This window comes from Melanostigma gelatinosum (assembly GCF_949748355.1).
Source record: "Melanostigma gelatinosum genome assembly, chromosome: 1".
Classification (NCBI taxonomy): domain Eukaryota; kingdom Metazoa; phylum Chordata; class Actinopteri; order Perciformes; family Zoarcidae; genus Melanostigma; species Melanostigma gelatinosum.
In genome coordinates, this window is record NC_136634.1 from 7,182,816 (window position 1) to 7,306,734 (window position 123,919).

The 123,919-nt window shown below is 43.3% G+C and overlaps 6 protein-coding genes across 7 annotated transcripts; 4 read left to right on the forward strand and 2 right to left on the reverse strand.

Moving 5' to 3' along the window:
- Positions 1 to 856: 856 nt before the first annotated feature.
- On the reverse strand, positions 857 to 18,541 carry nuak1b (NUAK family, SNF1-like kinase, 1b). Its single transcript, XM_079271514.1, has 7 exons — positions 17,707 to 18,541; positions 12,663 to 12,783; positions 8,922 to 9,073; positions 7,686 to 7,751; positions 7,456 to 7,575; positions 5,975 to 6,107; positions 857 to 5,241 (listed from the first exon to the last, which is right to left on the reverse strand). Exons 1-7 carry the CDS (start codon positions 18,004 to 18,006, stop codon positions 4,148 to 4,150), a joined length of 1,986 nt encoding a protein of 661 aa, XP_079127640.1. The 5' UTR covers positions 18,007 to 18,541; the 3' UTR covers positions 857 to 4,147.
- A 5,450-nt stretch (positions 18,542 to 23,991) lies between these two features.
- On the forward strand, positions 23,992 to 32,308 carry mov10l1 (Mov10 like RNA helicase 1; the record flags this gene model as incomplete). The annotated part of the gene is made up of 23 exons (XM_079276536.1): positions 23,992 to 24,091; positions 24,194 to 24,381; positions 24,549 to 24,708; positions 24,967 to 25,079; positions 25,291 to 25,478; positions 25,593 to 25,733; positions 25,913 to 26,230; positions 26,442 to 26,639; positions 26,885 to 26,999; positions 27,317 to 27,494; positions 27,608 to 27,678; positions 27,779 to 27,870; positions 27,952 to 28,007; positions 28,613 to 28,794; positions 29,280 to 29,426; positions 29,675 to 29,796; positions 29,894 to 29,993; positions 30,082 to 30,228; positions 30,488 to 30,661; positions 30,770 to 30,919; positions 31,148 to 31,255; positions 31,994 to 32,134; positions 32,219 to 32,308. 23 exons carry the CDS (start codon positions 23,992 to 23,994, stop codon positions 32,306 to 32,308), a joined length of 3,279 nt encoding a protein of 1,092 aa, XP_079132662.1.
- A 3,509-nt stretch (positions 32,309 to 35,817) lies between these two features.
- Positions 35,818 to 37,103, forward strand: szl (sizzled; the record flags this gene model as incomplete). The annotated part of the gene is made up of 4 exons (XM_079274457.1): positions 35,818 to 36,098; positions 36,229 to 36,395; positions 36,557 to 36,649; positions 36,793 to 37,103. The coding sequence occupies 4 exons, from the start codon at positions 35,818 to 35,820 to the stop codon at positions 37,101 to 37,103; spliced, it is 852 nt and encodes a 283-aa protein (XP_079130583.1).
- A 1,342-nt stretch (positions 37,104 to 38,445) lies between these two features.
- On the forward strand, positions 38,446 to 39,310 carry prl2 (prolactin 2; the record flags this gene model as incomplete). Its single annotated transcript, XM_079276548.1, is given in 7 exon segments — positions 38,446 to 38,463; positions 38,584 to 38,616; positions 38,618 to 38,683; positions 38,838 to 38,886; positions 38,889 to 38,926; positions 39,055 to 39,087; positions 39,089 to 39,310. Coding segments are annotated over 7 exon segments (459 nt in total).
- Positions 39,311 to 40,136: 826 nt separating this feature from the next.
- Positions 40,137 to 43,839, reverse strand: dbx2 (developing brain homeobox 2; the record flags this gene model as incomplete). The annotated part of the gene is made up of 4 exons (XM_079281099.1): positions 40,137 to 40,328; positions 40,492 to 40,676; positions 42,480 to 42,563; positions 43,569 to 43,839. The coding sequence occupies 4 exons, from the start codon at positions 43,837 to 43,839 to the stop codon at positions 40,137 to 40,139; spliced, it is 732 nt and encodes a 243-aa protein (XP_079137225.1).
- A 6,945-nt stretch (positions 43,840 to 50,784) lies between these two features.
- On the forward strand, positions 50,785 to 116,035 carry LOC306783112 (protein kinase C-binding protein NELL2a-like). 2 transcript variants are annotated; one of them, XM_079276638.1, is made up of 20 exons: positions 50,785 to 51,154; positions 51,428 to 51,556; positions 59,205 to 59,355; positions 60,762 to 60,935; positions 61,824 to 61,920; positions 64,539 to 64,611; positions 65,650 to 65,732; positions 66,127 to 66,255; positions 67,921 to 68,023; positions 70,179 to 70,270; positions 71,776 to 71,881; positions 72,246 to 72,374; positions 85,356 to 85,481; positions 93,439 to 93,561; positions 95,043 to 95,138; positions 105,859 to 105,999; positions 107,208 to 107,401; positions 110,947 to 111,123; positions 114,272 to 114,496; positions 115,314 to 116,035. In XM_079276638.1, the coding sequence occupies exons 1-20, from the start codon at positions 51,103 to 51,105 to the stop codon at positions 115,353 to 115,355; spliced, it is 2,442 nt and encodes an 813-aa protein (XP_079132764.1). In that variant the 5' UTR covers positions 50,785 to 51,102; the 3' UTR covers positions 115,356 to 116,035. The 2 variants fall into 2 exon arrangements, with proteins under 2 accessions (XP_079132764.1, XP_079132765.1); XM_079276639.1 differs by lacking the exon at positions 105,859 to 105,999.
- Positions 116,036 to 123,919: the final 7,884 nt, after the last annotated feature.

The window sequence follows — 123,919 nt, forward strand, 5'->3', positions numbered from 1 at the left end:
AAAAAACAACTGGTCACCATTGAACTTCATTGTGACCGACAGGACCAGACGTGCTGTGCAAGGAGAGGGACAGAACTGTAAAGAGATTTACAGCCACCTTTCAAGCCTACCGGGAATGACTTTTAGATGCTTAAAAATAGATTTTGGGTGGAGTATCACTTTAAAATCCATCAAGTTAATTTAAGGCAGAGGCTGTGGAAACACTGGATGAGTTCACATGATCCTCGGTAGCTCCGCTTTGCTTCCAAGCAAAGGTTTAAGTTTTTAACAAATTCTTTCAAAATGAGTCAAATTACCTGTAGTTTTTAGTGCCCTAAACCTTTTGGCCCCGTCAATTAATTCAATTCATTGTGTTAGAGTTAAGGATGCAAGTAGAAACAAACACCTTTATGTGGATCACCACTGCTGACCTCTTTCCTGCCTTCATGTAGGTTTTTGGGTCACACGTCGATGAGAAGAAATTAGGACATGTCTCCAGTAATAGTTTGGATGCAGTCTTTGCAGTTATGTCCCAGTCTGACCCCTGGGAATAATTTGTTTATCCAACCCCACCACTGGATGAAACCAGAAATAACTTTTTAAAGCGGCCCTTGAAAGTCAGGCTTGAGCTCAGGAGACTTAGACTCTGGAAATAGATTAAAGGAACACTAGTAGTGTGTGAGAGACAGCAATTTTGGCCTATTTTGTGAATTGGATGAAGGGTGTTTGCAATGTGAATGTCACACACTTTATTGATCCCCCCCTGAGACAAATTTATACCTATATGTATTGGCAGTTTCCGTGTCCACGTCAGGGGAATGTCCTAATTACACTTTTTAAACACACAGCATAAAAACAAACACGTGTAACTTTCAAGATCCATTTATTTGAGTTGAAACAGTACTACAGAGGCATTGTGTTGAGTAGAAATACACCCGGATGGATGAATTAAGACATTTTACAGGATTTGAGGAACTGTTAATTTCGTACTCACGCCTGACCGCTGCTTTCACGATGAGATGATACCACTCGATTTCGTACAAACTATTTTTGTGTGCAGTACGACCTGAACACAACACAGTCTAAAGCTGGCCAAAGCATGAACAGGGAGTATTTGGACAACAAATGAAATGGCTTGATCACCAATAAATACAAGTATAAAAACACATTGATAATAATTTGTATTATCAAAAAAAAAAAAAAAAAAAAAGATACCAAAGGCACACAACTTAATCCACCTCGGCAGTCCAGGATCGCCAACAGACAAAATAAAACTGTGGCAATAGCCATCAATAGTAATGAGCCTTAACAAAAATAATACTTAAATAACATAATAATGCTAATTTATTATTATTGTCATAACAATATCCAGTCAAGTTTTCCTATGATTAGACTTACTGCTAACTAACAGATATGCACCACGTATTTCCAGTTTGGCAGAGTTAAAAGTTTCATCAGCAGATTTATTTCCATTGCTTTATTTCCTTTTACTCCTGATGCATTTCGGACCTCGCCGACTTTGGTAGAGGTGCAAATGCAATTTTCTTCGGGTCAGCTATGCATTCGTACATAATCTTGCATTTCGACCCTATGCCAATTCATCTAGTTGTTTACTATTTGGAGGTTGCTAATGAACTACTTCTGAACTGAGCTTCTCTCACCCACAGGTGTAGCACAACAGATGGAAACTGAGACTACACCAACTTCTTCAGATTTGTCCAGAAATTGTAATACTTCCAGGAAAGGAAGTATTTTCTGCCATAACATAAAGCAATATAAAGTTTCTTATATTTTGGAAAATCAAAAACAGAAGCATAATGAAACAAAAATACTAACATAGTATAATTTTCTCACTGTAAATCCAGTTGACAATAAAATGCAATACAAAAGGCAATAAAATGCAATATAATACGCAACGGGAACTGGAATCAATACCCAGGACCGTTGCTTCACACCAGAGGACCACTGCAAACATTCAACATGTGATCCATTTCCTCCGGGCAATTTCCTGCATGTTTTTCCATCCCCATCATTTTAATATTTTGGATGATGTCAGTCACCGTTCTCCCACATTTTGCTGCTGTGGAAAAGTGTAACACACTTTCTATTGCCATGCAGGACACACAAATCACACACCGACTGACCCTCAAGACAAGCTGTATCAACAGCCCCCGGCATATCAAATAAAAACTCAAAAAGAAAATGAAAACAAACGTGATGTAAAGCCAACGTGGGGATGATTTCATTCACCGATGGGGATTCCCAAGTCAAAGGAAAATCCAGAGGACTCCCATTGGTCCCCGGCCTATCCATTCCTCTGAATCATGCCAAGCCTTCATTGCATTTTTGGTATAAAAAAACAAAACTTTCCATCTACTCTTTCTACTCACTTTCTTTACTTTCACTAGTCTACATTTCAATTCCTTCAAAACATAAATCTAACTCCTTGACCTTTCCCGTGTTTTACAGGAGAGTCCTCTCTGACCTCAGCACTTTTCCAAGCATCACTCTTTCACACGCTTTTCTTCTCCCTCTAGCTATAAATCTCTACACGCTGCTTCTCTCTTTACTCTCAAATGAAAACAATAGCTGGCTAATTGTGCTTCGTTGACATAATGGACTAGTATACACAGCTGGAGGGCTGAGCACGCACCGCAGATCCCACCTGTGCTGAGTCGGGCCGGGGCCGATAGAGGTCTCCGGCACCAACACGTCTCCAGCCTTTGTCTGAGGAATTCGCTGTGTCATCAGCGACCTAAACAAACAATCTTGCTTAGCTGTTTTGAAGCGCTTTGGGTAAAATATTAACAGGCCTGACAATAGAAACCACCTTGTCTTTGGTAAGGAAAGAAAAAAAAAAAAAAAGATTCTCTCACTAAACAGCCGATTTTATCAGGTAGCCCCGGAAATGTGAAGCCTCCAAGGTTAAGAGAGCCAGGCACATTCCAGGACTGTGAGATGGTGTCTGCCCCATCTCCCTTCACTAAATGCCCCACTAGGTGAGTCCCTCCAGACCTCTGGTGCTGCCAGCAAATCTGTGCTCAACCAAACCACCTAAACTGCTGACAAACTCAAGTATGGGCTTAAAACACTGACAAAGAACACAGAGGAGGTCTCTCAGCGGCGGCCCGTGGGTCCCGGCATATCTGTGTGTGATTCTACATGTGGAAGGAGCGGGGGAGGAAGGGGAGGAAGGAGAGGAGACTGTTTGATCTCAACTTTGAACCCCAAGGCAAGTAAAGCTGCTCAGCTGTGCGCTGAAGGCCCTGGGTCTCTCCACATTCACAAACAACATTTTTTAAAAAAGCACAACTGGTGACAGGTTGGCCTGGCGTTTCCCTCCACTTTAAGGAAATGACATACATAATTTTTTTTAATCATGAATCAAAAAAGGCACTTCCTACATATTCCCTAGTACCATACACATATATAGGACATACGCTTTTCTGAAGGTATACTTGCCTGCGCGTTTTACAAGCGCAGACACAGTTATATATGCTGAGTATGTATATGTTTCTCATCACGGAGTAACATAATTATATATGTCAGTTCCACACAAAGAGTTGGAGACAAGGAGCTTTGGACTCTTCCAGTAACAGCCAGCGCCCACCAGTTTTGCACTTAAAACTAAAAAGCTACGAAAATATTAATAAATAATCATCAATGTCAGTTATTTTTGGAACAAGACCCTGGTTCGTTTCTCTTTTTTTTATATATAGGAAGTAAAGATCACAAAAGCATGTGCTCTGTGTGAGTTTTAAGGTGCTTTTGTAAACTCAAACTCAAAATGGGTGGCGCACAAGGAGAGCCAACCAGTTTCTGGTTGCTGCGTTTGTGATTCTAACTTGCCTTCTTGCTGAATATGTAAACATGTTGAACACAGCAAAGTCTATGGGCGGGCCAAGAAAGCAGACTGGGTGGCATTCTCTCGCGCCAGCTCCTCTCTAACCCGAGCAGAAGTGTGTCTATCTATGTGTGTATGTATGTGTGAAAACATATCATTCACATCATGATTTCAGCCCCATTTGGAAAACCACTACTTCCCAAAAGGTGTATCCCAGTAACACACTGGTCGTTAATGCCACCTATAAACATCTGTACACACACATACGCACACACACAGTCATGCTGCATTCCCTCTGCTTCCTCTCTCTCTGCCACCCATCTGTTAGGTGAGGTTACTGCTGATGTCCAGGGCTTGCTGGTACACCTGAGTCATGTCCTCCAGGTCCCCCAGCAAGGAGAAGCTGCCATTGTCCCCCGGGGAGCCTTTCGTTTTGGGGCCGCGGCTGAACTTGGGTCCCTGGAGCGGCGGGGCTGCCTGGAAGCCCTTGAAGTTGGCGAGCTGCAGCAGGTTTTCAGCCGAGGCGCAGGCCCTGATGTTTGGGCGGAGGTGGGGGGTGGAGGAATGCCACTCGGCCCCACTGAGGGAGCTGGGCGACAGGGACAGGACGGAGCTGTCCTCCCCGACTATGCTGGAGGGCCGACTCTGACTGCGGGACAGACCCGAGTCAGTTGAGGGATGAGGCTCACCGAGGACACCGGCCACCGCTGCTGCTGAGGGAGGCCCGCTGTAGGTGGAGTACTTGCCGTTTCGCTTCAAGATGCCCTTTCTCCCCATCACTCTCTTGGTCGGGGAGGTGGCTAGCAGAGACATACTGGCACCCCCTAAAAGCTCGGAGGACTCGCTGCGCTCTGGCGAGGAGTAGTACCCTGATTCCCGCTGTTGGTTGTTCTTTAAAATACCTTTCCTGGGCAGAGAGGGCACCATCTTTGCTGGCGAGCCTCCGCCCAGACTCAGCTCCTCTTCCTCTTGATCTGGACTTGAGGCTTCCTCTCCACCTTCGGCTTGTTGAGGCAGCGCTGCATGGCCCAACTCCACTTCTTCCAGACTGGCAGACCGCTGCTCCCCAGTGACCCTGGTCTTCAAGATCCCCTTGGGTCTCTTCAGACCCGGCTTGTCCTCTGCTTCACAGTGGGCCTCCCCTGCTTCAACATTTTCCTTCTTGGACTTTTTGGGCCTCTGGCGCAGCAGCTGGGGCATGGCTGCAGCCTTGGCTCCAGAACCACGTGGCTCAGTGCGGTTCTGCCAGTCGATGAAGCGGGCCAGCATGGGCGAGCCTCCGTGATCGCGTTGGGTCTCGCAGTCACACACACTGTTCTTCCAGCCCCAGTTTACCCACCAGTGGTTGGCTATGTCCTCCACTGTGGCCCGGCGCTCAGGGTTCACCATCAGCATCCAGCGGATCAGTCCTCGGGCATCTAGCAGGAAACAGAAGAAGAAGAATCTGTAAGCCGTCTCATACTGCACAACACTTGGCATAAACATCTATTCACGTCATACCCTATTACGAGAACTCGATTGGAAGAGTGAGTTTGACACTGAAAGCACTTCTTGAGGCTGTCTAAATTTAAAGATGCTGGAACTTGTGTCCTTGTGCTTCCTCTGCTCACAGGTTTCCATGGAGCATGGTTTCATCTGGACCCTGGTCCTTCCTCCTACCATGGCCCTGCTGACTCCAACTGCTAATATCACTTTTATTATTACTCACATTACTATTTCATACTACCGATACCATTAATGCACATTATTGACCTGCTTCTTCACCAGAGTCTCTGTGCTTTCTCGCCTCACAGGTTCCCGTGTATCCGGGTTTACCTGGACCAGGTGTTGCCTCCTGTCGTGGTTGTGTCATACATTGAATGTGCTGTAATTACATTGAATGTGTTGTAATTCACTATCCTGTTCTACACATGACATCATTGCACTTCTGTCCATCCTGGGAGAGGGATCCCTCCTCTATTGCTCTCCCACAGGTTTCTTCCTCTTTCCTCCCCGTTAAAGGGGTTTTTTGGGGAGTTTTTCCTGTTCTGATGTGAGGGTTCCGGGACAAGAGGATGTCAAATGTGTACATATTGTAAAGCCCTCTGAGGCAAATTTGTAATTTGTGATTTTGGGCACAAAGAGAAATACAAACAAAGGTTCCTGCAGTACCTGATGACTGAGCGGGCTCTTTGTACTCGCCGTTGCTAATCTGGCGAATGAGGTTCTTGTGGTCTCCCCCATCAAATGGCATTGTCCCGTAGACCAGGGTATACAGCAGCACCCCAAGAGCCCAGCTGTCCACCTGGGGAAAGCAGAAACTACACGGTTATAAACGAGTTCATTCAGTCATACGTGGAGCACACACTGGCAGCGGGCCAATAAAACAAGACGTTTGAGGTGTGTTCGATTTGGTGTTCTGCAATGGAAATACAGTCTTCATGTTTTGATTGAATTAAAGTGAATGTCTCAGCTCTACTCGACATCAGAGCAGACTTATTACCGGTAATTGTACTTTTGAGTTAGACTTTGACCGGCGCAGCCTTCACAGAAATGATGACAAATGCCGGTACGCTGGTGGGAAATGGCTGCCATTTATTCGTCAGTGTGTGTATGTGAGAGTGTGACAAAGAGGGAAATGTGATTTGTGTGTGTGTGTGTGTTGACTGTGACTAAGGGAGGATGCGATGTTGTGAGGAATGAACGTCCGATGGCGGTAGCTCAAGCTTTGAGACGTAGTCTAGGAAGAGGAAATCAGATAGGGCTGGTTAAAGAGCGAGTGGACTTCCTCTCAGGGTCTGGACCCACTTCAAGAATGTCTCTCTCTTCTGTGGCCGTTGGTCCATTCCCGAGGGCGAGACAGGGCACGCACTGTTGTTGTGTTCTAATTCCGTTGCCTGTGTTTGCTGTAATTTGTGGCCTCACCCCAACCGGGGGTTCTGTCATTTTGATTGCAATCGGACTACTGTAGTTTTTAGCACTCTGGAGTAAATTATAGTGAATTACGCTAAATTGAATGGTTGGACTTGAATATCTAAAAATGCAAGTTTTTTCCCATTTCGTTGCTTTGTTTTATGTAACTGATGCAATGTTAGAGACGACGCCCTTCAGAATGAGTATAGAATTGCCAGATACGTGGCTTTGGGGAGACATTTTCACTCTTTCTTTGACCGAAACTATTTGACTTTGACCATGAGCGTCTCTTTGAGGTTGTGGAAGCTCATTCCGATCCCATTAGGATGAAGAGAAAGTGAGGAAAAACTATCCTCCAGTTCCTCACTTCAAAGGACCCAGACATTGTGGGAAGGGGAGGACAGGGAAGGGATGCAGACAGTGTCTGAGCTGACCCACTGCGGAGATGCAAGAGATGCCTCCCTCTGACTGGAGACTAACAGTAATCCCATCAAAGAAGCAGAAAATAAAGCCTATCCAGCTCTTTGTGTATGGATGTGTGATAGGTGATGATGATAATCACTAGTGAGATAATGATGAAAGCTATCTAAGGTGAGCAATCTGGGAGGTTCAAACCAAATTGAACAACCCGGGAGAACAATGACAATGATGGATACATAAAAGGAAATCCTGTCCTGGAAATTAAGTTCACGCACAAACAGCTGGGGTTTTAGTTCTTGTCATTGTTCACTGGGCCTCACCTCTGGGCCACGGTAAGGTCTCCCATTGACGATCTCCGGTGAAGCGTAGAGCGGGCTGCCGCAGAAGGTTTGCAGCAGCTTGTCCTTATGGTACAGGTTGGACAGCCCAAAATCAGCAATCTGTGGAAACAGGGGTCTGAATTTTAACCGTAGCCATGTGATTGTTTATCCCTTGCACAAGGATCATTTGAGGTGGGGGATTTCAGTCACAGATCAAGGGGCAAACGTACCTTAATATTACAGTTTTCATCCAGTAGCACATTTTCCAGTTTCAGATCCCTGTGAACCACTCCATTCTGAAAGACAAGGAGCAAAACAACACAGCAATGATTGATGCATCGGTCGATGCATTATTCACTAGAGATGGATCAGAGTGATAAACAGTCCATTGTAGTAAGAGATGATTTACTCATGCAAAGCAAGCTCGTAGCTCTCGGGGGAAATCAAGGCAAGCCTGTTGGTGTAGTACTCTTTAATTGGAGTTGTCCCCGCTGGGGTCTTTATTGTGACATCAGCTGTGATCTTCTTTTCCAATTGACTCACATGCGTCACATAAACATGAGCCTGTAATTACTAACATGTATGAATTATGTTCTCACAACATCTAGGGATTAAAAAACAACCATACTGTTCATGTTAAGGCCTGGGTTTAAAAAACAAGAAACCTTGGAATTAACATGTGGCATGCAGACAGACAGACCCAGCTCAGATGGGGAGGAGTGACTTCACCAGTCACTCCTCCCCCCCCCCCCGGGGCTGCGCTATGCATGGCATCTCCCATTGGTTATTGCCTGGCAGGGGGCTCATGTCCACATGATCCTGATTGGCAGACACAAGGATGAAATGGTTGTTTGTTTGTTGTGCCAGTGACTCACACCACCGCACCCGGCGGGAGGCTGTGCTTGGTGGTGATGAGTCATCATTCATGGCAGTCTGGGACTCTCCTATCTGAGGCTCATGACATCATCCCTATCTCCAGCTGGGAAGAGGATGACAAGGGGGGGGGGGGGGAGCCCATCTAAACAAGCCCTGGCCGACCTTGGGGTTTTGATGGGAGTTAGTGAGGTGTGGCTGCAGCTAAATCTCTGGGGAAAAGCTTTTGGGGGTATCTCGGGACATCCATCAGCGTGTTTCAACAGATGAGGACAGAATTAATGCCGGGTCTGTTTGGCGCACTGTAATCGGAGTGTAAGCCTGAATTAAAGTGGCCTGTGTTCCTTCTTTACTCAGAAACAGATGACTCCCAAACACCGGCGCCAACAAAAGCATACTGTGTAGGGCCTGCCGATTAACATGGCTATAAGGCGTGCGGTGGAGGTGCATGGTCAATGTCACAATAAGCATGCCGTGGCCGAGAAAACAAAGTCCGGATGTGTGTGAGAGAGCTAATGACAGAAGGTGAACAAGAGACAGAATGTGCATGTTTTCATTCTACTCTATGTGTAGTATGGTATGGCTTTTCTCACCTTGTGGCAGTGGTGCACGGCGGAGACTATCTGTCTGAAGAAGTGTCGCGTCTCCCGCTCGCTCAGGCGCCGCCGCTCACTGATGTAGTCGTACAGCTCGCCTTTGCTGGCGTACTCCATCACAATCACGATCTTGTCCTTGTTCTCAAACACTGAGAAATGATGAAACAATTGGAGTCCGTTAATATCGACTTTCAACGGCAAGAGAGGTGGGAGCACAACTTGTAGAGTCGTTCCACGTTAATTTGAACATATTAGAATCACAAATGGACGTTGTTATGTGGAAAGCAGAATCAACCAGTTCACCCCCCCTTAGTTTTGGAGCAAGAATACAAATTCCAGAGGAGCACATTACATCTCTGCATTTCTCCCAGGGTTACATCACCCAAACCCCACCTAGTGTGTCTGGCTCCTTCACAACAAAGCAAGGAGGGGTTGTTAACTCAATCAAGCCCACTCCTCCGAGACCAGAGCGAGTGGAGAGCAGTGAAAACCGAGATAAAGCAGGAACCAAGTCAAGGAGAGAAAAGGTTCACTTTGCAGACAGAGGGTGCACCACAGTGTCAAGCGATGCCCTTGACACATCGCATCACGGCAACACATTTCACAACACACTCCCACATTCTTAACCACTATACCGAGTGTCTATATCACATAAATGATTGTGTAACGCTATATTGTGGCAACACGGCGCGACTTTCCCTTCTCACGGCAGACCTGGGCTCATATCAGAGAAATGAATGAGTTACTCAATCCGGGTAAGAGCATACGCTGCTTATTCGAAGAGAATTCAACTGTCTTGTGTATTTCTGTGTGTGAGTCATCATGAGCGCCGAGCTAAATTAATTTAACTAATCTTATTAGTTAGAGTTAAAGTCCCAGAACAACATAATTGAAATGTCTTTTACGTTAACTGAGAGCAGCACTTGAATTAAAAATGGTGACTTGTTGCACATCTGGTGACCGGAGATGGTAATGTTGTTACAGTTGTGTTACTGTAATGCCTTCCCATCCCACTGCAGTCACCAAACATATCATTCTGTGTCAGTATTTAGCCTTCGAGTGTATAATTTCAACTTGGCAACATACTTCCCTCCCAGCGCCTTGGCATGAAGGGAATGAAAGTGGTTAGGCGGGGAGAGAAGGACGAAGAGAAAGGCTGAGGAGATGACAACAACACAGTCAGTCATGTTGCAACGTATTGTGTGGGTTGATTTTCCCACACAGCAGGGTCACCGGGGTGAGGCACTCTGCTTTCTGCACCCTTGAGTGAGCACCTTCATAGTTTGTCACACTACTTTCCTCACCCCCACCCCACCCCCGCCCAATCTCAGGGTCCTTTAAAAGATATAATCCTCGACAAAAACACACAGTTGCTGAGTGATGGTAATGCTCTCTGATTGGGACTTGTAAGCCAAGCACCTGGGAGGGCAGAGCAGAAGCAGCCCTCTGACTGGTGGACAGAGCGGTGACTTGGACTGACATTCGCAGTGAGCCGTGGAGGGGTTGTGCTTCGAGAGCCGATACTCAGCTTGCACTCGCATTTACCTTTGACCCCTGGTGGCGAAGTAATTACCTGGCTTACATAACTCGGGTTTGTTACAGACCGTTGGGCACGCCAGCCACCGCTACAGCCTCACTGTCACGCACCAGGCTTTGTTCACAGGCCGAGCCCTCAGATCTGACTTATTAGCAACTATTGTCCTTATCCCTTGCAAAAGGGACCAGAAGATTACAATTACAAAGTGTGACACAGAGGAGTAATGGGGTACTATTGATGCAGACAGTAAATAAGCAAGCATTGAAAACTTCAAACTTTTTGATTAACTCAACAAGTTATTCATTGAATTGTTTATTATTCACTGAACTTAGCTACCATGGCAAAAGATCTTCAGAGTTTAAATGACTATCCAGGCTTATGTCACCTTTAGAGAATGCAGTATAATGAATACAATAAAACTTCACTCGCAGCATGTGTGTGTCTGTTCAAAAGGTATGCCTCCTCCGTATTTCCCTTTCCCGTTAAAGGAATAGTTTGACATTTTAGGAAATACACTCAATCGCTTTTTTGCTGAAAGTTAGATGAGGAGATCAATACCACTGTTTTCTGTACGGTAAATATACATCGTGCTGCTAACATGTTAGTTAGTTCGATGTATTTTTGCATTTACAGCATTCTCTGGGGTTGACTATTTGTCTTAAATGGTGGGCGCTAGGGTACCGAGCCTGAGGAGCGAAGAGCAACATCTGCTTTTAAATGCCCAGCACAGCATGCTGATGGATGCAGAATGTGAGGGAGTGGTAAAAAAAAATCCATCTTCACAAACACATCTGGTTCAGCTTTGCTTCACACAAGGCAGTTAGCAGGGGCTGTTGAAGAGGGTGTTGCCGGATACACAAATGGCGGGGCCTCCTCTGTGTCTCTAAAGCGAGGCTGGGTGGAGGCCAGGCCACAACAGTAAACGGAGGGTTTGAAGAGAAACACCAAAGAGCGAGAGCATCGCGTCTGGTCGGGTTTGTTGGTGGAGTAGGCCGCTGATAAAGGAAGGCAGCACACAGAGGAACTCCACACAGCCTCCTCGGAGTTTATATTAATTGGGTGTTCTTTTAATCATTCTCCCACAAAACAGATACAACTTGGCTGCACTTCGGCCCTCCAACTGACTGCTGGCACGTTCCCATGACAAATAGTTATGTTTGTTGCATATTCACTTCGCCGATAACGACCTGGGGACTTTGACACCGAACAAAGGACATGTGGGTAAGCCAGCTTGGGCAGTGGCACACAACCGGCTGCCATTGTGCCAGGGCAGCTATCCTGAAAAGGGCAGAGAAACCGTTGCTTTGTTGACACAGGCATAACAAAACAAGTCACAAGTCACAAATCACATGAAACCGACTCACGCCGCAGCGCCTTGTGACTTTAATTGCCTGCACATACACCCAGACTACACTATAAGAGATTGCATGCAATATGCTGACAGAACTCAATGGGAATTGTTCAAACTTTACACTCACCATTAATCCTAATCTACGTTTTCTTCCAGTGAAGTTAAGGTCATTGAAAGGGGCTCGTATTTAAAGAAGGAGCCGTTGGAGCCTGACTTGAAGGCTTTGATATTTAGAGAGAGTTGCTTCCTGTGGTAGATGCTGATGTTGCGCCAGGGAAGGCTTCTGCGTAGCACAGTCAGACCTGGGTGACTAAGGTCAATTCAGCATCTCCCTTGATATACACACAGGCTCATACATAGACACAAGTATACAAAGACACATATGTGCAAACAAACACACACACATACACAAGAACAGTCTGGCTCCCAGCTGCAGTTGTCTCTAAGTATCAGCAGATGTCTGGCCCTGAGATCAAGACCAGAGAAGACAAGAGATGAGACCTCTTAGATGTGGGAGAGGCAATCCCTTACAATACCACCCTTCTTACACACACAAACGTTCAACGCACACGTGCACACACACACACGCTCAGAGAGATCCAGGTGCACAGCGTGAAAGCCATCCAGACTTTTACGGGCCCAGGCAGCCAGACAGAGCAGATGAGATGAATAACATCCCAGAGCTGTAGTCCAGGTCTTATTATGACATCTGCACGTCATAACATGACAATCCTGCAGCACGGCCACAAGTGCTGAATGAGTTGCGGGAGGGGAGAATTTTGGACATATGGGCAAACGGGCGTGTATGATTTGTCGTGTGTCTTTTTGCAGGTATGCAGCAAGCCCTCACCTTCATATATAGAGATGATGTGTGGGTGGCGGAGGGCTGACATGATCTCAATCTCTCGACGGATGTGAACCATGTCCTGCTCGTCCTTGATCTTCTCCTTCCGAATTGACTTGATAGCCACCTGGAAACAGAGGACAGAGGACGCTTTGATCAGCTGACTCATAGAGTAACATAACATTTAGATTTCGCAGTAACAGAGAGCTTGGGTGCCACACATTTTCCTTTTTGTCCGCTTAAACTGATTACATAACCCTATTGATTTCATTTGGAGCGGGAAAATAAGACTAAAGCCACATGAGTCAAACAAGGTAGGAGGCGTCATCCTAGTCTCACACTGTGTAATTTACTCAGCCTCTTTTCGGTATGAAGCAAAATGAAGGTTGAAAACAACCTGCCATGTGATGCCATCATGGCGGCTTGCTTTGTCCTCTTTCAGGGCCTGGGGCTACGTTTAACCAGGTATTAGTCAGTGTCTGGGCCGCGTCTCTCATCTGGACCCCCCGACCCGTCTCTAACAGAGATCAGATGTCAGATTCCACAGCAAAACCGTCTTCTCTCAGAAACAGCGGAGGACGACGAGTATCATGAAAAGGAGGGGACGGTAGTTGTTAAATGTTCATGGTCCCTGGAGGAAGGCTGGGAGGCAAGGAGGTCAAGAGTGCTCCTCCATAAATCATCAGACGTCAGTATTAACCTACACAGCCGTGCTTCCTCCCCCGTCAAAGGGTCCTTGAGAACACACTACATCACTACCCGGTCTTCTTATTTTTAGTCACTCTGATTAACAACAGCTAATGGCCTACTTTTGTATAGCCTGAAAAGCTGGCCTGCTGGGAGTTTTATGGAGGAATCGGGAGAATGGGCAGGGGTTGAGGAAGTGATTCAGTCTACTTGCCTTGCCAATGGGCCTGCTACATGAGGTTCAACAGTCAACAACTACACTTGATTTGACGATTTTTCACTGTCATGGCAATGCCACCGGGGTAAGAGTCGGCTGCAACTGGATGCATTCAAACCTCCGGCCTGTGTCCTCCTTTAAATGAGAGGTTAGGGGCCTTTTTCCAAAGAAGCTATTCAAGAGTACACCGTCTAGCACATGTCACTGTAATTGTAGCCTAAACATTCTGGATTGAGTCCTGAGTTTGCTTTGATCAGGCCTCTATAGAGTCGGTGAGCTCTGAATTCTGTTAGTTTAAACTTTTGTCCTTTCCTCGTGAAGCGGTGGTATTCTGAGGAGCCCAGCTTTATTCCATTCAGCAGAAACCACAGGCAGTAGCGAGTGCCAAGCTAATTACCGAGCACATCAATAAAAATAACCCCAAACCGGAATGGTTCCCTTCCAGAGCATTGCCTTGATTACATAGAATTTAAAGAAATGATACCATAATAAACTCAATTGGGTCCAGGGGGTCCACATGCTGGGTACATAATTGGGAAAAGTTGTTTGTGTCTTAACACTGATGTGTTTCCTTACCTCATCAGCTTCATCAACATTTTATCACTAATTCCCAAAACATAAGTAACGTTTTTGACTTTGGTGTTTAACAGTGAGGCAGAGTGTGAGTCACCTTCCTGGATTTAATGTCGGAACTATTCAGGAATTCATTAATTTAGGCAACAACAAGAAATTACCTCAAAAAGGTACTTGCAAAGGCAAGAGAACTGCTGCCGAAAACCAAAAAGTCCCCCCCCCCCCCCAAAAAAGGGGAATCAATCTTTAACAGCCATGATCTTGGTTCCACATTGCATGTTAACTCATTCAATGAGCCAGCTCTCCCACATTGGACTTGAGACAAAGCCATGCATCTCTGGTGTATCTCCTCATGTTCCCCTGCCCTGACCCCGATGCGGATCGTTAAACAGGACTTCAGATCAGCCACTTGCCAGCTGGCCTGGCCGGCTGACACAGCTACGCTTGTCCTTAAGTGGATCCCTATTACTGTCACTCACAGTAAACAGGCGCTGCACTGCTGCCCACGCCGGCCCCTGCCAGGTATGGGGCCGGGCCTCGTCTGCCCCCTCCCCTCCTTGTCTACAACACAGCCGTTTGAAGTGAAAGTCCATGTTTCGCTTCGGTGGAGCCTGACATCTTCCTGTGCTTTCTCAGGCCATTAAAATAGATGAAGTATTCATCACAAGCTCACCCTTCTCTGCGCTCTCGAAAGATCACCATCATCTGTTGTGTTGCAAGTGTGTGTGTGTGTGTGTGTGTGTGTGTGTGTGTGTGTGTGTGTGTGTGTGTGTCTGAGTCAGAGACAGAGAGAGTGAGTGGGAGGGAAGAGGCCCGTCACTTTTCCAGAGAACTATATTCCCAAACACAGCCAGGAATCATAATACCTCATCAACGGCACCACATATAGCAGAGGAATGTCAATGTCCCCCCCCCCCCCCCCCTCCCTCGTACCTCTCCAGTGAATCCATTGTTGGGGAATGATGTAATCTGGTGCTTTAAGCTCGTATTAATATAACTCTCTAACCCCTTTAACTGAGGCTGTCCCTGTCTTGTTATGGTGGTGGGCTTCCCTGTGTCTCTGTGCAAACTGCCCACCCCCTCCGGTGTGTGATGGATACAGGATATTAACCTTCCCCTTCAATCTCATTTCCTGCTGTGGATGGCCTTTCAAGTGTCACTGCACATTTTAGGCCCGGCTGTCACCACAACCTTTATACTATAGTCACCTAGATGGCAAATACTACATTAGGACACAGTGTCTTTCTCTCACGGGTACACAAACATGACACACATCTTCTAAAGCAGAGGTTCTCGTTTTTGTTTTACTTATAAGTCTTTTTTTCACTTCCATAGCCTTAGTTATGTGAAAGAACAACACAACAGACATTATTAGACCTGTACATATTATCATATAACATATTTGCAGATTCTAAGAGGTTTGTTGGATTAGAATGTCATCTAAGAACTATTATGCTGTGGATTTAAAAATTGCATTTGAAAACTTTTCATGGACCCACTGTCAGCGTGCCACGGACCACTGCGGGACCCCGAACCCCACACTGAGAACCGCTGTTCTAGAGGCTCGTGCACACGTCACATATCCCCACTATGATCTCTATGATCAATTGCACTCCTCCATATAATGTTGGGTTTCCACTGAGCTGCCAAGCACTACGACATATGGCTTGGCAGATTAAAGCAGACAGTCACTCAGTTCCACTTTCGCTGACACACTAAATGTGCCCACATCTAATCAATCTTCCCAAAGTGCCTTCAGCTCATTCCACACATGTGGATACAAACAGTCAGTCGCACACAAAACTTTCTCAGCCCGTCTGCTCGACTCATTTGGTTTGAGGAAACTAACCGGGAAAAGGCACAGGGGGTCGTCGAGATGATTGCATAACAGTCTCACCGCGCGGCTGTATCTGCCATACGGACACAAGGGACTAACCTGGAGTCAGAGGCCAAGTAAACCATAGCAACGCAGCGCCAGACACACGTGGCCCGTGAGGCAGCCGGCAGTCATGCTCTGTCTGTTTTCTGCTGGTACTCCATGAGCAGAGGCGTTGATTCTTCAAGGACTTCCCCTAAGATATACAAACTCCCACGTGAAACACAGTGGTGCAAGGAAGTCCTACACTTCACCGAGATTCTATTTAAAGTCGAAATGCCACGCTCAGGAAATTGCAGCAGATTACAGGAGCGTGGAAGGCATTGGGCCAGTGAGTTTTGACCTACAAAGGGTTATTTGTATACTGACAGGTGTTTCTATTATTTTGCCCACCCCATTTCTATCAGTGAGGGTCGGCTAAGTGACAGAAACACCTGTCTGTGTAATATAATACAGATTAATAGCACCACGAACAACAGCCTCCAAACTAACCATGAAATTGATTCAATGCCTCTCTAAATCTGAACATTATAACCCTCATGAAGGTAGGGTTTTGGTTAGGGGGCGTAATCGAATTGAACTTAATGTAAACAGTAATATCAGCATGGTTTTAGAAACACTGCAAAAGCACACAAATCTGTGAAGAATCTAGTGCGAGTGGCTGTCAAATACTGGTAATCGTTAAAAACAATACATTTCAGGAGCCAAACAATTTGAGCCAATTTCACTTATCTCCTTGAAACAACATCTCAAACTCAGAATGTCAAAATGATTTATTTTGACCCTTCCAGTCAAATAGTCAATATAAGTATTGTGCAATTTTACAGTGGAAGCGAAATGCTTCCCGTTCGAGCGGCTGCCATGGCAATAATAAATAGGAAAAAACATACCGGAGAAAGGACAAGGCGCCAAGTGAAGACAGGCCAAGCGAGCGCAGCCCCACCGGAGGGTTTATGGCTCCCTTATCAAGCATGCAGGAGCTATGAAACCATTGGGGGACATTGTTGACCTATGAGTTCCCCCCTGGCTTTCTCAGAGCTCATGGAAAGCACCTCACAGCCTGCCAGAATGGGCAGAGGGGTCACAATTTGCCACATGGGGGAAATAAAATAATATTTGGAAACACCGGCTGGCCAGTACATTACAGCAGATGGCTGGCACAGAAAGCCATATACATATAAATATATATATATAAATAGAGGGGGAGAGACGGAGAGATTGTACATAAAGAAACAGAACGTGTTGGACTGACTCATGCAAAAACACTCTCCCAGCAAGATACAAACAAAAACCGAAAGTATGTGTCTAAAACATTCAACAAAACAATGTGAGTGAGCCCTAGTATCTCTGGGGGACTGTTAGCTGTTTTCCATGATGTTTACAGTCTGAGACCCCTGAGTCACATCTGTCAGTCAGTGGCCGGATTTGCACTCAGGCATCCGGTCGTGAGGCCCCGCATAGGACACTGCGTGTGCAGCCACAACTCCTTGGACCCATGGGCCCTTTTGAGCAGAGGGGGAATTCCCCTTGGGGCAGGACATGCGCACGCCTCTGAGAGCAACAAAGCACTTATTTTAGGAGCAATGTTTCTTTTTCTGTCGTGGCTACAGCGTGTAGGCTACAACGAGAGCCTGGGCGAACTGAAAGCATCATGCCAGATGTTTGCAGCTGCTCAAAGCGCCTCTTAAGTGACTCACCTCTCTGCCGGAGCGTCGCTCGATGGCCTTCTTCACTTTGCCGTAGGTGCCTCTTCCCAGCGTCTCCAGCAGCTCGTAGCGGTGTTTCAAATTGTGCTTGTGGTGGTGCTTCTTCACACCGGGATTTCTCCGTCCATCACCGCTCGCCGGGGTGTCGTCGGCCGAGCTGCCGGCAGGCGGGGATGGAGCTGGAGGTGGAGGGGAGAGGTCACCTCCCGCCGGTTTGCCCGCTGAGGGTTGGCCCCTCTGGGCCTGGGGACGGGCTGCCCCCCGGTGGGGCGATAAATAAGCGGTTTCCATCTCACTAGGGAAGTGTTTAAACAACCTCCCCCACTGTTAAATATTTCAAACTACCTACCTAAAGTAAATTGATAATATAATACTTAAAAAGGTCTAATAATAGTAATAATAAATAAATAAATTACAAGGAATAACGCGTAGCCTACTAGTCATAGCCTATTATTACATGTGGAAACTGACATTTCCAGATTGTCTGGGTTGATCAATTGGCTTTGATCAGTTATTTCCTCCTCCTACATATTCATGTTATTATCGCTTTGTCCTAATCAATCTACTAATGGATTAATCGCACGAGTCTATAAGGACATTATCGGTGCATCATTACCTGATACATAGTCCTGTATCACAGGATAAAAAAAATAATTATAGTGCCAATATGTAATAAAATATGTTTTCAGATTTCGACAGGAGGCAGCATTCCGGAAGCTGAATACACGTTGGATTCAAATATGATATTATATATATATATGTATATATATATATATTGGCTATAATGTATGTGCAAGCTCTATCCCAATACAATAATAATAATAAAAAACGACTAAATCAACGGGTCTGATCTCACTCCTCGGTCGACTTGCATGATCTAACGTTAGCTGTGTATAACTGTGGCTCGTTCACCGCATCTGTCGTCCTAAACGCTGCCAACATCACCGACTCACATCTGAAAGGCGAGAAAGCTGCGACGAAACCGGCGTTTTGGATGAAGATGACCCTCATTTTGCCCACGGCCCAGGTAACGGCTCCTCATTCATCTGGGCTCTGTCTATTGTGCGACTGCATGCTCCGTGCAGTGGTCGACGGTGGTAGAGGTGCGCTGTGATCGGACACTATCTCAAGCTGAGACGTTTTGGATATTGCCATGGTCGTTTTGCTGCTCCCTTGCTTCTTCTTCTTCTTCTTTTTCTTCTTCTTCGTGTGCCTTTCTTCTTGCTTCTCCCCTTTCTCTCTCTATCCTTAACATGAGACGCTGTGAATAAGACTTGCGAGAGGATCCGAGACCGGAGGCGGGGTTTACGCAGACCTCCTCCTCCTCCTCCTCCTTCCCTGTCTTTCCTCCTGCCTTCCCTCTTTGTGCTCTCTCTTCCCCTCTCACATCTCTGATATGAATTCAGGGGCGTAGCTGGGAATCATGTGGACACGAGGTTACCATAGACACGACTGGTAAAGGTGAGAATGTGAACACACACTTATAGACAATTTTGGATGAAATGGAAATTGACAAACTTTAATGCCTATAGTTCAACAAAAAGACGGTGTGCAAAGGCTTCTGAAATGGGTCAGTAATACCACAAAGAGAAAGGAGTGCTGCATGTTGAATGTAGGAAAGTGAGAACCTTTAATATGCTGACTAGTGCACAACAAGAAGCACTTAATAATGGCATGAACGACACAAAAAGGCTCAGAGTGCAGGCTACGTGGAGGTAAATTGATGAATGTCATAACAGAAAACTGTAATGACAAATCAATAGTGGGACACTAACGAGTATCAAACATGATCCTTTCACATAATGACAGATTTAACACATTTAACTGCAATTTACAGTATTCATATATTCTTCAATGTTATACACGTTGACAGAATTGTGTATAGAATTTGTGTTTGACACGAAATGCAACCAATTGTTTATTTTTGGTACAGATCCATATGTGGATCAAGATTTTTCTTTTTCATTTTTTAAAGGATGTCCTAACATTGAGAGATGTATAATTTTTGAACATTTGAGCTTTTATGAGCTACTGCACACTTTCATATGAAAACAAAATATCCACATTCCTCATTGTCTGTCTCTGTGCTTCTTTCAGTTCAAATCGGGATCTTTTGGATCAAGACAACAGAAGGGTTGTGCAACCGTGGTGTAGGTGTGTGGTCGCTGACAGCTCGAGTTGACGGGATTTGGCAAATACTGGATTGTTATGAGCATGATCTTCAGAAAAATAAAAGATCTGCTTCTTGTCTCAAACAGCTGCTGTATAATAGTTCAAAGAAACTTTGCCTGCAGTTTTGTCAATTCTAACGGAGGAAAACTCAAAGCACTGTGCAACAAAATTATAAACTATTTGAAATATACACTCTTTAGGTATGTAATGTCATACTGAACCGTTCATTCCAATATATAATGAACAACAGACCATCATATATTGGCTCTGTGTGCCATTGCAATGTTCCTACACTTCTCCTGTGTTTTATATACAGTCATCGTGCCAAATGAATTCCGATTTGCATCTGGTTTCCATACTGAGAGAGAATGGAGACGGATCTCAGGAAGGGATAATCAAATTAATCCCATTTTTCATGTGGGCTGCACTATACACTACAGCCCATTGTAAACACACAATTTGCTCGTTACCTGAACAAACTAAATGTGTTTGATGGGTCGTTAACCAGAGAAAAATCTCCAGTTTAGAGTTTCCCAATACTTCGATGAGGATGTATTCTGTGTAATACGATACTTTTTTGAGCTTACAATACCTTTCTATACCTATAGGGCATTTCATATTTTACGGTAGGCTACTGTATCATATTCTGATAGAGTAATATTCTGAGTAATATAATTTGGTGGTAACATTTCAATTTCTTGTAATATATAGGACTAATATAATTTGCTGAGGGGGAAAACAAGAATATATGTTGAATAAAGTAAGTCCTTTGAAGAGATGCTTCTCTAATGACAACATGTTTTGGCATTCATAAAAAATAAACAGTTTGAACAGATGTTATCATGTGACAATATTTAGCTTATTTATTGTCTCAGTTTTATATAATTTCAAATGATAAACTAATAAACTATAAGCTAACTCTTCTTTATGTAATTTCCAGGCACCCTGAGCAGATAAGCTGCTGTGTTTAAGCTCTGTCAAACAATCACATTGTGTTGACTGTATCGTGCTTGTTTATATGCTTGTGTATTTCAGCTGTTAATTACAGAGGGGAAGTCTCGGCTCATGTCTATCACTTTCTGATTAAGGAGGGAATCTGTTTTCTCCCCTATGGCCCTGAGAATGGCCGGCATAATTTCCGAGCACTCGCACCGTTTGTTGTCATTAAACAGGGTCAGTAGAGTGTCCAGTTAGAGCAACACGGACTCTGAGATTAGTCTGTGATCTGATTCCTCCCTTTGGCCTCGTTTGCACTCTACAGCAAAGACTGCAGGAGCGGCGGTACAAAGAGTGCCGACACTGCCCTCCTGTGGTGAATGTAGGGTCACATCAATGTGAAGAAGAAGAAGAAGAAGAAGAAGAAGAAGAAGAAGAAGAAGAAGAAGAAGAAGAAGAAGAAGAAGAAGAAGAAGAAGAAGAAGAAGAAGAAGAAGAAGAACTCATGCTCATGAAACTATATGATTCTAGGCAGCAACCGTGGAAATGGTTTAATGGTTCGTGTATAAACTTGGAATGTTAATGTGCTATAACTTGCCACAGTTTCCTGAAGGCACACTATTTTAAAGCACCGACATAAAAATGCTTTTTGGGAACAGCTGTAAATCAACATAACTACTCTGCCACACAGACCGTATCAGTGTTTTTGCATGTTTTACTACTTTTTTTGCAAGTCCATTAAATTCAATCATACACACATCTCACTTGACAGCTGAGCATTTTCCAACGCATACCATTTTTTAGAATAAAACTTCTACAGTCGATTTTTTTTAACCCATTTTATATGGCAGTGTGAAAGCTGCTTGCATGAGACAGTCACAGAATCAGAATCAGCTTTATAGGCCATGTACGCGTATAGGCATACAAGGAAATTTACTCCGTTTTTTTCATTGCTCTCCACATACATACACAGAATTTACAAATAAACAGGCAAAAAAAATATATGTAAAAAATAGAAAACAAGGACAATTATTGTATGTATGCAACTTTGAAATTATAAAAAAGAATTGCTTTTATTTAATTAATTATTTACTCTTGATTGTCATTTTTAAATATAAAAATATATAATAGCTTTTATTGTAAATCTGCAACATATATTTATCTGTTAGTACTCTGAAACACTGCAAATGAGGAAGTGGTAGGTATTGATTTTCAGAGAACCTTTTAATTGGCACAACTTGGTATCATTGTGTATTGTGTCAATACGTTGAATATACTCAGTACTTTGCTGACACTGTATGCTTGTAGATCATTGCGTTCATAAGCTATGAAACTTAATATAGAGACACTTTCTAATTAAATGCCAACATCCCTAATATGCATCGAAATAAGTTTTAGAATACATAATGTAAAACAGCTCTCAAAACTACAGAGAAGCTGCCAGAATAAAAAAGATATTTAAAGTTTATACTCTGTGATTTACTGTATGTTCCACCTTGGCAGCGCTGGCTGACATCAGTTTTCAAAGACACTGAAATGATTTATCCATGGATAGTCAGAATCCCTTGGGCCATTGGCATATTTGACAACCCTGGTAGGCGCAGTGGGAATCTAAAGTGAAATATGGTTCTAATACTAAGACATAGGAGGGTAAAGGCTGTAGGGATCAAACTTGGCAGCACCACTATTGTACTAAAAAGGTCTTTCTGGCCAAGAATAAGCTTGATCTGACACTGACATAATACTGAGTGGCATTCAGAGGTTTGTGGCGTTCACTTTAACCGTGTGTATAAAAAGGAGAGGAGGATAATGACAGGGGGACATTTCACGCTTTGTCATCAGACCAGCAGACCGATGACTCATCAATACAGTGTGTCATGAATTCAGAAAAGCAACGGAGGATAAACTGGCAGATAGCAGGTGTGAATGTGATGCCACTGTGAGAATGTGCAGCGGGGTGTTGCGGAATAAAGTACAGTACGGTAAATGTTTTCCATCCAGATGTAAAAAAAGTGCTCCACACGTTGCCAAAAACAGTCCATTTGCACGAGCTGGAGAGGTGAATGAGACAGTTAGTGAGTGAACAGATGGCGCTTTAACACTCAAAAGTATCTAAAATGAAAGCTGGATAGCTGGAGCTTGCAATTAATTGCATACTGCATTTCATACTTTGTAGTCCCTGATTTGAACATTTTCCTGGCTCTTTCCTCACAAGATGAGAGGTCATTCATATAATATATTTACTTGTTCTCGTCTGAACAGCTTCAATGACAAAATCAAATATTTGATGAATGAATAAATATCCTCTGATTTCATGTGTTTATTTTGTTCCATCTTTAACCCTTAATGTTTCTGAGTCAATTTAATATGACAGGCTGAACACTTGAGCCCTCCTCTTTGTTTACCTTTTTTTATGTCTCCATGTGTCCACTGGTTATCCACGTGTTTAACGTCACATTGCAATGATTTGTGGGTAATTCCCTTAGGCAAAGTCTGCATATCATGCTGATTTACGGAAAGGGTTCAGAAAGGGCTCATAATGTCTGCCAGAGAGCCCTCGAACACGCGATGATTTGAGAGTGGGACAGTCCTAAACAATCGGACTTTGCGGGAGCGTGCCTTAGTCTGGGTGGAGATTGGTATCGGGCCAAGAGCTTTCAGACGGCCGTCAATATGGCGGCGCAGAACAACTTCCGGTTCAAGCGAGGAACGAGGAAAGGACAAATAAGAGACTTGCGATGCCCCCTGGCTGGGTCGCCACCCCAACACGTGAACTGTCACGTTAGCATAGTTTTGCGTTGAGAACAGAACGGTAATTTAAAAACAATTACCTCACATTTCCCTTGTTCGTTAAATAATGTTCCCAAATAATTTCATCTTCACGTCGCCATTTGCACAATAGCTAAGCTAACTTTCAACGCCCTAATATTAGCTTTAAATATGTAAAAAATGATTTTATTTTCGTAGCTAATGTAGATAAGAGCTAACTAAATTAGCGAGCTAACTAGCGTCAGGCTAGTTGACGAACCTGGTTAGCAACAATTTATACTGCTTCTAACTTTAAATAAAGCCAGGTGGCAAATGTTTGCGATGTTAAACTTATCTAATCTGTTTTGTTTTTTAGAGTGGATAGCTAGCTAGTGTTACCTCAGCTTCCACGTTGCAGACATGCTTTCCGCCGTGCGGTGTGTGCTGTCTAAACTGGCGTCTCCATTGTGGAGGACTGTGGAGGTGGACGAAGAAGAAGGCATGTTCTCCGGTACACCAGGTAAATGCAGCATTCTCATAAAGTACAACGTTAGTCAGATGAAGTTCTGCGTAAAACCGAACAACATATTTCACGCCATGTCATTTTTGGGCCACATTTCAGGCATGAAGGACATCCGCCACCTGCGGGGTAGCGTGGTGACACAGCTGTGCCTCGATTACGGCATGATAGACGGCGCGGTCTACTTCACCAGTGGAGAGGTGTTGGGCGGAATGCCACTGAAGGAAGGCGACTTGGTGAACTGCATGGCGGTACAAGATGGTGCCCAAGGGGGATGGAAAGCTTTAAGGGTGAGCATCCCGTAGCCTCTGCATTTGCAAACGACATAACGGTGTATATGTTCCTTGTGTCAGTATGCTTGATTATTGGTCCCTCTACTCACAGTGAATCAGTCGGGAACACAGGGCCATCGGGATGGAAATTGTCAGACATGCACCATTTTAATTATGTCGTTTAGGTGGAGAAGAGCGCAGACGCTTGGGAGGATGGTGGAACAACCTCCTTAGAAGCTGACAGCATGCAGCTGCGGCCTCTCATTGGCACGGTCACATCTTTTGACGGAGATAGCGGCTACATAAACCAGACCACGTACTTCCCACGCTGCAGTCTATGGGAAGGTACCGACGCTCACTGTACTTGACACACTCAAATTGTGAGCCTCTCGACCCCCGTGATGCTTTGCAGAAACTTGCTCTGTTGTCTACACCCACATGTGCTCTTTCAGTCTCAGAACTGTCCAGCATGTTTGACTGATATACAGCTGTACTGATGTTTGTCTAATCTACTCTGTTTGAGAGCTAACAGAGTCACAGCCACACCAACATTTGGTGGCACATGGCTGAATGCTGATGTTAAATTTCCAACATTGTTGTCAGGTTACGAGCCAATGAGAGGAGACTGGGTCCAAGCAAAATATTGTATCAATCCCACCCAGTGGACCACCCAGGCTCGTTCTGTGGTCCCTCTACGGTACCGCCGCCTCAACCAGGTAATTGCATCATTGAGTGCTTTTGGCCTTACTCACGCATTACAACATGGCATTTTTTGAATACTTTATTGCATTTGCAAAAGGTGTTTCACTTAATTTGGATAGCGTTCACGCTTAAAAGCCTATTCAGGTCTGTCTAATACAATTTGAGTTGTATTAAAACCTTATTTGGTTATCAGTCTAACTACTGCTTTCATTCCTGTGTCTCCAGGTGCACGTGACCAGTCTGTATGGTAAAAATGGAGTGGTGGACGACAGTGTGTTCTTCAGGCTGGACTCTCTGCTGCTGCCTGCCCACTACCAGCCTTTGCCGGGGCACCTGGTCAACCTGGTGGTGGTGGAGAGCAGTCAGTCCTTGTACTGCTGGAGGGCCCTGTGCATGGCCCCCTGCCTTCAGAGGTGTTGGACTGTCTTATATTTTTATAGGGTTGCAACATAAGATTCTTTTTAAATGTCAAAAATGAGTGTAGAAATGCCAACCAGTCTTTGATTTTTATTATATTCCTGTTGCAGTGGAACTATTTCTGCTACACATCTCCCAGAGGCTGAACTCAAGAGCATTTTGGAAAACAAAGGGGGGCTGGATGTGACAGACTATGGCCAGTTTGTGGATCTGATGATGGGGGAGAAACAAGAGCTGGTGCTCTGGATACAGTGAGTGGCCAAAGAAGAAAGAACATATTCACATTCAGAGTAAAAGTAAAGCACTAGTTACAAACTTCTGTAAAATAAAAGTATGATTCTTATTATCGGCATTGGTTATTGGAATACCTGTTAAAGGTATTTTCACCCGTATCACAATACGATATATTGATCTTTTTTCCTCATAACAGAAATAAAGGCTCGGAGACTCACAGGCTGAAGTACTGTGACTTTTCTGGCTGGGATTCAGAGGACCAGTTCACTCTGGTTACCGTCAAAGACTCCCAACCACTGAGACCCAAACAACAGCCTTTGCACGAATGCCACTCAGAGTCTGAAAACGGCTCTGAATCTTCACAAAAACAAGGCGGCGACGCAAAAGAGGTGCACAAAGAAAATGGCGAGGTGCTGAAGGAGAGTATCCATTTCCCTGGTGTGAGGAGACAGGAGAGAGATGTGGATATTTCACCAGGAGAGAGGTTGCCTATTGTCGTAGCCTGCCAAGCAAAGTAAGTCATTTGTTCAACTCTTGTAGTGGCATTAGTATAAATACCAAGTAATGGATGAAAAAGATGAATGTAGAATGGAAAGTTTTTGACTGTGTCCAGGCATGCTGTCTTTCTCTATCTATCTCTATATCAAAAAAAAGCTGTATTTATTGAAATGTCTTTGTGGAGCTCCTTTTAGTATGTTGCCTCTCTGCACCAATGAATTGCTCAGGAGCCTGGGATGCTGTGCTGAGCTGCTGTTGCTGCACTTCTCCTCTTTCACCATCGGGAGGCGCCTTGAGGTCACAGTGGGCAGTAAAGTGGAGAACCTGCTGCAGCCCTCGACGCCCTACACTCCCAGAGATGCACGTCTGGTCCCAGCAACGCCTACAAACGTGATCACCGTCTGTGCTCCAAAATACACACAAAGGTATCGGCACAGCGGATTCCAAGAGCACCAAGCTAGTAATGGATGTCCTCCCTACCTTACTGCTATTGTGATATGTGCCACTTACTCTGTGCACTTAGTTCTGCTCATATATAAGTCGATGCATTCAATTAATAACGGGTAGATTTGATTGAATATTATTTTTGCAGGCAGGGAGCTTCCATAAACGTTACAACACTTAATTATTTATGTCACCTCTTCTTTAATATTGACTTTCGCACCTGCAGGACTATCAAGCGGCAGCTGCCAAACTTCCTCGGCAACTATCTGCTGCCCCAGGCTCTCAGGGACTGTGTGGAGGCAGGGAACGACGTGCTGGTAGTTCAGCCCTGCCTCGGAGAGGTGAGCATATATACAATACATATTGATTAATGGTGCATTCAAGGACTTTGGATAATGGAGTCTACCAATGTCTATTTATTTACTTCATGAATATATGCTTCCTGAATCAGCATCCTAACAAAGGAGTGAGCCTCTGGGACTCTTAATTGCACAGGCTGTGTGATGTATGATATTAAAGGCCCATCCTTTTGTTTAGAGGATGCCACACAACTGGCTGCTGTTCTGTGTCTTGTTCTTTGTGGTGAGGCAAAGAAAAGAATAAAGTCTGTCTTCAGGAATCACCGGAGATATCACGTTTCCCTTCTCCTGCTGCTCAGGTGCTATCACCATCCAACATGCGCTTGCGTTTCTCGGTCCTCCTCTGGCTGGAAGAGCTGCACGCAGAGAAGGAAATAAGAGAGTTCACCATCATCGGGGCTCTTCTCAGGAAAGGAGGGGCCTACCTGCACCTAGAGGTCCTTGGGTTGATCGAAGGCAGACCAAATCTCAGTATAGGTGAGGAGGCCTCAGTTGTCTTTCTTCATCATTGTTGAATTATTGCAACGGTTCATGTTATGATTTATTTTTTTGAGCAACACTAGAAGGCTTTTGACACGTTTGCTCTGCAGGTGACAAAATATTTTTGAAGAAACCACAGCGTGACGGTGTGGTGGTGGAGTACGTTAGTTATGTCGCAGAGGTACGGAGATGTTTGATTCTCTGAAGCATTTCTTATGTTCTGCATTGTTAAGCAGAAACGCAGATCATATTTAATCGAATGCTCGTTTTGCGACTCACAGATCAACGATGACAACGTGAGTTTGAGAGTGAACGCCGAGTTTCAGCGCAGCTACCTCGGAGAGCCCCTTGATGTTGAGTTCTCTTTCAACAGGTTAGAAGAAAAGATTGTTTGATTTGAGAAATCATCAATAATGTGTCATGGTTTAAGTATTCTGAGTGCTTGCATCACCAGATTGACCATGAGACGGTGTCACAACGCACTTGACCAGACAAAACAGTTCGGGGAGAGTAAGTTCTGCTTTCATTCAAACTGCTTTAAGTCTGTGTGCCTCCTGGCATTTTAGACACGATAAAGACCAACTCAACTGTACATCACATCACATGCAGTATGCAGGACTCTTTGGAAGGCACAATATGTCAAATTCACAATCTGAATATTTACAAGGGTAATAAACTTAGACTTACACATCTGGTTGATGTCTCATAAGCTTTCATGATGGTTGATTGAAAAGTAGTCTAAGAGATTTAAATAGTCATTTTCACATTGCTGTGCAGTTCTCTTCCCTTCTAGAGTGACTGTTAAGCCCCTTCAATGGACAGGAAAGTGGATAGAGGAGCCAGACCAGAACAAAACAAAAGAGGACAATAAGGTGAAAGACGGAATAATTAAAATACATCAATGTCAGTCATTTTAGTCTTGGTTAAGTGTAATTGTATTTTTAAAAACAGGTTCCAGCCGTGGGAAATGGAAATGTTTCGAGCTTTTCCGTCGACATGAAGTCAAAGGCCACACAGACTAAAGGTGCACAGTTTAGTTTTTCATTTGGTACAAACTTCACCTGTTCATGTCAGATAATGTTGAGAGCATCAATGACATGTGTAATTGCTTCTAGATGGTAGTCCGCCATCGAAACCCATCCCCAGCATGGGGAACTTCTTTAACCCGGACCTGAACCCCCCTCAGAAAGAGGCCGTGAGGAAGATCATGGAAGGGGAGTGTCGGCCCATTCCCTACGTGCTGTTTGGACCTCCAGGCACTGGAAAGACCATCACCCTCATAGAGGCCATACTACAGGTACAGACCATGTCCACTCATCAGGGGTTGTATTCATTAAAAGGCAAAGTGTACCGCCTAACATACCAATTGTGAAGAAACCCTTTAATGTTCATGTCTACGGAAATAAGAGTTTCTAACTTTAAGATTGTTGTATTTCTGACCAGTAACACAATGTATGTCTCAGATAAATACAGCTAACACGGTATAGGTTTGATTTATTAAAGTAGTATCTCAGACCTTTTCTTGCATCGCAGCTGGTTTCTCACGATGTCATGTGATCAAACTCAAATAATGGCAGCGCCTAAAGAGGTTAGCGCCACTGCTTTCATTCACATGATTGGTATCGAATGAAGTAGAAATCAAATAAAGTTGGTGTTGGTGTCACTGTAACGGTACTGGTACTGTAATCTTTAGATGATACCCAGCCCTACATCATCATCATCATCATTTTGTCGTCTGTCTCTCAACATTTCTCCCATTCTGCTCCTTCTTGCCACCTCCAGGTTTACTACTTTCTGCCCAGTAGTCGGGTACTCGTATGTACTCCCTCCAACAGTGCTGCCGACCTCATCTGCGTCCGCCTACATCACAGTGGTTTCCTGCATGCTGCGAGTTTGGCCCGCGTCAACTCATCCTGTAGGCAGGAGGAGGTACTTGACAGCACCAGGGAAAATACATTCACTGTGCAGACACCTAACTCAAAGTGATCAAAGGGAAAATATGCACGCTCCTCTGTGCAGTAAGATCTGTACAGATGCCGTCGGCATTTGCCACCAGGTTGGGCGGTACGATCGTCAGCAATCCCTTTGAATAATTGATGAGGTTGTGTTGTCTGCAGCTACCTTTAGTACATTGCTTCATCACCTAAAATGTTTGTGCCATCTTGACTTTTTCTTAGTCCATCCCAGAAGTGCTGAGACGGTACTCGAAGGCAGGAGAGGACATCCGTCATGCCTCTTTTCACAGGATAGTGGTCAGCACCTGCTCCAGCGCCGGCATGTTCCACAACATAGGAATACAGTAAGGCCTGTGCTGTAGGAGGGATGGCTGAGCAGCTTGTGTCCAGTCTTTTTTTCTCCTGCTCTGTTGTTTTTACTGTGGATCTGTTTGTCCTCAGAGTGGGACATTTTACCCACGTGTTCCTGGATGAAGCCGGCCAGGCCACAGAGCCAGAGTCTCTGATCCCCATGAGTTATCTATCCGAGAGAGACGGACAGGTCAGTATGAATACCAGCCTTTCTGATTATTGAAAACCTGCCTGCGCTTTCTTCATTGATCGTGACTTTTCTTCCCTCACCCGCTCAGATAGTGTTGGCCGGTGACCCCTGTCAGTTGGGTCCATTAGTGAAGTCCAAGCTGGCCACTGCCTTCGGCCTCGGGGTGTCTCTGCTGGAGAGGCTGATGGCCAACCCACTGTACTCCAGACACGACTCGGGATACAACCCCAAGCTGGTTGGTGCACTGCAAACATCTTTCATTAGTTTTATCAAGTATCACATTAACGTTAATGAAGATAATATTTCATACTTTCTATGCAGCTGCTATGCTACATAGCACCTGATGACATTTGTTGCATATTTTCCTATCTTTATATAAGTATTTTAGTGTCATCATTGATCAAGATTAACAACAAAAGAACTCCTGTTGGCAGAATGCTTTGGAGAATAATTGCATGCATGATGGTTATGAAGCTGGTCTTTTACTACTACAGGTCACTAAGCTGATCTACAATTACCGTTCTCATGAAGCCTTGCTCACGCTGCCCTCCAAGCTCTTCTACAAGAACGAACTGTGTTTCAACGCATCCAGGGCCGTAGTGGAGACTCTCTGCAAGTGGCAAACCCTGCCCAAAAAAGGCTTCCCACTCCTCTTCCATGGAGTTAGGGTGAGTGGTCCTGCATCTACAATGAAACATGTAAACCATGTCGGGCTTATTCAAGTTACTGGGAAATTCAGCTCCTGTGTTTATTCTGTGGTTTCTGCTCTGCCCTAGGGCACCGAAATGAGGGAAGGTAACAACCCGTCATGGTTTAACCCAGTGGAGGCTGTACAGGTCATGTTCTACTGCTGCCAGCTGGCAAAGAAGCTCTACAACCCCGTGAACACCTCTGACATCGGCATCATTGCCCCCTACAAGAAACAAGTAAGACTGCACGGTTCATTCGCCAAATGTGTATCGTGCTTTCTTATATCAAAGCTTTATTACACTTCAGTTACGAAAGTAAGATGTCTTTTCTTTTTCTGTCTTAGTAAAGTGGGGGAAAAGCTATTTCTGTGTCTTTTCACGTTAAACTGCGAGGTAGCTTAAATGGCTTCTAAGTGAGTGTATATTGTAACCCAGCAGTGTCCTTGTCTTCCTATTATTCTCCAGTGTGAGAAGATTCGGGTGCTGCTGGGTAAGGTGGGCCTCTCTGACATCAAAGTGGGCTCCGTGGAGGAGTTCCAAGGACAAGAGTTCCTGGTCATCATCATGTCTACGGTAGGCAACAGCTGCACATTCTGTACAGCAATACACCACATCTTTCACAATTACATCTAAATATAATTTTTTTTTGTCTCTGTCCAGATGTGTCAAATGTAGAGGAGATTGGCCAAATTTGGAAGTAGTGGGACTTCTGGTGATTCAGCTCAGCTGTAACTGCCCCAAATGTCTTTAGTTGTTGTTGGCACCACCATGTGGTCAGTCAATGTAGTTTGTTATGGGTGAGCTGTTGAACCTTTCTTTGCCAAGTTTGGCTGCTGTAGGTGTTTCCGTTTTATGAAATCCTGATAAGTTAAGTGCAGAATGCTTTTTTTTTATTTTTTTATTTTTTTTATTTTGTACTAATATTCAACAGTACGTTTGTTGCTGCAGTCAGATTGTAGTTATGCCATCGGGTCACATTTTAACAATTGAAGGGATGGTCGAAGATTGTTTTTTTTTCCACGCTTACATTTGGGCAGTTTTAACTTATTTACTATCAGAACTAAGATGTTCTAAAAATAATCTCTAGAATCTCCCCCTGCTGTGCATTCCGAGATGTTTCTGGTGGAGTGACATGTCTGCCTGCTGAGCCCGTTGATGGCACGAGTGAATATTTAATCCAGTTTACTGCCTCTTCTTCATGGACCCGACGCTGCTCTGTTCTCCTTATGTCTATTACACATCATAATGTTCCCGTAGTTAATTCCATATTTGGGCATTTCCTCAGTTTATTTCATTGTCTTTATGATAAAGGTGCGCTCTAATGAATCGGTGCAGAGCGATGATTTGCAGAGTGCGCTTGGCTTTCTGTCCAACCCCAAACGCTTCAACGTGGCCATCACGCGTCCCAAAGCCCTGCTCCTGATCGTTGGAAACCCCCACATTCTCATCAGGGTGAGTGACAAAAGCTTTATTAAACGTGTATTTTTGTTCACTATGAGCTTTTTAAATACTTAATAGTCCTTGATTCCTTTCCAGGATCTCTGCTTCAGGGCTTTGCTGCAGTACTGTTTCGTCAACGGGGCGTATCTGGGCTGTGACCCCCCCTCCCTCCCTCAGAGACTCTGAGATGTATGTGTCCTTTGATATTCAGTTGTTTTGACACGGGTTCCACCACGTATACCATCTGTAAACACATTTTTTATAGTGAAATTGAATCTGCTTGTTTTTAGGTTGGTGTGATTTGGATGGAAAGTTTAAAATTCTTGAGCATACTTGCATGCAAGTAGCTAAAAAAGAGCAAGAAGACCATTAACTGTCTCTTTGTTTCTCCCACAGTGTTGCAGAACAGTAAAGGATGGCTGAAGAGGACAACGTGATCATAGATGTTGAACCTTAGCTCCGTCTGTCAGCCGGAGTGTCTTATCGTGTCCGAAGTTCTCTCGCTTGACTGTTTGCATAGTGTAGCTCTCTCCATCAGTGTTAATGGAAGTTGTTTGAAAAGTTCCATGCGGGAAGTAGAAATAAAGATGATGCTCGTGTACACTGCACAATTATTTCTGTGTCCTGTGATTATTAAGTTGATGTGCTTGACTGAGCATACGATTTTTCAATTGAACTATTGCATTTTATTTTGAATAATATTTCAGCATTGTTCATCTGCCAAGGCTGCACAATTATGCAACAATAATGATTTGAATGGCATTGGCCTGATTTTATAGCTGCAGCAAATTCCCAGTGCTTTATATCAGACCTTTTGTTGAGAACGTGAAACTCAACAGCAGTTGAGTGTGTGAGACTCGGGGTTAGTGTCCCGAGTTGATCTACAGTTGTCTGCTAGTCTCGGCGTGGCAGCGTCTGCCCACAAGGCCCGGAGACTGGATGTGACAATTGAGTGCTACTGACAGTCTGCACGGGACTGTCGGTCCTGCTGGAGCCCAGTAGGACGGGGGGTTCCATCTGTTAAGTTAATGAGTCTCTTATGTGCTGGGAGACAGCTTTTATGAGTTCACTGTGTTGTAAGGCAGGCCAGTCAGACACCCTTTTGTTTGTTAGTCTTTCATCTCTGCTTTCAGCTTTAGAGGAAAATGTTTCACACAACTGAGCTGTGACGTAAATAGTAATGTCTTATTCACATGGTGTAAAAACAGACCCACAGACCCATACATTGTAAATATGACACATTTAGCAGCTATCTTACTCCAGATGAATGACTTTGAGGAGGATGATGTGCACTATAGAACATTCCTAAAGTGAATATATTGACTTTGCACCCGAGAGTCAAGTCATGTTTTGGTCCAGTTTATAGTAAGATAGTAATGCTATGAAGGGAAACGTCGACTTGTTTCATGAGCCTTTTAAAAAATCAAAAACTACCGTGGGCAGCTGACAGATGCCCAACCTCTGAAACTTTATACGTCATCTTAAAATTTGAATTTCCCGCTATGTGTTACAGGATAGCCATGAATTCATTTTTAGGGTGGATTTCTGCGGGTCCTGGTGCAACTTCTGGTCGTGCTGAATCAGAACAACTTAACTGCTATAAATACAAAAACAATGAAGATTAATGTCTGGTTTGAATGGTAGAAAATGTTTTTAATTTAACGTAATTTAATTTTGATTTGGCCTGATATTCAGCCCAAAATATGTAGCTACGTGAATTAAAGAGGTATGAAAAAAGCCAGTGAATATTTATTGACTGACCTGTAAAAATAAGTAAAGTGATATTTAGGTTAAGTTGATATCAAGATACAGTACTTCTGTCTCTCTCCGAGGTGAAGCATGTTTGACAGACAGGTGCCCGTCCGTTCATCTCATACTCGTATCACCTCATTAACTGAGGCAGGGGCAGGCAACACATTACCAAGACAGACACTGTGTCTACAGCGCAGCCATTAGGCCCAACAACAGACCCCTGCTGCGCTCCCTGCAGGGGGGAGCTTGTTAAATGTGTGGACCAATTGTTCTCCTAAATTGGTCTGTGACTCTAATTGCCCAGTTAGTTCCCTTTTTACGGGCTATACTCGTCTACCCGAACTGGAACCAGCCTCCACTCATCAGATCAGGCTGTAAAAATTGGCTTAGCTGGGGCCGATGGAGGGCTCTGGCTGGCTGCAAGAGTGCAATCCGTGCAGTAGACAAGGCGGGCATATGCAGGACCCAGAAATGAGAGTATAGGGCCAACTAGAATTGGGTTTGTTTTAGCATGTCTGACTCCACAATGAGCATGACAGGCTGGGTGGTATAGAGACCTCTGATTCATGAGGGAAAGTCCTCAAAAGACCCAGATAGACATCTAAATCTGCAGACAGACGAGAGCCAAACAAATACGTTGATGCTGTAATGTAGTCCTATTGTTACATTAAGAGGCTTAAATACATGAGACGTAGAGAATGGGACACATTAGCACTCGTGTCTGTGCTCCCGGTCTGCATCTCAGGACGAGATCTCTGGTGTCTTGAAAGGGATGTTGGCCTGTTCTGACTGAGGGTGTGTATGCACAATATATACAATAGAATAGTATTAAATTAACTAACTAAACAGAAGTGCAAAGATTTCTTTAACAACAAAGAAACAGTGTAACTGAGTTCTAGTCTCGTGAATGATTTGGCCAGAGGTGATTGATCTCCTTATTGCATGAACTTGTTCTCGAGTAGAACACAGATCTGTGTGTAGAGTGCCATGCACACAGTGGCTGATGATGCCGGAATTTCTTTATTTCTGATGCATGAAACCGATGAGCCAAAGAGGTAGTAGGCTCATAGTATTTTGCATGTGGCTGTGAGTTTGTGTTATTGGGAGATCAAAGCCAGGTGAGCCAAAAGAGACTCTACTTTGCTAATGAGAATTGGAGGCTCTGCCGATGAAACCCTCCAATTAGGAAGCAGGGACACATGAAAGAGGCAATATGAAGGAGACTGCCTGTCTGTCGACAAAAAACTCAGATTTATGTCTGAAGGAACTTTCAGAGAGGGATTTTTGCAAACGCCTCCTTATGGGATTATGTTTTTACAGATCAGCCAATGCAAAAAAACAAAAAAAAAGGTGGCATCATTTTATATTTCACTTACTGTGATCAAAGCAAATATATTATTGGGAGTGGTCAAAATATCATTCACTTTTGAGGTAATTGAGTCGGTATTTCAAACACTAAAGATTGTGTGCCGAGTAGCAGCATATGGGACTTTGAACGCCAAGAGTTAGCGCTTTTAAATTCTTTTCCATGAGGTGGTGCACGTTAGTTTTCTATCTCCTGGACCTATGAAAGCAAGTGAAGCAGATTCTGTGACCCGGCTTCAGGCAGTGAAAGCTGGGCCGTGATTGCCCATTGTGACCCGTCCCTACTCCCCCTCTCACACACACACACACACACACCCTCCAACTGCTTATTACCCCCCCCCCCCTCCTCCCATGTCTGCAGGCATCACAAAACAAGCCGTTGTCTCCAAACACATCGTCTCTGCGTCTTTGATAGGTAGTTGATAACAGACTTTCAGACTGATGGGGCTGGCTGACCTTGCTGTATATAAAGCGAGCAGCAGCAGCCACAAAGCCAGAGACTTCTGACAACCAGCAACCTCAGGTAAAAGCTCCTCCATCTACCTCGTGGACTCTCCGGATTTTGCGAACTCTTCGCCATGGCTGTGTTCTTCACCGTGGCTCTCCTGACCATGACCTGTCCTCTGATGGCCTTCGACATGGGTCAGTCCACTCGTTGCGTCACTATCCCCAACCGGATGAAAGTCTGCAAAGATGTCGGTTACTCTGAGATGCGGCTGCCTAACTTCTTGGGTCACAGCAACCTGGATGTTGAGGTGGTGCCACGTTCAGAGGACTGGAGGCCTCTGTTGCAGACTGGCTGCCACCCTCAGGCGCAGGCCTTCCTCTGCTCCCTCATTGCCCCAATCTGTCTCGCCACGTAAGGACATTTTTCCATGTCTTGTTCTTTTCTCTTTGTTTATTTTCTGTGAAATACACTCATTTTCATCGTTATTGCAGTCATTTTGCATTCAATGTGTAACTTTTTTTTTTTTTTTTATTCTCTCCAGATTTATTCAACCATGCCGTAGTCTGTGTGTGGCAGTGAGGGACAGCTGTGCCCCGGTGCTCGCCTGCCAGGGTCACCCATGGCCCGAGGCACTTGATTGTGACCGCTTTCCTGCTGAGGAAGACATGTGCCTTTCTCCCCAAGCAAAACGGAACCACTTTACCAAAGGTATGCATGGACCACATACTGAATTATTTGAACTCTGTTTTACTTTACTGCCTTGTCATTCCATTGGCAGAATGACCTACTAAGTGCTTGCTCTTTCAAATGTCCTATCATTACTGTATGCCCTCCAGGTTTGATGAATTATGTGTCATTTGTTATCGCAGACTTACCCAAACCTGCTTGCCAAAACTGCCCGTCTGTGGAAGAGGCTCCTGGAATGAAAACAGTCCTGAATAGTTTCTGCCAGCATGATTTTGGTAAGTTTAAGAATCCTTTCACCACGCCGTGGTTTGTTGACGTGTATGCTGTATGGACATGTTTTTTTTTTGTTTGTTTTTTACAATAGTGTGTAATTTTCCAAACCAAATGATGAATTGTTTTTTTTTTCTCTTCTCCTCAGCCGTGACTGCCAAACTCCATCGCCGTCGCATACCCTTGGGAGAGCCAGAGTACAACATTGAGGGCCGTGTTGAGTTTATCCGTCAGGGGCCTCTCCTGCCTTATGATACGCAACACTTGCTCCAGCAGTGGCTCCTCATCAACCTGCGCTGTGCCGATGTCCTAGTGCGCCCCGGACGGTCACAGCTTTACGTGCTGACCGGTTCTGTACAGCCTGATGGTACCCTCGCTCTCACCTGTGTCTTCCCGTGGCACAAAAAAGACGCAAACATTGCAGTGGCCACTCGCAAGTGGAAGCACTACAGATGTTGAATGGTTCGATCTGTACGAGTCAAACCTGGAGCTCTGAATCTGTGTTTTAAGTGTGGACTCGCACAAGAACAAACTTTGTATTTGAGTCCACACCTAAAACACACATGATTTAAGACAAGATGGAGAGTTTCTTGGCATTGGGTGTTGGCGAGAGTTTGTAAAGTCAGCCAAATGTGTAGAAGACACCCTTTGCCTCCCTCAGCAGCTCGCTGTCTCATCCCTGCTCTCACAGCACACAGTAATAGAATGCACTCAAAACTGTACATAGTATGAATTAATGTAAATCGATTGTAGATTCTATTTTCTATTTTCTTTTATTGGTGTATTTATGACATCCTTTCTACGTGTATTTTATGCGGTAAAAGATGACAATAAAATGTTACAAAACTATACTATTGTACGTGTAATGTTTAACGCTAACAATTGTGTTGACCGTACTGCTTAGCCCATTATCGCTATCTTTATACAGCAAAGGGAAGGAGTCACGAGAGGCTCCTCTAAATCTGTTGCCCTCTTTGCTCATCACTCATTTCTCCACAAGGTGGCACACTCATGGAGAAGCAGTGGAAAGGGGGTCTGTAGAATGACTCATTCTGTAGATGACCTGTGGTCTCTGGCGTACTATGTAGCGCTAATGAGAAGAGAAATCACTCACTCATTTGAATAGCCTCGTTTTCACTGCCAGGCTGAGCAGAACTGTGTTTGGGTTGTTGGGATGTTGAACAATGGGCCAATTCTATACTTTTGTGACACTCATTTTCATGTCGTGCTCCTTACAGATGATGTCTTGCGGTTTAAAATCAATGTGAAAGTGCCGAATGCTTTTAGAGATTTGAATATTGTTAGTTGCCCCAATTCGGCTAAAATGATCTCAAATGTATGAGTTTGTATTGATTTTATTCATCATGCTTTGTATGCACTGCTAAAGTGAGCTGTGAGACTTTTATAAGGATCATGAGGAATCCTGCATCTGTTTCTGTAGTTTTTTTTAAAAATTCTTAATTTTTTTCTTATTACACTGAAGAGAAGCACATTTGGACTAAGATCTAAAAGAAATAAAAGTTTCTATCTACACCATTCACAAATGTCCATTGTTTTAAATTGATGAATTGCCTCGGCCAATTTATAGTTTGTCGTACTTTTCCCGCCTGGGTTAGCTCGGTCAGTTCTCCCCTGAGTAGTTAATGAAGCGAAGCGTATGACGTGGAAAGAGAAAAATCACATTTTCTGAATTTGTTTAATCAGGAACGTCATCACAGTTTGAGTTGAGCTTCCGCAATAGTAGCTCTGGTGGGAAAACAGCTCTACTCGTCATCTCGTCCTCCACCGCAGGACAAGAACCATGAAAAAGGGTAAGATGGCACGATGATTAATTAAATACACAAACGTATTTATTTAAAGGTATTGCGATTGATTTTTAGTGACTACACCTTTATTCCACTCCGTTTTGTTTGCTGTTCTTACACTGGTGTACCTGCAGCCTGGATGCCATGTTCTTTCCCTGGTAGATCTCTTTCGAAAGGGCCATACGACAGTCTTCAAGAATGCACGGAATCTCCAGTCATCTGCACTCTGAATTTGTGAGTTCTTTTATTTCAAGTCTGACATCGATCATCCATCACCATCCATCAACCTTTCGACCGCCATTCATCCACCATCAATCACCGTTGGTTTGTGTCAGCTATCTTTGAAGCCCCGGTATCACTACGTGTGGTATGTGTGTCCGTATTGCAGGAGCAATATTTCTTTCCCAGGAAGAACCTCATAGGAAAAACATGGCATACTAACACCCAGACGATAAGGAGAATGCACAAAGGCTAGGGGTGAGCATTCATGTTGCAAATATTATATTTAGTCATCATGCACAGAAGCGATGGCACTGCATCTTGTCAGAGATAATATCACGTTGGACTTTACCACTGAGTTATTTAAGCAACTCTTTCATGTGCAGAGGGAACACTTGACAGAGGTGATTGGGGCTTGGGGGTGACCCCCTGTCTCAACTCTACCGGAGCATGTCTCAGGATCAGAATCAAGACTTTGGGTTATATCTCTCTTGGGAGTTTGGTCCCTTCTGCCTTTTCCTTCCACAAACAAGGAGAAGTCAACTCAATGACCTACTCTCCTGCTTCCGCAGAGACTCCGACAAAGTAAAGAATTATCTCCGTATCCTGAAATGCACCACTCTTCCTGGACTGGACTGTTAATAGTGATGGCAAAGCAGTCTAGCGTAGTATCTTTAAATTTGTCTGAATAGAAATGTCTGTTTATTGTTTGCTTTTAACGACACATATTCTTACTGTCATGTAATGTGTGCTTTTACTGTGGAGGATTGTGCTTGCCTCTAGCAGTATTATTGTTATCGGTAATATTTTTATTTTTTGTCTTTAAACATTGAGCATTGAACATAAATAAAAGAATGAAGTAAACCTTCATTGTTGCCGGTGATCTTTTTGTTAAAGGGGAACACGAGCTATACATATTTATAGAAATGGTAGATGGTGTATAAGTAGTGTGTTCAATAACATGGAAATAATCAATGTGGAAATCAGGATTCACTAAACCACTTTATTTACAGTTGATCTATGTGTTCATGATCATGAAAAAAAAGAACATATTTACAAAATATACCAAATGATTTGGATTCTGAGCAGAGCATTCCTATAAAGCTGACCAAAAACAATACAATACAAGAGTCAGGCATCTAAATGCATTAAATGAAGTGACTCATGTGTGCATTTAAGTGATTACAATTACAGTGGACATTTTTCCTGGACTTTTCAGTGTAATAACCGATAAATTGCTGACTGAAGCCGGTGAAACGGAATAAGATGATTGACACACCAGTTGAACCTTATAATAATTATGATGGGACAAGACAATTACATTCATTAAAGAGTTAATATGATCAGTGTTAGTCTTCACAGAACGTGTTTTCCATACACGTAGTTTTAACGCCCTCCCAGTAGCCTTTTTTTTTACAGCTTTTTGTGAATTTGAGAGTCATTGGTTTACTTTCCACTCATTACTCTCTCATGTGTCCCACACACTCTTCTGTGGGGGTGATCTCTCATTCTTTGAGTCAGAGTGTTTCTGCAATGGTTCATCCTCCTCCTGAGCAAGACCTTGGGCCATGAGCTCATCCATTGGGGAGCGAGTGCTATGAACTTCCTTTTCCTTACAGTTCCTCCACTTCATTCGGCGGTTCTGGAACCAGATCTTTACCTAAAGCGTCAGGAGAATGGTAAATGGTAGAATTGTGACGGTTGTCAATATGGCTAAAGATAGCTAAAGGTACACAGATGTTTTTTTTCCTGCTGAAGGTCTTTTAGGTTTAGAGATTAATCAGGCAAAATGCAAATCAAATACGCAATTCCTCCTTGATTACCTGTGACTCCTTGAGACTGAGATCAGCTGCCAGCTTGTTCCGGTCTGTCTTGCTGATGTATTTCTGCCTCCGAAAAGTTCTCTCCAGCTCTTTCCGTTGTTCTTCAGAGAACACAGCCCTCCTGAGGATCCCTCTGCGTGACTTAGGACTTATATCAGCAGACCACATTCGAATATTTGCTCCCTCTGGAACATAAAAAAAACCATATATTAATGTCAGTGTGTTGACCCAAGCCACTAGATCAACATCAGTGAGATATGGGTTATTAGCTATCATTGGTGGATTGTGGAAAATAAAGTGTAACTTCATTGAAACGGGGGTACAAGCTGTGACCAGGGGAATACAGAGGTTGTGTGAACTGAATTGAGATGAAACAGCACATTATTTGCTCCCCAAGTGTTTCATGAAGGAGACAATCTTGATTTAAATGGCACAAAATCCACTCTTTCCACAATCAATATGCACACGTAACCAACCATCCCACATTTCCTACCTTTTCAACCCTAGGCCATGCCACTTTTTGTCACACTTGCTTTATCACTCACTTTTGATTTCTCTTTTTCTATTTGTCCAATTTAACAAACTGGGGGTGACTAAAGAGAATAAAAAGCCACTTCAACTGAGAAAAAAGGGATTTGGTGAACTGTGAGGAGCAATCCCATGCCACTTCACTCACAGGTGCAGGCACAACAAAAGTCAAGTGGAACAATTGATCGGATCTATTCAATGTTGCCTTTTTAATCTGTACGACAAATCTGCACATAGACCACCTCTGGGGAGCACATAACAGGTTTGGACATGCTTCTCACTTCTCTATTGGGACTCAATGGCTTTCACTTAAATAGCTGATTACCAGGTCATTCCTGGGCAACGTGTGTGTCTACCCTAGTGGGCCAACCATAGAGCCCTGCGGGACACCAACAATAGAGCCGTTCAATGGAAATGCCATTACTCGATGGTTCAGTGGCGCAACACTAAATCTTTTCACTTGCAGGTATGAAGCCAGTTTGTATGAGAAGATGAGCTCGAAAAAGTCTATAAAAGTCACTTTCATTGAATGCTTTATGTCCTAGTCAAGGAGTCTCCAATGGGTAGGAATGAGAGTTGAAGGACAGGAGAAAGGAGGGGGGTTTGAGGACCAAGCTCTTTAGCCACACAATGGCCGGGGGATGTTCCTGGACCAGCCCTCTTCTGTAGAGAAATGGGCGAGCTTTTTGTGCTGAGCGGAGTTCATTGCTGCAGTGAAAAATTGCAGTGAGGTCGCGTGTGGATGGTGGAGTGAAAGTGGCAATTGGTCACGGCCAGACTTGGCATTGTTGTGTTGCTGGCCACTGTGGGAAAGTGTCAACCTACTAAGCGGACTCCCGGGACCTGTGACGAGCATCATAGATCGCAGAAACTAATAACTTCCAATTACTGTGGGATAATACCAGAATAAGACAGCTGCGTGTCCTAATTAATTTGAGTGTGATACACCACTAGCACTCTACACAAGTTATATGAACTGAAACAGTTCAAGCACAGTTTCGAGGAAAATTTGAGGCGCAATTACAGATTTTATGGATGTTTCCAAATTTCTTGCGGCCTGAAAATGAAACTTGAAGCTATTGAAAACTGAACTTATTAATGCTGAGGGAGTGGTAAGCTTTGAAAAAATCAGCATTATTCAAAAGTAGGAATTCACACCTGCAATAATTGTAATATGACAGAAGACAAGCTGTTCATTTGCTCTGCATATTTGCGCTAGTTAAAGTGTGTATCTGGAAGTACAAAATAGGGGGCCCCAGGGACTCTGAAAAGCCTTGCAACCCACCCCTCTTCCCCATCCTAAACAGCCGTGAATGTTTATGAATAGAGCCGTGCAGAGTTGAACGGAGAATTAGCTCTTTGGCATTGCATCAGTAATTAGCTGTGGAAAGCATGGGAGACCCTGCTGCTAATGCTTAGAGAGTAGCTGAGGCATTGCTGATGAGGCATAAAACACTCACTGGAGAAGACAGGACGGGGGCTGGACCCACCGCAGCATGCCAGCAGATACTGCGGGCTCCGCAGGAAAACACTGCTCAGTACACCTGCAAAGAGAGATAGGAACGGTCAGACATAGTCATGTGTTAAACAGGTGAGACAGGTATAATACACCTGGATCACCGCCGTCTTCTGAGAGGCATTTGGAGTCCTACTTTGTCACATTTTTGTTATCTATATTTTTACAGCAGTGCTAAGCTTTAAGTGATGCATCCAGGCGTTTTATTTTATATTTAAATGTTTTGACAGATGTATTTTATTGGAAAACCATGCATTCGAAAAATAAGTATTTATTAATTCTGTTTGAAAATGAGTTTGCTTAAAAAATAATTGGGCTCCATTAAAATGAACACGCCATATTTAGAACTTTCATTGTAAAGTTTGCACAACTTGACATTTTTTTTATTGATTTAGTTTAATTAATCTTATCTTTGCAAGTCATTGTCATTTATATTTTAAATATGACAAAATGTTATTTGTTACAAATGTTTAATGAAATATATATATTTAGTTGTCATAAACTGTTGGATTTTGAAGTACCCAATCATGTCGAAAGTTAGTCTTCACAAACTTTAGTGAGTGAGACTTCCCCATCAAGCATATAAATGGCTCACACAGCCCTAAATTAACATTTGAAAATACAGTTCATAATTTAAGTTACAAAACACTTACTTTGGTAGTACACAGCAACATGTGCGAGGAACATTTGCAAAGTCAAAGCAGGGACATTTCAGCGGTAAATAATCTTCGTTGATTAAATTATTTTATGTTAAAAAATGGCAGCGTGTCAGTGACTTACGACACACTTATCTGTGACATCTCTTACAAAGTTAAATATAACCTATAAATTAAATTTCAGACCTATGAATAATTTCCAGGCTAAAAATGTAGAATTTATGACAACAATATTTATCCTTTAGATGAATATCACGGGTTGCTGGCTTTAGGTCACACAGTGTAACTTTGTAGCTTCAAACATTTAAATTCTTTGAGATGTAAATATAATCTTATCTTTTTTTGATTTATTCTGCTTTCATACAAAATCAGTTTACCTGAGTGCGGCAGAAGTGGTCCTCCTAAATCTTTCCCCTGCAGGGGACTGTGGGCCTGGCTTTGATAGGCTCCATGCTCAGAGCCCCAGGTTCTCCTCGGACGTTCTGCTCGTCTCAGGTGTCCACCTGCCGTCCATTCCGGACGGGCTGAAGGCGTCTGTGACTGCAGCAGATTGTCAATAAGAAAACTCTTTCCAGAGTTCCCGAAGCCGGGAAAAGCAGGAGGAGAGCCAGCCATATTCCTCCTGGTGCAGCTCTGAACTGAGACCATCCTGTTCACACAGTGACCCGAACACTTGAGTTCCCTCTTCACCAGTCACAGCTCAGTGACACTAAATTCTCCTTTAATCCCTTCTTGAGTGACCAGGCCAACTTCATTAAACTCTGAGGAAAACAAAAGTTCTCTGCTCTTCCTCTTTTGGGCCTGCACTTTGCTACAGGGCTGTGTCGTGATTGGCTGAGAGGCTCCAATGTGCTTCTCAATTCAGATAAGGCTGGGGCCTTTCTGGAGTGGCAGAAGGTGGGTCTGGCTCATTCATTATGTCAACTAGCCTATTAAATGATAGACACCAGAGACAATGAACTGCTGGCCAAAAGTTTAACATGCACCAAACAGTCTTCTCCAGTAGTAAATAATTTTCTCTTTTCTCCAGCCTCCCATTGTGCCTCATTCAAACCCCTGAGCAGTTCATTTGCAATGTGCTTTTTTCTGTTTCATTTCAGAAACATTGCTCAGTGAGGGTTTTCTTGTTTGCAAAATGATCCAAAAAGCAGACCACCTTAGTGGGAATAAATAGCGGTTGGCAAAGTAATGCAATCAAATTTGAATTGGAGTAATTTTCACTTCAAAGATAAGCAAAAGTGCAACAAGCTCATGAAAGGAAAACTTATTTTTTCTTAAGGAATGTTATCTTAATTGATGACTGAATTGTCTTTGTAAATACAATTTTAATTTCATAATCAATTTGATGGGCTTTTTATATTTATTGTATGCAATAGTTCCATTAAAACTCTGCTTTTACTGTTGTTCATAAATCTTTAAAAAAGAAAGTTATGAATATTTTGGAAAAAAAGAAAGAAGTGGATGCAACCGTGCTTCACATAATACACAAAGACATTTTGACTTTGTGTCTGAAAGAGCAATGTTTATACAACATGACAATGCTATTTTAATATTGCATCATATTGAAAATCACCATGTCATTGACCTCATCTCTTTTAGGGTTAAAGACAAGCTTCCTAACCGTTACATGTTCCACTTTGGTAACTTTTATTTGACATTTACAGAGCGGTTTAATCCCTGGTGGGATTCTGTCTAGGTCAGCATTGAGAGATCCATGCAGCTCCACAGGCGTCAGACTCAATCACTTAAATATTTATTCAGCACCAGTTGTCAGTATTGTGGGGGCATATGCTGCATATTTGAAGGTTGCAACTGTAGAAAAAGATATTGGTCACACAAACAGACAAACATGCATGTCGGGATGTTGTGGTACAAACACGTCCAATGAGGGGCTTGTGTAACCTTTCACACTGCAACTAATGATCCTCAGCATTAGAATAGAAAGTCCAACAAGAGGGGCGACAGACCCGGAGTTTAGGCACAGTAAACAGGCATATCCACACTGGTCGGGGGGGGGGGGATGTTGGGGGGGTGGGGATGGGTGGCAGGGAGCTCCGGTCTGCGCGTGTAGATACCTCATGCTGAGCATGGAAATTGGCCCAGACAGCTCGGCCTATTGTGTGACGGCCAGGGAGCCAAAGGTTGCTTGTAATCAAATTTGAGGTTTTATTCCTCAGACTGGTGGAGAAGGCACAGCGCTCTGTCACATGACGAGTGTTAGGAAGTCTGTGCGCTATCTACTTTTGTGTAGTGAGTGTGTGTGAACATGCTCCACAGAGACCAGTGGCTGTGATAGTCCCCCACGGCTTTTTGTTTGGTGGAGAGTCATTTGTTTATATGAGAAAACAGAAGGGGACACCACACAGCTCTCTGTGCTTTTAGTAACTGTATTAGTTTACACTTTGAAAGGACCCTGATTGTGGTCAAAGTATGTTTTATGTGATAACGTTGGGAACATTTGTTTAGTTTTTTCTTCGGGCCTCACTTTCTTTCCACTTTCAGCAACAAATAAGAATGTGCAGCAATTGTAAGAGCTGGTATGAGCACCTCACAACTAACAACGCTCCTGAAAACATGATTTATTCCTGTTAGAATCCTGTACTTCTCTGTGTTCGTCGTCACTTTAGGTAGAACCAATCTCACACGACTTCTGTGCCCATTTTAAAAGGCATCGCTAAGAGCGTATCATCATTAAGATTCACCACTTCGTAATTAGCCAGGTTCCAAAGGAGCGCTCCAGGAGAGGGAGGTATAATTAGGCTATTCTTAAACAGTAGGTCTTGGAAACACCCTGAAGCAAGTTCATGTGAATTTATTTGATGTCCATCTCTTTTTTAGAAGTGGAGGGGAAAAAAACAGGGGTCCCTTCATTCAGAATCCTCACAAAAGCCCTGTTGAAAGCTAGCACTCTGTAGACCGGCTGAGATCCCCTTTCTCTCTTTTTTAACCCCACTAAAGCTCTTAAAAAGATACCGGCCCATTGCACACGCAATTGATATTCCACCACTCTAACTTAATATCGTGAATGGAGGGCCAAGCTCTATGAATCAGGAAGACAATGCGCTTAGCTTAGCAGCAAACTGGCACTTTGTGTGCGGTGTCTGTGCCTCAGAGGAGGAAGTTTCTAATGTGAGCCTCACAATTGTGTGTCTATAGAGTTCTAATGAGCTTCTGTATGCTGAGTGAATGGCTGCCGGCCATTCACCATGAGGGCCCAATGAGCCAGCTCACTGCACACATTCACAATAGGATCCAGGGGGAATGGGAGTGGCTGTGTGGAGCAACTGCACTGCGTGGGCAGTCTATAAAAGATCTACATACGTATAACCATGATTCGATGAAGAGTCCGGTACCATTTAATAAACATCTTTTTAAATCAGTTTCAGCCCTCTGTCCCTGCTAATCTGGTGTTTTTCTCATTCAGAAAAGGAAAGCTTTCCACTACTCGATCCAGAGTGGATACATGTTAAAATGCCTTGGTCTTTTCATGTGTGGAGAAAATGGAGGTTTTTGCAAAACAATGACTTAAGCCGGCCCACTCACACACTTGGGGGGTAATGGGATAGAAAAGTTAAAAACAAAAAACAAAGATATTCATCCGCACATGGCCTCGGGAGCATGTTAAAGTAATTTACGTGTTAGGGACAACGCTCATTGACGCAAATAAAATAAATGGAGAACTTCATCCATTGTCCTTGACCACGGTTAATTCTTTATATTGAAAGAATTCAATGATCGAAAAGTTAATATTTTAAGAATGAATTGACTTACGTAATATCAACGATAGCCATATAGGAAAGGGCCACACAACCAGCAATATAAGTCTCCACTCTTTTCTCTACATCAGCTTACATCAATGATGGTATTCATGTATTCCAGTCTGATACTACTCACCACGTCAAAAGAGATGACATTACACCAGGCTGAAGATAAACCCTTTGACAAAACCCTAGTTTAACCTCTGAGGGAGGCCCTGCAGTACAGAGTCTATTTATTTTTATGTTCACTCTCTACCTTGTTCCTGCAGTTACTTTGTGTTGCCCATATCTTAGGTCATCAAGTGTTTCGCCCTGGCATGGTCCAAGGGCGACACTATCTGTTGTACCTCAGTATTGCTACGCTCTGATATTGTCACTGCAATTCACTACCGTGCACACAAGATGGGACTGAGAGAATGAAAACCATCTGGTTTTCAGTAACATGAATGAAATGATTCAACAACAACAATTATATTGTTCCAAGAAATCTTTAATTTTGAATGCAATATTTCGTTTTATTGTCCCGACGCTTATTTCGATATTTAATACTTTGTTTTGCTTACCAATTAGTTGTTTTAGTGATTTAAACTTGTTGTACTGTTGCAGTTCTTGCAGTCTTGCAGTGACAACACAAAGTTATATACAACTGGTGGCTGCGCAGTGACATCACCAATGCTTTACATTGAATCATAATGTTGTCAACGCGTCAAAGTGGTGAGAATGAATATTAAACACGTGATTGAGCAGACGGATGTAATGAATCATCAGAGCGCACGTGCTTTTAATGTCATTCTTAATTGTCTGATTTGAAAGACAGACAAAGTAAACTGTGCAACAAATGTATCCTGGGAGTGCCCTGTGGGAACAATAGGGACCGTTTTTCTGCAGATCATTTCAATCCTGGCACAGATACTGTAAGCAATTGAATTGTGTCTATGGCATTAGTATGTCTATATGGTGCTTTCATGGCCACAGCGAAGCCTCTGAGAGTTAATGCATCATCTGGATCTTTAGAGTACGGACTTCTACTGTTCCACTGACCTTGACCTGAGAGATTCAGTGTGTGTGTGTGTGTGTGTGTGTGTGTGTGTGTGTGTGTGTGTGTGTGTGTGTGTGTGTGTGTGCGTGTATGTTCGCATCGTGTACTTTTATTACTTTTCATTCTTGGCTGGCCACATGCTTTCATGCCGCTTGTGTTCCTGATGGCACGTTAGGAAATGTGGGCATTACAAAGTAATTACATTTCCTGTGTCTGTACCCAGAATGAACCTAATATTATTAATAATGAATAGAGGATCGGGGGCCCTGTCGTGCAGCAGATGTGACGCTCTCTGCCACTGCAGAGCCATTGCCTGCCTTTGTTTTATTGACAACAGCAACCCATTAGCTGCACCGTGGACCTATGAACAAGCTGTGAGCTACACAGACAAGGGCCTATTTGTCAAAACACATCAGTTGTGCATGAATCATAATTTTAACAAAACATGTTAATGGCGTTAGTAAAAACTGGATTCAAGGGGAAGGGAGGATTGATATGACAAATAAATTGGTGTTAATCTGGAGTCCTTGGGATGGAGCTTAGCGCCACACAGAATCTAGAACTGTTCCTATAATCATATCTGCTGGCCTCCGATTTAACAGACCAGCACAGCCAACAAAACACTTTCCCAGCGATCCAGGGATCGGCTGGGGTTTGTTGGAGACTTGGGATGAACAGGCCGTTATACGAGAAGGCTGCGATTCACGTCCATCTGGCAGTAAGTTGATTAGCATTCAAGGGAAATGCAACTGTTTATCCTCCTCTTTAACAAATAAAAACATCACTAGCAATGCATGGCTGCTGATGAATGGTTATGTCTCGCAATAGTAATTGGCTCCATGGATAAAGAAGATGCAAAACGCATCAAGAAATATTCACAGCACAAAGCATCTGGGCTCTATAAAAATGCATTAACAAGGCTGAGCCACACAGACAGCCAAGCACACATTTTCATACCACCTGCCAAAAAGCCAAACTCCAACTTTACTGGACAACTTTACGAAATGAAAGAACGAAACGATACGCTGACACGGGGTCATAACTCTGATCAGAGGACAATTTCAGCGTTTATGGCACACTGGTAAACCTAATTCTTTGAGACAGTTGGTTTTCTTTCAATCGAGCTCTGTGCATGAGGACAGATACGACAGATGTTTTGAAAGAGGAGTAAATGAGGCCGATACGTCAAACTGGAACAACCCTTCATGAACAGAGGAAGGGGGACTGCCGCACCTCTTACCTGCTGCTCATGATCTCGTCTCGACATTCCTTCCCAGGATGTTTCATTGCAAGTTAATTAATTAGAGTCAAGACTATCACGATTACCATTTGACTTTGATAACGTCTGTGACCTCATCTAACATCAATGGGAACCCACCAAGGAGCTTCAAATGTTTAGGGACTCTCCACCATTCAGGAGAACAGCTGGAACGTCTTAAAGACTAACGGACAGCAAATCCAGATGTTGTAGTAGGCTACTTCTGGGCCACTTTTTATCCTCTGACTTTAATAGTGGACATGTAGTATCACAAGAGTAAGTATGAGTGAAAGAAAATCTAAAATATTCGTGAATGCTTATATTATCTTTCTTTATATTACACTGAAAATGAAACTTGTGTATAAGGTGTATGATCAGAAAGATGAAATATCGCAGCAACCTTATTTGACCAAGGTTAGCTGAGTGCTGTATCCTAATTAAAGATCTTTTTGGTCAGTGTCTGTATAGTCACTGTACAATGCGTCTCACGTTTCTGCTTTACAAGACATGACTCCAATGCAACGTCCCTTTCATTAGCCCGCTTTGCAGTACGTTTCTGCACCATAAAGAAAGCACCACACGACTCAACTCTGGATAACATTACTGTCAGGGGCCTCCTTAAAGCCCCATACTCCATCTGCATGAAATAAGATTGCGCACCATTAAATCATGAAGTTTTGAAAATGTTGAATAACCAAGGTCAGATTTAGGCAGACATAATTGCATTTTATTCATCACAGGCCCAAACGCTCTTCCTGCTGACTCCAGTACTGACAATTCTTCCCTCTGAAAATCTCCTTTTTTCATTGAAAACAAAACCAAGATATACAATCTAGTTTATTTTCAAGGATTTCTACACGATCAGAGCATTAAATGTTCAAGATCCAAGATTGAGAGCATTTGGATGGCCTCTAATTGGCTTTCAACATGCCAAAGGCGAACCGGCAGATAATAGCTAACAGTGCTAGTAGTGCAAACTACGGTGAAAGTGCTGACATAGTTCTGCACTGCGCTGACACAGCAGTAACAGCCGCCTGATCGACGGCATCGTGGTGGAGGCGTATCGGCCATCCCCTAGTTCTCCCTCAGGTAGACACTGTTAGCTCTGTCGGCACCGTTAGCTGCGAGCCGCCGGCTCAGCCGTCATTATGTTGAGAGACTTGTGGAGGCATTAGATATGCTCTGCATTTTTTATTTAGCGCCTTTAAAGGCATTGACCTTAAAAAGACATTTTCTCTGCAGCCAATACAATGTCATCAGCATACAACAAAACACTGTTAAGATCACACAGTCAATCAATTTGCCAGGCTGGCCTGCTTGTTTTCTTGGGCAAAATCAATACGAGTGGCCTGTTTTGGATTCGTCAAGGGTTTTCTCATCTCGGGCCACAAGGGGGCTTCATTGTCCTTCTCTCTTTCTCTCACTCCTCGACAGGTTTCTCTCTCTCTCTCTCTCTCTCTCTCTCTCTCTCTCTCCCCACTCCTCCCTCAGTGGCCGCAGCTCTCATTCACGCTGCTGTAGGAGCGTCTGTTCAGCTGGTGAGGCAGCGGCAGCTCGCTTTGTGCATCCTGTGTTAGCCACCTGTGCCGCTGATGGTGCTGATGGCGCAAACCTTGCGTTACATGGAATAATTTGTAGACTGTTACCTTGCTCTTCTCCTATCCGGATTTGCTTCTTCTTCTTTTTTTATTGCATCATTGGGCATCCAAAGTTGTGATGATGCCTCCGCTCAGCATTTGGGATTGGTAATAGCCTTCTGCGCGAGGGTGATACATCATTCGCATGTGATTGAACAACACTTGTCTCTCGGAAGTGGACAAAACATGGACTAATTATTATTTTTTTATACATTCACCATGGGATTATCACAGCTATTTCTGGTTCTCTGCATATTTTGCGCCTCCTCAGGTAGGACACAGGGCTGTCACTGATTACAGTAACCATCTCTTGCAGCATGTAGACGATAAGATGAGATACAGATCATTTAATTATGTATTTTTTAAAGATACCTAGGCTTCACAAAAATAATCAGACCTACTTGATCTAGCAGCTTGCACACATTACATTTACCACCACATCTCTTCTCCTGACACCAGCAGGTTGATTTGTCTATATAGCATCACAGGTGTCCTTGTCCTGCTAACAACAATGACACTCTTGTTTTTTGTGTTTGCAAATTAGTTGTAGGCTTTGGGGTCGACCCTGCCCTGCGCATCAGCGTGTTTGATGAACTAACGCTTGAAGAAGGCTTTGATGGAGTTACTCAGGTCCAGGGCTTCCACAGCGAGTCTAGAGCTTTCCACTTCCAAGGTACAGTAACACACACTCCTTGTATTTTTGTTCAGAGATGGAAGATAAACTGTGCCAGATGAGATGTGAATGTATGTGACGCAAAGCTGACCAAAGTGCTTTTCATGAAAAGTGAGTGTTTAGTTTGAACAACTTGTAAGTCTAACAGGATGAAGCCCATTAAACCACAGATCAGCTCCTCTAGTGAGATGCCTGATTTGAAAATCTCCGATTATCTGATAATACCGGAGCCCTTACGCTTGTATTTGATTCTTACCGTCCGTAGCACAACCGTGCCGGAGACTTGTCAGCAGCAGCATGCGATGGATTTGCAGTTTTCCTAATGGGACTTAAGCTTGGGGGCCCTCAGACTGCCACCTGCCTGAACAATGGGCAATGTTAGGTCTTCATGAAAAAGTGGGGTGAGCCGGGCAAGCTGAGGGGGAGAGATGGGTGAATCACGCAAAGAATCAATGACAGACTGAGCATAATCCGATTAGGTAGGGACAAAACCCCGTGTTCACGGAGATGTATGTTGTGAGTGACTGGGCCCCTCGCTAGAATTTACCCATTGGTGATCTTCTGGAGTGTTAAAGCAGTCCGAACACTGACACTCTGTAACCAAAATATGAATGGGTAGAAGAGTGAGACAGATGTCCATGTTGTCAGTTGTGCGGCGGTGTGTGCGTAGGCCAAGTTAATCTCTGGCATTTAGTAAATGGCACTGTGCAAAATGGAGGTGTCAAAGCGGCGTACTTGACTTTTATATGCACTGTTTGGCCCAGTGTTACATCTCTGTCAGACTCATTACAACCCAAATGAGACTGTTAACAGCCCCATCACAGGGATGGAGATGTCTATTGTAACCCAGCCAAAAGTATCAACAGAGGGAATTGCTTTTGGCTCCCAAGATCAGCAGCAAAACCAAAGACGTGGCAACGTTCAAACCTTCACAAGGAGGAGCTCAACATGGATCGCATCATGTACCAAAGTAACAATGTTGTTTTGGGACAGAGACACACCACAATCGTTTGTCGGCATTTTTCCTCTCACCTCCTCGTTCCTGATGTCTTCTAATCTCCGCGCACAGCCGCTGAGACAGCAGCACTTCTGCATGGAGCAGCAAACTCCAGCACCTCTGTGAAGGCAGGCCATTTGATGTCCTCTCAGAAGTGCTCTGCACAGGCAGGTAGCGGAAGGGAGGGAGAGACACTACAAGGAAGAATTGGAGAAGGAGTAAATCACGACTGGCACCTCGCCATCATTACGCTCGCTTCTTTCTCGGGCGTTACCTTTGCTAGTTACCCGCGTTATTTATGACAGAGCTCGCCTCCATCCTTCATTTGGGACGTCTATGTTAAGTCAGCGTTGGGTGAGGGGGAGGCAGGGGGGGGGGGGCGAAGCAGACCTGGGCCTGCTGCTCGTTTGTGATCAGAAATAGACAGGCAGAGGCACATGCTGTAAAGATGCAAGAAGAGCGAGGGAGATAGAGAGAGCAGCTGAGATAAAAAGAGAATGAAAAGAGAGGAGAAACGCCGATCAGAGCTGTCTGCCAGCTGTTTGATAGACTGTGCTGATTCCACATGTATGGATGCTTGACTGGCTGGGACCAGCAGATAGGCCCTCGGTGACATTCCGACGCTCATTAGATAGCAGGCAGAACACATCCACGGCCGTTCCCTCCCGCCCGAAGGGAAGGCTGTTATCTGTGGGTGCTGGGTGGAGGCAGGAGGAGGGGTAGCTGCTGAGAGCTGAAAGAGAAGAAGCAGGGGGAGAGTGTAATTCCCAGTAAAGGAACGCGTATGTGTGTATGCGTGTGGATAAGCAAATGTGGTGTTCACATTGCTATGTATCTTTGTAGCTCTGTCTGCCACGGTGTGAGTGTGTTTTGTTTTGTGTCTGAGAAAGAGAAGAGCAGTGAGCAGTGGGGGGGGGGGGCTGTTTAGCGCACCCCTGCTGATGCTTTTGTAGGTAGCTGTCAGCGCTACATTGCATGGCATTAGGAGAGGTGGACCTCAGGGACGGGCATAATAGAGAGGGAGAAAAGCCCCAGGGCTATGCTCTTTTTATATCCTGATGCACGGTGATGCTCAGCCACGCCACAAAATCACCACATCATGAGCACTTCCCCCACCCTTTTTAATATCCAGACATCAAGATATCTATCTGTCTCTGTAAAAACAAGCACAGGGGCCACACCCAGGATCTCTCCCTTCCCCCAACACACATACACCAACACAGTCTGCCTCTCTGGCTACAAGCGTAGTATGGACCAAACTCATTTGAAGTGCAAACGACACGATCGCTGGAAGCACCCTTTCAGCTGCAGAGCAGGACTCCCCTGTAATTGTATCTGTGTTTGTGTGTGTGTGAACCCTGTCAGAGGCATGCACTGCCAGCGAGGTGTTTCCGTGTATGCTGTGGTGATGATGTCCCTGAATGCAGTGACACTGAAGTGTAACAGGATGGAAGAGACTCATTCATAACACAGCAACACTGTGTGTGTGTGTGTGAAGGAGGGAGGGAGGACGACAGAGGGGACTATGTGTGAATTTGAGTTTGTTATCCTGCATTAATGCGAGTGGAACAGATAAAAGTGTTTGCATAGGAATGGTAATAGTGTGTTCCCACTGTAGAGGCTGCAGTTGCTACTCGATACTCTGGAGTATTGTGCAGTATAGAAGGATGTAATCTAATGGGTGGGAGGGCAGCTTAGTCCTGTCGAGGCCAGATTCAAGCGTCTATATCAGAGAGCAGCTCCACTACTTTGTGCTGTTATTGTATTGAGCAGAATCCGAGGGAGCTGTTTTGTAGCGAACTCCACATTGAAAGGAAGGACAAGAAAGCAAAATGAGAATTTACCTACAGGAATCAATAAGGTAATTAACACTGACAAAAGAGGTTAGTGTAACATTCATGCTGAACTTTACGCCCTCTTTATGCGGTAAGGTGCTTTGAATAAGAGCCTCCGCTAGATGAATCACACAGTGGAGCTAGGGTTCCCATGCTGAGTATATTCTGCCATTTGTGTCATTGCAGTTTGTTGCACGATGCACTTTGAAACGCAATGTAATGTAGAGAAATGTGCTCGTATTGTGTAACTAATTACACAGCGAATAAAAACGCTGCCAATGGGGTAAAATGGGCACAAACAGCCTGATTGTTTTCAGCACAACAATCTAGGCCTTTAAACATTTCAAATAATCATGAGCACACGAGTGACTTTGTATCAAACCGCCATAAAATAGGGTGACTTGCAAGAGAGAAATTAAAAAAGAGTGGTTCAAGTCATAGCAGCCAAGATATTCTCACTTGATCCAATGACGGCACTAAACGCTGCCCATAATGTCACTCAGCGTTGTTGTTCGACAGTTCCTTCCCGGAGAAGATCACAGCTTTAAGTCTCCTAGCCGCCAGTTTGTAACAAAGCTTTTCAGTTGACATTTGTACTCTCCAAACCCAAGCTAAGCCACTTTCTCTCAGACATCTCCCGCCAAAACAACGGGAGTTGTTGACGAGAGAATTGACGTTCACTTGTAGAATGGTTGGAGATTTAGCTATATATATATATAAGCAAGGATACTCTTGAACATGTCAAGTTAAAGCTGCTCGAAGCTGTTGTCTCTTCAATTCTGCTGAGTTAAGGAATAAGTATCTGAAAACAGAAAGATCGAAAAGAAACAACTGTGATAGGATATTAAACCATTTTCACCTTGATGGAAAAGAGCTTGAAGGACATGTTTCCAACATTTCTGCATCAGATAAATCAGTTGGGTTTTCCAAAGTTACAGACTTTTTTGAATGAAATTCCCTCTCTGTGCCTCCTCAGTCTCCTTGCTGAGCCGCAGCAGAGGGATAGTAACTAAAAGGGATGATTTGGTTTAAAAATACTAACTTTTGAAAAGTACCCGACTGATTTGTGTGACAGACTGAATAAGTCTCACATTAGTTTCAGCTGAACTTTATTTTGTATTTTTGTGCAGAAGGAGGAATGTGCATTTTCTCCTCTCATCTCTTACATTTAAATGACTTTCATTGCTTTGGGGCTAGTGGTCGATGTTCTTATAGGCACGTAAGTACTGTATTAGGACGGGCTTAAGCAGGAGGCTCGAAAGAGTGTGGAGGCTGATTGTTTCAAGAATCTTCGATAATCAGATGGATTTTTTCTCAGCAACATAATGCAGCAATCTGCTTTATTCTTTCTCCCATTTTCAGAAGATCCTTATCAATTTGTATTTGGAACATTTTGAAAGAACTGTACGGCGCGGCACATCTCGAATGCAACTTTTAGGACTCAGTGGAGGGACTAATTTTTTTTTGTATGATCTTATGGTGGACCTTTGACAGATATCACATTTTCGTCTCGTTAAAAAAGACACGGCAGGTGACACTTGCTTAACACAACATAATCCAGTCAAAACCCCATTTCCTTCCACATATGCTGTGTTTTTTTTGTTGTTGTAGCATATTCTGTTACGTTTCCCAAAAAGTCACCCAACCTTTCCAAACTGTTGACTGACATCATCCCCAACTCCCTGCGGTCAAAGTCGGCTGTTGCTGATTTCTGAGGCGAGCCTGATCCTCTGTTCCACACAGGAGCACCGGTGACCATGGAGATATTTATTTCCCTCCAGGGCAGTTATACAGTTGGGTGACTCGAAGGCTGTCATTAGCTCTGTGTACGTGTGAATGTCAGACAGGCGGTCACTGGGGAGGTGATCTGAGAATTGGGGAGAAATTGCTGGCCAAAGCAGTCCTGGAGGTGCCCTTGGCTCGGTTCCGTATTTGTTCAAGGAGAGTGGAGACACGGTGGGGGGAGACGGCCAGCCCAATGCAGATCGACTGAGCGGGGTGGAGGGGGGGGTTGGTCGTATGTGTGTATGCATCGATCCATCATTGTGTTAGCCCATGTTTCTGCATATCTTTGTGCCCGTATTTTTATTTTAATTGACTCAATGTTCGAAGCAATAGGCCGGTCAAAATGTCTGCCTCATGGTGTCCGTGTGTGTCTGTCCGTGTGGCCTACTACACCTGTTTGCGCGTGTGTTGACAGTAATGAAGGGTTTGGAGTTTGCTGCCGGTGGAGAGTTTATCATTACTCTAATCCCTCTGGAGAGATCTCCTCTTGCCTAAACCTCCCACACATATCCTTCTCTGCACTCAGGCCGGCAGATAAAAGGTGTTGTTTGAAATTTGCTCTGTCATTTTTCAAATATAGAAAACATTAGGTAATAAGAAAATAGAGCACACTTTTACTCGGTATGTGTTCCTTCCTCTGCTTATTGGATCGCTGTCTTTTTTCAGACCCCTCTTGGCTCGATGTGCTTAGTGCATCTCATGGCTCACTCTTAACTGGTCGAGAGTTGGCTTATTTGCAAAATGTTGTTGAAGAGTTGTTGCAAAGAGGTAGGAGGTGTTATTTTGTCCTGGCAATCCAGAGACTAAAGAATGAAAGTCCTCATTATTCACATACAGAAGTGTCTGTGATCGTCTTATCTAATTTCAGTATTACTGTTGTTAGTACCAATTTCCTAAGGAAAATAATTAGATTAGAATTCAAACATGTAATCAACGTAAAAATATACTTCGGCCTGTCCTTCAGGGCATGTTCTATTTGTTGGAAGAAAGGTGGAAACTCTACCGTGTTCCAGTACAAAAACTCTCTGTAAATACAGTTCGAAGTGAAAGCAGTGTGCGAGAAAAGGATTGTGGCAAAGCTGGACTCTCAAGCTGTGCTGCAGGGCACCTGTTCTAAATGCTAAATGTGTGAGCATTGGATTGGTGCAGCGCTGCCAATATACGTCCATGAGAACGCAGTGATGGGAGTCTGAGGGGATTACAGCTGTGTGGGTACGAGGGGTCAAACTAAATAAGACCACATTAGACAGTTTAAGATTAGGAATGAAGCCGAGGGATGGAAATCGTGGCCTGAGTGTAACCATTAAAGCACAATGTACCCAGGAGATAAGATTAGGCTATAGCCGAAAGCTACGCTTGCTACGATGCTACTGAGCCTGAGGCTTTTAGAGATCTCCAGTCAGCTGATAAAACTCTGTATGTCTCAAAAACTGTTTTCTCACGATCAGCCGGTCCACATAGCCTGTAAACAACTCGGATGGATGACAAGAGCAGTGTCTTGTGCTGAAAAATGTGCTGATAGGAATTTTATGTGCTAGATCATAATTTCCAGGCTATTTTGTGTCAGTATCTCACATCAGAGTGGTATTTAGAAGCAGGTGGCCGCCCCATCCAGGCGCCTGCCAATAGATAATCGACCAAAGGCCCCCCACAGCAGGACCACATTGATTTGGCAGAAGGGAATGCTGGCCTTCTCCTCACAGCACAAAGTCATCTACCGCTCTTTCATGAACGTTTTTAGTAAATGCAGACATGTTGCCGCTATAGCATGTCTTAATCCTCCTTTGAGTGCCTGTCAAGAGCGTTGAGATCATTGTGCTTTTCGTACAGGCAACCCGACACAGACCAATCTCATCACTCCATCTGAATGAGAAGACGTCTCCACCCTCCAATCCCCCAAAGTCCCATTTGAAGCAACCTCATTCCCTTCCAAGACTGGTGATGAGAGTCATCCACTCATTGATCAAAGGCTCATGGCCGCCAAGCTGGGAGCAGGTTCCTCTGTCCAAACGCCCCTCCAAACAAGAATGATTTCCTATAATTTCTGAGATCATTGTCAACAGTGGTCATTTGGTGATTAAGTGGGATCTGTTGATGGCAGCAGATTATTGCTGGGCAGAACTCCTGTTGCGGTCATTAGACCATCTGTCCCACCTCAGCCAATGACACTGGAATCATACTCCACTGGCAATGCATCTATTTCCATCTAATCTAGTGAGCACAATAAATTCAGAGTGAAAGTAAAAGAAGAGTATGAAAACATTGTATCCTATATAACCGATGAGTACACTGTGAGTGCCAGTCCTCATCATGACATTGCTGCTTGCTGGTTTTCACATTGCATTGTGTTAATTGGTTACGAACCCACCAGCTGGAAGTAATCTTAATACACTGAGGAAAAGCTGCCACTCTAGCTTCCTGGAGCGCTTAAGTGTGCCAGGGCATCTTGCATTCATCCCGTAGCTGGAAGTGAACTCTTTGATGTGATTGCTTCTGAGAAATGTTATCATTTATTGATGACTCCATTAAAGTAGCATAGACGTCTGTGTAGAGTTGGAGGGGAGGGAGGGGCCACACTGGTGCAAACAGGAGCTTACGCGCTAACGACACAGTCTTGATTTGTCATTTATGAATTCAAATTCGCCAAGAGTTTATGTGAATACATCAAATATTTACAGCTTATGGCCTGTGAAATCCCAACCAACTGGTCTCTTCTCCTGTACAGCAGATGTTCCTGTTTCCTTGTATCCCTAAAATGTCACAACCATAGGAATTGGCTCTCAATGGTGTGAATAATAGAAGTCATAGCAATAATAATAGCGATGAAAGAGCCTATACCATTCCACATGGGGGACCTTAAATTGCTCCAGCTGGTTAGGGCAGCACCTTGCATGGTGGCCTGCTACCATCTGTCTGTGAGTGCCTGTGTTTGAATGGCTGAAAGAGAGGCAAATTGGAAAGCGTTTTGGGTAAAAGCGCTATATAAATGGAGCCATTTACATAATATCTGATATTTCTCTCTTCATCCTAGGGTCTGCCAGGCAAGTGATGGCTCCTGCTGAGGTCTCAGAGAAAATGGTCCAGAAGCTGAGAGGCAAGAATGAGTTTACTGTGCTGGCGACCCTCAAACAAGATCACCTCAACTCTGGGGTCATCCTCTCCATTCATCACTCTGAGCACAGGTATGATAAGCTCACATTTTACAGCACAATGTGATTATAATAGGTGCTTTAATACATCGAAAAAGGGTTGCCCATGCCATTCATTCAAAATATCACCACATTTGTTATTTGGATATACTTGCAGAAATATACAGCACATTTCCAAATGAGTGTTGCATACAATGTGAAAACATGCATATTGTGAAGTTAATTTGAGGTGTATACTTTGGCAGTGTGAGACAGAACCTGGAGCCCAAAATGTGACACGGAGCGCTGTAAAGCTGCTTACAAAGCCCCGCTGATAAACCATAATTGAAGTTGTTTTCTAAATTTAGTACCACCCTCTGTTTTGTCTTATTAGCAGTCTGTAATATGTTGATTGAAACCTAAATATTTGTATTTGATCAGTATTTCGATGTTTTACACGCCAGTCGAGTATAAACACAGCAAATCATCCCGGGTGCCAACTTATTATTCACAGTCCATCAACGATCCAAACATTGAGTCTGGAATTGCGGATCAAAAACTGATGAGACACTATCTGCAGTTAGCATGCTAATGTTTTCCATTAGTTAGTGGTAGCTGAGCCGTTGGATGATCAGAACGGCAATCTGAATCCACATAATGCGTTGATTGAACAGTTTATACATTAAAGTCGGTCCTGAGAAGAGAGCTCGCCGGGATGTTAATGACTTTCCCCGCTGCTGATTAGCTTTCCCAGCTATTCATATGCAACAAAGCAGCACTGCATGCTTTTATTCGGAAACATGGAAAGGACAAATTCAGAGTGTTAACCATTGCATTCACGGAGCCGGGATTATTGTGCATGCATGGCTGGGGGAGAGTAAATCTATTAGATATGGCTTGCAGATGAATCAATCCATTGCTACACTTGCATTCTCTTTTGAATAATGTTTCCAGCAAATGGCCCATGTTCAAATACGTAAGTCCGTCTTTAAAGGCAGAGGTGATGAGTGTGTATCGGCAGCTCTTGCCATTAGTGTCACTATGCTGGGTGAATCTCAGTGCTGTGGAGAAGGGGATTCTGCTGGAATACTAATACGCCAATGTAAAGAGCTGAACCATGTGGGCCATTGTTGCATGTTGCTGATGTTGCACTTAGCAGCCGTATAGTACCATAATGCTTGACTAGCGGTGTGATTAAATTCTAAATGGTGCTGCATATCAGAGGAGATGGGAGTGCACTGCTTGGAAACGAGTGACGTGTCAGCACTGTGCTGAGAGGGGCCCCCAGTTTAGACACTCCTGCGATGCATGCAGGTGTTTGAGTGAACAGAGAGAGAAGGTTTCAGGTGTAGTAATGAGACATTAATGCAACATGACTGTACAGTGCAGGGATTGCAAATTCTCAGAGAAACTGAGAGTTGTGTGGCTGTTACTAGAAGCAGGTTGTTTGGATTCTGCAGGTTCCTGGAGCTGGAGAGCAGTGGCCAGCGCAGTGAGGTGCGTCTTCACTACCGTACCAAAGGCCAACAGCCCCACACTGAGGTGTTCCCTTACAGCCTGGCTGACGACCAGTGGCACAAGGTCTCCGTGGCCGTCAGTGCCTCTCATGTTATACTACACATCGACTGCAACAGGTAAGATGCTGGGGATGAATTAATATATATTGGATTTGACAATGAAATTAAAATGCTGTAGTTTGGGATAATACTGATGGGAGGCTATCCAGTTGTTTAATTAATTTAAACTGAAACATCAGATATTAAAGGGTTTCAAACTAACTTTAGGCAAGGCAAGGCAAGTTTATTTGTATAGCACATTTCAACAACAAGGTAATTCAAAGTGCTTTACATAAAACCATTAAAAGCATCAAAACATAAGGCAAAAGAAAAGGAGATTTAAAAACAATTAAGAACATTCATTGCATTAAAACATTTTTAAAAAAAACGTAGTAACGGATCTGTTTTTGTTATTGGCAGATAATCTGATTTGTGGTGTAGGAATTGTTGTCAGGAAAGGAACAGTTAGATTGGTGCATTTACTTTAAATGACCACCTGTAGCTGTCACATAGCATCTGATTTTATTCAAAGTTCAAAATGTTTAATTTCCAAGCGTCTCTGGTAAAAATAAATAAAAACAAAGTGGTCGATGGAAACATTTCAGCAGGGAACACTGTGCTGCTATACGGATGAATGATTGAATGATTTCAATGCTGGTCAAACGCACCTGGAGTTGACCCGCATTATACGTGCATCTGCTGCATGAAAGGAGTGATACTGTTTACGTGCAAAGATCCTCCCTGGCACAAAAATAGGAGCAGACGGCAGCACCGTGTGTATCAAGGAAAGCATGCGGCTATCCATACCGTCCTCAGGGAAAGAGTTAAAAGCAGGATTTAACAGGGCAGGACCTGCAGTGCAGGGGGTTATTGTCGCTCTAAATTGATGAAAATAGGTTAGAAATCAATTTAAAAATATTGAACATCTTTAACATAACTTCTAACCATTGTGTATTTCTTTTGCAGGATCTATGAGCGGGTCGTGGAAGCCCCGTACATGGACATACCTGAGGATGCTTCCTTCTGGCTCGGACAGAGAAACACTGCCCATGGTTTCTTCAAGGTGAGCAACTTCCCTCTCAGAGTATGAATGTCGATGCCTGTCCTGATCTGTGATAAATGATTCAGAATGGCAGGGGCGAGTAATCCCCTCCCCCAAACTTGGTTCACACTGTATCTTCTCATTGTTTGGCTTGTTTGGCTTGTTTGGTTATATTCATTGTAGCTGCTGGCTTTAATTGCATGCATTTCTCAAGGCCTACCATTTTAATGTGACGGTTGTTCTGCACCCTAGGAATTGACTTTTTTTTGCTATTGTCATTATTTGTTCCCTTTCCCTTCGTCTGCAGCTAAGCCCAGTGCAATTATCTCAGCCACCCCCACAACGCCGATTTGGGAGAAATCATTAAATAGCCTCTGGACTATGCTCATTAAGCTTAGTCCATAGTGTTGTTTATCAGGCACGGAGACACACACCGCCTCTCCCAGACTGGACTGCACTCTGAAATGTCCCACCTGTGGAGACATGTCGGGGCAAAATGTCAGCTTACCTGCAGCTATAACTATTTTAATCAGTCTGCTGACTGGCTCTGCGTCCGATGGTGCGGTGATGTTTATAGGTGTGAGTGTGTGGTAATGCTTTTCACATTGTGTCCTGGCTCTTCAGTTTCCGCTGTGTTAATTGGCAGATGAAAGAAGCCTTGGAGGTCACTCACTAATCTTGTCACGTAGCAGCATCTCTCCTCGCCCCTCTCTGAAGCCTTGATTAGTTGCGAGGAAGGCACGTCTCCTTTCAAAACACACTGCTTCATTAGCACACACACACACTCTCACACACACAAACAGTCGACGTCCGTACGTGGGTGTCAGCCGAAGACGACGAAACCACATCCTCAACAGTGATAGTAAATACTTATAATATCAGAATGAGCATATCTGCACCTCTGCTTCACAGCTCAATACATATCTATTTACAGTTCACACACATCGTAAGAGAGCTAAATCTATTTTATCTCACTTATCCGGTGACACTGTTTTGGAATTTCATCAGGGGTGTGCCGTTTGTTGTGGATTTGTATGCAGATGTCGCAAATTGTTCTACATTCTAACTTGGAAGGCTGAAAACTATTTCCTTTTAATTCAGGCAATCCCAAATGCATCGAGAAACAGCAGGAGTGTTCCTCAGATTTGCTGTTAGTCTGACAGGGTATATCTTCTCATGATTGTTTCAACTTTGAAGGAAATGTATCTTAGTGCAACAGAAGTGATTCAGCGCTCACTCTGCCACTAGTTGTTTTTCACGAATTCACATTTCCGGTACAGATGGGAGAACCATGGAGGTCCCACATGTTACTGCAGTAAACATGTCGCCGACACAGAGGAATCACTCTGGAGAGTTCACAATGTCTCGCTTCTTTCAGTCGCCAGAAGGTGCAAAGCAAAGTCTAGCAACTGGTTGTTTTTATAGTGGTGCATTACAACACAGGAGGTCGTTGGGTTTTTAAATCTTTTTAATTTTACATCTAATCCTGCATCTCATGTTATTTATTCCTTATTGCAATTATCTCTTGTTATCAACCAAAAATATTTGTCTTTTCTTTCTGTAAAATGACGGATTCATCCTAAACTCAGGGGCAGAACACATATATTTATCCAATCAAATGTGATCATATACTGTAAATCTGCATTTGACCTTTAGCTCGTAGATTATAGGATATCATAAGAAGTGGGTTTTTGGACTTCAGTTGGACAAAACTTTGTTTCGGAAAAATGTATCTGAGATCTAATTCATGATTTAGATTATTGACAGCTCCTTATCTCTGTCACTTTTAAGTGATCCAAGATTTTTAGGACGCTCCAACTGCCGTTTCGCTGTGAAACTACCTGTCCAGAAACAAAAAGGTAGGAACAGCGTAGTATAGTCTTAAGGTTTCATTTCAAGTTTGACAGACCCAACTCCAATCTGCTTCCATTTCAGCACGTTGCCGTAAATAAATCAGCAAATCATTTCCGCAGGATTTTTAATTTATAGCTGGTAAATTGAAGTGGCAAGACAATTTAAAAAACAATTTCTCCTAAATTGCACGGCTCCACTTCTGTAAGAGAAATAAATCCACTCAAGGAACAAACCGGCCCAGGTTTCCATGGCGACAGAGTATCCGTGTGCATACGTGTATAAGTGTGTGTGTGTGTGTGTGTGTGTGTGTGTGGGTGTGTGTTTCGGCCACAGGACGAAAGGCTATCAATTGAGTGTTATGTATCAAATTAAATCTGTATCTCCTGTTTATGCTTATCAGAGGAGAGTGGAGGAAAACTCGGACAACTCTCGCATCGTTCGCTCACTTAACTTCCTGCTGTTGCCCGGTTATGAGATGATTCATCCGAGCGACAACCGTGGAGACACATTATCTCACAACTAACTTCTCTGTCTCCCACTCCCCAGAAAAATACATTTGCACTCACTTTCGGATTTAAAGCTGTTTCACTGTGTTCTGTTTTATGATTGCGGCAGTTACCAAGGCTCCCATATCATCTCATCTGGAAAACGTACCACACTTCGACACCACTGGCGTTACCCACTGACTACACATTAACATGCTTCATTTTATTTGTATCGCCTGCCTGCCTTATAAGTCGTCGTTCCCTTTGATTGAAATGTTTGTTGTGTGTCTGTGTTTGCAGGGAGTGATGCAGGACGTGCAGATCCTGGTGATGCCACAGGGTTACATCGCACAGTGTCCAGATCTGAACAGAAGTGAGTGCAGCTTCTTCCTGAACACATTAAAGAGACATTTCATTGAGTGTTTCATTTCATTTAAATGACTTCTGGCAAGGCACTTGATTGCACTGATTTGCTTTTTTTATGTTAATTCTTGAAAGGTTATACTCGCAGGAGTAAAACTGCTTTAAAACAGCTCAGCAATTGAGAAACCGTTTTCCCCTCGTTAATGCTTAAGTTATTGAAATGTTTTGCAATTTGTAAATCCATTAGGAAAAGGGAGAATTCCCACAGTCTCTCCTGAGAAAGTGTGAAATGCTTCGTTGTGTCCACAACTTGAAGTTTGTCTGTATGAGGAACCCATCCCACTCATTTAAGAAATTTAATAATATAAGTATATTAATTCATCAAAATCTTAGTCCAGCATAACTTTTTGCATCGATGTGGTTATTTTTGACACACTGCAATGATCAAAGACTGTCTCCTAGTGCAGCGACACCCTTTTTCTCGGATGTTATGATGATGCATTTTTGCAGTGGCACTATGTTCTTTGCCTATCTCACCATGATGGCTGTTGCAGCTCATGCTAACTATCCAGCTGTGCAGTTTGTTGCAGATAAGCAGTTTCCCCGGCTCACGGGGGAGACACACAAACTGTTCATGCTTTGAAATTATTTTCACACCGATTTTATTTCCCCACACATCCAAATGTTGCCAGAGGATACTACTTACTGCAGTTTACATTAAATGAGTTTTACTCTTGAGAGAGAGGGACACCTCCAAAAATATTTACAACAATAGAAAGGGAAGAGAGAAAGTCCAGTGAGCTGCTGCTGATGTCCCTTAAAGTAAGTAAATATGTAAATAAATACAAACAAATGGTAAGATTATATGTTCGTGCTGTAGACCATTTTTTTATGCCAGGATTAGTTCTAAAGTTAATATTTAATAATAAAAAAAAATTTAAATGAATTACGTATATCACAATTTATTAAAAGTTGTACGTGCACACCTTTTTTCTGTCATTAAAACTGTACTAAACAACATTGTGCCGTATTGTCTCTTGTATCTCAGCATGCCCAACCTGCAATGATTTCCACGGACTTGTGCAGAAAATCATGGAGCTGCAGGATATCCTTGCTAAAACATCCAGCAAGGTAATGTAATGTGACTTAATTTGACATTTAGCCCACAAATGTAGTATTAACTTAAGAAAATGACAGTAATTGCCATTTTCAATAAACTGTTACAATTAGAAATGGTGCTATAGCATGAAATATCCACTTGGCAATGTGCTTCCGACATTACCATTGATTGCAACAGGCGACATCTTGACATTAGACGTTGGCTATTGTTGAGGTCTTTTCTGTTCTGATGCAGAAACTGTGTGTCAATGGGGTTAATGGTGTCTCATGACTTACTTTTGTGATGCCATTGGTTTGCCTTTGAAGCCCTGCTTTCTACATGTGAATACAGAGACACAACGAGGCTGACTCTCATCTTCTCTCCTTCTTGCCTTTTGTTTTTTTTTGGGGGAGATGGCGTGAGCAGCTGTCCAGGGCGGAGGAGAAGATGAATGGCCTGGATGGCTGCTATTGTGAGAGAACCTGCAGCGTCAAGGGGGTCGTCTACAGGGAGGACGAGGGCTGGACAGATGGCTGCAGGAACTGCACATGCACGGTGTGTGCGTGTGTCTGTGTGTGTTGATGTGTGTGTCTATGCTAGAGTCATAAAGAGCAAGGGAGGGCATTGAATTTGAATTAAGTTTGTGTGTGTGTACAAACATACTGAATCTGGAATGATGTGCCTGTCATACTTTATGTGATTGTGTGGCTGTTGCATGCCTACATACATGTCGACAGGCATGTGAGCGCGTCATGAACTATATAAATATGTGTGTTTGTCTGTGCGCGTGTGTGTCTTCTGTGCCTGAGAGAAAGGGAGAACATGCATTTTTCATCATGTCTGCAACACTGTGTTGTTTTGTGTTGTGTGTGCACGCATCCGTTTTTATGTGTGTGTATTTCAGTATTTACAGTTTCGTGTTCATCGCTCCCATTGTAGGTCTTGGCTTTTGTTTCGCGCTCCTGTTCATCAAGTGTATGAAGGTGGGGGTGTGTGTGTGGGTGTGTTTTGGTAGTGTCGAGGTGCAGAGTGCAGGGGCCCCATTGTCGACGGCTTGCATTCTCATTATTTCCTTGCATTAGAGGCGGGTTGCCCCAGTTACCCGAGAAAAAATACTGTATTGAAAACCTCCACAGTACTCAGGATTATACACATCAACAACAGTGCTGAGTAATGCTCAGCTCTCTCAAGGGTCTACTTTGTGTTACATAAAGTGTGAATAATTGCCAAAAAGAGAATTAGGAGCGATTGGAGATCTGGGGCTTGTACCACATTAGCGAACAGATTTCACTCCCTGTCAGTCTACCGGTACTCAGCTTTGGAACATGAAACTCATTCACTGCTATTGAACTCCTCCAACCAGCCAATGAGGTGCCTTCGCGCACCACTACCCAACATGCAAAAAAAATCACATATCTCTCAGTGCACCGGACCTAATTGCTCTTGACAGATGATAATTATCATCAGGGATTTGTTCTGCCCACTCATCCAATGAAATTGCTTCATTCGCCAGGAACGTTGTGTTGCCATTCCTGGGCTGCAATTAAGGAATTAGATCGGATATGTTCCTTACCTTATGTGTGGCAATTAGCTGTGACTTTTAAAATTCAAAGGTCATGCATTAAGATGTTATCAATTATGTGGATCAGGTTTGTAGATGTTGCTGTGGCAGAGCTTCCATCCGTGGAAGCAATGCTAATTAAAAGGCACGACCGAGGGAAAAGGAGATAGCATTGGAATATATTCGATTTACAGGTTGCTGTGGAAATCGACTGTAGCTTCACAACACATGGATTCTACTGTTTTAAGGAGTGAGCATACCCTTGATTTCCCCTCTAGCATATTTACAAAATGCAACAGAGCGGGGGGATGACTAGGGGGTCTGGTCACAGCATTTATTATGCTGAAATTTAAATTTTGAAGAAAAAAAGAAAATAATTTGCAGTTTGGCATTTTTGTTTGGAAATGGTGTCTGGTTGACACTGTGTACCTCGACATTTCAACTGTAAAATGTCAGTCTGTACATAGCATGATCACCATACTGTCATTACCATTACCATTAAGGGATCCCTAAAATCAAAAATATGTACGTCTGTGAAAAAGACAAGGATCATCAGATTTCATTCCTTGACATTGATATCTGCCTGCACATTCCAGTATCAGCTGGCCTATAGAAGTCACTCTTTAAACAACGTGTTGTCTTTCTCTCTTTCCCACCAGAACGGCACGGTGCAATGTGAGGTCATCTCCTGCCCTCCCTCTCAGTGCCCGGCGGGCACAGCGCCTGCCTACATAAAGGGTGCCTGCTGCAAGGAGTGCCAGCGTGAGTGGAGTACCCTTAACCTCATCACCCTCCTACACGCGTACAATCACGCACACACGCACAACGGCAAAACAACCACCACCAGATTTAGAGCACACACATCACGCCTCCACACGGGCTGCCTGACAATAGACCAGCGCTCTGCTTTGTTGCTAAGCTTCCTCCTAACATGCCTCTTGAGATGAGTCCATCCTTTTGAATATACATGGCCCCAATCTATTATTCACTAGCTGCCTTCAAAACACAGATGGCCACCAGTCACACAGACATGAGCCAGTAGATCTGGGATCGCCGCGTGTGATGTAAAGTAGTTCCTATTTATGGCAGACATGTTGAGGTTTTGAGAAAAGTCAAGATGACAGAAATGGTAAATGCCTGAAATGACGCACACTGCTGGCAATAGTGTCTTTTTAAATGTCCGCTTCCTAACATTTGAGCTCTGATATGTTCTTTGCTGGATAAATAATTCGGTTTCATCACATATCTACATGGAGGGTCTGTTTTATCTCCCACAAGATTCAGCAATGAACTCTTATTAGCCTCCTCACTGCAATGAACTCTTATTAGCCTCCTCACCGCGGCACTCTGCATCTCACATTCTCTCAATAAAAAAAGGATTTCAGAGGATATTAGCTTTTCTCACCCCATCATTCTTCTGGTACTACCGGTAACCCAAATGAAACTTAAGTAAATGTGACGTATTAGCTTTTAAAAGGTGGAAAGACCTGTCTGTCAATGTATAGAACAAAGGAATGAATTCGCGTAGTTCAATATTAATACGATAATTCTCCACTGTGAATTATAGAAGGCCACAGACCATATGAGTGATATGTATAATATTCCGTTGTAGATCTCACTCCACAGCTTGAGCAAGCTGACTTCACTTGAGAACTTTCTCACCACACACTCCCACACGCTGCTGCCGTCGCTGTCCTGCTTCTCTCGGAAAGCAAGTAACAAACAAGATTCAAGTCTGTATCGGCAAGAAACCGTTCGTCTCGGATTCTAATCAGCTTGCGTCAGCACCATTTCCACTGACCCATGGGTCATGGCTACAACACGGGGGTTTTAAAGTAGCAATCCCAATCTGCTGCTGTGTTACACAAATGTAAACACGTGGCTGGTAATCCCCTTAAAGTCAACACCCCTGTGCTCACTTATCTCAACGAGGTAGACAAACACACAGCTAATCACGCATGCTCCGGCTTTGGAGAGAAGAGTGCCGCAAGTTTCCCGACCACAAAGACACGACTCGCTCTCCAAATTAAAGCCTTATCTGGCAGCACAAGGTTTTGCAAGGTTTTTTTGACAGTCTGTCAAGTAGAACGTCAAAATGGCTGTTTCAGAAGTCCTTTGCTTTCATGATACACTGCCTTGTGAAAGGGCCTGACCTGCGGTGCCAATCATTTCTCTCCCTGAATCTGTCTGACCTCAGCTCCTCATTAAACGCGGACTTTCTGCCCGTGTGATTATTTCTGCACCCCTCCTGCCCCAGAATAACATGAAACGAATTCTCCTCAGCGCCGCAGTGAGGGGCGCCTTCTCTCTCTTCATGTTAATTATTTCATCGTTGCTTAATTGGGTTTGATACGCTTGATTTGGTTTGAGTCAATTTACCCGAGGAGATAAACAAAGCTGTAAATAACACGGACAGATTGTATCATATATGTAAAACAGCACTGTTAGATAAGACTCCTGGTGTTCCGCCAGTGTTCATGTCCACAACCAAGTGTCTGAGTGTAGATTCATGTGTAAATATGAAGTTATTTGGGCGGATAGTGGGATGAAAATGTATGTAGCTTGAGAAAATATGAAATGAGAATTTATTATGAGTAGATTAACTCGGTAATAAATCAAAGTTATTAGCTTTTTTGTTTTTGATTGTTTTGTAAATTAATACAAAGACTTTACTTTGGAATCTGGAAATATTCCAGCAATGTCCATTTTAAAATGCATTCAGTCACAGATATCTTTAGAGGGGCTGTTTCATGCATTGCATTCACATGTGTTAGTAGAAAAGAAAAATGTGGCTTTTATGTTGAATACGATATTCATGAAATGTGTCTTCAGGAGAGTAATGTGGTTTTATGTGTCAGTTTATTTTTGACATGTTTATTTGTGATTATGCTGATGATGTCTCTGTGTCTTCTACCAGCTGTCTGCTTGTTTGGTGGAAGAGAGCTCGTGGAGGGGGATCAGAAGGCTGTGCGGGACTCCTCTGGCAGGTGCCTGCTGTTTGAATGCAGGGTAAGTCATGTAAACACACACACACACACACACACACTTTCACATACTTATTCAAAATTATTTGATCAATCCTCTTCAGGGAGAGACACGACAATAACTCATGTAACCAAGCACTTCAACTCTAATAATTTCCAGGCAGCGCTGCATGACAGCTCACTAAATACTCATTCCACAGCTACGTTGGCGAGGCCTGAGAACATAAATCAAACCTCAATGAGCCAGAATGCAAGATTGTCCACTAAATTGTATTGATCTGGCCTGTCAGCGTTTTCTTTGTAATGGAAAGAAATTGACCAAATCCCTCTAATTAAGCTTACATTTGTATCGGCCAGAGCAGTGCACCTGTCAATCATAGGATGCCACCACCATTCTTCAGTACCAATCATCAGACACCACAGTGGTCCCAAACGATATTCATTTCCCAATTATTCCAACTTATTTGCTTTTGTTTGCCTGACGCACCAGATGGGTGGGTCGCTCGCTTTAGGGAATAATTCACTGGATGACATTATGCCTGGCAGGCCCAATCAATCACAGAAAAGTGATTTGAAGTTTTTAATCACCCAACTCTATTGTATCAACCAGCCCCTCCATGAATTCTGCAAAGCCTCATCAGAATCTGCAGTTTCAGACAGCTGTCTGGCTTGCTGGCCCACACCTGGCCCATCTGTAGTCCCAGTTAACTGACTGGCAGTCCCAGGCAGATCAAAGAAATGGGGACGGGGTGTGCTGTCAGTCAGCCCACTGTTGCAGACTCCTGCAGGCTTCCCATGACAGCTGCTTGTCACGCCTCTGATCTTCTGTCTGCCTGCTGGCTGCAGGGGGGGGGGGGGTGCAAGTTTTGGGTGGTGGGTGACAAGAAGTATACAGTACAGCTTGTTTGGAAAGTTGTTTGGGGACTTTTAGGGGAGGTTCTTTTCAAAATTTCAAGCAAGCACACTGTGTACGGTATGTACAAGTGGAGGCCATGACCCTTGTACATAACTGTAGACAGATCCTTAAGTAAAATACTTTCCCACTACAAATAGCTAGAAAAAGCATTCTTTGTCCAACTGTGTGTCGTGTTAATGACTCTAAATTAGCATCAGTCAGAGGGACACGGATGAGATCATTAGAGCCTGCCAAAGGCACGCTGGGAAAAGGAACTCCCAATCAGGTTTTATACTCTGAATAAACACACATGCAGGGATAATCCACAAGATTGATTCAATGTTTGTATAATGAAGGTGCATCCTGAATCCTGATGTGAAACATTGAGAAGAACAGCAGAAGAGAAGAAGACCGCTTTTATTTCCCTTCAGAAGTAGTTTGGGAAAAAAATTTGCTATTGACCAACGAGTAATTGGTTTGTAATGAACACACAGGGGGGGGGGGGGGGGGGGCAGTGGGAGAGTGAAAGAGGAAACACAATAGATTAACAATTACCTTCATAATTACATCCAGGAAGGGGGGCAGAGTGGACCTAAGAAGTAGCTCACGAGGATTGTTTTCTCTGCCCATCACAGGACAGGAGCATGCGCCGCGTGGTCCCCAGTGAGCCGTGTCCCGAACTCAACTGTGCTGAGTCGGAGCAGATCACCTTGAATGACAGATGCTGCAAAGTCTGCAGAGGTATGGAGGAAACCTTCTCCTATTCCACATTGCCGCACAACCTTAATTTCATATGGTGGGACATGATTATTTCAAGTTGTTATTTTCCCATTTTTACAACAGCTTTGGAATTTACCGGCTAAAAAAATGCGCCAATACAAAGATTCTCAGGAAACGGACTAAAAACGAGCTATTATAGATTTATTTCCCTTAAGATCATGAAGTCAAATTAGCGTAATTTTGGAAAGAAGCCACAGGACGGACTCTCAGAGAAAAGGTTGTGATACTATGACATAACCTTTCCACTGGCCCTGTATGCCTCCATCACTCCTCTCGTCCGCTCTCCTCTGGGTCTCAACCTTTTCCTCTGCGGCTCTCCCTGCAGGTCATGACTTCTGCTCAGAGGGCCACGGCTGCGCGGAGCACTCCGACTGTGTGAACCTGGAGGCGGGAGACTGCTGCGTTTGTAAGGATGGCTTCCGCCCGCTGCGAGACGATAATGCCTACTGTGAAGGTATGACATGGCTTTCAATAACAACCTCTGACTTTTAGCAGAAGTTCATTTGCCTTCCGAGAGCGGTTACAAGGTTGTTTTTTGTGATTGTGCCTGAGCTGCAGCAAAGGGGTCATGAGAGGAACCTGCTCATTGCTTTGTGGGAGGACATTGATTTATTTTTTTTTCAGTTTTATTTTATACACAGAAGAATTTACAGTTGTAATGTCACTCCGACTGCTCGGTCAAATCATAGCAGACGTTATCTCAAGACACTTTTCATATAGAGCAGGTCTAGAGCGTAGTCTTTTTTACAGGAACACAACATTCCCTCACGAGCAATGACCGGGCAAGAACAACACCCCAACAACACCCCCCTGTAACAGAGAGAAAACGTGGACCCAACCAGGCTCTGGGTGGGCGGCCATCTGCTTCAACTGTTTGGTTGGGGGGGGGGGGGGGGGGGGGGCGAGAGAAACAAATCAGATGGCACACATTTCTCCATCACAAAATGATTACAGACAAAATGAAAATACATGTTTTTCATAGAAATAACATGGTGGATAGTCGGAGTGTCGGGGTCAGGGAAGTGAATATACATCGGCCGTGACCTCTTTATATGTGTGTGTGCTTACACAGACTTTCTTTCCTTTAGACGTGCCCGTATGACCACCAACAACACCTTGCCCTAACCTTAAAATTGAGTACAACTGTTGTGTTTCTTTTATTCCCGCCAGGGTTATCTCAAAGTAAACATGGTACGAGATGTGACGGCTTATTTTACACCTTTCAAAAGTGTTTTCTGCTATTCATTTTGGAACATTGTAAAAGCTGCTTCCACAGACTTGTTTCAGGCCCAAGGTGGATAATCCAGCACAGTAAATATTTATTGAGTTATATACGACATGATATATACATGATATATGACACCGGAAAGAATTCCCTCAAAAATAAAACTTTGTCACTTTAGCACCATGTTTTTATATTTGAGTTGCTTTTGTTAGTTTGATTGAATTAGTGTCTCAGGAAGGGTATTGCATTGTCCTAATATTATGCTGAAAGACTGGACACATGGTGAATGCAGCTGATCATATACACATTGACACAAAGAGATGTGCCAATTTAGTACAGTATTACTTGTCTGTTGAACATGTTTCCACAGTTAGAACAGTGCAATAATGTAGACCTGAAAATCTGCCAAATGTCTGTTAAATATCCCTGAGTATTAAAACTTACTTCAACACTACATGGGAGCTTATAACAAGTATCGTTGGGTTGCCGGTAGCCCTGACTCTCCCCGGGGAGAGGATGTAATGAAAGAGAGATGATTTCCAGGGAAGGCACTTTCCCCGTTTTGAACGACAGCAGTCTATTATTGTATGATAACCACTAATAAGTCAGCAAGGTCTATCATACCAATGCATAACCTAGGAATTAAAAAATCCTCTGGAATTTGCCCACCCAGATGGTACCGTTTTTGAGACCATTCGCTATAATGACAATCAATCTGGGGCCACCCTGCATGAATACCAGCTTTTGATACTCAAGAACATTTAGCTGATTAATACTTCTACAATTTTGAATGCAAGTATCTTTTTAGTTCTGTAGTTTAGTTTGCAGTGTTGCTGCTTTTACTTTAAAGCTGCACGAATCAATACTTTCATATTAACAATGGATCAAGTGTGTAATGTGAAAGGTCTCGAATCATCCATTTAATTTAAGTGAGAGAAAGATGAGACATGACGATAAATATCTCTTAATTGGTCTTAAATCATAGCTACATTTTTGTTCCACTCACACATTGATGTTGTTTTGCCAAGAAATTATCCTGAAAACAATGAGAAAATATTCTCATAGTATTTTTTGCAGCTCGTTGCTTTTTTAAAATTTTTATCAACGTTATCACATGTGCAATATCCAAGGATATTTAAGTGGTTCATTGTGGTGGAAATAAGCAACCCATCCCATTACCTGTGTGAAACTAAGTACAAGCAGACAGACTTGTGCCTCCAACATCAACACAATTGAAAAGTGAAATTGAATGGCAGTGTTTGTATCAGACGCTGCTCAAAGAAACCTGAAATTGACTCAATTTGTTGATGGGGTTCTCTTAAAAGCAATTGATTTGATGTGTTTCTCTGTAATTTACTTGGAGATAAAACTTAGCTGAATTTCAGGAGCAGGACCATACCTCAGCCACTCGTCCACTTCCGGCCACACTCCTATAAATACCTACCCACTCTAAGCCTCGGCACACTCGCAACCGGAACACCACGCAGAGGACGCCGCCAACCGCCATCGAGAGGGTCCGGGCAGCCAAACCCGCGATCTCCACCTCGCCCACCAGCTGCATCCACCCGCCAGGATCTGACGATACGAAGAGATCTGACAATACGAAGAGTCGGACTCACGGCCGTCCTCCTGTTACTCACATCTCGGCGGCAGAGGGAGACCCGCTACCTCCTGACGTAGACAACGGAAACGTAAATCCAGCTCTCTTCTTCGCTCGCTCCAGACCCAGCTCGGGAACGAGTCTCCGACGACCTGGCTGCCCGGCACGCAGCGCTCAAGGACACCCCTCCCCTATCCCGCTTTTCCTACTATGCATACTCTTCCCACTAGGCAGATTCCTGGCACCGGGTTGCCAGGTCTTCTTGCCTCTGTCCCCCCTCTCTAAGCTGTCCCCCTCTCTGAACGCAACCACTGAACGCAACAACGCAACCACTGAACGCAGCAAGCAACAACGAATCGCAGAGAGAGAGAAAAAGGAGAGGAAAGAAGGAAGAGAGAAGAGAGAGAAAATAAGAGAGAGAGAGGAAGGAAAGACAGCAAAGTAGAGAAGAAAGAGAGAAAGAAGGAGAGGAAGAGAGAAAAGAAAGGAAGAAGAAAGGGAGAGAGAGAAGAAAAAAAAAAAGAAGCTTAGAGCGATGGACCCACACAATTGGCCAACAACGATGCCGCTCCCTCTGCCGTCTTTTGGGGGTTTTCCACGACGGCCGACGTTGCCGTAGACCAGCCTCGGATCTTGCAAGCAGATGCCAAGTCGTTCCCCCCCCCATGCTATGAAATCGGACCAATAGTAGCCACAGCATTACGTGGGGCCGCGGATGGCCCAGCAGTCCATCCCTTAAACTCCTGACAACCTAGCAGTCGGTTACCCAATCATCAAATGACGCTGCGACACCCGTCCGCCAAGGGCGCGTCCTCGATGCAGCTCACGTCTGGGCCACCGCAATGCCATGGCTTTCTCGTTTCCCATTCCAGGAGTTCAGCCCTCCTGCAGACACCCGTCCAACATCGGTTTGGCCATATCCAACGCCGTCTTTAGACCCACAAATCCTCACTCGATCTTGCCGACCAGCGCACAGGCTTATTTTGGGGGTTCTGCAAGGCCCGGGAGCCGCAGTGGATCCTCAGCTAAGCCTCTCCCAAACCGCATCAGGCCAAATCTCCATCAACCATTCCTCACACTCCAAACAACCGACGAAGGCTCGCTCCGGCCGAGGTGGGGGCCTAAGCCAGTGAATATATGATTGTGTGTGTGTGTGTGTGTGTGTGTGTCCTGTGTTGAAAATGAAAGAACTGTCTTGCCAAAACATCGATACCGTGAGTCGATGAGAGAATTTCTTCATATAATAGGTACACTATTTTGTGTGCTTTCAATTCTAGATGAGTTTCAACACAGCGGTGCCTGTGAGACGAGATGAGAAGTCCAATTTAGAGGCAATCGTGTGTATTGAACACAGCAGAGAGATCATAAAGCAGAAAGAACGAAGCCCACGAGTACATAGGTTTCTATGTGCGCACATTTCTTTCTTCTCATCCAAAGTACAGACAAACATCACAAAAAGCAGAGACAGATACTAGCTCTTTAAAACAATCCTAGGTCAGAGATGGGCTCGAAATAGCCGATGAGATCACTTCTGTGTAACTTTTTCATCGAAGCAGCAGCAGGGAAAACTCAGGGGGATACTAGCCCTGCCTTTGTGTAAGTCTCTGTGTGTATGTGTGCAGGTGCCTGTGTGCGTTTGAGTGCTTAGTTCTCCAACAGGAAAAAAGAGCCCAGTTATTTTACCATCCTCTCCTCCTCACGGTGCCGTCAGACTGGAGGCCTATTTTGCTACATGCATGCGTGTGTTTAGGACAGAATTAGACAGAGGGGGGAGCAGTGGAGAAGTGACAGACTGTGTGATTGTCTCTAAATTGAACAATCAGTGTAGTTCAACGTGTTGAGATAATACTATTATTCATCTCTGCATTGTAGAGGACTGCAGACAGAGAGACATTTCCCATTGTTGTCTGGTTTTGAAATGCCCTACTTTAGAAAGTCTCCGTTAGGATTGCTCGAGACGAAGGGCTGCTTGGGTGTTTTGTGTTGTATCCAAATGTGAAATACAAAATGATATCCCGTGAAATCGAGGAAATAGAAAGAGACAAAGTATGCAACAAGATTTCATTGTGATATAAAGTGTACAGTGTGTCGTGTGTTATTTTATGGCGCAGATGAACAAGTCAAACCAGGCTTGGGCTTCCCAGGTAATACTTGTTAGAAGGATCAAGTCATTGTTGGCTTTGGATTAGTCTTAACATTGATGAAAAAGAAGTCTAGCCTGCTTTCACACAGAGTGAGGTTTTATTGCCTGTAAGCCACGGGTGTGTGTGTGTGTGTGTGTGTGTTTGTGTGTGTGTGTTTTTGTGTCAGCATATCGTGTGTGAACATAGAGCGATCCGATTGCCGCTGCTGTCTTTTGAATGTCACAAGGTGGCAGCAGGCTAATTGGCACTGACTGAAGAGCACGGCCTACTCCAAAACCAAATCACTGCCGGGATGCACCCCCCCAACCCCACCCCGCACACACAAACACACACTCAGATGAATCACACACATATAAACACGCAGGCGACACATACACACATTCTGACTGGCTGTGTGTGTTTGTACACACCTCACCTCTGTGACCCCGCTGAAATGTCACCCAAGACAGACAATCCCACCATTATCCACACAGTCCCCCTCCAGTGTAAATAACAGTATCTGAGCACTGCTTGACCACTATCCTTCAAATGCCACAAGGAGGAAATCTCCTCTCTCCTCTTTTTGCTGGATGGGATCACACTTAGTTCATTGACTGCTTTACACTCAGGAGGGGTTTTCTTCTTCACATCCATGACGGCTGGACGATGCTCTGCACGCTTGATAAAAATGTCGTGGGCTTTGTGAAGTAAAACCTTGACACAGGACCAAAGTACATTTACTCAACTACAGTTCTTAAGTACAAATTTCAGGTATTTGCTTCCTTGCAATGTAGTATTTTTTCCATTGTGGTGTTGCTACTTTTACTTCAGTGAAGGATCTGAATATACTTTTCCACGACTGAGGGTTGTTTATTGCTAGATTACTATGAATAAATTAAGTATTACAGCGTCTCATCAATTAATTAAGAACTGTACAACCCAATATAATTGAATTGTTGTGATGTAACAGTAGTTGAGCTCTTTAATTGATGGTTAACCTCTCCCAGCTATTTTCTTGCATTCCACCCAGTAATATACAGCAAAGGAAATTCTGAATAAATGAATTATTAAACATATAACCTCGTCTGAGTTTTATCTCAATTAATATCCTGCTCTAGATGTAAGTAGGCCAAGCTATTTTATATATAATACACATTTAATTACAAAGCAAACTGGCTTTACATCAAAATGCATGAGCAATGAGTAGCACAGAAGAATCTCATTAAAGACAGACAATGCAACAATAACAAAAGAAGAGGGGAAAAAACACATGCATTATTGAACTAAATCTGATCATGTCATGGCAAAGCAAGTTTATTTGTACAGCACCTTTCAAAAACAAAGCAACTCAAAGTGCTTCAGGCATTACGGCAAGAACACAAGGCGATATAATAACACAACATAGAAAGATATTCGTAATAGAATCCAAAAAAAAGGAAAACTAATTGTTTTAGTATAAATAAGCTCAAATAGAATGTGACAGTGAACAGTAAAAATGACATGCATGATATTAATAAGTATTCAGAATGTTTTGAACCCCGACATAAAAGATCTGAGAGTAGTGGAAGATCAGCTTGTCGTAGAGCTCTGATAGACGTTTGTGCTTCATGTTACTCATTGTCTACACCTTCTGGTCCATGACGAATGATGGATGATGATGCTCTATCAACAGTGAAAAAAACCCCAGTAACACCAGCAGACACACACACACGCGCACACCTCGTCTTCCACATTTTCATTGTTTGATATTCATTGTTCTAAGTCAGTTAGCAGGCTTCTAAGTGATCACAGTGATTGATCACAGTGTGAGTGTCTGGTATTTAGACAATGACGGTGCTCTCGGTTTGCAGATTTTCACTCTTGTTGCTTCCTAATGGGATTCTTTTCACTCAGTCATCTTAATTGGCTCCTGCTTCGGCCCAAATTGGCACGGAGGTTTTGCACATTTGTTTGGAGTCTTTTTGAGGCCGTTTATTTCGAAGTGATTGCCCAATTTGGTAAGTTGAAAAAATGCCGAAAACATGTATTTAGTGTTCAGGTGATGGATGGGAAAATAAACTATATTACATTTCAAAGAAACCCATTTTGAGTTTTTTTTATTTCCAGTAAAGCACACATGAAAATGATAACAGTCCCAAAGGATTTCTATAATGAAGGAGCAAACTGATGACACGTTTGTCATTTACAGCTGTTGTCTTCTGAATGTATGAAAGTACGCTTGAGAATAATTTTGCTTGTTCAACTGTTTTTCCCAGACACACCCTGCAATACAACTTGAGGGATCACAATATGCTAATATCCCTAAATATGCACTCCCTCAGCAAATATAAAAAAAGGAAAGTTAACTCAATGAATAATACAAATTTAAAAACTAAACAGTGGAGTCATTGATTTGTTGCAACCCTAATTACATCCTTTCATTTTTTTAAAATAATTTGACAGAGGTGAATTGAAAATAATGCAGTATCAATGTTTCAAATGATTACAGTTGAATATTGAAGAACCAGTTCAACATTTTGGGAAAGAAAAGTCATCGCTTTCTTGCAGAGAGTTCGACAGCACACTTATATCTGTCCGTTAATATGAAGCCAGCGCCAGCAGCAGTTATCTCAGCTGGATAATGACAGGAAACAGCTATGGCTCTACCAGCTCCTCTAAATCTCAATAATGTGGCCTCAATGTGACACATCCAGGAAGTCACTACGCCTGGCCAAGACATACGTTTCACCATGTGGACAGAGGCCAGACTCCCAGTCTTCATGCTGAACTAAACTAACCATCTCCTGGTTCGATAGCTTCATATTTACTTGTTGTCGAATGCTATCGATCTTCTCATCTTACTTCTTAATTATTAATTTGAAGTGCTGTTAAAGTCATACATGTGTATGTATAGATATGTATACATTTCCACCTTTGGCTACCTGCAGTTATCAAGATACAATTATTGGGACACTAAAAACAAGGGCTTAAAGCAACACATGTATCAATTTTCACGAATATTGTTTCATTTTTTAAGAAAATGATTTTAAAGACTGGAAAATCACATAAAAATTCAACACGTAAAAATTCCCCAATTACCAGTTTCTCAATATTTGATCCAATGACACTCCCTTAAAATCAAAAGAGGCATCCTGTAACGTTCTCTGTCACCTTTCCCCACCATGAGAAGCCAACGCCAACAGTGGAGATTATTTGCTGAGTGGGACACTGTTTGGTCAGCAGGGACAACTCTTTGTCTCTTTGCTCTTTACTCTGACTGCTATAAATCTGGCCACGAGGGAACCGGCTGCTGAAGAATATCAGACAATGGTTTGGCAACCCTTGCCCCTCTGCCGTTTATTGAAGACCATCTGCTCCAGTAAGCGTGCTGGTTAGGGGACGGATGGATAGATGAGAAAAAGACAGAATGAAAGAGAGATAAAGAGAACGAGAGAGACTACTGGTGGAACGGCACAGATTTGAGTGTCTTTGTGGGACATCCAGAGGCAATGCCGGCGTTATCTCCCTACTCCCAGACCTTGGTGTACTGCAGTACGAAACACAGATAGTGAGGACGCTCCCTTTTAGGAACTACATGTTATGCAAGCGGCGAGCAATAAGCTCATATTCCCTTTTCCATAGTTGCGGGATGACTTGAATATTAAACATGGAAATGAAACGTTGTGACCTCCAACGACAGAACAACACTTGGCATCCATTCATTTTAATATGAAATGACGGATGAAGAGATTTATTTGCTAAGTTTTCATAAACAACAGTGTCCAACAGCACTAGCGGGCGTCATGACCAGGCTGTCTTCTGTCCCACTAGCTTCTGTGACTCAATGCAATCTCCAATTTGAGGATTTGTTTCATCGCGCTTCTGAAATAGTTATATTCATGAAGTTTACGATTAATATTCGAACATAACCGAGTGCAGATCACTTGCTATTAGAATTGTATCCCTTTGGGATTTGGACATCGTTAAACAATGATTAATTTGTTGGTAATTAAAAAGCTACAGCTCCCATAATGGGTTTTTTCCCCCCACTGCAGCAGCATATCATATGTTTCCTTATTATTATTCGGTATCATTATGTTCGCCCGTTTGGATTGCATTGAAAGACTAACTTTACAGCAGCAGAACATTCTTTTTTGCTGACCTCCAGTGCTTTGCTACAGGGATGCAGTGACATCACTGTTTGGTGTCGTTACAGGGATAACAGTACACACTTTTGACCAAACACATGAGTTCTGATTTCATTCAGCTCTTTAAATACTGAAGTAGCTGTAGCTTGCTGTGGTTTATTGCCTGACAGGCCACACTAAAAGATCTCCCTCTTTATGCATGACAAGGACATTTTTGTCCGAGCAATACAAAGTTACCCAACCTCCTCGGGTATGACTGTGATTGATTAAGTAGTTGAGACAGCCGTTTTCCATCCATCTATCGTGGCGTGGCAAAAGATTGACCCCAAGCACTCCATTCAGTGATGAAAGCCGCTGCCGACTCTTGGCCAGCCTTCTTTGCTTGGCATCACGTGTGTCCGTGTGACAGCCCAATCAAGAAAATGAAGTGCGTTAATGGAGACGGAGATGGCCGCTCTCCCCCGTGCGCTAGCCCCTCATCATCTCACCTCCTAACATATTGTTTTAGCAAATGTAACTGCTGTCACTGGCGGCGGGATGGATGGCGTCTTACAGTTAATAGGCTCTAAATCAAAGCCGCAGCACGGACGGCCAATCACAAAGTGGGAGAGCTGTCAACTTAGACCTCCGCTCAAGGTTACCATTGCGATTGCGGACGGACTGAATTTGTTCTCCTACTGTCTGTCTCTGCCACACTTAATACCCTTCACTGCTTTCTCTCTTCTGTTCCTCTGCCATCTACATCTCAATGGTTCACTATCTTCCACTTTTACTTCACACTGGCTCTTTCTCATTCCACATCTTTCTCTGTTTAATCCACTACTTTGCCTGCCCTTTTCTCTACACCCCCTTCTGTCCTCCCTCTGTATCTCTCTCTACTTCACTATCTCAGTCATTCGCCCTCTCCCCGGCTGCCTCAGCTCCCAGTCTAGCTCTACAGTGAGGCTTGTCGTGACTCTGTCTTTGTCTCTTATTCAGCTTTTCTCCTCACCTGCCCTGCGTTCTGCCCTTTCCCTCTATTTCCCATTTTCTCCCAACCTTCTCTTCATTTCTCTTTCTCTCTCTCAAATATAGTCATAGGGTTTAATTAGCCTCCATTCATTTAGTGAAGGACACGTGTACTTTCATGGTGATTGTCTGTCCGCTTCATTTATCCGTGAAGCTATTGAATAGCAGGAGGCGGCAAGTATTGATGAAACTGTGAAAGGAAGAAGACCACGGGAATGTGAACGCAGCGCACTTAGCCTGTGTGTTGTTGGGCGGTTCTCTATCCAAGGACATGCAAGCCGAGTGAATGCCAATGCAAATCTATTGAAATTCAATTTCAAGTGCTCTTCGCAAAAGCACCTGGCACAGAACATATTGAGGGGTGAGTGTCCTCTTCCGCGCTACAGACACTGAATACAGTGAATGAATAATAAATTGGTCAATTGTCAAGGACTATGGACCTCGTCTTTCAAAAAGTGCCCACGTTTGACCTGTGCTATCAACAGGAACAAGGCCATGGAGCACATTACACAGCCGGGCTTGCTCAGATCAACTTGGATTTGCATCGACTTGCATGTGGTTGCATCACATTATCAAGATTATTCTGTTTACCCTGGCAGTGCATCTTCTGTCGAATGGTTTGGCATGCAATTTAGAACCCAGTAATATCTGTTGCTAAGGCAACAGCTAATATGAATCCAAATATGGAATCATGAGAGTGGAGAAGGAAATACAATCTAATAAATTATATTCTTAAAGCTACACTAACCGGTTTTTAATGGGATGCCGAAAGCCTTCAAAACAATCTCACAGGAGCACAGCCCTGATAGTGTATTGGCTTGGCAAGTTGCTAAAGCTAACATGTTAGCAAACAGTTGCCCAATATAGCAGAGACTGAGCAACATTAGCATTAGCCTGTTCCAGACCTCTGAATTGCCACCCACGGATTTGATTCAGCTATTCAGATCGTTCTGGTTCCCATTAATGGTTTCCCACGTTTAGAGAAATTACTGACTAATCAAAGCTTAAGGATGAAGAATGGAGTAGCTATCCATCTACATTCATGAAAAGCAGCAACGGAGAAGCAGCGGAGAAGCAGCTGTACAGTACAGCAGTAAGCTAAAAGTGGTTAAAAGCTGAATAGAGCTGCAGGGTTGGGTGAGTGCTATGATAAAACAATTTCACATGAACCAGACAGTGTCCATTGGGACTCTATTCAGATATTCCAGCTGATGTTGTGACTATGCGCTATGCTGTGACTCAGTGTAGCCTTCTAATTATCTGGGAAATCGAGGGGAAATAAATGCCCATTCCAAGCTGGAATTGCACCAATAATCGAATGAATGCAGAGCAGGTCCTCAAACCACTTGGCCACAAAGGTCATAACGATGCAGATTGTCTGACTTTACCAGGTGCACCAGGAGAGTGAGGGAGATGCATGGTCTGTGCTCGGCCACACAGACCTGAGAAGATGTCCAATCAGGCAAGATAAGTGAAAAAGTGTAGGTTAAATATAACAAACACCGTACACAGGCACTTCAGAAACGCATTACGCACATTGCATATTTAAGAGCGCAAGGGCTTAGACACCCATGGTGTACTTGCACAGGTGTTTTCACGTATTTTGTCTGATTAGACCTCTTCGTCAGAACTGTGTGGTAATGTACTGACTGTGCTTGATTGCTTGGTGCCCCAGCAAACCTTTGCCCAACTGAGCAGAGGTTTAATCAGCCAGACTAAACACTGTGTGCAGTGTGTCTTTTAGATGAACTGCTTTAGTGGCATGATTCCTACTCTACAGTCTCTATTTACAGCGTATACAACGTATAGTATGCTCAACACACTGATGAACTGAATGACCAGAAGAAGTCTGGAGTAAAGCAGTCAAGCCGCTGTGTGGAGTGCTTTACTTTGAATAGATTGAAAATCGAGTGGTGCAACCTTTAGTGCTTCAGCGCCCGCCTCTCATGGACCCTCTGCTTTTCGACCTCGGTCTCCCTCTGATGAAGACAAATAGCCCTTTCCCACTGGCTGCATAGAAGCTTTAAGGAACCTTCTTTAGCGAGAACCAACTAGGACACGCTGCACAAGGTGGTTCCTATGCAGGCTGTGAGAGACACCCGAACTAGGCCACAGTATAATGCGGGGGGGGGGGGCACTATAACGGTGCTGTAAAGATAGTCTGCGTAGTAATAATCAATGAAAAATGTCCACCCAAGACAGCGTTGTTTTAGCAAGTGAAATATGTTTGTGGTGACAAAGCCCTCTATTGGCCGTAGTAATTCTGAAGGTAAGGAGGAAGTCAGTTGATGATATCAAACATCAGACTTTAACACAGGAAACCAACAGTCAACTAACCCTTTTTCTTTTTTTAAAGCATAACCACAATCATGCCCTAAACCACGTCTATATTATTGTAACCATGGCGTCAACCCAAACCATAAGCTTTCCCTGAACTAACCAAACATTAACCACAGCATTGTTATCATATGTCACAAAATCATAAAACAGATTTAATCATCAACAGTGGAAGGATTTTGGAAGGCACAGACAAATGATGTTGTCCTGCTGATAGAGGGCTTGTTGCGAAAATCAGTCGGACAAAGTCGGATCATTTGTCTTACCAAGGAATCTGCAGTGATTAATGTCGTGTTATCTCTGATTATAAATGAATAAATGCCAAAGTCAATTATGGTTCGCTCCATCGTCTTTGATGAATTCAGGAAGCTCCCAAACAACACCAACTTTGTAGAACCCGGCAAGACAATAAGATCGGCCAGCTAATTTATTTATATGCAACAACAACAAACATGAGCATCAACACATATGATAAATAAGCTTAATGTTTGTCACATCAGAATATTACAAACAAATTACAACTCTTTACTGTACATACAATTCACTTCAGCCTCTCCTTTTCCTCATCTTTGTCCATCCCTTTCAAACATTTCAATTCTGTCAGTAAAAAGTATTATTAACGGCGCGTGTCTTCCTAATGTATTCAGGCCTTCACCTTAAATGAGTCCTAATGAGGCCAAACATTCCTTCCACCATGGATAGAAATGTTTCGGACAATGTCATTAAGACAACATACCGTAATAGTATTACCTTCATAATGAGGCCTTTAACAGCTCGTTTCCAGAGGGAAAGCTGATGAAGCTGTTCAACGTCACTCAGCTAAAGAGGTTTGAAAAACACCGAGCCAATCAAAATCGATCATTCGGCTCTGAAGTTGAAGTTTGAGGCTTGAGGTATCAATGCAGAACACTGATTAATAGTATGGTTTTATCTACACCACAAGTATGTTGCACTGCTGTAGAAGCAAACCACATCTAAACCAGCTTTGTTCTCCCCCCTCGCTCCTTCTCTTCAGATATTGACGAGTGCGCTGAGGGGAAGCACTACTGCAGGGAGAACACCATGTGCGTTAACACCCCTGGCTCCTTCATGTGCATCTGCCACACGGGCTACATCAGGATCGATGACTATTCCTGCACAGGTGAGTTCCTCTGCTGACCTTTTGACTGGCTGGAATCAAGTGGAGAAGGCACTGTTTCCTCTTCCGGCTTTGTGAGCTTCAGCTTCCACAGCAACCATCTTGTGAAGAGAGTTGCTGGCGGACTGAAAGTATGTACAAATAAGGACGATATCATGTTGCTGTATGGGTGCAGAGACGAGGACAGACACGCAAGTTTAGAGATTCAATAGGAAGATACGTCTTCGCTGCAGGTTTCTACTGCATTGGCTTTTAAAGCATTGATATACCTACGGTAGGTTACCGCCAGATAGAAATGATTTAATTCGCACCTTTAGTCATACACTAGAGGATGATATTTGATTTCATTATGAGAAATTATGCAGCAAAGAGACGCACAGGCTTCTAGAGACAGAGAGAGGAAGAGGCAGCCAGACATCAAGATATAAACATAGTGAGCCATCAGTGTCAGAGTGCAGTGTGAGACAGAAGCCGTGTAATAGAAAATCATGCAACGACAGAGAGACATAGTTATCATACGGCACCTGAACACACTGTAGATCCTCGCCATGTGGTACACCGCCTCTCCCTTTTTCTGTTCGTCATATCCCAGACGGCGCCTTCTTAGACACACTTGTGAATCTGTCACCCTACAATTATGCTCGGTCTGTTCATTAGATATGCGGAGGGATGAATGTCTCAGTTTGATTTGCTCCTCTTGGATTTGCTCTGATTACCAGCGTCACATTCAAATACAACACGCACACACAAATCAATAACAGCCACTACTTTATGATGCAGCATAGAGAAAAGCAATAGAGAAAAGATTGAACAGTGAGAGAAAGTGTCGAATCAATTTTGGGTTGCTTTGGGTAGATTACGGAGCGCATCTATCTCCCTAAATTTGTTAAAAATTTGTATTTGTCAAAATCTTTATTTCTTCTCTAAAAAAGTATTAATATGAATCTCCAAACTCTATTATATTGTGACATAAGCTAGTTGTATCTTATCTTTTCAAAAGTGATTCCCATAGTTCTCGTGTGGCGACTTTTATGCTTTGAAAAACTTCAGGCCTGAAAATGTAAAAGTGTGTGTCGACTCGCTGCCGTGATTGTGTGTGTGTGCGTGTGTGAGTGGACAGCCTTCGTCTGGTGTGTGAATGTACTGTGTGCGTATGATAAGCAGAAAGAAAGCCACTGAGAAGCAGAGAGGCTGAGTGGAGGCGGCAGACCCATTTGTTCCTGATCAAAGTTGAAACCAAAGTCTTTTTCAAAAGCAAACCAAATCAATCTAAAATGATTGCTTGGATGATTCGCGGTCTTTGTTCTCTGTCGGTGTTGTGGGTGATCGTGGAAGTAGCCCTGCTTGTTCATAATAGCTTCTTCCAGTTTGTCCTCAGGTTAAGGTAGAAAGACAAATGTATATATATTTGAGAAAATACCCGTGTACATGTTCCTGATTGATTAGGCCAATTAGCTAAACACACCACATGCTATTGTTTTGACATTAAAAATCTGTCTACATCTGTCCCAAAATGGAGCTAGGCTACTTCACAAAGCAGATGATCATTTATTAATGGGATCGTCCCATTGAGATTTTGACTCTCTTTTACAAGGGGGTCCTGGTCAAGGCAGCATCGTAAATAAAAACCACACAAAAACACAGATAACAGACAAAGCAGCAAACAGTTAAAAACAGCGTCAAAACGAAACAATTCACATTTCAGAGACTTAAACAAAGGTTCTGAATCTAGCACAAGGGAATTTTAAGCTTCAGGGAATCAAACTCTACAAAGTTCATGCACACCAGAAAGTCCTCGACAGGTGCTTCAAATAAAAAACGTACCGTGAAAGAACTTAGAAAACCCACTTCTCTCTTCATCAGATAAAAATTATAGAGAAAGTCTTCGAGTTTTTGGCATTTTCAGCGTATTAAATGGGAAGTACAGAGTCAGATAGGAAACACAGAATGACTGTCAGGACTCTTGTAAAGTCACCTGTAGTACAGCCGCAGCGTCTATTTAAAGTTATAGCTTTGTGATAATGCCAACTGCAGGACCACACGTCGGGTAAGTTATATAAAGAATCGGAGTCAGTAATCCTTCCATAATGGAATGTCTCCGTCCTTCATCGAGAATAACCCAATATCCTTTCATGCATTCGCCTCGTTCCTCACCACTTGTTTGCAGCTTGTGAAACACGTTACTAAGTAGCTCCCTGTGTGCATCATCTCCCGAAGAGGAGGGACCGTGCAAAAACATTTCCTCAGTGTCAGTAATTAAAAAAGCAATTTGCACCAATGCAAACTAATTCAGAGGCAGCAGAGTGAAGAGGCTGGCCACCGCCTGCGCTGTGTGCCGGAGGACTTAGGCCCGCAGCCTTCCTGCCGTGCCATTGGAGTTTGAACTAAAGCCTCAAGACTCAGTGACACAACGAACAGCCGGTGAAAACTCTCATTTCCTGCTTCATCTGGGACCCCCTGTAGAGCTCCTCTCTTCCCCTGTCAATAGAAATCAGGAAATAATGGCGCATAGTTCAGGATTTGAGACTTTGTGTCTTTTTGTGAGCAGGCTTTTGAAAAGCATAAACAAGTGAGCACTGAGCTCGAGGAATAGATATTCCACCTCCTTTCATGTGCCATTTATTTCGATAAAGAAACCTCCTTGCTGAGTCAGTCTTTTCCATTTTGTCTTTAGCAGCCATTGTACCTGATGTGATTTCACTCACCGTGTTTTCTCTTATCTCCTGAGCTCCAGGCAAGTTTTATTGTTTTACTCATTTGTCTTTTTTTTCCACGGTGTGCTCATTCCTGCGATTCGCAATGAAGATGAATACCCTCAAACCCACTGGATTAAACTTTGTCACTAGATTTTATGTAGTTTCCTATTAAAATGCCTTCAAGTCACTGTAGTGGAAGACACAGCTATGCGTCTCCTTATAAAAGTCGATTTGTGTGATTAAACCAAGGCTTATGGAGGGGCTTGATGTAATGACTTTTTCCCTGCTTCAGTCAAATTGCCGTCGCAGTCTCCCGACAGAGTTATTCGACTATCAGCACCCACACGTCCACCATCACACAGAACTTGATACTACGGGGACATGTCACCTCTTAGCCTTGAAGAAATGATAGAAAAATGAATCAAGCTGGAACACACACCAGGGTGCTTGTTCTTAAGTGTTGATATGCCAGTTTAGTGTCACCGCCCGAGTGGCAGTAATTGACAATAATAAATGGGTAGGTGCTAAACGAGTAGCTGCAGGAGTCTACTGTTTATTAATAGCAATTGAACATCTGCCTCTGTTTGAAAAGGGTCCAACGGGAGTGCTGATTCCTCCAAGTTGCCCAGAAGAAATATTACAGCCGTGGAAGGAGACATTAAACCGCCCCCTTCAGTACCTATTGACATTGTACATTCACATGATGTACGAGCATCTTTATCATCCTCAATGGCTTTCACCAATTAACGAGTTGCAAATTCAGCAGAAACAATGTCCCAGTATTGATATCCATATTTCCGCGTGCAGCACAGTGTCGTAGGAGAACCAGTCTGCCGAGTAAAGAGGATTAAGTTGACTGTAGTTCATTTCATGGCTCAGTGTTTATGTGCAGAATGGTGGATTAAAGGACTGATCCGCAGATTTAAGGCCGTACAAAACTGCATGGAGCCCTATATTCCTCCTCGGCCTGTCAGGGGGTCAGCGAGCTCAGACACAAGTCTGTATGTTACATCATGACCACCTGCAGCGAGAGGGGTGGCAGGTTCAGATCCCAGCTGGTGGTCTGACTGGAACACATGGACTTCATGTACTTGTCTAAATGAAATATATGTCCGGACACGGCCCAGGCTCTAGTGGAGCCTTTAGCAAAAGAAACATCCCCAACTTTCTTTTGCCCCCTTCTTTGACGAGCACTTCATCCGTGATCTGGAAGGTCAACATTCCTCCTCTTTTCTTCCCCTCTTCCTACTCTTCGTCTTTTCCCCAAAGTGCCCGAGGTGCTCCTCGCTCTGTGCGATTAGCAGCTAATCCATGAAAGGTAGCGGATTGGTTGTGCTCTCCCTTTGAATGTTATTAAAGAAGGCTGTCCTGAGGTGTTCGTACGCGCTCGGTGTACATGTGCATGCAGGGTGTGTGTCCTTGGTCTAATCCTGCGATAACCAGACCTGGGCCCCTGAGGCAGAGGAATGGAGGGAGGGCTGGGCACAGAAGGGGATGAAAGGATGGACAGGGGCCAAAGGTGGAGCAGGGGGCCTGACAACAACAGAGATCAGAAACGAAGACTTTCAGCCTGACTACTCAAAGGGTATGGCATGGGGGGGGGGGGGGGGAGGTTGCATAAACACAGGTTTTGCTCTATTTTTCCGTGACATCCAAATATTCGGCTTTGATTTAAACATGGGCAGTTGGACTTCAGGAAGATTAGCGGCCGCCAAGGCCTCAGCTAATGGGGGTCCAGTTAATAACAATTGCAGCTGATAGGAAGCTAATGCTGCTCGAGACTTGGCATTTAAAAGGTGTTCTGTGGAATGTTCTTGTAAACAATGAAAAGTTATGTTAAATTTAGGGGTTTTCTGACCAAAACAATTATGTGTATCCTCGAGGTCTAATAAAAAGGTTCAATGCATATTCTCTTTTTGCAGAGACAATTAGGAATAAAACCTGCATTGTTTATATCCATTTTGCTATCTTGAAGCTTTCTTCTTACTTGCCTTCATCGGCACATTGCTATATTTCTTGATACGTTGCCGCCTGTCGATCAAATAATGTCAAAACAACTGGACTTGGGGGGGGGGAACGGCCAGCTCCAGAGAGAGATCCCTGGTGACAGGTTGTTCATAATTGATTGTTTATCTGTCAGCAGCCCGAGCAGCAGCAGTCAGCAAGGAAATACCTGTCTCACACACACACACACACACAGAGAATCACCTGGCGGCTCTGCTGCTCTGTCTGTTCAGACTGACGGCTGGCTGTTCCCCGCTCTGGCAGATGTGACCTTGTGAAAAGAAGCCACCATATTCTCTTTCCTGTCCCCTGTGCCCCCGTTACTGTTTTTATATGCCCATGAGCAGACTTTAATTCTGCCCAACAGCAGGTGAGAGTGTGTGCTCAGCGGGCCCCTCCTAAGTGCCCTTCAATCCATCGCACACACATACGCACACACATACATCACACCCTCGATGGAGGAGCTCATCACAATGTCACTTTGAATTTGGATGAGCCCACGGTCTGTTCAGGAGATATAATGGATTGGATGGCGGCAGGGAAATAGATGATGCGGCTCGGGTCTCCTGCAACAAGCATTCACATTTCTGATCCTCTCACCCTTCAGGTGCCATCTTTCAGTCCTCCCACCTCACTGTCTTTCACAATTGCATGCATTTAAAAAGCCAAAAGTTGTGGGAAATTTACCAATATGTAGGTACTGCATACAAAAAGTATCGTATCTCTGTGGTTGAGGAAGGCTCCTGAGATCTGCTTAATGTCTGAACTAAATGTGCAAGAGGAAACGGCTGAGAGAGTAGAATGCATTTCTGTTCCCCGTCAGGCGCAGTGCGGCCCAGAAATTCCAAACTGTTGCCCCCAGATTAGCAGTGAAGTCTCTCGGTATGTGTTTTCCAAGAGTGCTAACCTTTTCTAAGAGATGCACTTGACTGCGTGTCCTTTCAGCAGCCTTTGAAAGTTCTCTCTGCACTGTAAACACATGGTAATACGAAATGAAAAAAAGTCTGGCTAAATCACGAAATGTTTTCCAAATAAGAGATCGCTCTTGCAAAAAGACTTTTCATGATCGTTTTTTTGTTTTGCACCCTTTTGGGACACAGAATTGTTGAAAAGGAAAAAGGTTAAAACAAGTCCACAGAGTTGTTCTGCACTTCAGCTAATGTAGTGCTTAAGCAAGTACTTCAGCATTATTGATGTGAATCTCCAAATATGATCGACGAGTATTTTTCTTTTGTGTGTCTCAGAGGGATGAAGAGCTGCCCTTTGTGTTCAGGGGCAGACGCAGGGCGGGCCTTAAAGTGCTCGTTCATACAGCAGGAGAGATGGCTTGAATGATTTGCAATTCTTTAACTGTTTAGTTCAAATCTTGATCCAGCACCAGATGAGAATTTCCATCGCTTTTGCAGTGACAGTATCCTGGTTGCATTCGGGATTAGAAATAAAAACACAAGAGACATCTCACCACGTAAACAAACATGGAAACCCAGAATAAGGCCAGGATGGTTCAGTAAGCCGGTAGCACTGTGATAGACTCCAGTTTAAGGAGGGTAAACATTCATCCGTGGTGCGAAAGGTTTGGAACACAGCAATGGAGTCGGTGACAGAAAAATTAGGAATTATTGAAAAAGAGTCAAGTGTGTTGTCTGGTGTGATTCAAGCTATAAACTACTGACATCATGCACTTCTTTGACAGCCGAACATAATGTTATTTCAAATCAGTAAAACATTCAGAGCAGCCTCCACAGAAATCACATCATGTTTTTTTCCGAGTTCACGGCTTCTTGACAATAATATTTGAAGAAGAAACACCACGGTCTGATCTGATCATAAAATAACAAGAAAACTTCTCCCTTGTAGTTTCAATAAGGTTTCATCATTCAAATGTTTTAAGAGGCCTATTAAATGTAACACAAGATGTGAGATGTATAATGACAAGAAGACCACTTTAAAAAACTACTCTCCTTTATTTGGGTTGCATTATCCGTCCTGCGTGAGGATATTGTCGGAGCAAAGGCGCTAAACAGTTTTAGTTCCATTTGTGTGTTAGAAACACGCATTACTCTGTGGAGAAACATTAAAATCCATTTTACACTGTATGGCTTTATAATCCCACACCGGGCATTATAATCCTTTCATTCGCCTGTGCGGGTTTACAGCAGATAGTATTGTACTTTATGGTTCCATCAAGATATTTTAACATATTTTTTACACCACTAAAATGAACTTGTAGTCCTCGTATCTCATGTTTCTCTGCCACCAAGTTTTGATTTTCCTGTAAATATGAAGACAATACACTTTTCCTCCTATTTTCCACATGCTACACCTGTTTGAACTTGCTTTCTGCTTTTTCTGCACATTGACTTTATGTTATTATAACACTATTTGTATTGTTTGATCTTTATAGTAGTCGATTATTCTCTCGGCCTTCATTACATTGTTTTTTTTTTTAACCACCTTATTTTGTCTCCTCTCCTGTTAAAGGGGAAGCGATTGGTTCTCCAGTTGGATGCAGCATGTAGTCATGGGCTGTAGCCATTAGTCAAGCTTGTCAGTGCGATATTCATAACGAACCATATCACTAACTCCACAGCAGCACCGGCGATGAGAGCTTGGGAGTCGCGGTCCTAAGGGGACAGTCCGTTAATGCTCGTGTGAAACTCACAGAAAACATTTCTCTTGTTACTTAATGGCCAATTGTGCCATTGTACAGCACTCCAACTGAAGACCAGCGGCTCATGAATGCAAAATACAGCGCCTCATTACTGTACACGCCTATGTGCAAATGCAGGAGCGTATTGTCAGTCGTTAACTCGGATTCATAATTGAGACCAATCCATACTGCATACTGTGCCAAAACAATGAACAACAAATTACAGCAAAACATCTGAAACAATGTTTCATGACGGATCACGATGGGAGACAGCGAAATGGCTCGTCCTCCTGTCGGCTGTTTGTCACTGATGTGTTATCACCAGACTCTGTCTAACGATCAAGTCATTTAATCCAAGACTGAGTCTCAAATCACTTTCTCTTAATGGAAAGCAAAACAAATGACCAGACAGATCGATCATCCCTCATATTTACAAGGACAACATTCAGTATTTTTTCATCAAGTGTTATTTTCTTGATAGTGGGCGTGTGAAGATGGGAGTATAATGACAACAAGTTTCACTGCTGAATTTTTCCACATGCTTTTATCAGAATGTATATAGAACAAGCTTGTTGGCGGTGACGCCTGTTGTGTTGTTTTTTGTCTTCAGAGCATGACGAGTGCCTCAGCGGGCTCCACAACTGCGACGAGAACGCCCTGTGCTTCAACATGGTTGGAGGCCACAGCTGCTCCTGTAAGCCGGGCTACACCGGCAATGGGACGGTCTGCAAAGGTAAGCAGCACCATGTCAAAAAATATCATTGCAGTGGTGTCAGACAGTCTATGCTCTCCGAATAAAATCTGCCACAAAAAAGGGAGTCTCTTCCGAAAACACAGCTCAAGTTATTAAGAATCATCCATCCAGAATAATTTATCAGAAATGAAGGACATTTTGCTCAGACGTGGCGTCATTAAATGATCATATAATGAGCAATAAAACATGGAATGGAAATCGTCTTCAATGTCACGCAAATCAAATAATAAACAGTCTTCTCTCTTCAGGGAGGCCGTTAAACACGCCTGTTCCTATAGCTAATGGTAATGTCCCGAAACGTAACTGTGCACACAGGTATCTCTGACTTTCTGTTAACTTCTGCTTCACACAAGGCTCTACACTGTCGTTGTTCTCTGACTGAGGTTTTGTGACCACCTTCCCTGTTTTACACGAGGAACAATTTGAACTGAGCGCCGTTAATATTACACCGTAATCTGTTGTGAGAAATACAAAATAAATCAATCTTACAACATAAGTCAGGGATGCCCTGCAAAAAAAAGTCCTGGTTGAAGATATTTCTAGTGAGCAGTTTTTCAGGCATATTCACGAGTCTGTTCCACAGTCGAATCCTCTCACATTAGTTCCCCAGCCTCATATCACCACCATGAAAACCGTGTTGTGGTTGTACTCAGTGAAAAGCCATCTGTGACCCGGGTTTAATGAGAGCTTCTCTCTGTGCGTTGCTCTATTTCTAATCTATGTTCTGACACTAGAACATTGGCTTGACCTTAGCCGGTTCATCAATCCCTTGATTAGAAATCTATTTATAGGGGAAGTGCAGCTATTTTCCGGCTAAAGATCACTTTCCTTGTCATCGGGTGCACTAATCATCCTGTGAAAAGGTTTTTTTTATTTTCTCTAGCTTTCATGAAGCCCAAGCTGATGTCAAATTACTTCTTTTCCCCAATCAACAAGCCAAAAAAACTAAAATTGTTCAGTTTTCTATTGAGTAAGACAAAGAATTGATTGAAGAGATCAATCGCTTGTCAAAATAGTTACTGGTCATTGTTCGGTTAATCGAACAATCAACAATACGGAATTGTTGGAGTGCCTCGTTCACAAAATCTGAAGCACTGTGTGGTGCTCCTTTTACTGGAGAGGGCTTCTTTCATTTGTGATGCGTCTTATTCCTTATTCTGGGTGTAATTTGTGTCTAAATTTAATTTGATTCCATTGCATTATGTCAACTTCAATGACTTCTCTGTGTTTTGGGGACACATTAACGAACAGTCTCTCCATGGATAATGAACATTTTAAAATGAACCTTGATGAGAAGCATTAATTAAGTGAAATAATATCGTGAGAGCCTGTAATGAATCAACGCACCAAATTAGCTCTTATTCTGTATGCAAATACATATGCTGCTGCTGGTCTAATTACATAGTTAATGCTCGTTAATCTTTGTGAGTAATGTCTCTTCTCGTCTGGTCTACCTCTAGCTATGTGTGACGGATTGTGCCAGAATGGGGGAACCTGCGTCTCACCTAACAACTGCGTTTGCCAGCAAGGATTTACGGGGAAGAGGTGCGAGACGGGTAAGAGTTCATTTCAGCTCCACTCCTACGTTTCTCTCCTCAAAAAGAGCTCAAGCAAGACCTTTGACTGAATGTGCGCGAAGGGACTAGAAACGGGAGGAAGAGGTGATATCAAGCGAGGAGGTGTTTTATTTTCTTGTAATCTAGCCGGAAAGGAACTAAAGATGAGCAGCGGCGTTACTGTAGAGCGGTGATTAAGATTGCAGTCGTTGCTTTAGTTATCTGAGCACGGGCTTTTGTTTAACAAGGTATTGATCAATCTAACTTTGTACAGCTGCCTTTGCTCTGACCCCGACAAAACAGCTGACAGCAAAACATCTGTAAACGCGTAGCTGTTTTAGTGTTCACAATCTCCTATATTCACACTGTGTGTGTGTGTGTGTGTGTGTGTCCGACTGTGTGGGTTTGCACTCCATGGTGAATAATGACTTTGTACCTCTTCCAATGGCCCGATGGAGGATTTGAACTGCAGTTGCAGCAGTATGGGAATTACCTCATATTAATCAGCATGGCATTTTTCCTCATAGGCACCATGCCACATCCAAATTACCACTGCACACACTCCTGATGCACGCTATCGGGTATGATGGCTTAACCGAGGATTAAGTCAGCCTGTGTTTACAGCAAAGAACATATCACTGCTTGCCTTCATGCATGGAGATATGTCAAACACAACATTGTGATAAGACTCGAGGCTTTGGATGCTATTCGGTGTGTTTTCCCCTCCAGTGCTGGTGATTTAAGTAAACAAGGAAGGCTGTAATCCTGGTGGTTGTGCTAGACGAGCTAAATGTCTAATCTATAGCAGCAACACCTTTCTCATGACCCGTTTCAACCCTTTGTGGAGTGTCCTTGAGGAGTCAAGCGGCCGAGCTAATAGAAAGTCAAGTCATGACGGTTCTCTCAGTGTGTGTGTGTGTGTGTGCTTGTGTTTGAGTGAAGCAAACTGAGCTTCTCTGCTTGCTCATTGGTTCGGGTATTGATTGCACATAAAGGACCTTTTTTTACGAGGCATCCTTATTACTGCTCGCTTTAAAGTAAATGAACTTCCTCATGGTGCTGCTCTGAGAAGCTGAGGAAGGGGAATAGTGTGTGTGTGTGAGTGTGTGTGTGTCTAAAGCTACTGAGAATGTGTTAACACACCTAACCATAATGACTTGTCATCCTTCCCGTTTTGCAGCAGAGAGTTCTGAGGACCTCGTTCCTTAGTAATGGCATGGTCCAGGCAATCACACATTTCATTACCTTCTATTGTGTTTTAGATCCCTGCCTTTCACTCTTTGTCTCCCTCTCTCACTTTGCTCTCTTTTGTGAGTGTCCCGCGTCTCAAAAAACAGTCACAGAAGAGTCCATCAAAGGAGGAATCTTCTAAAACGTACAAAAGATTTGTCCAAGGTGATTCTATTCATCAGTCGGTCTCGAAAGAGCTCTAAAAATGAATGCGTTTTGTAGGAAACATTTCTTTGTTGTGGAGTACGGTTTTTAAATATTTCTATTTTCATCAGATCAATCATATCAAGGTTATGTTTTAGAGTTCTTCTGAAATGATGGATATCTCTGTCCACAAAAAAGAAAATGAATTCCCTAAAAAGTCAAAGCACACAAGTACAGAATTCTAAAAGCCTATTGAAGTGGCTACATGAAAAACAAGACCAGCAGACAAGAATTTATGAAAAGCTTCAATCAAACACAGGAGAATTTAGCTCCGTCATTACACCAATAATCAATGAATATCACACAATGTCACAGATAAGGGACATTTCTGTCATGTCCAAGAAGTCATGTCATTTGTTTTTTATCTATAGGAAATTCCAAAAACTTCCATTTTAGAAAAATAATGAAACTCCATTTTTTTGATTTGTAAGTTTTCTGATGATTTCATCCTTCACCCCAATTTATTGCAGGTGAATTAAATATTGTTTATGGTGGTCACAACATTAAAACAATCAATTTAACATCGTAGCACCCTTATGTGTGTACCGGTATATATGTGTCGGCTCTTCACTTTTCATAAAGCAGCAGTCCAACAATGTAACAGTAGATCCTTAAAAACACAACTCAAATTCAATGCAAGAGTATAATCTTCAAATACAGTCAATTTGATGATCAAAGCAATATGAGACAGTTAGCTTAGCTTAGCATAAAGACTGAAATAGGGGGAAACGTTGTGGTTTTTAAGGAGGTTATGTGCTGCACCAGTGAAGTGACCACCTGCACCAGTAAGTCATTTCTTACACTGAGCCAGTTGTTTAAACCGTCTGACGGAGATAAGTTATCAGTTAGCCAATATGTCTCTGCTAACTGTCTCCTGTCTACAGCGCCATATTTAACATACAAATATGAGAGGGGCATCTCTTTCTTAAGAAAGTGAACCAGCATGATTCCAATAGTGTTGAACAAGAAGTGAGTGACGTATTCTACTGTGTGTTGTAAGAGAAAAATAACTGTTTGCAACCCCATTTCTCCATTAATTCACTTGTCTCTTTCTTAACCATGAGGGAAATAAGGGGATGAGAGATTGGTGGCTCAGGGATTTTTCGGCTCCCCCTCCGCTCATCATTGAGGCTGATTAGAATTCGAGGTACGGCGACGCAAACACAAACAAGCGCTCGCACGCACGCCGAATGTCTCGCGCGCTCCTCATGCCTCAGGCGACAAGATGTTTGTCACCACTGCTGCCGCTTCAGTGCGCATCTCTCTCCTCCTTCTCACTATTTGACTTCTTCCCATTCTCGTCAGCTCAGTGACAGCTGCCATCGTCATGTGCTCATTTTTTCTGCAGGTTTAGTAGTCCAGGACCACCGTCAGGGGCCCCATGCTACAGGGCCAAAGCCTCTGGCACCGTTTAGAGACTTCAGCAGTCAGTCAGTGAGAAAGGGGGAGTCCGTCTTATTGTCTCCTCGCAGTGTGACAGGAGCTCCCAGTGAGGGAAGTGTCTACTGGTGAAGCTCACAGAGATGTATGGAGGTTAATGTACTGTTGGATATGCTGCTCTGCTGGTGGGGAGGATGGGAAGGGAGCAGGGGGGTGAGGATGATAGTTTGGGGATACGGGATGGAGATGTACGGAGAGAGTGGCAGATGCAAAATTCGAGGAGGGAGAGGAAAGAGAAGTAACGACCAGGAGGGGAGGGGGTGAGAGGAGGTGAAGTGGAAAGGAAGATACAGAGATGTTTGGAAAAACTGACAGATGCAGCGACGGAACGGGAAACGCAATGAGAGAGATGGGCGGTGGGAGGCCAGGGGTTAGTGGGTTTTCTCTGCATTTGGATGCGGAATGAGGCCGGTGGAGTCGGTGCAGCAGGAGGAGGAGAAGCGGAGCTGGGTGGATGAACATGGAAAAGCTTTCACTAAGTCTGGGCTCCCCACCCCCAGAACCTTGTGAGCTTTTAGAGGCCTCCCCAGGGACTCCAGCACTTCTGCTGCTGCAACAGCAGACTGACGGCCTGTCATAAGACACCGAACAGGAGTTCCTCAAGGCAGTGCGGATCGACACACGCACGCCTGTGAGCACGCACACACACATTCCCGTACGAGAAGGCGCTGAACAGTTTGCCGATTGTCAACGTGCCTCCCAATTTTGGATTGTTGTAAGTCGGTGTGTTGCAGTGTACGTATGTGTAATAATTTGTGTACATTTTTATCTGTACAATTATGAGGATGCGTGTTTTCAGTTTGAGTTGAGATCTTCTTGTGACTGAATGTGTGCGCTTGTCATTACCATTCAAGGGGAATGGATGGGGAGGGACAGGGGACACGCATTGCTGACAGACAGACACCGGCTAGTGGAGAACTCTGACACATCATGAATTATGCAGGACACAGCTGCGGCGGGGCACATACTCTTCAGTCGTGGATATAAATGTGCGCAGGGCCAGCCATGTAATGTGTGCCCCGAACATGCCGCATAGTCAATGTGCTAGCCTCAGGCTGGCTCCAGTCCTTATATGGCTTGGGTGAGAGATGGGCAAATGCTGGAATATTAGGTTTTCAGCAAAATGGGCGTCCATTAACTTCTCCAGATACACGTTACTACTACCTATTAATATGTTTCAGAGTAAAGTATGTCTGTTAAAGCCTCTGATGGTTCTTTTTCAACCTGCTCGCGTTCGAATGCCGGCTAGAATGAGTCAGGTTATTATTCTCTGTGATTGATGACTTACCTGTAAATGAATTTCTCTGATGTGGTAAAATCAACTCATGTTGTTGACGTTGCAGTCAGTGTACTATTTGGTTGTAAATCCTATTTTATTTCCCGTTTCATTTGGGTTCATGTTGCAGGTAATATCTTTTGTTTTGACATTTAATAGGTGCAGAGAAGCAAAGTTGCCACAATGTTTTGACCCTGGCCTTATTTCCCAATACATATTTAGACCCTTAATATACATAAACATGCAAAGAATACTTTAAAACAGGCAAGAGAGAACTTAGAACCATTGTGCACATAATGTAAATGTTGTCTAAGTTCGTCAACAATCAGAGCTTCCAGCTCGCAGCTTCAAATGATGTGCATAGTTTAAAAAAACTCAACACTAAAAGCAAGAAAGGGAGATATTGAAAGAGAGAACAGAAGATCAGGTAAAGTGGCACTATGGCAAAATGAGATTAATATAATATTGAAGGCATAGGTTTAGGCAATGTAAGTAAAAATAAACATTTACTTAAAGGGTGCACTGAAAAAGACTGATTAAATACAGGTACTGTAGCTTTACACCTCCGTTCATTGAAATGTTCCATCATTGTGAAGGCTGCTCTGGATGTCTTTGCACTGGGTGCTTTTTGCATAACCGATGAAGAAGAGGCTTTGGAAATTCTCAGAACATGCACAATTCATGGCCATTAGATGCAAATCAACGATTTTATAAATATTTCCTTGAAAAGCATGGTTCAATTCTTCTTTTCCATTTTCTAGCCTACGGGGCTATTTACTTGCATTGTTAATAGATATTCACTCATGTTGCATAAAACCCCACTTACACACACATAGTCTTGATAACAGTATATACGAAACCGATAAAACACAACAAAACCGCAAATGCTTTCAATAAATCATGTTGTAGTGTCATCTGAAAGCAAAATGAGCCGGGGGAACTTGTCTACGAGTCTTAAGAGTTACGATGCTTTTAGAAAATACCTCGCGAATGTAAGAAGATTCATAACAAGGGTTTTTATGATCATCTTAGCTTTAAGATGCTTTTAGGAAACAGGGCCCATGACTGTGCAGATTTTCCATCAGCCGATAAATAATTGGACGTGACATCTGTGGACAACCCCTTCTGTTTTGGCCTCAGAAGTGTGTCTATTGATTGCCTTGCTGAACTGTTTCTTTAAGAAGAATGGGGAGATAGGGTTTGTATTTTTTTTTTCCAGCTCATTATCTGCTCCTTTCAAGCCCCTCTAAGCTTGTTAGGGTGCTTTGCCACCAGTTAAAATGTTCTGTCACTACGCTGTCAGTTCTCTAACTAATGGCCATCCCGAGAGCCCTGGTGTTTTACACCTACAACTGTAAATTCACGTTTTATTGGTAAGAAAATAAACTAATTTTCTCAAGTCGTGCTCACCAGCACACGGCTTCATCTGAAGTGATACTCCAATTAAGAGGTGTGCTCTAAAGAGGGGAGCGTTTTGTTTATGTAAGCAAAACGGCTCCTTTTCATCAGAGCTTCCATACAATATTCAAGTCATTTTTACAACCTTTTCTCAAACTTTACATTTCTCTGAGTTCTTTCAGGAAAGATGAAGGAAGAGGGAAGCGAAGTTTGAAGAGGACATAGTGTAGAGAAACAGTTGGTAAGTGAAGAAAGGAGAGGGTATTTAATTATTGGGTGATAGCAGATGAGAGGAGATAAGACGAGAGGAAGAGGGGGGGGGGGAACGGAGGTGATTTATTATGAGATGTAAAAATGGAACGGGAAAAAAATAGCAGTGAGGGAGAATATGGGGAGGCGGATGGGAGGGGACACGTGGGTGGCCAGTGAGTTCATGAGGAAGCTGTGGAGGCAGTGAGAGACGGATGTGGAGCCCTGAGGTCACGCTGGCGTATTGACTAGGACAGAGAGACGAACAGGGCCAGACAAACAATTTGTTCCCTCAGACCTCATTTACATTGATGTCGAGCTCCAGGAAGCTTGTCGGGGTTTGGGACAAAAACAATTAAACACACTGTCTGACATGTCAAAGCAACAGATAGACAAAGAAACAGACAGCCAGAGTCACACAAGCATGGAGATAGATCGGGATGAAACATATCGTCAGGTGAATGTGATACAAGTAAAGCTCGGCTACATGTGCACGACAAACTGGCCTGTCCAGGTTAAATTGCACAGGACAGAAACGTTGCTATAGCAGTTGCTGGTGCTCTGCTGTTGTATAAGTAAGAACAGCGAGGGCCACAGCGTGTATGACACAATAGGCAAGTAAAAAAAAAAAAACATCACAACCTCATCATAGTTGAAATCTCCCCTGGGCGCCACCCACTCGACTCTCAGGCACGGCTAGTGAATATTTAAAACCATATTAATTTTTTTGCGCCCCTTGACAGCTCCCATGATGCATCGCTGCAGCTCTCTCCCGCTTTTGCTCGACGATTTACCCACATGGCCTGGGGGCCTGTGACTGTTGAAGCTCAAGCGGCTTGTTTAAGCACAGTGATTATGTATTCATTATTTATTTACGGACGGCCTTACAGAGCCCTCACTCCATCACCCCTAATTAGCGTGTCTTAATTAGGCCCTGCTAATGGCAGGAGCTGTCGTTGAGCTGAGCGCAACCTGCTGAGCGCAACCTAAATGACACATCTCCCAGGGATAGCTTGCCGCTGTATAGCTGCCGCACTGGACACGGGACGGCTCCATTGCTTTAAAGGCCAATGGAAATGAAATTGCTCTTTTTTTTTCCTGCTGCAGCATACAGATCTGCTCTGTAAATTGCATTATCCTTCGCTCTCTTTTGAGAAAAGAAAACAGCATCCTAAAGTGAAAATTGTATATATTTTTTTGTTTTCGTAATCTCTCCGCTCATATACCAGTTTGCCCCCCCCCCCCCCCAACACACTAATATCTTGCCTTTGTCTTTAGTGCGAAAGGTTACAATCGGTATTCTGACTCGTCAATAGTCGCAGGTGTTTACCGGCTCCAGCCCCGATCGGCAGCGATGAAAACATGACACATGGAGAGCGATTGCAGTTCTGTGTGCGCTTGCAGCTACCGATTGTTCACGAGGCTTGTTTTCAATTTACCATGATTACTCATTCCCTCTCCCACTCAAGTGCTTGCAGATATGGATTTGCGTTTCAGTGTCTGTTTCATCTTCAGGAATCCAGCGTGTAACTCAATTTGCCTCGGGTTTCATGATGATTGATTGATTACTTGAGTTTGCTCATTCTCTTAATGAAGACTGAGGACCGGTGACGATCACTCAATTACACTTTGCTGCACATTAAAGAGCAGCGATCAGGAATCCATTTCTTACCTTATCGCTGTGTCGCGCACGTTCCCATAAAAGCTTTGTACACATTATTATCGACTCAAAGGCTCTGCAGCCTTTTCTCAGCCGTCATTGTAAACGTGATCTGACATGACAAATTCAGCTCATTTTAAAATCCATTCATTGTTAAATGGCATCTGACTTAAGAGCAGGAGGGAAGGTTCAGTAAAGACCCAGAGATGTCTTTGAAGAATGCCTCCTGGTGCCTATCAGGATTACCAGGTAGACCTCTATGGGAGTGGAAATCAGTTTGAATTCGGTTCCTGTACGGGAGATGCACGCGTGGTAGCGGTAACAGTGCTGCAACACCGTAGAAACCGCATGGCAACCCCCACGGCTGTCTGTCAGTCAGAGAGGGTGAAAGACATGGGGAGGGAAGCGGCAATGGTGCAAGAGAGGAAAGAATGACGGGGTAATAGCAGATAACTGCACCTATACAGCATCAGAATAGGAGGCGAGGACGAAGTGGAGAGGTTGGAGGGAGCTGGGACAATGAAAGGGAGGGATGAAGAGAGAGAGAGGGCAGGCGAGACTAAACTCTAAACTCTGTCTTTTTCTGCTCAAAGAGAGAGCAAACGGCAGCGATGTGGAAAGGTGAGGACGAGGGCACTTCTGAGCTCCGAGACAGAGATAGACGGGCGAAATGAAAAAAATGGAACACATGGAAAGGCGAAGGCTGAGGATGAAGAAAGAGAGGAGGAGGTTGTCAGGGCACAGTGGCATAACAATGCCCAGGAGGGTGCAGAAAGACCGACTGCTTGTTCCTCACTTTGTCCTCAGAGAGCTGGCGTAATAGAGCCCTTGATTCCAGGCTGCCACTTAGGATAACAAGTCGGCTAACTGCAGTCTGTCTCATCGTCGCCCTCCTCCTCCTCCTCCTCTTCCTTCCTGTTCTCCTCCTCATCGAGCCCGTTCTCATCCTCCTCTCTTTGTGTAGGCTTTTCTCTTGTCAGTTTCCACATCTTCCAGTCGGCAAGGTAACTGCAAAATAACTGTTCTTCCGTGGCCTTGACCTCTCCAGGAGATGGATTCGGAAAAGCCGGATTTGATTTTTGTTTGTGTTTTCCAGAGCAGAGAACGAAAAACATGACATGATTTAACAAGTGAAAGTACTGCGCCATCCACATCTACGACTCGCCAAAAGCTAGAGCCTCATGATTCAGTAGAGATAGAGCTTTCAGGCAGCGCCCTTGTCTGATTGTCACTGTTGATGATTTGATTACAATGATCTTCCATTATCCTTTACGCCAGATGATAAAAGAGAAGGCGAGACTTTTGGAAGCATGTTGTATCCTTGCTGTACCTCACACATTCAATCCTGTCAAGACCAAGGTGCGACAACAGTGAGTTGCATCGTCTTTAAATGTTGATTTGACAGCAGGCCGAGGGGCATAATCATAGCTGACAGTTTTGGCTCTGTAAAAAGAGAAAACGTTGAGTCTTTTTGTTGAGGGTGTAACCCTCTGTTGTTATAGCGAGACAGTCAAGTTTTTAAAAGCACCTGAATGAAACTAGCTGAAAATAGCTATTTGCATATTTTTAGACTCCCTTAACCATCAGTGTCTGTTATAAATAGTATCCGACTGCTCCGTTGTACTTTGAACGGTTTCATCCAGCCTTATGGGGGAGAGGAGGATGATCCAAACAGATTCAGCTCCATTGTTTTGTTTTGTTTTTATCCCGGCAGACCTCATGCAGCTCTTCCCTTTAAAAACTCCCTGCACTTTCATCACGCTGAAATGCAGGCAGCAAAGAGCATTGGATGTTTTCTTCAGGAGTGGGGAGAATTCATAATCCTTTCTTTTTTCTTTAGAGATGGGCTTGTTAAGAGTATCTGCTGTAGACTCGTGATTTTGAAGCAGTGTCCTTTTAACCCAGCATTGCTGACCTGAGGGGAGGAAATAAGGTGCGCCGCTCTCACCAAATGTAATTAGTAAAATCTGAGTTTTTCCTTTAAAGTCTGACACGTGGAACAAAAAGAAATATGCTGCAGGTTTTTTAAGCAAAACCTGCTTCTCAGACAAATACGGGTAATTTTTGAATAGATAAGGCCCTAATCTGCAGGACATTTCATCAACAGTTAATCTGCTGCAGAAATTCTATTAAAAAGGCTGTGGGCTCATTAGCCAATAGATCTTAATCCCATTACTGCCTGGGCGGTGGGGGACCATGAGCCCGCCTGTCTGTCGCTCTGTGGGGGGATACTGTCGCAGGCAGTTGTATAGAAGGTCAGACACGGCACACTGCCATTTTCATAATGAGAGCAGAGCATCATGCATCACGCAGAAAAAAACATCACAGACTATGCAGACACATTTAATCACGGTGCATGTCTGGGCCTAACATATTTAGCGCTACTGTCTCATAACAGGCTTTATTCCCTCTCTCGTGTGGGCCTGGCCCTCAGTTTAATTAAACGTGAGCTGAAATATCAGAGTGATCCGTCTCTCTGTTTGTATTATGCTCATTGTTGGGAATTATATTCGATTTGTTCTTGGTTGATGTTTGCATAAAAGTTGCCCGGCCCCTTGTTGAAACAAAAGGGTTGGATGTTGGCCTGTTGTACACAGAAGCGGGGAGTGAAAAGGAGAAGCAAGAGGGTGAAAAAAAATACAGCGAGGAGAGCGTCAGAGCATGTAATCAAAGTCTTTTATTAAAGACAAGAGCTGAAGGAGGAGGCAGAGTCAAGGATATTTCAAAGTCTGTGAAAACAAACACGAGCTCCATCTATTGACAACCGCCCACGGGATGTGTTAGAAGCTGCGTTAAAGCCCTTTGATGAGCTTCTCCACACGTCACCTCATATTAACTCTGATTGTCCAAGTAAAGTTCAATAACAGTGTACACACACCTCAGACTTTATTTGTTTGCCTGCATGCGTTGGAGGATTAGACTGTGTAGGATTCTTTTACTGGCGTTTCAAAATGGAAGCCCATTAAATCTCTGTCTTCTAAGAATAGGCTTGTTGTATTCAATCATTCCCTTCATTCATTCCCTGCTATATTTTATTGATACAGATGTCCTTTTCTGGCTACGCAGCTGCGTTTGATCAATAAAGCCTACAGACTGGATTCACTCAAACGCCAGACACGTTGTTGTATCAATTACAAGTCAGTCAATGTTGAAAATGCCTACCGGGCAAGAATGGAGCTCAATAGCTCATTCACTGTAAAGAGCATGTTTCGAAAGCAACAAGATAGCGACTGTATGCGATGTCTTCTTGCTCTTCTTTTCAGATATTGATGAGTGTGCGGACGGCTTTGTCAAGTGTGATGGTAAATCCACTTGTGTCAACTTGCCCGGCTGGTACCACTGTGAGTGCCGTGATGGATACCATGACAACGGCTTGTTTTCCGCCAGTGGGGAATCGTGCGTAGGTGAGTGGTCCGAAATACACACAGTGATGGTGAAAATTTTTATTTGAGATTTTTAGGTCAGAGGAATCACTTGTGAGTTCATCGCGTGTGAAACGGTAAATTTTGATGATGAAATTATTTTTTCAGGATAGTATATCCCCATGCACGTTGATTAGATTTGAAAAAAACATTCCATTTTGTGTGCAAAATTGACATTTTTAAATGTACCTTTGACCTTTGGAAGTCGTGATGCCAATTGGACGTACAATCGTCAACATGATGTCACATCACCTCAGATTTTAGAGCTCTTACACTCAAATGAGGTTTGAATTCTGGTTCATAGTTTTTAGCAAGAATATGACGTTGATGTTACGATGTTATTGGATCTTATAGCTCCACAATGCCCCATGACTAGAAAACACCCCATTCATTTTCTATTGAATGGACCCTGATTTTACATCTCAGTCCCAAAGGTCTTTTCTTCGATTTCTAGATTCAGGGTTGAGAGCTTAGCACTGGAAATAGTGGCTTTTAATTAAAGAGAACTTGGTTGAAGTATGTGAGTCACCCGCCATCAAAAACTGTCGCTACACTCCTGTAAATAGTGGTATAATTGGATAAGTGTGTCATTCTCAGTGTGTTTTCCTCCCAAAGCTTTTGCTTTTTTGCAGCCTGCTGATTTTCTGTAACATTCTCTCTGAATCAGCCTGTCAGGACAAGTGTCAGCTGTCAAAATGGAAACCCTCGATCTACAGCAACATCGAAGCATTGCCTGTAACAATAGTACTATAGCGCTGTTCGACTCGTTGACCCCATTCTTGTCTGTCAGTGTGAGTTGGCAGAGGCAGGAAAAAAAGCACATTAAAAGCACTCTCAAAAAAATATATAATGAACTTGCCTGGGCTTCACAAAGCAAAGGTATAATTTCACCAAAAGTAGGTTTCTGGGTTACATTACAGTTGTACACTGTATGTTTCATCCTGGAGCAGAAAAAGGTTGTTTTGCTACATTTTACAGCTGCATTTGAGCTGCAACTTACGGGTGCATAGAGCAGAGTCTTGGCCAAGAGGACAAAGAAGTAACAGGACATGCTCTTTTACCTTGTCACCATGTTACTCGTGCAAATATTAAAACTCTGCCCCATTTCCATAAGCCATGCATAAACTGTGGTTTTGCACTGAGCATATGTATGATGTCATCTTTGTTTGTGCCCCCCCCCCCCCCCGCAGATATTAATGAATGCAAGACGGGGAGGAACACCTGTGCCAACGACACAGTGTGCTTCAACTTGGACGGAGGCTTCGACTGCCGGTGCCCCCATGGGCACAACTGCACCGGGGACTGTATACATGACAACAAGGTCAAGCACAGTGGGCAGATCTGGGTGCTGGACAGCGACAGGTGCTCTGTGTGCTCCTGCCAGGTAAGAAACAGAAGGAGATAGACATGAACATCACAGAGAGAAGCCGAAGCAGAGGTAGATGGACTGACTGAAATAGACAGAGATGGACAGAAGTGGAAAGATGGATGAGATCAGAGAACGATTGAGAGGCAGATAGACACAGAATAAATGTGCCCAGTGCCGTAGAGAGTTGAGTAAGGATGTTCCCTCTCTGTATTACTGCATGTGCACCCAACTGGTCTATGATTGAGTTTTCTGCTCTTTGTTTATTCTCTCTCTGCTATTCTAGTGTATAACAAAGAATAACAAGCTGTAAACCTGTTCTTCCCTATGAATGATGATGTCTCATGGCGTGACTGTGCATGAAAGACCAATGTCATGCCACCTTTAGGTAAAAAGTATTATAATAACCCATGAGAGTCGTGACAGTGAAGTCAATTCTCCAAGTTCCAGTTTGCTCTTTCGTTCACTATAGTTATCTGAAAAAAGTCTAAATTAAACATTGACTAGTGGCTAGTGTAGTGTATAATGGGTCGCTCGTGGTAATGAACCCAGAGGTAACTATTCCCAACATTCCGGTCAGAGTCACTTCTACAGACAATGTCTTTCACCTCATCTTTTAATATGATGGCCACAGAAGGCAGCTGTTTTCAGCTAAACAGCTCCACTGTGCATGCGCTACCTTCCCAGCACCAAACAGCAGACAAAGTTAGCAACTAAACAGAGCTAAAAAGAACATTGGACTTCATCGGGTCACCGGAAGCACAACTCCAATTTAAGTTATATGAATCAGAAATGAAGATAGGGCTTGTTGTACACCAAAAACAACTCTGGACGACCTTAAAACTTCCTGGTATTTATTTAAACAAGCAATGTGTGTCATTTATGTGTCATCAGGCTTGCTTGTCTTGTACTTTGTTTACTGCGTATGCCAACAGACAATATGTTTTGGAAATATTAGAATGCAGTGATGTGATTCATCACATTCTGCTCAAAATGAAAGACTGTCCTCATCAACGCCACTTTTCCTTTATTAAAATAAAAAAATAAGACAAAAAGTGGTTGTGGATGGAGAACACTGGTACAATGAATGTAAATGTGACAGGGCTGTTGACAATGACAGCGGTGCTGTTGTGATAAGCACTTACATTAAAGTACAGGATGAGGATGAGCTATACATCTTACCTCAATGACAGAAGTTTCAATGTCTCTGTGGGTGATTTTGTGTCTGTTACCTCTCCACTGTCTTGTGGTGTACCGCAGGGCTCGGTTCTGGGGCCTCTGTTATTTTCCCTTTATCTGTTACCTTTGGGACCGATCATAAAAAGCTACAATGTGTCCTATCACTTATATGCAGACGACATCCAACTCCATCTGTCATTCAAACCCAGCGAGGCATTCACATTAACTAGGCTCCTGGACTGTGTCAATGCCATCAGAGACTGGACGGCAGAAAACTGCTTGCACCTCAACGACTCTAAGACGGAGGTCCTAGTTATTGCTCCAGAGGAGTTTGTCCCCATGATCAGGCAGATTATTAGTCCACTCTCCTCTGCTGCCCATTGCAACCTGCGCAATCTTGGGATTTTATTTGATCGATCCATGTCGTTTGACCCTCATGTTAAGCAGCTGTCCAGGTCATGTTTCTTCCATTCCAAATCGACGGTCTCACATCACCCCCGTACTCCGATCTCTCCACTGGCTTCCTGTAGCATCTAGGATACACTTTAAAATGCTCACCATCACTTACAGAGCACTTCACGGTCAGGCTCCGGCTTATGTAGCTGATCTACTTCGCCCCTATTCACCCGCCCGCACTCTCAGGTGAAACGCTCTAGGTCTTCTGTCAGTCCCACGCACACGATTTAAGAGCCGTGGTGACCGAGCCTTTGAGGCAGTGGCCCCGAGGCTCTGGAATGCTCTGCCTGCAACTCTGCGCCTCGCAGATACTGTGGATACTTTTAAAAGCCAGCTCAAAACCCACCTGTTTAGGCTGGCGTTTGTGTAAAAGTAAACCCATGTCCTAGACCTGCTCTTAAAATATGTTTTACATTTTTATTTTATTTTTTATTCTTTTTTATTTTATTTTTTAATTTTCTCTGTGTAGATAATTTATTGACCCTAGGGTCACATTGTGTTTTTTATGCTTTTAAATGTCTGCTCTGTTAAGCACTTTGTGATACTACTGTCTGTGAAAAGCGCTTTATAAATAAAATTCATTCATTCATTCATATGTAGTGACTTTCAAAGGTGAACCAGAGTGATTCAAGCTTTTGATGTAGTTGCTTTGATTGATTTCTGACACCCCAGTGGCAAGGCATCCGGGAACAGTTGGTCCAAAACACTCACTCCTCTATCGTCCCAAACACATTTTCTCTCCATGATTATCAGGTCATGGACCAGTCACACTTTGCATTTCAGCGTTTCACTCAAAGTAATGCCAAGTGTCTGGCAGAAGTGGAAGGTGATTATAGTGGATTAGTGTCGGTAGTGAATGATCAAGCAACAAATTATTCATTTGATTACAAAGGACCAGGGCAGAAATGGCTCCTTAATTAAATGAGTCATATTAATTGATTTGAGAGATTGAAGAGCTGCCCGTCAAAATTAGCTGTACTGAGCGACTGAAGAAGCAGAGGGGTAAACATGTTATTGTTTAGACGGACACAGCTGGATATTAGACGGAGAGCTGCGACTAACTGATGGGAGAAACAAAGGTCAAACATCAGAGAGAAGACAAAGACTGGGATGTGTCCCGACTGAGGTCATGCAATATGCAAATAGTTCACTGTTTCAATCTGCTTGGAGCACCAGATGGGTGGGGTTTAGTGCTCGAGTGCATCTTTAATAAGCGGGGGAAGCTAATTTCTAAAACATTTCAGAAATGAAACTACTTTTATTGAATTGATATCGCTGCAGCTCCAGGGCAAGTGGTCCAGAATCCTAAATGAGGTAACAATATAGAAAAACTACTGCACAAAATAATATTTGGACATTGAAGAACCTGCTGGTATAGAGTTGTCTCTCTCTCTCTCTCTCTCTCTCTCTCTCTCTCTCTCTCTCTCTCTCCTCTCATTTGCTGCCATCTCTCTTCTGTCAATAATCTAATAAAGGCTTTAAACTGCCAGAAAAAAACAATGTATCAACTAATTGTTCACATGTGTAGTTGCACATTAAAGTGGCACCATCAGATGTGAGTGGGAGAGAAGCATGTGACGAAGGTAGTGAGTTGAATTCAGACCCAGAGCAGTTCCTGTATGTGGAAGGCACCTTAAATCACTAGACAGCCAAGTCACACTTCTTCAAACACTAATAACCAGGAGCTGAAGAACCACTGAGCTTCAGTGTTCATAAAACAATATTTAAATCGTGTGTGTCTTTCCCCTCAGACTGAGAAGCCATAAAACAGAGCTTCAAATCAGTTGCCAGGCTACACACAGCCTTTGTGACAATATTTATGATCAACATACATGTTTAACGATCCCATCAGACAAATGGCCTTTGTCTTTGCATGCACGGTACGTGTGTGTTCACGTGATATATGGGTTTGTGCTCCCCTGCCCCAGGCCGGCCAGGTGATGTGCCGCAGGATGGTTTGCGACTGCGACAACCCCAACGCCGACCTGTTCTGCTGCCCCGAGTGCGACCCTCGACTGAGCAGCCAGTGTCTGCACCAGAACGGCCTGCTCACCTACGGCAGCGGCGACACTTGGGTGGAGAACTGCCAGCAGTGCCAGTGCCTGGTAAGTAGTGTTCATAAAGCGTACGACGCGTGAATCCAGTCGATGCTTTTATCAAGAGCAATTTGCGGTGATGGCAAGAAAAACACCATAAGCATTCATCTCTGCGCCACAGTGCCAACACAACAGACGACAAATACTGCAGTCTCCATGGAAATGCTCGCAAATGATAGAGGCGCTATGTAAAGGAAGTCGAAGGGAGAAGTTTTGCGGGGAGAGCGAGGGAGTGATTAAGAGGTGAATAGGAAGATGCAGAGAGGAGAAAATGAAGATTGCTTTTACAACTCGTGGCAGAGGAAACGGAGTGAGTGATGAGTGAGATTTTTTAAAGAACTCAAATACATTTGCATTGAAGGACTCTTCCAAGGTTGAGAGAACAGGAGAGAATGTGTGTGCCCGGAGAGAGTGGCAGGTGCACCACTGTGTATCGTCCCTGTGTGTGCTGTGAGAAGGTTGTGTTGATTGATGAGTATTTTGCAGCATGTGTGTTTTTTGTGTCGTGTCGACTGTCCTCTACATGCAATCCTATCTCTCGTACAAAACAAAATAACATTGCGTTCATCGTACAAGTCTTTCGCAGCGAGACATATGCACTATTCTCTTTGTGGTCTTCTGCTGCGTCGACCTTTTCCAAGGTTTGCACAGTGCTGCTGTTCAAACAACAGGGAAGCGTTTCACAAGTATTTCCCTGTGAGCCTGACAGAAACAGTAAATCCTTCTACCTGTGATGCCTCGCTCTCTCTCACCACACATAGCCACTATGCATATGAAATGCAAATGTCATCCTTTACATTACAACACACTGTCTTGCCACGACCACACTCAGCTGTACCGCACACCCACACTGGTGACACTCCTTCTGTTGAGTGACTCACAAATCATCCTCACTGTGGAGCTCAGACAAGCACTGTGCTCCTTTTCCTCCCTATTTCTCCCCTTTTGTTGCTACTAAAGATCAGCCATACTAGAGCCCGGACCTGAGGGTTGCTTTTTAGATTTCTTACAGCGAGCCATTATACAAGCGCTTGAAAGTCACTGCTCAGCGGAGAGGCAGCGGGGGGAAGCACAGTCGGCTGAAAATGGCCTCGCTCGGCTTCACTCTCGCTGAGGCTGTGCACACTGTCGGCACTTATATATGTTGACACAAACAGACACAAACACATTTGAGAATGCGGGCGCGCCGGTCCCAGCAGCAGAGCACGCACACACATGCAGTATACAAACACCAGTAAGTACATAGTATTCACCATGTCCACACGCATGCAGTATACAAACACCAGTAAGTACATAGTATTCACCATGTCCACACACATGCAGTATACAAACACCAGTAAGTACATAGTATTCACCATGTCCACACGCATGCAGTATACAAACACCAGTAAGTACATAGTATTCACCATGTCCACACACATGCAGTATACAAACACCAGTCAGTACATAGTATTCACCATGTCCACACACATGCAGTGCGTGTTTGAGAATGCAGGCACCCCTGTCACAGCGACAACACATGCTCGTGCTTCCATACATCCACACATACACACAGTCAGGCTTAGAACACACTCGATTAAAGATGCACAGGAACAGATACGCAAAGCAAAAGACCACCAGCCACGCAGTATAAAGAGCAGCATTTGAAGGGGCGAGGGAGAATGCTGCGCGATACCTGCGCTCCGGTAGCGTGACAGGGACGTGAAATGAACCTTGAATGCTGCTACACTTAGCAGAGCCATGGCTGTCCAGGCTCAGCAGGGGCCTTAAAATACACAGTGACAGCAGCCAGATGGGCAAATCATTCTCCCAAGACCAAGACCTTCTCCGCTACCCGTGGAATCGTTGGAAATCAAGAATGTGGCCTTTGCAGAATGTGCAGACATGGGCCCCTTGTGATGTGCTGTCTTGTTAAATCACCAGTAGATCAAAGAAGCAAATTCCTTTCGCCATAGGTTGCACTTTAGGTCGAGGCGGATGAAAGAAAGAGCGTGATTACATGCCGACTGATTCCCAGGCAAATATAAATGTCACTAGTTTTAATCTACTGGAGGAACATAGGGAATCCTTACATCTGTCTAAGATTAAACAGCAGATACTCTGACCACCGAATGCAAAAGCCAGATTGAAATAAGAACCTTTTGAAATATCCCAAAGAGATTAATTAAAGAACAGCTTCAGTTGTAGGTTGATCAAGCTTCCATGACGCACCGCTCTCTGTGAAAGGAAAATAAAAGCTGATTGTATAGCAAATCTCTCCCTCCTTTGTGATCTTAGGCCACATCTGCATAAAGATGATAATGTCCCTTTTCGCAGCGTGGGACAGATACCTGAGGCTACATTCAATCCCTCGCCCTGGCTACGAGCAAAGAGCGCCACTCGGGGGGATTTCCCACTTCAAATGTTGACACACCACACAGAGGCAGGGAGTGGGCATTAGCGCTGCGTGAGCCTTTGCTTTATAGCCGGCCTAATTTACTACAACATTTCTAAAATGCTGAGCCAGACGATTTTCAGTGATATTAAATATCCCCAGTGGGACACTTGCATCAAGCCTCATGTAACTTAATGCCTTTTATGTCTGCGTCTGCGCTTAAACATATATAGTCTGAGCCCATATTTCATTTCCAGAGTAGATGTGAAGCAAAAAGGCTTATGGATAGCAGCGTAAGCAGAAGTGGGTCAAGCCAGAATGATATAGCGTACAGTAGTTAGGATGTGTAAAGTCACATATATACAGTATATGACCTGTTTTCTCAGACTAATAGAAAATGGCAGCGGGAGGAATCCAATAAAGCTCTCAATGCTGAAAGTTTGCTGTGAGATTTAATATGGGAACAATGAGAGACGGGGACGAGAACAAGTCAGTTAAAAAGATGGAACATTTCCTTCTACTGTCTGAAGAGAAAAACCTGCTGACTGTGTTGGAAGATTGCTCTGCTCATCTATATTTTCTAGGTACCTCAACAACCTTTTTTTTCATTATCAAGTGGAGACGCTCCCTCTGGCATGCAAATATACAGCGTCAGGAGAAATATGTGTATTTGCATGAATAACCTGTTTTGGGCTGGAAAATGCGATTTTATTATTTCGAACTGTCTCTCTTTTTCTTCCGTCTGTCTATCTTTCTCAACTTGTCTCCCTCCCGCCTCTTCAGCAGGGGCAGGTGGACTGCTGGCCTCTGCCGTGCCCGCCCGTGGACTGCGAGTTCACCGTGGTGCCCGAGGGCGAGTGCTGTCCCCGCTGTGTCACCGACCCCTGCCAGGCCGACACCATCCGCAACGACATCACCAAGACGTGCACGGACGAGCACAGCATCTCACGCTTCAGCGGCTCCTCCTGGATTAAACACGGCACAGAGTGCACCCTGTGCCAGTGCAAGGTAAGGCACCAATATATATATATATTATATCTTGGCCTCTGACTCGGCTACAGCACAAACCAGCAATGTGTACAGAGCCTCAGATATTCTCTCGAGAAAACTGAGACAAACTCACATAATTGGTTGGACTACATCGGGCAGAGAAAGCTTCTCTCCACAAGTTTTTGTTTTCAGACTTGTGTCGCAGAACAATCACTGGAAAAATAAACTATGCAGCCGAATATCCTCTTCATGAACAATTGTGAGCATAAATTGTCTGCCTCGGCTTCAGGACCAATCCACAAAGACTGACTCCCTTGTCTGAGTTTCTAGGATGGAATATTTTCTCTCTGCCTGCCTGACGATGATGTCTACATCTTTCAAAAATGATGACAGCCATTAAATATATGCTATCTTTCAAAAAATGTCAAAGACTTGCATTGAATTCAAATATACGAGGGTGGATTTATTATTTCTGGACAGGTACAGTCAGTTTCAGCGCACTCTGATTTGGTCAGTTTGGTGATTTAGCACATACAGTGCTGTGCCTGCAAAGCATTAACGATCCAGGGAGTTTATCTGTCCCCCTAGTTTGAAGCGAAATGACTCTGAGACCGCTCACTTTTCTACTCTCAGGAGAATAACTCTGCATCGGATCAGTTGGTGCCGAAATGACACCCAGAGGAATCTTAAACGCCAAACTGAATCTGTTTGCTGCAGCCACCGCCGCCACCTGAAAATATTTACCGTGGAGATCCACAAAGACTTTTGATGTGGTCAAAGTGTGACGATGATCCATTAATATGTTTCTTTGCCTTCTCTCTCCTCTCCCTTGCAGAATGGACACATCTGTTGCTCAGTGGACCCCATGTGCCTTTAGTCCCGGAAGATCTGAAGGCACCTGTACAGTGTTCTCCATGTACAAACAAAGTAACACCACCCTTATGTCTCCTCACCGTCCTCCTCACAGGCGTAGGGTCAGATGGTGTTTGCATTGTTAGCATTTGATTTAGCCTGCTGAACCGGATGGATGGGGGTTACGAATCAGTGTCATTTATACAATGTCACATTGTCAAATACAGACAATTGTACAAATTTCACCTTCAGGTCCTTTCTGATGATTTCTAGCTCTTCTTGTGTGCTCTACATTGTAAACCCCATACCTCAGTTCTTGTGAATACTCTGTGACCCACGTCTGCCCCCTCGACTCCTCTTTATACCAAAAGCAGACCTTTATCATACCAAACAGATGATGGACTACAGTTTCCTCAAACCCACTCTCTTTGTTCTGTCTCTCCACTTGAGCGTGAACCTTTAAGGATCACTGTTCCCCACTCTGCATCATCGCTACATAAACCTGTAAGATATTACTATTACTGGCATGACTGTGCTTGATGTCCAAACATTTTTGCTGATTTCTAAATTCTCAGTGATGATGATACCCTAGATAGAGTAAAAGCAGTTAGCTTAAGCTTCCGTTGCCACATTTATGAGTTGTCTATATTATGTGGTGCTTTGTAGCATTTTGTTCCATTTCTCCTTTTTGTAATTTTTTTCTTTCCAAGCTTGTTATTGTGTAACAGTGAAATAAAGTATTTCCATTTACATTTAATTCTTGTCTGTGGCTCATGTATGAGTGTGTATTCATTGTGTTTCGAAGGCAACATTCGGCTGCCAGTTTATGAGGTACACCTAGCTAAAACAGATGCAGTGTAATATAAGTCCTGCAATAAATCATACCTTTATGAAGATTATAATGTTCATGTTTCTATTATTTTGTCCACTCTATTTATAGCAATGAGGGATGGCTAAATAACAAGCACCACAAACTACATCCTCCCCCCCAAAATGATAAAGTGAAGTAAATGAATACAGTCGACGTGTATCAGCACTGGATGTATGAATATTTGGTTGTGTGGTCTTGAATTCTGTTTCAGAGTTCTACTTTAAGGCGAACGTTATAAAGGGTAAGTTCTAAATAATGGCTTCTTTTAAAGTTTAATACATAGTTTACAAAAACTTCTATGAAGAACAAATATATTTTGCATGATCAAAGCCAAAGTCTCTGTAAAAGATAGTTTCAAGGTTCATTATTGACCTTACAAAAGACAATATACAAAGAAGAAGTCAAGCCCTCGAGATGAGAATATTTTGCCAGCAGCACCATATTCATTTTAACATTTTAATCTCTAGATTAATAGTGTTTTGTTTAAATGGTTATCAATACTGCTGTGATCTTGCCTTCCACCGTAAAACACTAACTTTGTTTTGATTGATTCTGTAAATTAAATAAGTAAAATCTAATTAGTGGCTTTCATAGAACCAATACTAATAGTGTTGTTCCACGATTTTAAATTAGGCCCCTTGTGTTGAATACACTTCAACAAACGCATCTTTGGAGGCAGCGAAAGGACCATTGCACAGATTCCTCTCCTCCCTACTTTGTCCTGTGCCTCTGGAGATGCTGGTAATACTTGTATCGCAGAAGAGCACTTAAAGCTCCTACTATAATTATCTATCAGATCACAGCTGCGGACAAATGAGTTCAGCCTTGAGATGGCTTTATTTCCCCGCGGAGCATCCTCTCCCATACCAACTGATTCTCCGACTCTGCCTTGCAGCTGCTTACATTAACAAACACACAATGTAACAGCACACTCCAGCACACTCCCCGCTCAGTTGAACTTTTTCTGCCCCCCCCAAGAAAACTTTCTACCTCAGGTTATCCTGACTAAGCTCATCCCTGAGTTGAATGATAGGGCAGGGGACATGGGCAGTGGGCAGTGGGCAGTTCGCAGCGGCTGCTCGTAGGTTGGCAAGGGCACCATCTGGCCTGCTTTGGTCCAGTGGCTTCTAGCTGGTGGTGGCATGGAGCCAGTGGGCGCCTGAGTAGTGGTGGCACAGCAGGGCACACTGGTCCTCCAGCTGGCTCCTAAATGTCCAATTTTCCATGGCAGTGCTGAACCCCTCTGCAACAGATGCCGGGACCCACAGGGAGTCCACTTCACTGCCTGTCCTATATTCACCGTTAAGGACCACACATATCATTGTGATTGTGGCTGGCAAAGCAAGGCAACAGAGAAAAGTCCGTTTTAATTTAGCAGAGAGTTTAAATGCATTTGCATGTGATAGTAGTGTGCTTTATGGCAGTTTCTTTCATTGTGTTTTCAGAGATCTTCCATTCTTCAAATGGCTCTAATTGGTCTGTGAAATTCACTGTGCTGTTAAAGAGACCTCTGAAAGATGGAGAGAAAAGGATCGTGCAATGTCTTGGCAATCATCACATATGCAGTAAGTAGGGAAATGACATGAACAAGTATTTACTTGTAGAATATTGACCTCATATCACAGTGTAAACTCTGAGCTTTCTGTTTGCTCGTCACAGTTTCCCGAAATGTGCAGGATTGACTTGAATGCACAAACATACAGAGTCTCAGCACAGAACAATAAGGGAAGTCACTTTGAATCGCCGTGTTTGTCTGCACGGAAACAAACACGCAGACAAGTACAAATGCTCCACAGTCCCACGGTGCCTTTATGGCTTTGTTTCCCCGATTTAACTGTAGCCAAAATAAGCAGGATGGCGCTGGTTCTCGCTGCTTACATTTCTGTAATCTGTAAATTTGGCAAATGTTTTCATTAGTCCTCTCCAAATTAAAAGAACGACAAATCAAACTGTTCTGCAGCTGGAGCTGTATCCTGATATCACATCTGGAAACCGGGGATTGATGAACAGCACAACGTTTTGTCAGTTATGTGACGGATTGCCATTTAACCCTGATGGGACATTCGTGGTTCCCAGATGATGAATCCTCGTGACTTTGTTGATCCCCTGACTTTTCCCGTAGGGCCACCGCGAGGCTGATATATGTTTGTTATTCGGTGTGATACCACAACAACTATTGATGGTCCCCTCAGGATGAATTGTAACAACTTGACTCAGTGCCTTTTCATTTAGCACCATCAAGAAAAGAATACCTGCAAAATGAATGACCTTCCCATCAGCCTCAGATGAAATTTGTGTTTCGTGCCAATTACTAACTCTCCAACGGGCAGTATTGTTGCAGCATACTCTGACCCGATCGTACTTGGACAGAGAATATGAATATGAAAATATGATTCTTTATTACTGGAGGAATCTGAAGTTATGAAAAGCCACAATTAACCACTGTTAGATTATTTTTACAATGCACATAAAAATGAAATATACGTGGTTTCCTGAGGGAGACTGTGAGTCAGCCTTGTGTTGTATTATTATACATTTTGTTTTGTTTCCCTTCATTGTCCAAATTATTTCACCTGGCTGAAATGTGTTGTTGTGTTATTTCAGAGTGCTACATCGAGGTTTCCAAAGTAAAGAATGAATGGATTTATTGATATAGCGCTTTTCACAGACAATAATATCACAAAGTGCTGAACAGAACAGACATTTAAAAGCATAAAAAACACAATGTGACCCCAGGGTAAATAAATGATATACACAGAGAAAAGTAAAAAATAAAAAATAATAAAAAAATAAAATAAAAATGTAAAACATATTTTAAGAGCAGGTCTAGGACATGGGTTTACTTTTACACAAACTAAATGCTCACAAAAAAACTGTTGAATACTATTGGATATCTTTTGCAATTGTACAGCATTTGTCTGTGGGAGTCCTAGACATTGTATGAGTCTGACACCCTCTCTTTTATTGTGTGCCTTGTGGGGTAGCCCATTCCAACTGTATGACATACAAAAAACTCCAGTTCAAATGAAATAAATACAGGATTTAATAGCAAAAGTAGCTGGATTCTTCAACAGTGGATTCCATCACTGGCTGCTACAAAGTATTTCAGCACTGCAACAGTCATCACTATATTCTCCACTTGATTTGACTGAAGCACAATTAGAATAAAACCAAATCCCCTTTCTCCCATAGAAGAATATTAAGGTAGACATTATCACAAATCCATGTCGGGGGATTCAGTCCTCCAAGTGAGTTGTTGGATATATTGAGAAGTATATCCGAGCTACTCGTTCCTCTGTAAGTCATCAGAAACCTGCAGAAGAAATTAAAGAGGAATTCTGTTTCCCTTGTGGCCACTGGAGACAGAAACCATCTTGGGCTCGGTGAAAGGACTGAGGGGGAAACCTGCTAGCTGGCTGGGACTGACTGCACTGATACATGTCACAGGGTCTCCCAGAGTCACGGAGCTGTCAGCACAGAGTGATGGGCCATGCCAGGACATGATGCACTGATCTAATTGGAGGATAGCTCAAAGACAGTAGAGGAGATTGCAGTTGATCTGTAGCTGTGGCTCGCCTCCTCTGGGGAACTTTTCCGGTTTATATTTAGCTGTAGAGCAGTTGAATTTTTCAAACCTAGTTCTTGTGTCTTTTTTTTTGATTTGGTCCTAGAATACATGTCAACAGAGCAACTTGTAAATAATGTGAAATGTTTCAAAAATGCCTCCAGCAAGACCTGAAAAAAAGAAGCTTATTGTAATTAAAAGCCAAATGCAGTCAATCACCAATGCTCCTGACAAATAAATGCATTGACTGCATTGAGGAGGAAGTCAATTCCCTGTTAACACAACATGGGCATAAGGCCTCAACACCCCACAAACATGTTTGAAAATCGTTTCTGATGTGTTCTCTCAATTATTGCATGCTCCAAAATCAATATTATTATTGCATCCTCCAAAATCAATATCTCATCTCTCAGCCCAACGGAAGACTTGGAAGAGGCCTCAGTCAAACAGTAAATACTCGCTGACAATGAAATTTATTTTCCCAGAAAAACAACTGCACTTCAGAGGATACGTTTACCGATGATGCAGAGCACAGTGGTGCTTTAAGCTAAATGCTAACTACAGCATGCTAATGTGCTCACATTGTCAAGGCTAACATGCTTTAGCTTAGCAGGTTTGATGTTTTCCAACACTTAGTTTTGCACGTTAGTTTGCTATCACTTGCTAATTAGCACTGAATACAAAGTGCAAACTGAGGCTCGTTAGCATCGTGGGATGGTTGGGCCCGGGTGGGATTGTGCAAGTTTCACGCATGAAGCATGGGAATACACAACTATCGCATAAAGGGACTACGTCTACATTTCGTTGTGCAACCCCTCGCATTTGAAATTGACAGTGATTAAGCTAACTAATTCATGTAAAGGCAGTCCACAAACTTCCAAATGGCAAAACAAAGCTTATTGATTTTTTTTATGCCTCATTACATGCAAAATTACAAATATAAATCTCAAGGTGGCGCTGGAGTAAAAGTCAGGGGATCAACAACAACATTAAGATTCGTCCTTTAGGTGATGTGAATATCTTTAATAAATAATAATAACCGTCGGACGTACTATTCTATGCACAGAGGCATGCTTTTAGCATGGCTAACATCGTAAAATATTTGAAGTACCTTAGAAATAACAATAATAGTAATTTCTGTAGCAGAGTGTTTTTTCTTCCTTATGTTTTATCTTATTAATTATCTCACAGCGCCTTAGATTCTTTCAACAACGCCTTGGAGAGTTCCCAACCCTGGTTTGAGAACCACTGCCTTAAACTAATTCTGTTCACTTTTCCTCCCTCAGACACTTTCAATACAATATATAACTCATTTACACAAATTCATGTCCTGTAAGCGAATCCTGTCAGAGAAAAAAAAAAGACACATAACAAATTCAAATTGTTTCCCCCTGGCGCAAATCACGCGGCGGACAGGCCCAGAGCAGGGCTCACACTAATCTGAGCCTGGTGTCATGTGTACGCTGGCCACATATTCAAGTGTCCTCGTGAAGACAGTGTCATTATTCCTCATATCGCCCGTATTAATTGGGTCAGCAGCTGCAAGAAGCTTGACCTGTTCTGTTGCTTGGCAACAATTTCCAAAGCATAGAGAAAAATTTCAAACTTTAGAACTTTTCTCGCTAAACAGATCAGCAACTCATTCTGATATCTGCTGAATCTCACAAAGTGGTCAGAAGAAAATAGATCACAAATGTCTTGATTTATTGGTAACACAAGGTTCAACAGACATACAGCACACTGAGCAAACACCGAAAGAACAAACACACTTAAGGAACTGAAGGAAGTGTCAGTTTTGCAACGCAATTCAATGAAAACAGTGTGAACAACAAAAGAGGAAACCCTCACTTTGAACCTAAACACATTACATCACAAACAGATTAGACCCTCCTCAAGTCCAGAGAGGTTCTGCCCTTTGGTGAGACACTAAAATCGAACGTCCTCATAGAGCTGTAATGCATAAAAGGAAAATTACAGAAACAATTATGCTAAATAAATTGACCTGTTCACAGAAGGGCCTTTGTCAAAGACAAGTGTAGCAGTACATCTACGCACGTCGCCAGCCTCCAGTGCACACACACACTCAACATGCACTATTAAGTAAAAAACATCCTTTACAGACACAAATAGACAGACACAAATAGACACCTCTGCTTTCACAATGTACACACACACACACACACACACACACACACACACACACACACACACACACACACACACACACACACACACACACACACACACACACACACACACACACACACACACACACACACACACACATAGAGTCCAGAGTGTACCACCAGAATAATTATGAAGTTTTACAGCTTTATATGTGTAAAATCAAGTAATAAATGAATGCATAAAAACGATCTATTAATAATGAATGAATTAGAGGAACATTTAAATGGTGTATTAATAGACGACTCAAAAACATGTGAGCAGAGTACCACCTAAAAGTTAAACGAAATCCAACCCCACAGCAGCAGCAGCAGCAGCAGACGGAGATCTGTCTAGCTTGGGATTCAACTTGAAGAACTTGAAGAAATATTCAATTCAAATGCAATTCTGAAATGAAGACTTGAAATGTTAAAGCAGCAGGCGGATTGTGAGAAACATTATGATAGACCGGAATATGAGTAAATGGAATATAAAAAATACATTTTTTAAATACATTTTGTGATTACATAATTAAATGTATAATTTAAAGACAGAATAAAAAAAAATATTAACTGGCAAATGTTGATCTTTTAATCACTATCATTTTACTTTAGTATATAAATATTAGTGCTGGGCAACGATTAAAATATTTAATCGTTGATTAATCTCATTGTTATGGCAAAATTCAATTATGAATTATAAAGTAGTGTATTGCGCATTTTATTTTAAAAGTACTGCTATATGAACAAAAGTGCAATAACATTTGGTTCACGAGATGCAGGTAGCATGTTTCATACTTATATATTATTATTATATTTCATACTTTGTTAGCATCCTATTCTGAAAACCGGATGTTCGTCTGAAGAAACCGGATGTTGTCTCACGTTAATGTTTCCGCTAACTTTCAAAGTCCTTCGCTCGCTCCCGATCTGTGCCGTTGAAATGCGTTTACCGTGAATTTCAGCATATAGGTGCACTAACATGTAAGTGTCTGCTGAGTTGACCATGGAGATCTGAGTGTCTGCTGACTTTACCGCAGCGATGTCCAGTGGTCTCCAGGGAGAGCAGCGGAAGTCGCCTTTTCTCTACGGCAACCCTGAAGGGACATCATATCTCCAATACAAAACGATAAACATGAGACAGTCTGACGATAGGATGTTTGCTGGCTTTTATCCCACTGTTCTTGTCATCCTCTTGTTGTTATGTATATGTATTGTCTCTTGTCTTTTAGTTAAAAAAAATAAAAATAATAATAATTATAATAAATAAAAAAAATGCGTTAACGTGCGATGAAATAATTGTCGGCGTTAATTAATGAATGCGTGAACGCGAAATTAGCGCGTTAACTTGCCCAGCACTAATAAATATATAAATGCCAGCAAATTTAATGAAATGATTTGAAATTGCCTTCTCGTCAAATGTATTCATTGATTATAATTAAACACTGCAGAAGTCTGTAAATATTCTGGTGGCGCACCCCCCCCCCCCCCCCCAGGCTACATGTACTTATAACAATGTTGAACAAACTCACAGTTAGGTTGTTATGGAGCAACAGATGTGCTTATTTTTGGGGGAAGTCATTTTCCAGGAAATTATAATACATTTCAGTCCATTATAATGCAGAGTGATGCAAGGACACTTAATATCATTCCACTCTGTTGTTCATGAATATATCTCTTTTAAATTTGCATAACATCTTATGCAGCAATACCTATTCAAAAAAACTATTATTTGGTGTCGTTGGTCCAATTTCTATGCAAAGTGCTTCATTAAATGTGCCAAACTTTTACAAAGCAGTATAGTTAGTGATGTAGTAATAATTGAGTTAGTATTTTTGCACAAAGAGCATTCTGTTTTGGACCTAAAGCTCCAAACACTGTTTATGCATTTTAAAGAGAATTCGGCAGTGCAAAGATAAATGCTGCAGGTTTCAGTTGCATTTAAACATCCGGGATTTTTTTTTTTTTTTTACACGAGGAAAATGCTTCAA

Bases quoted from the DNA above. Each gene is read 5' to 3' on its own strand.
- nuak1b (XM_079271514.1), bottom strand. From the start codon at position 18,006: ATGGAAACCGCTTATTTATCGCCCCACCGGGGGGCAGCCCGTCCCCAG. The intron at 12,784-17,706 runs GTGAGTCACTTA...CTCTGTTTCCAG, and splicing joins AGCGACGCTCCGGCAGAGAG to GTGGCTATCAAGTCAATTCG. The intron at 6,108-7,455 runs GTGAGGCCCAGT...TGCTTTCCCCAG, and splicing joins GACCTTACCGTGGCCCAGAG to GTGGACAGCTGGGCTCTTGG.
- LOC306783112 (XM_079276638.1), top strand. From the start codon at position 51,103: ATGGGATTATCACAGCTATTTCTGGTTCTCTGCATATTTTGCGCCTCC. The intron at 68,024-70,178 runs GTGAGTGGAGTA...GTCTTCTACCAG, and splicing joins CTGCTGCAAGGAGTGCCAGC to CTGTCTGCTTGTTTGGTGGA. The intron at 71,882-72,245 runs GTATGGAGGAAA...CTCTCCCTGCAG, and splicing joins ATGCTGCAAAGTCTGCAGAG to GTCATGACTTCTGCTCAGAG.